Here is a 110000-nt window from a genome sequence, read left to right as displayed (position 1 = left end):
GTTCACCGAGAGACTGAGAGAGTTACAGGGTCAGAGACGGAGAGAAAGAGAGAGAGAGAGAGAATCTGAGAGACAGCCGGAGTAGACGGAGACAGACTGCATGTGTGTGTGTGTGTGTGTGTGTGTGTGTGTGTATGTGTGAGCACTACCCAAAAACAAGAACCGGTTTTTGATGTGGCAGTTCAGTGACGCAGTGTATCCATGCCTGTGGACACTAAAAGCTTGAAGGTTTTCGGACGTTGACCTTGCACGGATGAATGGATCTTGAAAAAACAGATCATGTTGTATGGTGGACCACGATGTCCAAAAGCTCTAATCATGTTCTAAGTTTCTTCAGAAACAAAAAAGCCAGCTGATTTGACACTCAGGTAAGGCCAATGTAACATGCATCAAAAGCACTGCAGTAAACATTAAATTTGTAGATACTGAATTCCAAATACGGTCAATATAAAAATTATGTTTCGTGCACTAGTTTACATGATCAGGTACGTTCATCACTTGATAACCCCCACCCCCATTTTTCCTCTCATGAACTGAGTGCTTAAACAAGATTCAAATTTTATGTTTTACACACCGCGCATTCCAGAGCTCTTGTAAATAACAAAAAGATGACGTGTATAGTCCGCGGATCGACTGACAACTGCTCTAAATGCATCGATAAATGAACTTCTGACGACACAGTTTAGTACATCATACACGATGTGTAAGCTTTTCACAGTTAAAATCCACACACACACAAGACAGTAAATCAAAGCAAAATAACAGAGACTTTGAAGCCAGTAAACCACCATACATTTGACTCAGTAAAGTGGTCAGCCTGGCGTACAAACTAGGTTAATGTCAATAATTGAGATCTGACTGACTTCAGTGGCAGCTGCAGCGAATCGTTGGGCTGGTGGGAAACTGAAGGGGTGAAAGAGAGGGTCTTGGGGGAAGGGAAGTTGGAACTGAGTTATGGTAACGTGCATGTACCAGAAAACAGCAATTTTCGCGGTCCGGTTGCTTCCGTCCAACTCGATTTTTGTGAGTGTGTGGATGCGTTGGGAGAGGATGACGTGTGGATCAGTGGGTAGACAGGAGCCGTAGTGTGAGCATACCAGTGTGAGTGTTGATACGAGGCCTAGATAGTGCGTGCGAGACAATGTCACGAGATCCTCAGATCTGTTCATGTGGTATTCATTATCATCGAGGTCGCTGCGTAGGCCCACTTTCCACGACTGAGGTGCAAACATTCCAAGGTGCCGGATGCGGCCGGTGATCATGTTTCAAGTCTCTCACACACACACACACACACACACACACACCGTCACACACACACACACACACTGACACACACACACTCACACACACACACACACACACACACACCAGGATACCGCCACCACCACTGATAAACACCTACGCGTACGCGCACTTGACATACAACTGGTCTGTCGTTCGATACATCATCCAGTGGGCTGCGGTACCATTTTAAAATTTCTGAGTTGACAAAACGGGCTCTAATGTAGGTTACCTCCCCATGCTTTGGAGGTAGAAAAATATAAATACTGCCCTATTTTCTTTTTGCTTCAGCTGTTGTTGGTGTGTGTGTGTGTGTGTGTGTGTGTGTGTGAACGGTATTTTTGTTGTAAGGAATACAACAGCATATATTCCGCTTTGCTTACGGGTTTTTTTTGGTTTTGTTTTGTTTTTTTGTTGTTGTTTTTTCCCTCAGTATTCCTGCCTGAAAGTTCACTGTTTGTTGCTGGGTGTTTCTCTCTTTTTTTTCCCTCTCCCCCAGCCCCGCTTGGGGCTTAGTACGAGTCAGTGGTGATGCTAGAAGACAAGTCAGAATTCTATTTAAGCAGTTATGCACTAAAAAATAATTCATTTACTTTCTTTCGTCAGTTTAACATCTATCTTGCCATTGTGCCGAGCAAGAAATTGGGAGGGGGGGGGGGGGGGACGTTGTCACGTATAGCGACTGAACTCCGTGCCGGCCGGCCCCTCAGTGTCTGACGTCAGTGCGACAGAGGAATTTCAGACACTAGTTCATAACTGAATTCATACGCCGGATTCAGTTGAGGCAGACTGCTGATCGAGTCGTTTGAACAGGTCCCATTGTCGTACTCAGTGGGGTCTCAGTGTAAACACACACTGCCTAAAAATAGAATACATATCAGTACACTGGAGAGAGAGAGAGAGAGAGAGAGAGAAGGCAACACACACACACGCACGAAAAACACTGACAACAACAACCCCCCCCCCCAAAAAAAAAAAAAACACACACAAAAAAACACAAAAAAACCCCACACAAATATATATATATATATATATTTTTTTTTTTTTTCATAAACTAGTTACTCCATCACTGGCACTGAACCGAAACTGTTTTTTTTTAATTTTTTTTTTATTTCATGACTCATAGTGACAATGGTGGCGACTGATTTACTTATGACCGCTTTAATTAGGTCGACTTAGTACAAGCATCTGACTATCAACAACAATGACCAAGGAAACTTGAATTGCATTTTTGATAGTTCCTATATTACGTTCATGACGTTAATGATAACACGGAATCAAACCTTGGTATATTAATTTTGTTATCATTAAGCTATATATTCTTCTCCATATGTTCGGTGTATTCCTACACAGCCATCTGGGTTTGTTTTTGTTTGTTTTTTAACCCTGAGTTTCTGTTGCGCTGACTCACATACTAATCAAGCAGGCCCAAAACAATGCAGTTATTGAAAAGCGCTCCTAGGTCCTTGGACTTCCTACGAAAGCCTTCATTCTTTGTCATCGTGTGTGCAGGCAGCGCGTTTTCGCACACAAAGTACAGCTGTCACAGATAAGTGTCTGACGCTCTTTTCCTCCCACACCCACGCACACGTTGGGGTTTCTTCCCGCATCTGTGTAAACTCAGTGTTGTGGGCCATTGAGTCACCCCTGCACATGGGCCACAAGGACCGCTTTCCTGTGATTCGCGCTTCGAACGTTGCGTCTGCTTCTGAGGACACGCCCACTCCCACAGATTCCACATCTGCCTTTAATAACGGAAAAAGAGCAAGGTGGAAGAAAACTGGCAACGAAATCCATAAAGTATATTCTCTATATTTTGACCTAATATTAACTGCATAGATACTCAGGTGTAAAACATTATTTCTACCTCTCGTTTGGTGTGATTGTGAAGCACATTATACATTCACGCATTCCGGAAACAAAAAAGGGACGCGGTGGTGTGTGATCACGTGACCTGACAAACAGCGTGCGCACGCGTTGCCGGCCGGCCAGCCTATCCTTCCACCTTGTGCTTGTGATTACTTATTTTGTGTTGTGTCAGTCAAGTTTGCACACGCATCCAAACGCAATGGCATCGAGAACAAGAAAGGTAGTGACGACGACTTATTCGTCGCAATCAGCGTCAGCATCAGGTAGCGGGACACCTGGAACCAGCCGCAGATCCGAGCGATCGCCATCGCCGCTTCGCGCAACCAGACAACAAGAGCAGGAGGAGTTGCAAGGTCTGAACGATCGTCTCGCCAACTACATCGACAAAGTGCGATTCTTGGAGGCGGAAAATAGTCGTCTGTCGACTCAGGTGCAGTCTACGGAGGAAATAGTAAAACGCGAAGTATCGTCCGTGAAGAGTCTGTATGAAAGTGAACTGGCTGATGCCAGACGTTTGCTGGATGACACAGCACGGGAGAAGGCCCGCATTCAGATTGAAGCCAACAAATACAAGTCCGATTATGAAGATCTGCTGGGAAAGTGAGTTCTGTGTTTACTGTTGAATGTTGTGTTTTCTCATGAAAGTTGAGTGTGTTTGTTGCAGCGTGTATTGTTGTTGTTAAGTTGTTAAAAAACGCTGCTGAGGAAGTTTGTTTTATTTTTGACTGTTGTTTTCATGCTGAATCATGCAGTTGCTTCGTAACTGTTCACGCTTCAGTTGTTAACCCTTTTTTTCGGCCTATTATTCAGGTATTGTGCAGTCTCAAGTCCTGTGATGAATATCAGAGGAGGTTGAGCGGGCACGAGCCATGTGTTACTTACGCATTACAGTCAGATATTGAAACACAGACCTCACACACGAACAGATCAACATGCACATGGTGATGCCAGGCTCGCGCGCGCGTACACACAGACACAGTGACATGCACGTGAGAGCGCGCGCGCGCGCACACACACACACTCACACAGAAGAGTGATACACACTCACAAAAATTATCACTCAAAGTGAAAAGAGGTTAAATTAAAGAAAATGATTCTCTCTCTCCCTCTCTCTCTCTCTGTTTCTCTCTCCCCCTCCCCCACACCCCAACCTCCCCCTCCTTCCCTGGATCTCATGCATATTCATGGTGATGCTGTGACAAGGGTAGAATATGGTTCATACAACACTGCATACTGCAACACACAGACATTTTTTTTATAGACCTGTGCACACATCCATGGAGCATTTCACAGTTATGTCAACAATGACCTAATATTACAAGTTTGCAGGACTTTAGATTGATACACCTACTGTAACAGTGGTTTTGTTGTTTTTTTTACTTATTTAGATGTGACAGTGATACACCTACTGTACCAGTGGTTTTGTTGTTTTTTTACTTATTTAGATGTGACAGTGAAGTACTGTGCACACCTCCTCTTCCTCTGCCTTCCTGTCACATTGTCACACACACACACACACGCACACGCACGCACACACAGTTGCAAAAAGGAAAACAATATTTATTGATACTGAATGCACACAGAGCATCTAATACTTAAGGAAATTGGCTGATGCTTGGCATCAATCTGTAACACATTTCTAACCCTATCCTTTAAAACCAAATGGGCCAGTACTAACCATAGTAATATTACCATGAAGTTTTTGTAAGTCTTTAGAGGAACAAAAAAAAGTACGAGTCAAACTTTTGGCCAATAGTTTGGTTAATGTTATGGCAAAATGATGTCATAATTTAACCTATTTCCTTCTTTTTTCTTTTGCTGTGCACAGCAATTTACTTTCATCTGATTGAATTAGTTTCAGAAACAACATATTTTATTAAATTTTCTGTTCTGACAATTACTGTGTAAATGCAATGCCTTCTTCTTGTGTACTGCTAGAATAGAAATTAAGTTGCTTTTCTAATCTGATTTAGAACTGTTACAATGAATAGTATTTGATCGTGTGCACCACATGTACAATGCATAGGTCAGAGAGTTCGTTGGTACAACTTTGCATTTATTACTATCATGAATTTGATGAAATGATAATGAATTGTACATCTCTAGATAGGATATATATCATCTTTAAATGTATTCAAAGAACATTTTTTGTTTGTTTGCTTTCCACTTCCTTTATAAAAATTTTTTAAAAAAGAAGAAGAAAAAAAAATATATATATATAAAGCTTTTCTTCGTTTTCTGTCATGTTCAGTGTTTTAGCTGTACAGTTTTTACTTGCCCAGTCTTGCAAATCATTGGGAACGGTTTATGCTTGCACAGTCATTCAACATATATTTGCTTTGGGCAGTTGGCAACTAATCTTGATTTGCAGTATAACATTATTATGGTGAATGTTTCCCACGGTTTGTCTTTTTTTACTTTTTTTTTCTTTTGTTTTTTGTTTTTTTCCTAAACTAGATAGGAAGTTCTATGATGTAATTGCAACTTGAATAAATTTGTTTCAGTTTAGGGTAATCTTAATGTTTTTTGGAGTTGTTCATTTTCATATGATCAAATTCTTCATCATTTTCATAACAACACATACACTATGAATAGTATGTTACAGAACAGTGAGAACACACACACACACACACACACACACACACACACGCTCATGCTCATGCTCACACTCATGCTCACACTTGTGACTTAAGCTCATGCGTGCACATACATGCACGCACACAGAATCATATTAAAACTAATAAAAGATTTACATTAATTACAAGTGAGATGTTCTTCCTAACTCTGTTCTTACCCTGTAACAGTGAAATGAGCAAAAGATGCCTGAGATAACATCTGTGCAAAATGCAGTAAACGATACTGAACATTCTTTCATCTTTGTGTTGAACATACTTGTAATTGTACTAGTTTGTACTGTTCAGACATGTTATAAAAAACGTATATATTTGGTGTGACAGATACTGAGATAGGCAGTCTAACATGAACAAGCAGTGAGTGACTACAGTGGTGTTGACACTGGTGCTCGGTCCGCTTGGTCTCTTCAAGCCACTCTCACCTGTGCTAAGTGGCTGGCAGTGTTTGGTCAAGAGTGAGAGGAGGAGCTGGTGACATACATATCCATATTTGTCACTGGAGGGGAGGGTATTGCCAACTGGTACAACTGGTCTGTCTGTCTGGCCAATAGATGTAGGCCAGCAGTCAGTGAGTCACTCACTGATACTACCAGCAAACTGAACTGAGTCACCTTTGGTGTTGGTTTAGCAGAAAAATTATGACTGGACCAGTTATAAAATGACTTTTGGTTTTAACCCCATAACTGCTGACCATGGTGAAAGAAGATCTGTGTGGCATCAATCTGAATTACAACCATGACTTTGTGTGTACTTTTAAGTGGTGTAATCGGTTTTGCTGAGCAGAAGTGATGCTATCCCAAGGGAAAGAAGTCCAAAGAAAGAATGACAACAGGTATCCTGACCTGTAGTGTAATCTCAGTTTTATCACAAAATGACATCCCTTGATTGATGAGCACACTGAACACTGACGGTAGCAGTCAAACTCAAAGGCTTAAGCAACTGACATGACAAAATAAAACAGTGAATTTGCAGAGCTTTGTTGAATACTAATACTATAATGATTAATAAACACTTGACACAGTAAAAGTTATGTGTGGGAACCATTGTGTGAGTGTGCTTGCATGCACTTAATGTGTCACCTGTGCTTGCACACACGCACACAACCATAAGCAAGGCTTAATGCAAATTTATGACACATATCAGATCCATACACAACCCATGGAAACTGACTTCAGCCAAGAATCAGCTCTCACTTGAAAAACATGGTATGGTAGACAGCTCAAGTAGAACATCAATCATGAACTGTCGCTTCATATTTGAAAATAAATATTCATAAAGACAGGATACTGGTAGTACAGTAAACTTTTCAGTATCCTATCAGACACCCCGACAGTTCCATGAGAGAATAGCTTAATTAACCCTTCCACTGCTGAAGCTTGGTGAAATGAGATCAGTGTGGTTACAGACCCATGTTCACTCGTATATGCGCAAGTGGGCTTTTACGTGTATGACCGTTTTTACCCCGCCATATTGGCAGCCATACTCCGCTTTTGGGGGTGTGCATGCTGGGTGTGTTCTTGTTTGCATAACCCATCAAACGCTGACATGGATTACAGGATCTGTAACGTGCATATTTGATCTGTTGCGTATACACATGAAGGGGGTTCAGGCACTAGCAGGTCTGCACATATGTTGACCTGGGAGATCGGAAAAATCTCCACCCTTTACCGTCACCATGATTCGAACCTAGGACCCTCAGATTGAAAGTCCAATGCTTTAACCATTTGGCTATTGAGCCCGTCCTTAGAAGTGAAATTGGTATTGCTCAACAACAGTAATGCAGTCCCAAGAGGAAATGTTAAAAGAAGAGCGGTGACTGACATCCTGACCTGTGAGCTCAGTCTGACTGAGTGAGGTGACAGGTTTCAGGTTCACTGACGAGCATGCTTGTCAACAGTAGTCAGGGGGTTAACTGTTGTATTCTCACACTGGTTGGGGAAGGAACAAAGAAGAATAGAGTGTGCCTTCCTGAGTCTGGCTGGGTAATGTTTCACATTCCACATAAATACATGTATCCTCATTGCATGCTGTTGTACTCCTGTAAAACTTTGTAAACTGTGCCATGTACTGGTGTAGGGTGGTTACTACTCGCAAGGCAACATTCTATTCTCTTGTTCTCTCTCTGTCTGTCACTCTGCTTAGTCTGTATCCTCCCCTGTCTCTGTCTCGATGTCTCTCCCTTCCTCTATCTAAGTCTCTCTGTCTTTCTCTGAGTCTCTTTGTGTTGGTAGAACTTTATCATGACTGTAAAATAGCTCTGTTCACACACTGACGGATACGATAGAAGTCACTGAATTATTTTATATCTACAAAATCACTACTCTGTATCAGCGTGCATCAGTTCAGAAATACTTCTAATACCACTTGGAAATTCATTTGTGCAGTCACAGGCTCATTGAAACTTACAAACAAATATTGAAATAAATAATATGATCAGGCACTCCATAAAAATATATTAAAATGAGTCAGATAAAACAAAATCCATAAGCATAACGGTTAATAGCCTAAAAATAAAACCACACACACACTCTCTCTCTCTCTCTCATATATATATATATATATATATCTCAGTGTGAACAAATAAATGCACCCAGCAAATAAAGCCACACAATGACAGTCACACCCAAATGCAAACACGAGTTGCATATTATATGTGTACACATGCACACACAACATAACACCAGTAAATTCATATAAAATATGTGTAAGCTGAAAGTCCCTCAGGTACACACAGTAACACATGGTCCTGTCTGTGAGATTGTCGTGGTGTTTTTTGTTGTTGTTTTTTTTATTGCATGTGCAAATGGCTGTGTCTATAGATATGTTCATGTAATGGGATGTTCTTAATCTTACGCATGGTGCTCGAAACCTGTCACTTCTGTCCAGTCGTCTTCTAATGTCTTCATGTAATGCATGCATTTCATCTGTCAAAACAGTCTTGAGTCTGTGAGTCAGTTTCCAATCATATTGCTAAAAGTGTCTTTTACCCACCACCCTGACAGTTTTCTAAAGCAAAAAGCAGTGTGTCACCATTGAGTGCCATGGATCTCATGTTCTTATGCAGAATAAGCCCGGAAACATAAAAAAAAAATATATATATATATATATTTTTTTTTTTTTTTCCTACTGAACTGTATTTGAACTGAAATTTTATTATGTAGATTTTATAATATAATTAATGAACATGATATGACAAAAGCACCAGGAAAAAGTGAAACATGTTTCATTGTTTGTATCAAATAATTTTCTCTAGTACAGTAACTGTACTTGCATGGCAATCATTCGTAGATCTTTCTATTGCTTAATTAATTTTTCCATTCACGATGTAGATCTATCACAGTGCTTCTGAATCTGATTAAAATTCAAAGTAACAACAACAACAACAACAAAAAGACAAAATAAAAAACCTTAAGGCTCCAAGAAAATTCTTCCCAATAATTCCAAGGGGTACAAGACTGCATTCACAGTGTCACGATGACTATGTCTGAATGCTGCATATTTCAGTGAAATCTGCATTATTATTAATAATATAGCAATGCATACATACACACACACAAACTGACAATAAATGAGTTAATTTTTTTAATGTTAACAGTTAAAAAATATTCCAGGGATCCACTTGTCGAACATACACAATAATTATGTCCTTTCCATTTTCAAAACATCAGAGATCTATATATGTGTGTTACAGAAGTTTTTATCAGATTTTATCATGGTTAACAAACATTTTGCTTGTTCTGACACTGCAGTGATAGTGATACTGTTGAACACAGACCTAAAGGCCAAGGCCACTTGCAAATTTTTAATTGGTGCATAAATAATTGTCAGATATTTAGTTACTACTTCAACTAGTTAGAAAGATAGCATGGAAATTAGACAGTGCTTAGAATAGTACACAAATCAGACTGCTTAAAATAGAATGGAAATTAGACAGCTTTAAAAACTGAATGAAACCCCAAAAATGTCAAATGTTTTGCACTGTGTGCAGTCCTTTATCCACAAGGTCAGCATTTTTTCTCCTATCCCGGCCCAGTGGTGTGGATCAAACTGCCCTTCTCAACTGTCACTGGATTTGTCCAGTTCAGATTACAAAACACCACTTCCATTCTCATTGATTAGTGTGCTTCTTAACCCTTTCATCACCAGTCAATTTACAGTACAAAATTCCCTTGTGGTATAAACACTGTCACAGAAAAGACAGTGGCTAAGAATAGCTGGGGATTCCCACTGCGATGTATAGAAAATATGGCCTATCCTACCACCGAACATTAAGAGCAGTAGGTTCATGGATAACAGACCAATGAATGGTCACCTTTCAGTGACATGGGTCCTCTACCATGCCTGTGCATAAATGCGAGCTTGGCGGTGAAAAGGTTAAACTCATATTAATTTGTGTGTGTATTGTTGAGTGTGTTTCTGTTTGCACATGCTTGTTCATGTATAGTGTGTGTGTTGATGTACATGTTTGTTCATGTATAGTGTGTGTGTTGATGTACATGTTTGTTCATGTATAGTGTGTGTGTTGATGTACATGTTTGTTCATGTATAGTGTGTGTGTTGATGTACATGTATGTCAAACTTTTCTTCCGTTGTCAGTGCCAGAAGATCTCTGCCTGGAAGGTGTGAGCGTTAATCTGCATTATGATTAGTATAATTGCTGCTTTTTTTTTTTTTTTTTGCTTTTTTTTTTTTTTTTTTTTTTTTTTTTGTCTTTCACAACATGTTGTATTTCCTTGACAGGTTCACCCGGCGTGACCGCGAAGCTTCTGCCTACCAGCATAGGGTGGAGTCTCTGGAAACGCAGGTTGCAGAGTTGACTGCCAAGCTGAACGATGCTGATGCCCCTCGCAAGAGGCTGGAGAAAGAGAATGCGGTATGCAGTTTGGTTCTGTTGTCATGTTTCTTGCTTGAACTACACAGTTGTATGAGTGTGAAGGTGTTTGTTGATTGTTCTTATCAAAGTTCAAGTCTTGGAAAAAATGAGAGAACCATTGCCAGGGCTGGAAAAGACTTGGAAAAATACATTCTGCCCTTCAGGGTCTTTTAAAGTTTTGGAATTATGCTGAACCCTTTGACCAGTATCATTCAACAAAGAGCTTATTGCATTTAATTTTAAACAACAAACAAAAAGAGATTGAAATTGAACATCGGCACAGGATATCCTCCAATCTCTTTCATCAGTTGTGTAGCAGACAAAATTCTGATTCTGTCTGGTTTTGTGTTTGGCACTGGTGCGGTACATAGAGTTAAGTGTGTGTTCCTTGCTGCACTGATGGGATACATAGAGTTAAGTGTGTGTTCCTTGCTGCACTGATGGGATACATAGAGTTAAGTGTGTGTTCCTTGCTGCACTGATGGGATACACAGAGTTAAGTGTGTGTTCCTTGCTGCACTGATGGGATACATAGAGTTAAGTGTGTGTTCCTTGCTGCACTGATGGGATACATAGAGTTAAGTGTGTGTTCCTTGCTGCACTGATGGGATACATAGAGTTAAGTGTGTGTTCCTTGCTGCACTGATGGGGTACATAGAGTTAAGTGTGTGTTCCTTGCTGCACTGGTGGTGTACATAGAGTTAAGTGTGTGTTCCTTGCTGCACTGGTGGTGTACATAGAGTTAAGTGTATATTCCTTGCTGCACTGGTGGTGTACATAGAGTTAAGTGTGTATTCCTTGCTGCACTGATGGGATAAGTGTATATTCCTTGCTGCACTGAGGGGTACATAGAGGTACATGTGTTTTCCATGCTACACCGATGGGATACATAGAGGTACGTGTGTTTTCCATGCTGCACTGTTTGGGTACGTAAAGTATGTTTTCCATGCTACACCGAGGGGATACATAGAGTTAAGTGTGTTTTCCATGCTACACCAGTGGAGTACATCAGTGTGTTTTCCATGGTACACCAGTGGAGAACAGAGTTAAGTGTGTTTTCCATGGTACACCAGTGGAGTACATCAGTGTGTTTTCCATGGTACACCAGTGGAGAACAGAGTTAAGTGTGTTTTCCATGGTACACCAGTGGAGAACAGAGTTAAGTGTGTTTTCCATAGTACACCAATGGAGTACATAGTTAAGTGTGTTTTCCATGGTACACCAATGGAGTACATCAGTGTGTTTTCCATGGTACACCAATGGAGTACATAGTTAAGTGTGTTTTCCATGGTACACCAGTGGAGTACATCAGTGTGTTTTCCATGGTACACCAATGGAGTACATAGTTAAGTGTGTTTTCCATGGTACACCAATGGAGTACATAGTTAAGTGTGTTTTCCATGGTACACCAGTGGAGTACATAGTTAAGTGTGTTTTCCATGGTACACCAATGGAGTACATCAGTGTGTTTTCCATGGTACACCAATGGAGTACATAGTTAAGTGTGTTTTCCATGGTACACCAATGGAGTACATCAGTGTGTTTTCCATGGTACACTAATGGAGTACATAGTTAAGTGTGTTTTCCATGGTACACCAATGGAGTACATCAGTGTGTTTTCCATGGTACACTAATGGAGTACATAGTTAAGTGTGTTTTCCATGGTACACCAATGGAGTACATCAGTGTGTTTTCCATGGTACACCAGTGGAGAACAGAGTTAAGTGTGTTTTCCATGGTACACCAGTGGAGTACATCAGTGTGTTTTCCATGGTACACCAGTGGAGAACAGAGTTAAGTGTGTTTTCCATGGTACACCAGTGGAGTACATCAGTGTGTTTTCCATGGTACACCAGTGGAGAACAGAGTTAAGTGTGTTTTCCATGGTACACCAGTGGAGTACATCAGTGTGTTTTCCATGGTACACCAGTGGAGAACAGAGTTAAGTGTGTTTTCCATGGTACACCAGTGGAGAACATAGTTAAGTGTGTTTTCCATGGTACACCAATGGAGAACAGAGTTAAGTGTGTTTTCCATGGTACACCAATGGAGAACATAGTTAAGTGTGTTTTCCATGGTACACCAGTGGAGAACATAGTTAAGTGTGTTTTCCATGGTACACCAATTTGATACACAGTTAAGTGTGTTTTCCATGGTACACCAATGAAGTACATAGAGCTAAGTGTGTCTTTCCTGTGTGCAGGCACTTAGGGCAGAGATAGCGGCCCTGAAGAAGCAGGTGGCGGAGCTGAAGAAGAAGCTGGAGGAGGAGACACTGCTGAGGGTGGACCTGGAGAACAGGCTGCAGAGTCTGAAGGAGGAGCTCAACTTCGTCAAGCAGGTCCACCAGCAGGTCAGTGAGGCCTGAGGTCCTGCCCACTGGGATGAAACACTCCTCAGGGTTTGATTTGAATCGTCTGTAATCATTCAACAGTACACATAGTGCTGCTACTCTCACAAGGATGAAAAACTCCTCAGTTTGGTTTGAATCATCTGTAATTATTCAACAGAACACCTAGTGCTGCTACTCTCACAAGGATGAAACAGTCCTCAGGGTTTAGTTTGAATCATCTGTTATCATTCAGCAGTACACATAGTGCTGCAAAACTCATAGGATAAAACACTCCTCAGTGTTTGGTTTGAATCATCTGTAATCATTCAACAGTACACATAGTGCTGCTACTCTCACAAGGATGAAACACTCCTCAATCATCTGTAGTCATTCAACAGTACACATTGTGCTGCTACTCTCACAAGGATGAAACACTCCTCAGGGTTTGATTTGAATCGTCTGTAATCATTCAACAATACACATAGTGCTGCTGCTCTCACAAGGATAAAACACTCCTCAGTTTGGTTTGAATCGTCTGTAATCATTCAACAGTACACATAGTGCTGCTACTCTCACAAGGATAAAACACTCCTCAGTTTGGTTTGAATCATCTGTAATCATTCAACAGTACACATAGCGCTGCTATACTCATAGGATAAAACACTCCTCAGGGTTTGTTTGAATAATCTGTAATCATTCAACAGTACACACAGCGCTGCTGCACTCACAAGGATAAAACACTCCTCAGGGTTTGGTATAAATCATCTGTAATCATTTGACAATACACATGCTGACATAGTGCTGTTGCAGTCACAGTCACAGGGTAAAAACACTCCTCAGACTGATGGCAGGTTCCTGGGATCTGAGGTCATTGAGAAGAAGGCCCATGGTGACAAACCCTCTGGTGTTTGTGCCACTCCATCACTCTTGTTCCGTATTGTATTGTGTTACCCTTTTTTTTTTTTTGTTGTCACAACAGACTTCTCTGTGTGAAATTCAGGCTGCTCTACCCAGGGAGAGCGCTTGGCTACACTAGAGCACCACCCATTTTTAGATTAAAAAAAAAATGTGCCTGCTATTTTTTGGTTTTCCTATTGAAGTGGATTTTTCTGCAGAATTTTGTGGGTTCTTTATGTGTGCCAAGTGCACGCTGCACACGGGTCCTCGTTTATTGTCTCATCTGAATGACTAGCTTCCAGACCACCACTCAGCGTCTAGTGGGGAGGAAGAAAATACTGGCGACTATGGGATTCGAACCAGTGTGCTCAGATTCTCTCACTTTCTAGGTGGACGCGTTACCTTTAGGCCAACACCCCACTCCAGTCTTGGGACTAAATATTGCCCTAATTTCAAGTGCATCTGTTTCAGCGATGATACAGTTTAGCATTTCTGACCGCGAGTTAATGAAGCTTGACCAGCTTGTTAGCTATAGTCACTGGGATTGTAATTCTTTGGGAATTTTTACGTTGATGTTAACATATTTCCCTTTTATTTGTTTTAAGAAGTCTGTTAAATGATTTTTTTTTTAATTATACTTTATGCGTTTAATAAATTTTTATATTTGATTCCACCCTCCATCTGTTGGGTTTCCCCAAACTTCCCCATGCTCCCTCCTCTCCTACCATTTTATTTATTCATATTTTAATGATAGCATTCAAACTTGAAAAATGATAAACCAAATGTCTACACTCATCATTATGGGTGATTGGGACATTAACCAGTCAACTTAAGAGTGCAAAATTCCCTTTTGCAGTAAACACAGAAAAGATGGTGTCTAAGAATAGCTGGGGATTACCCTAGTGATGTTTAGAAAATATGGCCTATCCTACCACCGAAAATTAAGAGCAGTAGGTTCATGGATAATAGACACATGATCTGGTCACCTTTCAGTGACGTGTCCTCAACCTAGCTTGTGCATAAATGCGAGTTTGGCAGTGAAAGGGTTAAATAGAATTCCACCTCCTTACTGCTGTCATTGTCCTGAGTCTGATGGCTCCAGATTTGTTGGGTTAATTTAAATAGAACTCCACCTCCTTACTGCTGTCATTGTCCTGAGTGATGGCTCCAGACTTGTTGGGTGACTCCAGACTTGTTGTGTTGGGTGACTCCAGACTTGTTGGGTGACTGCAGACTTGTTGGGTGACTGCAGACTTGTTGGGTGACTCCAGACTTGTTGGGTGACTGCAGGAGCTTGAAGAGACCAGCATCCGGACGACCACCAAGATCGAGGAGGTGGACGGGCGACTGGAGGAGGAATACGAGCAGCGTCTGTTGGAGGCACTGAGAGAGATCCGCAGTCAGCATGAGGAGGATCTCATGAGAGTCCGCTATGAGCTGGAGACACTGTATGAGACTAAGGTAACTGGTGGTTTTTATATTGTTTAGCCCTCTTCTGTATGCTCAACACTGTATGAGACTATGGTGGTTTTTATATTGTTTAACCCTCTTCTGTATGCTCAATGCTGTATGAGACTAAGGTAACTGGTGGTTTTTATATTGTTTAACCCTCTTCTGTATGCACAATGCTGTATGAGACTAAGGTAACTGGTGGTTTTTATATTGTTTAACCCTCTTCTGTATGCTCAACACTGTATGAGACTAAGGTAACTGGTGGTTTTTATATTGTTTAACCCTCTTCTGTATGCACAATGCTGTATGAGACTAAGCTAATTGTTGTTTTTTTAGATTGTTTAGCCCTCACCTTGTGTTACATTTACTTTCTCTGATAATGATAAATGGTGGCATTGTGAACTAGTACTTTGCTCCAGCCAGAAAGGGCATATCCTTGGCTAGCAGATGGCAAACTGATAGCAAGACGTCTTAACACTGAGTTGAGCGAAATTTTGGCCAAGAGGAGCAAACAGAAAGGCCTACCAAGTTTGCACCAGTTTGACATGGCACAGTGTTTTCAACCAGATTGGGAGTTTTATATAAACTCCTCTTCTCAATAGTTTTGACATGGATATTGCCTTTTAGAATTCTGTTCGAATTAGAAAAAAGGAAATTGTCAAATGATTTTTTTCTATAAATTTTATTGGGTTTTTTTTATGATCTGCGAATACTGATCTTGCTTTGTGACAAGTTTGAAGAATCTCCCATTGTTTTCAAATGTTCCTATTGCTCTCAAATTTCCACAAACAAAACATCAGATGGCATTTTGCACAAATGTTTGCTGGTGGCAGTTTTCTCCAAAGGAGTAGCTTACATTTGTGAATATGTCATCATGTGTGTGTGCATATGTGGTTTTGCAGCCAGTGTAATGAGTTTATTATGCACTTGTCCTGTGTGTTTGCATTACAGTGTTGATTCAAAAGCACAAAAGAATTGACTGCTTTGAATTTGTATTGTATATTACTTTTTTTCACAACAGATTCTTCTGCTCAAAATCAAACTCTGGGCTGCTCTCCCAGGGGAGTGTGCATTGCCACAGCATACAGCCTCACATTAAAAAAAAAAATTTAAATGTATTTGTTGCATTAATTAAGTGAATTTTCCTGCAGAATTTTTGCCAGGAACAACCCTTTTGTTGCCGTGGTTTCTTCTATGTGCGCTAAGTGAGGGTTCCCCACGGAGCTAAGGGACCAAGCAAAGTGCATGCTTCTCTAGACCTTATTCTCCTATCTGAGTTTGTATGTGTGTTTTGTTCTAAAGTCATTTTTCCATGTCTGTTCTGTTGGATTAGATCGCAGACCTGAAGGCACAAGCAGACCGTGTGGACAGCGCCAGCAACAGTGCCTGGGAGGAGCTGCGTATCACCAGGAAACGGGCCGACGAGCTGGGGTCAAAGGTGGCGAAGCTGGAATCGGAGGTTAGTTCTTTGTGTGTGTGTGTGTGTGTGTGTGTGACTGCATGGTGGTTGACTGTGTGTGTCTGTGGTATGTGTGTGTGTGTGTGTGTGTGTGTGTGTGACTGCATGGTGGTTGACTGTGTGGGTCTGTGGTATGTATGTCTGTGTGTGTGTGTGTGTGTGACTGCATGGCGGTTGACTCTGTGTGTCTGTGGTATGTATGTCTGTGTGTGTGTGTGTGTGTGTGTGACTGCATGGCGGTTGACTCTGTGTGTCTGTGGTATGTATGTCTGTGTGTGTGTGTGTGTGTGTGTGTGTGTGTGTGTGTGTGACTGCATGGTGGTTGACTGTGTGGGTCTGTGGTATGTATGTCTCTGTGTGTGTGTGTGTGTGTGTGACTGCATGATGGTTGACTGTGTGTGTCTGTGGTATGTATGTGTGTGTGTGTGTGTGTGTGTGTGACTGCATGGTGGTTGACTGTGTGTGTCTGTGGTATGTATGTCTGTGTGTGTGTGTGTGTGTGTGTGTGTGTGTGTGTGTGTGTGACTGCATGGCGGTTGACTCTGTGTGTCTGTGGTGTGTGTGTGTGTGTGTGTGTGTGTGTGACTGCATGGTGGTTGACTGTGTGTGTCTGAGGCATTATGTTTGTGGTATGCATGTGTGCCTCTGAGTGTGTATGTGTGTGTGTTTGAGTGCATGTCCGAACACATTGACACCTTCTTTAGAAACTGAAACTGAGTTCATGTGTGAGAGAGAGAGAGAGTGTAGGAGGCGGACACAGAGAAAAAAGTCTGAATGCCTGAGTAAAGGATGCAGGGAAAGGGAGAGAATCAGACAGGGTGTTTTAATGTTTAAAAAACAGACACCAGTAACTGCTGCTTCAGTCAGCAAAATGACTCTCTGTAATAAACATTAAGTGTGCGTTTTTGTCGTACTTATTGCAAACATATACACCAGCATTTTGCAAACACATAACAGCCCTGTTAAAAACACTGTTGCGAACATACACACGACAATTGAAAAAACACACGCACAGACTGTTGGGGACCACACACACACCACTGACGGAAACCCCCACACCGCTGTGCGTTTTGAACACACACACACACACACACACACACACACACACACACACACACACCACTGACAGAAACCCCCACACCGCTGTGCGTTTTGAAAAAACACACACACACACCACTGATGGAAACCCCCACACCGCTGTGCGTTTTGAAAACACACACACACACACACACACACACACACACACACACACACACCACTGACGGAAACCCCCACACCGCTGTGCGTTTTGAAAACACACACACACACACACACACACACACACACACACACACCACTGACGGAAACCCCCACACCACACTGTGCCCAGAACGCAGGGTTCAGGCTGCGCATTGAGGACCTGGAGAACCAGCTGGCCCGGGAGCGGGATGAGTTCCGCATGCGTCTGGACCAGAAGGATGGAGAACTGGCCGACCTTCGCCTCACCTTGGAGGAGCAGCTGAGGGAGTACTCTGATCTGCTGGACATCAAGATCCGCCTGGACCGAGAGATCGAAGCCTACCGCAAGCTGCTGGAGAGCGAGGAAGTGCGGTCAGTAGCCTCAGACCAGTCGTTTAATCTAAGACACAGTGGATTTACTGCCGGTCAGTAGCCTCAGACCAGTCGTTTAATCTAAGACAGAGTGGATTTACTGCCCCAGTGGCCATTGAAAACTGTGGACCTTTCCACCTTTTAAACGTTAATTTTCAGACAGTGTGGCCATTGATAATTATGGACCTTTCCACCTTTCAAACCTTAATTTTCAGACAATGTGGCCATTGATAACTATGGACCTTTCCACCTTAGAAACCTTAATTTTCAGACAGTGTGGCCATTGATAACTATGGACCTTTCCACTTTTTAAACTCAATTTTCAGACTGAAAGTGGCCATTGATAACTATAGACCTATCCAACTTTTTAACCTTAATTTTCAGACTGAACATGGCCATTGAAAACTATGGACCTTTCCTCCATTCAACCTTAATTTTCAGACTGAATGTGGCCAATGAAAACTATGGACCTTTCCACCTTTTAATCTTACATTTTTTCAGACTGAACATTTCCCTGGACGCTTCTCAGACCTCGCAGACTAGTCGCTCAATGTCATCGACACCAGCGGGGCGTGGCACCAAGCGTCGACGTGTGGACATATCGGAGGCCGTGGAGGAGTACAGCCAGAGAAGCTCCAGCTCGGGGTATGCGCGCTCGGCCTCGGCCAAAGGCAGCATCAGCATCTCCGAGGTGGACAGCGAGGGCAAGTTCATCAAGCTGACTAACGAGTCCAGGAAGGTGAGGGATGAAGGCGATGGAGGGTGTTTTTTTTTTGTTTGTTTTTTGTTTGTTTGTTTTTTGTTTGTTTTTTTGGGGGGGGTGTTTTTTTTGTAAAACAGACTGGAGGTAATATACAAAGGGGGGATACCAGCTTCAGCGACTTTTGATTTCCTCCACTTGGGCAGAGATGTATGTACTGCTTCCATCATGGAATGACTTGCTTTTTGTTTTTTGCATATGTAAACAGAAGGGAGGTAATAGGCAAAGGGAATCTACTAGCTTCAGCTACTTTTGATTTCTCCGTTTGGGAATAGTAGTATTTTGCACAGGACAAGGTTAATGAGTAAGGGCTATCCAAATTAACTGAATAAAAAGATTAATGGGCTGAAATAAATTGAAAAATAACTGGAAAAATAAGCAGGATTGTGAAGGCACTGAGTTGCCTGTCCGGGTCTTGTCTTATTTTTAGAGTGTTTTTTTTTGTGTGTGTGTGAATAGAATAATTTTTCATCATTGTTATTTTAGTTTTTTGGTGGGTTTTTATCTGGATAAAAAGATTGTCATGTTAATGTTTGAAAACTGACCTCTCTTTTTTTAAACAGTTGAGCAAAATTGGTCACCTTTTTCCAATAAAAGTAGAATATTTATTAAGAAATTAAAAAAAAAAAAAAAAAATTTAAGAGAGAGAGAAGAGAGAGAAAAGTGAGTGCTATCCTTAGTGTATATCCGTTTAGAATAGTAAGATATACTGTGGAGAGTATATTCGACACATCAGTTACATTGTCTGCAGCAAGGCTTCTGATAATGCATAATTATGCTTCCATGACTCGTTGACAGTGGAAAAGATGCCCTGCATGTTGAGTGAGCAGGTCACTAGGGCGTTCCCAGAATTTTTTAGAACGAATGCATGGAAAGAGTGAAAATTCTGTAATGGTGTGTCGGTCTGACGTTAGGATCATCATGCTTCTCAGAACAGTTCTTTCCTTCCACTGTATTTTGGCTCTGAAATCTACCCCCCCTTTCCCAAAAAAGGTTTTATGACAAAAAGGTATGCCTACTTATGTATAAATTTTCTGAGTGAAAAAGCTTGAAGCAGTGAGTGTCTTTATTGTTGTTTTGGGGTTGTTGTTTTTTTACCTTTGACTTGAAGCAGCTGCTAACATGGCAATAGCCTTGGGATGGTATTAGTGGTCGGCGAGGCTCTCAGCACCATAATTTGATTTGATATGATGTGTGTAGCTTAGAAGAGTTGATCAGAATGTGCAGTGGTGAGTAACCCTCCGAAGGTAGTCTGGGGCCACAGTAAGATTGGTAAAGGAGTCCCTGGGACCCTCAGCTGTTGTTTCTTTACTGACCAGAGGCACTGTGTTTTACTCCAGGATGTGGCCCTTGGCTCATGGCAGCTTCAGCACACGGCCGGAGAGCAGGACACGTCGTTCAAGTTCCACCGCAGTCTGGTGGTGAAGCCCGGGAAAACCGTCACCGTAAGTTTCTGTTTTGATTTCTTTTTTGTGAGTGGATATAACGTTTAAACATACAGATAAGAAAGTAGTAATGATAAAGAAAAAGATTCCTTTTTGTGAGTGGATATATGTTGGGTTTTTTCATTTTTACCTTTGTAATTTTTTTTTTTTTTTTTTAACACATACAAACAAGAAAGTGGTAATGATAAAGAAAGAAAGACACTACGTTTTTTGTTTTGAAAAGGGGAAAGAATAAATTTGAAAGTAAAGACAATGATCGGGCTTTGAAGAACACAGCAACATTTTTTTTGTTTTTTGTTTTTTTCTTGTTCAGAGATACCAGTATTAAAAACCCATTGCAACAAAACTTGTGAATGGCTTGCAGTATGTTCCAGTGTACAATCTTTTTTCTTGATTTTTAGAATATTTTCAGATAAAGTGACAGGTTTTTAATTTTTTCAAACATCTTGAGTAGAAAATTAACTTGAATGAATTGAAACGTCTGATGCATTTAAAGTGTATAAATTGAAATAAAACACACACACACTCACAGACACAGAGACACACAGACAACACACACATGTGCACAGGCGTGCACACACACACACACACACACACACACTCTCTCTCTCTCTCTCTCTCTCTCTCTCTCTCTCTCGTAACACAACACACTATAGATGGCACTGTACTGTGGAGCCAGACCCTTGCCAGGGAAAAGCAACCTGAACTGCACACAGAGAAATGTGTTGTGACAAAAAGGAACGCTATACCACACAGTGCAGTGCAGTCCAGTGCAAAGCAATACCATGAAGTACAGTACAGTACACTACAACACAGTACAGCACATGCACAGTGCAGTGTTCCTACACACCTTGAATGGAGTATTGGCCCAGAGGTAATGCGTCTGCCTAGGAAGCGAGAGAATCTGAGCGCACTTCTTTAAATCCCATAGTCACCAGTATTTTCTCCCTCTCCACTAGATCTTGAGTGATGGTCTGGATACTAGTCATTCAGGTTAGACGATAAACCGAGGTCCCATGTGCAGCATGCACTTTGCGCATGTGAAAGAATTCATGGCAGCAAAAGGGTTGTCCCTGGCAAAATTATATGGAAAAATCCACTTTGATTAGAAAACAAATAAAATTACAGGCAGAAAAAAAGTACAAGAAAAAGAAGGGGGGAGGCTATCAGTGTAGCGACATGCTCTCCCTAGAGAGAGCAGCCCAGATTTCACACAGTGGAATCTGTTGTGACAAAAAGAGTAATTCAGTTCAGTACAAATACAATGCAGTGTCTGAACACCTCTATAGCGATGTTGTTGTACTGTACAGGTGTGGAGCTCTGATTCGGGCACCACCCACAGCCCCCCCACAGACATCGTGATGAAGGGCAAGCGGTGGTTTGTCGGCGATGAGATGAAGACTGTCCTCTTTGACAGTGAAGAGGAGGTGAGTGGGAGGTGCAGGCTGGGGGTGAGGGTTCATTTTGTGTATGTTTGTGTGAAAGACAACAGCAGACTCCAACCCCCCTTGCCCTTCTTTTCATTTTTTGGGTGGGAAGTTTGACATACAAATGTATCAGCTACATTGACAGCGAAGTGATTGGAATTTGGAGGTGGGGGGGGTGTATGTTTGTGTGAAAGACAACAGACTCAAACCCCCCTCTGCCCTTCTTTTTCTTTTTTGGGTGGGAAGTTTGACATACAAATGTATCAGCTACATTGACAGCGAAGAGGACGTGAGTGGAATTTTGGGGAGGGAGTGGGGGGGGGTTAGGTTTTTGGGGCGTCGAGGGGTCTATTTGCCCATGCATTGAGTCTGAATTAACTTGGAGAATTGCTCTATACACATGCCAGTTGTTGTGACTGCCCATCACACATTGAGTCTGAATTAACTTGGAGAATTTCTCTATACACATGCCAGTTGTTGATGTGACTGCCCATCACACATTGAGTCTGAATTAACTTGGAGAAATGCTCTATACACATGCCAGTTGTTGATGTTAGTATTATTATCACTGTGACAGGAAATGGCGGAGTGTACCATGTCAAAGTCCAGTCTGCGCAGTGTCACGTCCTATTCCCACCATCGTTCCGGGCCTCGTGGAGAGGTGGAGTACGGAGAGGTAACTACATATTTTCTTCTGTCTTCACAAATTGGACAAATAGATTGGCAGGCGCAATAGCCGAGTGGTTAAAGCATTGGACTTTCAGTCGGAGGGTCCCGGGTTTGAATCTCGGTAATGGCGCCTGGTGGGTAGGGTAAAGGGTGGAGATTTTTCTGATCTCCCAGGTCAACATATGTGCAGACCTGCTTGTGCCTGAACCCCCTTTGTGTGTATACGCAAGCAGAAAATCAAATACGCTCATTAAAGATCCTGTAATCTATGTCAGCATTCGGTGGGTTATGGAAACAAGAGCATACCCAGCATGTACACACCCCGAAAACAGAGTATGGCTGCCTGCATGATGGGGTAAAAATGGGTTGGAATACCTCAGAGGCAGTGGTGGCCGTCAAGTGCAGATTTTATGGTTTGAAATTGAGAAAAACCTCCAGCTTCAGGGGGCTTCGCCCCCTTGCCCCCACCTTTCAGACTCAATCACAATTTCCCAATCTGATGCCTGATTTTACTGAACAACTGTTAATGCAGTCCTGAGAGGCAAGTCCAGATACAGAGTGGTGACTGACACCCTGACCTGTGGGCTCTGTCTTCTCTCTGTGAGATGACAGCCCTTCACTGACATCCTGACCTGTAAGCTTGTCTCATATCAGTGAGGTAACAGCCCTTCACTGACATCCTGACCTGTGAGCTCTGTCTTATCTCAGTGAGGTGACAGCCCTTCACTGACATCCTGACCTGCACGCTCTGTCTTACCACAGTGAAGTGACAGCCCTTCACTGACATCCTGATCTGTTAGCTCTATCTTATCTCAGTGAGGTGACAGTCCTTCACTGACATCCTGACCTGCACATTCTGTCTTCTCTCTGTGAGATGACAGCCCTTCACTGACATCCTGACATGTAAGCTTATGTCTCATATCAGTGAGGTGACAGCCCTTCACTGACATCCTGATCTGTGAGCTCTGTCTCATCTCAGTGAGGTGACAGCCCTTCACTGACATCCTGACCTGTAAGCTCTGTCTTATCTCAGTGAGGTGACAGCCCTTCACTGACATCCTGACCTGTGAGCTCTGTCTTATCTCAGTGTGGTGACAGCCCTTCACTGACATCCTGACCTGCACGCTCTGTCTTACCACAGTGAAGTGACAGCCCTTCACTGACATCCTGATCTGTTAGCTCTGTCTTATCTCAGTGTGGTGACAGCCCTTCACTGACATCCTGACCTGTGAGCTCTGTCTTAGTGAAGTGTGGTGACAGCCCTTCACTGACATCCTGACCTGTGAGCTGTCTTAGTGAAGTGTGGTGACAGCCCTTCACTGACATCCTGACCTGTGAGCTGTCTTATCTCAGTGTGGTGACAGCCCTTCACTGACGACCATACTGGTCAACAGTAATCAAGTGGTTGAATTTACATATGTAAAAGTCATTTCAATGATTTCTTTTTTTGTTGTTGTTGTTGTTCACCTTTGAAACCATGATACCTCAGATGAAGGCGACATTTACTCTTGACTCAAAGTAAGCAATGGAAAATTCTTGAACAAGACGTTGAAGAATTAGAATAGTTAAGTGATGTTATACAATCGCAGAGGTTTTATCCCTGCACTCCACTCATTCTGATGATGTACTTATGCATTCTTGTCTAGTATGGTAGTTTTGTAATTACAGAGGCAAAACGTGTGTTCATCATTTGGTTTTCTTTTACTCATCCATTCATTGATCAGATTAAGATACTTTAAACCAAGCAAAATATGCTGAGCTGGTCCAAATAGTTTTGACTGCAGCAGTCAACGCTACAGATTGTTTTGTATAAAATCCATGCTTTTTTAAAAATTATTTTCAACAAATTTTCAAGCACCTCATTCACAGGAGCGTAAGAGTAGTTCTCTCCTGCACTCTAGTGAAGTACTGCCTTTGTCCATTAAAAATGGCAATAGCTAGACTGAAAGCAGTAGTTGCAACCAGCAGTTTATTGATTGCAGTTCACAGATGGAATTTCACAGAACCAGTTAGTTTCAGTCACAGTTAGAAATGCGTTAATCCTTTCCTTACATGAGTCATGTCATGTCTACCTCTCATTTCTTGCTTGATTTTGATTTTATTTTGATTTGATTTACAGTGTATGAATATGACTGATCAACAGTATCCTTATGAAGCCTCGTTATGTTTCAGGGGCAAGACCGAGAGAAGTGCGTCATTATGTAAAGGGGGCGTAACTCATCAGCTGCACCTCTTGTTATCACTTCCTGTCACTGTAAGCATGAGACACGGCACAAATGATTTATCAGGGAAACAGACAGGCTTCAGTTTTCTTCTTTTCTTTTTTTTTTTTTAAATTTTGTTAAGATTTTTATTTTTTATTTCTTATTCTTTCCTTTCTGATTTGCAACAAGTTGGAAAGGAATCGATGAGAAACCTGCTGGAGTTTTGGTGGGGTTTTTTGTTTTTTGTTTTTTTTAATAAAAAGCATGTGAGATTGTCAATTTTTCCATCCAGAGGTATTTCAAATTCTGTGATGATACCTGTCATTGCAAGGTTGTGCTATTTGAGAATGTTACCCAGTTTTATTTTATATTGAAAGGGTTTGTTTTGTTTTGTTTGTTTTTGTTGTTGTTTTTTTAACCCTGTGTGAAGTCTAGCAGTTCTGATTTTGTGACAAGTGCATCAGATTTTATGAGCATCCAAGTTTGTGTGTGTTAGATCTACCGCGTGATTATTGTGAGGATTGTGCATAGTGATTTAACCACAGCGCAGCGTTAAACGCGGAATTAACCGCCCCTACCACACTGCCAGTATACCATGCAGTATACCATGACCATCGATTGATGAACATCATTGACACATTGCACTGTTAACCAGTCACGACGTCTGTGCTGTGTGTGTGGATTAGCATTTTTGATCCTTCATTTTTCTCTCCATTTAATATTGCACTTTTTCCCTCTTTGTAGGTAATTGAAGGCTCTTATTTAGACAAAGTTAACTTTACTGAAAATGTGCCAGTTAAAAAAAAAAAGGTCTTGCTGACATTTTAAAACAGTGCCAAACTCGGAGGACTTTGTTCTGTGTGTGATCATGGTATGTACGTAAGTATACCTTCAGATTCTAAGAAACCGCTGCTGAGTTAGATGCTGAGTGGGATGCAGAAGCCCTGGGAAAGAAAACGAGGACAGGACTGATGGTAAAGCAGTGCATGACAGCTCAGAATACATATCAAGACTGGGTATGCAACATTTGAGAAGTGTCTATCCGTTCTCAGAGCTGTAAGTCCCCCCACCCCCGTAAACCATGGCAAAGATCTGTGAGATCCAAGAATGCACATCTGAACTATGGTCAGTGGGTGGCCAGCGTCCATTGATAGACGCACCACTGATAACAACCTCTACTTTTATCTAGACTGTCGCTGCAGACACAGGATGGCAACAGCTACAAGTTGGTGTTAGTTGAACTGATGAACCGTTTGGAAAAGGACTTTGAAGCAACATGCCAATGCCGGGTATGGTGTCCCCCCCCCCCCCACCCCCCCACCCCAAAAAAAAAAAAAAGTGCAGACTTAAAAGTTACCACAAAAACGTTTGACTTATTTTATCCATAGATATGGTTATCAGGATTTTTTGATAAGTAAAAGTGATGTAGCTGGTTTATATATATATATATGGGAAAATGCTGTAAAACGGTGCATGTAAGTTCAACATGCTACATGCATCAAGGCGTTTAGAAGTAGATCTTGTTTGGTGTTAATTTTTCTTGTTGATCCCTGGATTGTACACAGTGGATTAAGCGACTGAAGAGGACTAGCAGCAACATGCAAATATCGGTCAGGTTGTTAACAAAAACAAAACAACAACAACAAAACAGAAAAAATGGAGAATGCAGAGAAAATGTAATGTTCATTTATTTAAGAGATGATTATAGGGATTATTTAATGAATAAAAAGTGATGTAGCTGATTTTAGTAATATATATTCATGTGAAAATGCAATAGAATGGTACATGTAGGTTGAACATAGTATAGTACGATACAAGTGCCATGGCTTTTTAGAAGTAGATATTAAGTGTTGATTTTTCTTTTTGATCCATCAATTGTATTCAGTGGATTACATAACTGAAGATATTGTATGACGCTTTTTGTTGTGTTTGAGAGCAAATTCAGAATGAAAAGACGCATCTGTAGAAATACAAGGTTGTCACTGTATTCTTTATTAATGATATGATTAGATTTTTTTTAAGAGAAAACAAAATCATAACATCTGATAGCCCTGTTAAGTCAAGGGCTTGAGATCAACATGGCAAGTATTAATTTCAAAAGATAGTGGCTGAATCTGTTAGCAAATTACAGTGACGCAGAATAATTCAAATCCTTATTTTAAGACAAGTGATAGGAAGTTGTAGATATAACGGCCCATGCACATTATTGTCTTGCTTATCAGCTGCATTTTTGTTTTTTGTTGTTGTTTTTTCTCACTCTCTGTACAAAGCGAATTTTGCCAGCTGATATCATTCTAAGCCATGTTAATCTCATACTTTTCACAAATGATTTTATCAAGTGTATTCTGAGATTATATGTGTAAATCTGCTTATACATTGATGTGTGATCTCTATCAGGCTGGTAGCTTGCTTTTTGTGTTGGGTTCACGTTTGGTACTAAGGTTCACAGGTCTCTCATCCATTATCAGCCCCCCTTCCATCTCTCTTTCTTCTTCCCTGACCCTGTAGTGTGAAAGGGATGTTGATGCTAAAAGTGCCTGTTAAGACTTGCCTTTCATGGGTACTGTGTGTTTCATGTGTCCTCGTCACGTTGATAAATAAGAAATGAAAATCGGGAGTTATCTGTAACACATTTTTGTTTCTTTTTGTATAACATTCTGTGAGAGAATCATCATGTTGATAAATAAGAATTGAAAATCAAGAGTTTTAAGTAATTGGTTCTCGCTTTTTCCCTTCTTTTTTTTTCTTTTTTTTTTTAATAACATGTGAGAGATCATCACTAATTGTGTAATATTCTGAGATAGTTCTTTCAGGAGAATGTCAATTGATTTTCCAAATGCATCATCATGACAGATTTCCGGTGAGGAGGGGGGGGGGGGGGGGGTGATGGTGATCAAGATATTTTATCCCTGATGTTTTGAATGAAATTGATGTGTAATATCTCTGCATTGTTAAAGGACTACCATTTCAAAATTGATATGCACTAAGTCTGTTTTTCTTTGTTTTTTTTTTTAACATCAACAGCCTGTGTGATATTAGTATTTAAGTTAATAGATATGAATCATTACTTTTATTTAATCTAGATACTCTTAATATGGAGATGTTAAATCTGTTTAAAAAAATAAAGATAATAAAATAAAACAATAAGAACTTGTTGAACTGACAGCAAAATGGATGCAGCAGAATGATTATGGTTCATGGGGTCTTTTGTAGTCATACTCTTTCATAGTGCCCCATCGTGTTTTTTGCTTTCCCATATACTCTTTGTACAACCTTGACTTCTGACATGTAACTGTCTGCTCCACAGTAAACTGAATTGTGTTGAACATTTGACAAAGGCAGCGATCTCTCTTCTTCACCATTTTCATGTGTGATGTGTTTTTTTTTCTTCTTTTCCAATTCACTTGTGATTTTTTTAATGCTTTTGTCAGATCTGTTTTTGTTCATATCTGTGGTATTGTAGCCTCTGTGTGCTTGCTTTGAGGTGAATGCTTTGATCAGGTTTTGTAAATGAATTTATATTATATAGTCAACAGCTGTTGTGTCTTGGGTAGAGTTATTTGTGATGGTTTATTTCTAATAGATTTTCTTGGCTGTGCCAGTTTCCCCCACCCCCACACCCCCCACACCCCCAGTCATCATCATCTAGTTATTCCAAATGAGCCAGTGAGATATCTGCCTTGCAAAAGTTAAGTGTATGACTGAGACTGAGACTCATTCTGGTGGAGCTGTGTGTGTTCAGCTCAGGACTGATTGGAGTGGTGATTTTCCCCTGCTTTTAATAATCAGATGCCCACTTGACTGGTGAAGTTGATGAAACAAGTGATCGCCTCATCTTAGCCGTGTGGAGCAATAACCAGTTCACTTGAGTAAAGGGGTGATACATATAACACATTGAGGAATAGACTGTTTCTTTAAGACCTGATTTCTTTGTATTGACCATGATGGTGTTACACCTGATTCTTGGGGAATTTGATGTGTTGTTATATAACACACAGTCATTGATAAGCTTCATTTGGCAGTGTTTCACCATGTCCCTGAAACTTGCTTTCCAATTTGTCACACCAGGTTCCTAAAGGAGGAATTCCATAGACCCCCACCCCACCTTAAATACCATGCAAAAATTGTATGCCAAAAAAAAAAAGGAAAAAAAAGAAAGAAAGAAAACCAGGTGTCCATCTACAGGCAGGAAAACTAAACACCAGTTGGGGCTGAAATCATGGCACCAGTACAATCAAAGGAAGAAAGCTGTGTTGAAAATTAAGAGAAATTTAAATGCAGTCCTCTTACCATGGAGAGAAATGAAGCAAAGAGTAAGTATGGAAGTCAGGTGAACATCAACAAGGGAACAATTTGCTCGTCATGGACTTGGAAGAGGGGGATCTCTTCAGTCATTGTCTACACTGTGACGGGATCTACCTTCCAACCAAACATTGATCAGATTTGCTTAGCAAAGTAAAAAGTTGAGCTCCACCATGCAAAAGAAAATTTTGCTGCAGTTTATGATGTGAAATTGGGGTCTGTGATTTTACACAATGACAACAAACAGTTGTCATGTCATTATTTTTTTCTGTCAGTGTGAAATTTGCATAAAAATTTGCTTGCCAATTACCTTACACCAGGTCCATGAAATGCGTGGCTTGTCAGCAAGTTACACAAGATTCCTGAGGCATAAAGTGTCTTGTCAACAGTGAAAACATGAGACTGTTGATAGAGTGATGATATTACCTGGGTCATTGTAATGCGTTTGCCCTGGGGGTAGGTTCACTTTTATTGATTGTGATTGGATTGAACCTGTTTTATTGTAATCGTTACAACTTATATCTTGATTTGATTTTTTAGCCATGTCATCTACATTTTGTAGATTTCCTTGCCTGTGTCTGACCTACATCTTTATCTGCTGAGTAACAAAGTGATTTTTTTCATATTTTACTTTGTTGCAGTGATAACATTTTTGTAAACCAGTGTAGTTTTCTGCCCCAATTTATATACTCATCTTTACCCACGAGCCGTTAATGCATCATTCTTGCTTTTTTCATTCTATACATTGTGCAATTACTGGCTACATAGTGTGCTAACAGTTACATCATTTTGAATGGTGTTTCCTTCTGTTTTTGTTTTACAATTGTGGTTTGTAGAAATGCTGATGGAAACAAAATCATCTTTTTTTTTTTTTAAATGTACATCAAAATAAATCTATTATTTAACTTGCTTGGAAATTATTCAGAAGTTTTCACTGGTTTTGAAAACTAATGGGTACTCCTGTGACCCAGAAATTTACAACAATTTCAAGGAAAAAACAGAAAATTGTTAAGAGGGATTGTATTGACTATTTTTTTGTGATTTAAAAAAATAATTTCCAAACAAGTTTTTATGTGTAGACATATTTTGATCTGTTGCAGAAAGCGATCAGAAGTGTGAAGCTTGTCCTGTGTGTTACTTCGTTGATAAAAGGTCACATGGATTTTAAAGAAATGGTTTGATCACGCTCTCTTCACCAGCAGATCAGGGTCTCAGTTTGTCCCATCTTGTATGTTCACTTATCAATAAAAGTGAAGTGTATGCAACAACAACAACAAAAATTACAGTGTCTATATTTCCCTCCCAAATTTTGTATTGGTTGTATCTGATCAAAATTCTTGTAGACGAGAAACCCCATTTTTTCATACATTGAATTTTGTTGAGAACACTGATCCAGCATGTGAGGAAATTGGATTCTGTGATCTTAAATTGTCCCAAAATACTGAATGAATTCAGTGTAAAAACTTATTCACTAAAACAAAGAAAGAAACAAAAAGAAAGGAGGAGATGTGTTAATTGTCTGTACATGGTTGTCTCCGAAGAAATTTATATTTTCAGAACAAATGATTGTGATGATGTCTTTTCCAACTGGACCAAATATGTTCTGTGAGGTTTTTACTATTTTGTTGTCCTTCTGTTCTGCCTTCCCACATTTATTTTACTTTAGGACTGCAAACTGTACTGTACACTTGTAAACCCTGTTCATTGTAAACCTTTTTCTTTCACTGAACAATATGTGTATTTGGATATTTTATAAACATATACATGATGTACCTTCTATTCTTTGCAAAAGTAAATATTATTAAGTCTGTAGAGTTTTGGAGGAAAATGTGATTATGTTTTTTTCTTTCTTTCTTTCTTTTTTTTTTTTTTTTTTTTTTAATTCATTCATTTGCTGGGCTTCAGTATGCACTTGTTGTTTTGTAGAAACACTGTCATAAATATACACTTCATACTATGACCTTTCATGAGTAGTAGATTAATAAAACCAACTAAACTCTAAAATGTGGCTTTTGCATTTATGTGATTGTTTGGATTGGACATGTGATGTGTGTGTGTGGGGGGGGGGGGGGGGGGATGTTTGTGGGTCAAAACAGACCCAAATGTTAGTGAAGAAATTGTGTTACGAGTAAGCCTATTTGACTATGAGGAATGGTAGCTGTGCAGATTGTGTTCACATTTGTTTTGTTTTTTAACCGTCACTAATTTTGGTTCTCACTATGAATAATCTTAGGTCTTTCTACACTGTTCAGGCAATGCAAAATGCAGCTGTCATTTTTTTCAATATTTACACAAAACCAGTATCATTGTCACTCTCTATCTCTCTGCCTTTTCAGAATGAACGAAAAACAAATCAGAAACATGTATAATACTGTGAGTTTTATCTGCAAAAATATTCATCCCAAACAAAAATTAATTTTACGAGGAAAAATAGCCATTATAATTTGCTTTGTAGTTACCATTGCTGTGTACAAACATACTCTTCAGTTATCTGGCATATCTCACAAAATTCACATCAATTCAGATTATTTTTCTTTAGTACAGCCACTGCTGTTTAGCAAACAAATAAAAACACATGCAAAGTCAAGATGCCAGCATGATTCGAGAATGACAGACCTGCTACTTGGGTGGGCAGTCAGTACTTGTGATCAGTTTATTTATTCTTATTGACCACAGCCCAGCTGACGATATATGGCCTGTCAGGACTGAAAACACTATCAAAATCATCCTATAGAACCCAAAGAAGAAAAACACTTCTTGTAAAGAAAAACAGGCACAATTAGAGGCATATTATGCACTTAAACCTAAAACATGACTCTTACACTGACCATTCTGTTTATGTCAGAAGACTTATTCTTTGTTATCTGTTGCCCAGCGGACCAAATAGAATTAAGTCGGGGATGAAAAAGTGTAACTATCAATCCCATAGAATGTGGAGAACAAAATTTAAAAACACAGAAAAGAAAATCAGCAGTAGTACAGTCACATTCATGCACATGAACCTAGGAAATGCCTCTTGACCATTTTTGTCAGAGGATGAAAACAAAATACCCTAACCTGTTCATAAACATGATAATACACAATACACAAAAAGTAATTCAACAGGCATAGAAAATGAAATAGAATCTGCCAAAAGACACATTTCACATCCTAGGCACACACAAAAAGAATACAACATAATTTCCAATAATCAAGACAATAAAAAATACATAAAAACGTTCAAAAAGAAAATATATGTGAATGGACCAGCAAAGAAGAAAATGGAATGGAAGAGACAACAGAAAGAAAACAAAAAAGCTAGACACAAAGAGACAACAGAAAGAAAAGGAAAAAGCTAGACCCAAAGAGACAACAGAAAGAGAAAGCTAGATACAAAGAGACAACAGAAAGAAAAGGAAAAAGCTAGACACAAAGAGACAACAGAAAGAAAACGAAAAAGCTAGACACATAGAGACAACAGAAAGAGAAAGCTAGATACAAAGAGACAACAGAAAGAAAACAAAGCTAGACACAAAGAGACAACAGAAAGAAAACAAAGCTAGACACAAAGAGACAACAGAAAGAAAACAAAGCTAGACACAAAGAGACAACAGAAAGAAAAAGCTAGACACAAAGAGACAACAGAAAGAAAACAAAGCTAGACACAAAGAGACAACAGAAAGAAAACAGCTAGACACAAAGAGAAAACAGAAATAAAACAAAGCTAGACACAAAGAGACAACAGAAAGAAAACAAAGCTAGACACAAAGAGACAACAGAAAGAAAAGGAAAAAGCTAGACACAAAGAGACAACAGAAAGAAAACGAAAAAGCTAGACACAAAGAGACAACAGAAAGAAAACAGCTAGACACAAAGAGACAACAGAAAGAAAACAAAGCTAGACACAAAGAGACAACAGAAAGAAAACAAAGCTAGACACAAAGAGAAAACAGAAAGAAAAAGCTAGACACAAAGAGACAACAGAAAGAAAACAAAGCTAGACACAAAGAGACAACAGAAAAAAAACAAAGCTAGACACAAAGAGACAACAGAAAAAAAACGAAAAAGCTAGACACAAAGAGACAACAGAAAGAAAAAGCTAGACACAAAGAGACAACAGAAAGGAAACAAAGCTAGACACAAAGAGACAACAGAAAGAAAACAAAGCTAGACACAAAGAGACAACAGAAAGAAAACAAAGCTAGACACAAAGAGACAACAGAAAGAAAACAAAGCTAGGCACAAAGAGACAACAGAAAAAACAAAGCTAGACACGAAGAGACAACAGAAAGAAGACAAAAAAGCTAGGCACAAAGAGACAACAGAAAGAAAACAAAGCTAGACACAAAGAGACAACAGAAAGAAGACAAAAGCTAGACACAAAGAGACAACAGAAAGAAAACAAAGCTAGACACAAAGAGACAACAGAAAGAAAACAAAGCTAGACACAAAGAGACAACAGAAAGAAAACAAAGCTAGGCACAAAGAGACAACAGAAAAACAAAGCTAGACACGAAGAGACAACAGAAAGAAAACAAAGCTAGGCACAAAGAGACAACAGAAAGAAAACGAAAAAGCTAGACACAAAGAGAGCAACAGAAAAGAGGAAATTTCTCACCCAGAATTTCAAGCAAACATGGACAGTATTCAAACTAAAAGAGCCCCAGCATCTCCATGGGCGGATGGCAAAGGATTTGTAACAAAAAATGAAATAGATAATTTTTTTTTTTTTTACAATAAAAATTTTAAAAAAACACAAACATAATCATACCTGATACACAAACTTGTATGTAATAACAGGCATACCAGACCAAAACTGCCAGCTGACAACTCGCATGTCTCCCAAAAATAAAACAAAACAGTAAGAATACCCAATAATCATAACGTCCAGTCCGGATATGGACAACAACAAAAAAAAAACCGAAAAAAAAGAAAGAAAAAAAACCGAAAAAAAAAAAAACCGGAAAAAAAAAACAAAAACGAAAAACAAAAACAAAAGTGTGGCAGCTATCCTAGAAGAAAACAAGATTAAGTGCTGTATAAATACCTTTATCGTTACCATTATACAAATTACCATTATCATTATTATAATAAAGTGGCTATAGTGCTGGATTTAGAACTGAGGGTCCTGGCTTCAAATCCCAGAAAAAGAGGCACCTGTGACTGGATCGAGGGCAGAAACTCATCAGCATATAATAATTTTTTTTTTCAAATTAAGAATGCACAATTAAAAAGAAGACCCCAAAAAATCTGCTGCTGCAACATATCTGATCCATTTCCAAGGTTGTAGTTAACTGATCATGCTGACCACAAGTAATGCGGTTTGGAGTTCTTCACTGCCTTAACAATCATAACAGAAAATAAGTTTCACTGTGTCTCATAAGACTGTGAAGTGGAAATGACAAACTTCCCTCCCTTCCATTAGGTAAATGATCAAACAGCACAGCAGCTCACAACACAGCCCTTGTAACACACTGAATAGCTCATTATACATTTAAAAATGTTTGGATAAATAAACTGAAAATCACTTAAAAATCAATACTGCAAAAAAGATTTTTCTTTCTTGTAGATGACAACAATTTATCGTAATTCAAACAATTCTGGTATCTTATACAGTACACACAAACATCAATTAACAATGTTTCATAATCAAACAGATCTGACCATACAAACATACAATTTACTTTTTTTTTTTTTTAAGTCACTGCAGGGGTTTCCTCTGACCAGTGAAATATTTCTCTTCAAACAAACACAAGCTCATGGAAAAATCAGAAAAAATATTCATACACCATTGTTAATCAACTTATATATCACAGACACTGCTTGGAAGTAACAACCGAGTGAGAACACCACACACACACACACACATACACACACACATTCACGCGTGCACACACACACACACACACACACACACACACAATTGCTTCATGAAATTAGTATTGAAATAAGTGGCTTGTAGACATTTTCAAATCAGAATTTTTCAGGCAATGGATACCGTACCCATACTAAGCTGGTCGTAAATTCATGAAAATTGATGTCAAAGGGGAACATCTTAAAGAATACACGTAAGGTAATTTTGGTGAAGAGAGGATGGATATTTTCTGTGGGTGATATCATCTGAAGATAGGAGCTGGGTTATAACTTACAGATATAACAGAGCACTAAGTTATAATTGATAGATATAACTTTATTTTTTTCTTTATTTGTGCGAAAGAATCCCATGTAACAGAATATATATATTTTCTGAGAGGGATATTGTCTGGAGATAAGAAATCAGTTTTTATGAATACATATATGGTGGAAACTTTCTTTTTTTCTTTTTTTTTTCCAACATGAAAAAGACCCATGCCACGCACTTAAGAAGCATGTGAAAAGAATACATGATATTTACATGCATATTTATAGATCCAAACCACACCACCCACACAACTTGTGCAAAGAACAAGTAACATTTACATGCAAACTAATTAATTTACATAATAACCCAGCAGTATCAACTTGGGGGAAAAAAACAGCCTTCAAGAAGACTTACAGTATACACCATTCCCAGAGAGGAAGGGAGTTATAAGTAATTTTGCATACATCTGTGTGTGTGTGTGTGTGTGTGTGTGTGTGTGTGTGTGTGTGTGTGTGTGTGTGTGTGTGTGTGTTGTTTAAGTGTGCTTGTATCTGTGTATATGTGATTAGAACTGTCATCAAAGAGTCAAAATTGAAAAATGAACATATCTTTTAGTACCAGCCACATATCAAATACACATCATAAACTCTGTGTGTGTGTGTGTGTGTGTGTGTGTGTGTGTGTGTGTGTGTGTGTGTGTGTGTGTGCCTGTCTGTCTCTCTGTGGGAGTGTGCATGTATGTAAGCACTCATACATGAACAAAAAATGACAGCAGCAGAAAAAAAACCTTTTAGTACCAATCACATTATCACACCCTTCACAGATTCTGTTATGCTTGTTTTGAATGCAATATTTTTTCCCAGTTGAAAACAAACTGATTCATGTACACTTTCATTCTGCACACTTTCTGTTTTTCAGTCCAGTCACATTTCTCATGCCCATAAAATCACATCTTCAAACATATGGACAGTCAGATGTATGAATAAATATATCTTTCAATACAGTTTGTAATTCAAAACTGATGTTAAGAAATGTCTATGTACAAACACAAACAGAAAACAAAAAATCTTTAAATAATAACGTTTTGCTGATTATGTCATGGGCATAGTCCAGATCTGTAATTCTTGTTTATCCACCTGTAGAAATCCACTGAATGCATGTAACTGCTCAACTCATACTCCCCCCCCCTCTCTCTCTATCTCTCTCTCTCTCATACACAAAAAGCTCAAATACAACCATACATACATAAAACTAAACATGAAATTACCTACTTCATATCCCATTCATTTTTTTGATTTGCCTGTTCCAGTGCATACCCTCTGATGTTTTCCACCTAAGCCATGAAACAAGCACACATGCGTATTCATAGAAAATAAAATAAACAACTTCAGTGCAAACACAATTGTATACTTATCCAATGAAATATGTAAATGAATAATAATTCTGAAACATAATGCAAAAACTAAAGGAATAAAATAAAAACAAATAGTTTGAAATAGCAAAATCTGGTTTAAAAAAAAAAGAAAAAGGCAAGTTAAGTTTTTGTTTGAAAATGCATACCCACACACATTCAAATATCTATCAAGACTTAGTAACACAAACACACACAGATATATATATATATATATATATATATATATATATATATATAGAGAGAGAGAGAGAGAGAGAGAGAGAGATACAATATATATATATATATATATATATATATACATACATACATACATACATACATTTGTTATATTGATTCTGAGACAGTGTGCAAAGATTACCCAGTAAACAATTAGACAAATACTTTGAAACTGTAAAATCTAGTAAAATCTGGTGAAAAAAAATCTGCTATGTGGATGAACATATGCACACACACGTGACATGTGTGCACATGTGCATGCATGTTAATGTGCAACACATATGCATGTGTGTGAATGTGTTTCGTGGTGTCTGAATGTGCCCACGCAAGTCCATTTGTTTGGTTTAGTGCAGTGTGTGTGTGTGTGTGTGTCTGTGTGTGTTTGTGTGTACATTTGTGTGTGTATGCTTGTGAGTGCATTCATATGTATTTTAATGTATGTAAATAAAGATCACTACTAAATGGATATGAATACAACTGGGACTGGTGAAAAACACACCACCACCACCAACAAAAGTAAAAACCAAAACTGAGTTATCAATAGCTGCACCCAATGCCAACAGCTTCACTAATATCACAGGTTACAACATATCACAGACTTTAATTTAGATGGTCCGAAGAAAGAAAAAAACAAATTCTGGGGCTGGGGTGGGAGGGGGCCACTCCACTGAATGCAAACCCCTGCAAGTCCCACACAGTTGTACAACTTGTTATCTTCCCTGGAATAAGCATTTGTTTATCTAAAAAAAACAACAACCCAATTCCATTTGATTTGATAACTTCTGTAAACACATCCATCGGGTCTGTGATGAAATCTCAACTCATGTATATTGCAACATTGATCATTATTCCATGAGAACAAAATTTGTCAATGTGTTCTTGAAACATCTTGCTGAATGATAATATATATATATATATATATATATATATATATATATATATATATATTTTTTTTTTTTTTTTTTTTTTTTTTTAACCTATTTCCCAATGTTGAAAAAAATTACAAATTCTGGGATCTCAATCTAGACAATGATCGCCACCCAAAACTCCCTTATTCTGTATCCAAAGGCCTATCATTCCACAAAGTTTCATGGAAATCAGTTGATGTTTCTTCCACACTGTCAATTCCATTCATGTTATCTTTTTGCCCTATCTCCCAATGGTGAGGAATCCTTCAACAAAACCCTAGAATCTGAACACTGACACAGATCACTGCCCAAATGGATGGGTGCAACAGCCAAATGGTTGGAGCGTTGGACATTCAATCTCAAGGTCCTGAATTCAAGGTTTAATCCCGGTGTCAGCGCCTGGCGGTTTACGGATAGAAAATTGGTTTTTCCAATCTTCTAGTTCAATATATGGGCAGACCTGCTGTTGCCTTAACCTGTTTTAATGTGCACACACACCCAAAACATGCACATCAAAAATGATATTGTCAATATCAGCACTTGCACAGGAAGTACACCCCAAACAAAAAAACACTGTGAGGCTGCCTAACAGTGGGATAAAAATCATCCAACATGTAATAGTCCACATATGTATGTGGGTGAATGTGGGAGTTGCCACCCACAAATACAGAAAGAAAGAAGCGCTCAAATCTGATCAGTTAGTCCTTGGCCTACAACCAACACTTCCACAAAACTTCAGGATAGACTGTCTACAACTCTTTTTTTTTTAAGTGAAATCCTTCTGACAGACAAAGAAAGAAACAAAGACATTAACTCCTTGACTGCTAAACCTTAGTGAAATGAGATCAGCATGACGCAAGTTTCAAGCACATTTAGTACTTCTGTTTTGTGTACTTGTCAACAGTGTACTGAACAAAAGTAATCCTACCTGAAAAGGAAAAAGTCCAAATACACAGTGGTGACTGACACCTCAACCCTGCAGACTCAAGTCTTCACTCAGCGAAGTGACAGCCCTTCACTGATGTACATACTCATCAGCAGAAGTCAAGGGGTTAATCTCCTCCTCTGTGGAACCAGCCAAGCCGAGGAAAGGCAGGCACTAGCTGACGTGGCTCGGCATCGCTTTGTACGACTTGGTGGACTTGAGGGACATGCGACTGACAGATCTGTCCAGAGGAGGAGGGGGGTTGGCCGGGGGCTGAGGGGAGCTGTTCTTGGTGCCCAGGGAAGAGTCCTCCAGGAAGAAGTTCAGCAGAAGGCGGTTCACCTCATCAGGTGCCTCGATCATCACCATGTGACTGGCATCTGTAATCACCTCCAGACGGGACCGGAATATCACCTGTGTCAAAAACAAAACAATGCAGGTGTTATGATTCACCTCATCAGGTGCCTCGATCATCACCATGTGACTGGCATCTGTAATCACCTCCAGACGGGACCGGAATATCACCTGTGTCAAAAACAAAACAATGCAGGTGCTATGATTCACCTCATCAGGTGTCTTGATCATCACCATGTGACTGGCATCTGTAATCACCTCCAGACGGAACTGGCATATCACCTGCATTAAAAAAAATAAATAAAACAGGTGTTATGATTCACCTCATCAGGTGCCTCAATCACCAAGTGACTGGGGTCTGAAATCACCTTCAGACAGGACCAGAATATCACCTGTGTCAAAAACATAGCAATGCAGGTGTTATGATTCACCTCATCTGATGCCTCGATCATCATGTTACTGGCATCTGAAATCACCTCAAGACAGGACCAGATAATCACCTGTGTTAAAAACAAAAACAAAACAAAACAGGTGTTATGATATTGCCTAGTAACTGACGGTGTCGATGATGATGAAAAGAACTTCTTGGGACTTCCGGTTTGGCCTCCGATGTCGGCAGGCCACGTTCTTCTGTGCTCTGTGCTTTTTTTTGCAAAAATATAGTAGCTTTGATATGTCGAAGGATTTAGATCCAGGTTTGTAAGTGAGAAAAGCGAGTTAGTATACTGTGTGTTTGTACTGTGCTCCTTTCGCCAACATCTGTGTGCGGAACGAGAGAAAAAAACCAGGAGAAAGCAGTTTCCAGTGTTGGAGCTACCATGGCGGCGGCCACGCCAGCCCCGCCGGCCGTGGAACCAGTATACGTTACTGCCAGGGCACTCCCTACATACGAGACGCTGCCTACAGTGTATGACATTTGTGTTGCCGCGGAGGCTGCGTGCGGTCGAGGAACAATTCGGGGGGCACAGCGGATTCGCGGTCTGTGGCGGATATATCCGCGAAATGAAGAAGTAAGAGACCAGTTGTTACTGGAAGGGTTCCTGTTTAGGGGAGCACGAGTGTCTCTCCTGGATAGGAATCCTTTTGGTAACAAGGACCAGGGGGATGAAAAACCCACCACAAAGCTGTGGGTGAATAACATCCTGCTTAGTATCAGTAACAAACTAATTGAAACAGCTCTGAAAAAGATAGGGGTAGAGCTACGGTCATCTCTCAGAAATGAGCTGGCAAGGAACCCTGACGGGCGACTGACCCAGTTTGAAACTGGCCACCGTTTTGTATACATCACGGTACCAGTCACACCACTGAGGCCAGTCATGAAAATTGGTGTATTCACTGCAGACATTTATCACAAAGAACAAAAACAAAAACCAACAAGAGAGGCAAGGCCTTCAAGACTCACTTGTGATACACTTTAAAAAAAACCAAAAAAAACCACCAAGCTTTTTATGTACCGAGTATAATTTCAAAATAGAATGTTTAAGATGAGAAAGATCAGTTTAAAACGAATTAAGTCGCCTAGCATTAATTACAGAGTAATTTCCCTTTTTTACTATCTGCACCAAAATGTTTGCAAAATAAATAAAACTTCCATGCTTAGCAAAAGAAGTTCCTGTTTGAACAAAAAATTATAATAATGACTGCTCTTGTTGTTGGGTCAGAATATCAGATCAAAGTGCCAAGTTTAGATAATACAAAAAATATAAATATAACAGTAAATGCAGTTTGCATATAATTAGGCTTCATTTTTAAAAAAATTTTTGTGCCCATCCCAGAGGTGCAATATTGTTTTAAGCAAGATGACTGGAAAGAACTGAATTTTTTCTATTTTTATGCCTAATTTGGTGTCAGCTGACAAAGTATTTGCAGAGAAAATGTCAATGTTAAAGTTTACCATGGACACACAGACACACACAGACAACCGAACACCGGGTTAAAACAGACTCACTTTGTTTACACAAGTGAGTCAAAAAAGTGTAACAAATGCCTGCAGGAGGGACATGTGGCAGCTAACTGTGAAGGGGAGGTGGTCCACAAAGGTTGCCTGCAGCAGGGGCATAAAAAATGGACTGCCCCTCTTCGGTGCCCCTCAATGCCGAGGAAGAAGAAGTTAGGGAAGAAGTTGAAACACCAGCAGCATGCGAGCCACAGGGCAGCAGTCAACCAGCACTGACACTGCCAGGCAAGCAAGCGCCAGTGTGCGGCAGAGGTGATGCGAGCAACACGCAGGGCCAGAAAGCAGCCAGTCCCGTCCCCGCAACAACGAGCCTTGCTGGAAGGAAGGAAAAAAGGGAGAGGAGTGAATCACCCACAACGCCAGTGCCGGACAGCAAACGGCCGACTGTAGTGGCCCCGGACAAAGCAAGAGGAGAGGAAGAGACAGCAGACAGCATGAAGGAGGGGGCCGACACCTAGCACGTGTTCTCTCCCCACCGGTCTGACCTCTCCCTCACGACCTTTGGCTTCGTTTTATGGACTTGTGATTTATGATTAATGATTCTGGTTATCTGCTACAGAAATTTGAAGAAATGCTATCCCCATACCAGTTATGAACCACGATATATGTATTGGTACTTTAATTGTGCGAGGTCTGAGAAATAAGCTAAAAAGAAAAGTTGTATTTGACTTCCTCAGAAAACAAAAGTTAGACATAGCATGTTTGCAGGAGACATACGTTACAGATGATGTGATGCACGAAATCGATAGACAATGGTCGGGAAGCATATTCTATAGTGCAGGAACTAACAGAAGCAATGGACTCATTATCCTCATTTCCAAACTTAAGCAGATGCAGACAGAATTAATTCATGCAGCAGAGAGAATACTACTAATTAGAGTCAGGCATGACAACAAAATAACCATCATCGCTAATTGCTGTGCACTAAACTCGACTGTAGATAAATTAGAATTCATAAACCAACTGGGCAGCCTACTGCTAAAGCAAGACTACGACCATTTGTGGGTGATTACAACACAATAATAAGCCATCTAGATAACATCGCGGGCAAACCACACTCACCACGAGAAAATGAAGCTCTCATGGAAATGTTATCTTCTCTAGACCTGGAAGACACATGGAGATCTATCCACCCGGACGTCAAAGAATATACTTGGTCAAGACCCACTCTTTTCACAGCAAGAAGAATTGATTACATTTTCTGTGACACTATCTCCCAAGCACTCGTGCAGAAAACAGACATTGAGTTATTTTCCCACTCAGACCACAAACTTGTGAAAAGCAATATTCAGCGCAAACAGGTTTCAAAGAGGTCCAGGATACTGGAAGTTTAATAGCTCGTTGCTATCAGAGGAACGTTTTCTGGAAGAAACAAACGAATTTATAGACTCACATTTCTCAAAATATAAAGACGAAAATCCACAAAAAGCCTGGGAAATGTTTAGAGTTAAATACAAGTCCTACTGTATCAACTATTCAAAAATCGCCAAAAACAGAGTTTCAAATAAACATGCAAAAATCAAAATGCTGCACGACATTGAACTAAATCTGACACAAAGCATTCTTGATAAAAACATGATAATGAAAGCGCAACAACTAAAAAAAGAAATAGAACTACAGGAACTAACAGAAGCAAGAGGTGCTCAGATTCGTTCAAGAGTCAAGTGGATAGAGGACGGGGGAAAAAAACACAAAATACTTTCTGCGCCTTGAAAGGGCCCAAGGAGCCGCCAACATCATCTCTACGCATAAACCAAAACACGACAGACAATCCACAGACAATATTGAACCAGATCGAGAAATTTTATACAGAGCTATACAAGAAAGACTTATCCGTAGATAAAGGTAGAAACATAAGAGGCCATTTCCTGAGCAACAAAGATTATCCAGTACTTACAGAAGAAGAAAAAGACCTCTGTGACAAAGAAATAACTCTGGACGAGCTAAAAGTAGCACTCACAAACTTAAACAAAGACTCCGCGCCTGGTAGTGACGGCCTCACACCAGCATTTTATAAAACGTTCTGGGACAAACTAAAAACGCCATTCCTTCTCTGTATTACAGAAGCCATCAAGGAAGGAGAATTACCTTTCTCAATGAAGAAAGAAATTGTTACATTAATCCATAAAGGCAAGGACCTGACAAAAACAACCTCACAAATTATAGACCTATTACTCTCACAAATACAGACTATAAGATAGTCACGAAAGCGCTTGCCACAAGACTCCAAAATGTCATCAGAACAGTTGTAAATGAAGACCAAGTAGGTTTCATAAAGGGTAGAAATATAGCAGTTCACTTGAGATTCTTTGACGACCTAACGAAGCACCTCAATACAACGAATCAAACAGGTGCTCTAGTTGCTCTAGATTTCTCTAAAGCCTTTGACACAATAACAAAAGATTGTATCATCGAAGCACTAGATATTTTCAACTTTGGCCCAATATTTAAGAATGTTGTTTCTACTGTAATGAAAAACACACAAAGTTGTGTTCACAATGGTGGATGGCTATCTGATTGGTTTCCAACAGAACGAGGAATCAGACAGGGATGCCCACTAAGTCCCCTTCTTTTCGTACTAGCAGTAGAAATACAGGCGATTAGAATCAGAAACGATAAAGAGATTCGAGGAACTGAATTGACGCCATTCGGAGGTATGTGCAACGAAAGCAACACCTCTAAAATAAAACAGTTTGCAGATGATACACCATTAACTCTAAAAAATGAACAAGACATTCGGATAGCTACCGACATTGTATCTCAGTTTGAAGAATACTCAGGTCTGAAATTAAATAAAAGTAAATCAGAGGGAATGTGGCTGGGGTCAAGAAAGCATGAAACAGGTGACATAAATAGCATTCCCATGAGACCTGACAGGCTGAAAATTCTGGGGATATATTTCTCAGCAGACAAAGAAATTTCGGAGCTGGAAGAAAACTGGAAATCTAAAATCGAAAAAATAACTATGGTGATTAAACGATGAGAATGAAGAAACCCATCACTATATGGTAAGGTTATCTTGGCAAAGACGTTTTTGTTGTCACAGTTCTCACACGTCCTGCAAGTATCGGCTTTACCAGTCAAATTCCTCAGCACCATTAACACACTTATGTACAGGTTTTTGTGGGAAAAAAAAGTTTAATAATAAAAAAGCTTTTGAAAAAATAAAAAGAGGCGTCCTCAGCCTTGACAAAGAAGATGGTGGCTTGAATATGATCAACATCAAACACCAGCAGCAAATGTTCCTGGTCAAATGGGCAGCTAGACTCCTCAGAGACAAAAGCGCATTGGAAAATTCTTGCAAGACAAAATATGTCACCTTTCAAGGACAGTTATTGCAGTTTTAGCTGTAATATTTTACCCAAAGACATTAAAAAGCTGGAAAATGTTAAGTCATTCTTCTGGAGAGAAGGTAATAAAAGCAGTAGCTGTTCTTAACAAAGACAGACCAATAGAAAATATAAAAACGGAACCGCTATGGAACAACAAAAATGTAAAATACAATGGTAATGTGTTACACTTTGCAAAATGGAGCAAAAAAAGGCATTCTTGTCATGCAGGATCTTTGGCAGCATGGAAATGTAATGACATACGAAGAAGTAGAACGCAAACTGGGCACTGACCCGGGCCTTCTTTTCGAATACAATGCCATCATAAACGCAATACCACAACAATGGAAACAGCATCTATCCAACGATGCCCACAAAGAGGATACCCCCAAAGACATTGCAACAACAGAGGGATACCTCACTACGTTATCTAACAAACAAATCCGAAAACACTTTGCCCTCAAACAAAACCATGAAATATGTGCAACACAATTTTGGAAGCGCAAACTAGACATCAATATCAAAGACTATTTCAACCTAGCTTATGAATGCACAAATGAATCCCGTCTGAGAATACTCCACTTCAAATTTATCCATAACATTTACCCAGCGAATATTCTGCTTGCAAAAATGCGGGTGTCAAACACAAACACGTGCAACTGGTGTCAAGAAACTGATTACATTGAACACGCCTTTTACTCTTGCCCCGAACTATCTGACTTTTGGAAACATGTGAAACAGTTCATTCTCTCCCGTTACAATACACTGATCCCTGTGAATGAAAAAGTAGCGTTGTTTGGTACAACGAAAATGGATATCCCAGATCATGAAAAGAGAAAACAAATCAACACAACTCTGTTGATAGCAAAACTGTCTATTTCTAAATTCAAATATGGTAAGTGTAAGAATCTGTATCTTATCTTTGAAACCGAGCTCAAATTACGTAAGATGTGATCTATGTCTACCAAGATACCCGAGCACCTATACGGATCCATAAAAAAACTCAAGTGGTCAATTTAAATGTGTACATTTAAAGACGTTCCGTAAAACTAATCCCTCCAGAGAGAGAGAGAAAGAGAGAGAGAAAGAGAGAGAATGAGATCGTGTCTACCTCACCTCTTTCAGACATTGTGCATGAAACTACCCTGTATGTGATTTTATATGTTGCATGGCCTTGACAATGTTTGAGCATGACAATGGTAAGAAGACAGATTACAGGGGGAAGAGAGAGAGAGAGAGAGAGAGAGAGAGAGAGAGAGAGAGAGAGAGAGAGAGAGAAAGACAGAATAAAGAGATTAGAGAAAAAAAAAAGGAAAGAGAAAGAAAAGACGACAGAAAGATAACAGAAAAGACAACAGAAAGGAGAAAAACGATGATGGAAGGAACAAAAAGAAGAAAAAAAAAAGAAAACGAAAAGAAAAGAGAGAGAGAGAGAACAAACAAACAAAAAAAAAAAAAAAAAAAAAAAAGAGGGAAAGAGCCTTCCAAGGATGCTGAGACTATCCTGCTCATTTGCAGAAATTTTACGCATCTACTGATTTCTGCGTTGTTTCACATGCTTAAATTTGCAGGGTAACCATTATATATTTTCATCATTTCAAGTATTATCTGCATTATCTTCCCTGTTTTTCTCACAGAACAGCAGGCTGAGTGCTACATTTCGTACAAACTATTTACACACACTGCTAACATATAATAATTATTATTACTTTCCTATATATACACATATACACTAATGTATATAAGCATATCATTACTACTATATTACTATTATCATACAAAGAAAGTTTATAAAAACTGTGGGTTGTAACATAAGACTCATTTTTGTTAAAAGGTGTCCAATGTTTCAGACCACTGGTCTGTCTTCTGGGACTGTGTTGGTTGGAAAATATATTTGTATTTTGTATTTGCATTTGTATTTGTATTTCTTTTTATCACAACAGATTTCTCTGTGTGAAATTCGGGCTGCTCTCCCCAGGGAGAGCATGTCGCTACACTACAGCCCCACCCATTTTTTTTTTTTTTTTTTTTTTTTCCTGTGTGCACTTTTTTTGTTTTTCCTATCGAAGTGGATTTTTCTACAGAATTTTTCCAGGAACAACCCTTTTGTTACCGTGGGTTATTTTACATGCACTGAGTGCATGCTGCACACGGGACCTCGGTCTAGTGGAGGGGGAGAAAATATTGGCGGCTTGGCTGTGATTCGAACCAGCTCGCTCAGATTCTCTCGCTTCCTAGGCGGACGCGTTACCTCTAGGCCATCACTCCTCACACATATCATTAGATAAACAGATCAGACCTGATATGGATCCTCTATGGTCAAGGAGAGCTACACACAGCATGATTTGATCTTATATGAACAGATAAACCCAGCTTCACTGGTCTGGCCATATCAACAGATACACCCAGCTTCACTGGTCTGGCCATATCAACCACATGGAAGGGAGCTGGCACAGGGCAGTCAGAACCAGGCATGCCTAAAGCACAGATGTAAGATGCAACGTGCCCATACCCATTTACATGCAGGTACGCCCAAATATGACTAACTACACTCAATCGTACACACACGCATCCATAAGCAGAAATCAGTAAAAATTATCAGTGGAAGAGAAAAAAAACTCACAAAAACGCCTCACCTGGTGGTAACGCGTCCGCCTAGGAAGCGAGAGAATCTGGCTGCACTGGTTCGAAGACCACAGTCGCCAGTATTTTCTCTCCCTCCACTAGACCTTGAGAGGTGGTCTGGACACTAGTCATTCGGATGAGACGATAAACTGAGGTCCTGTGTACAACATGCACTTAACACATATAAAAAAAACACAACATGTCAACAAAACGGTTGTCCCTGGCAAAAAAATCCAGTTCCATCACAAAACAAATAAAACTGCAGGTAGAACCCCCCCCACCCCTCCCAAAAAAAAGGGTGGCGCTCTCAGTGTAGTGACGCGCTCTCCCTGGGGAGAGCAGCCCGATTTCCACATAGAGGAGTCTGTTGTGACAAAAAGAATAATACAATACAATACAATACAACTGGCTGTGAATTCCAGACAGCGGGAGCATAAAAAAACATTATTAATGAAGGAGAAAAAATCATAAAAATGCCTCACAAAATGGATGAGTTTTCAGCTGAGAATTTGCACAAGGGGGGAGTTTTGGTTTAGTGCCAAAGGCAGTGAATTACAGACAGCAGGAGCATATAATAAAAATAAAAAAAAGAACTGCAACATCTACGGTACCTCCTCCATGTGCTTCTCTTCCTTCAGGGTGACCAGCTTGTCGCGAGCACCGTAGACGAGCAGCGTGGAGCACAGCAGCCACTGGTGGTACAGCTCGTCCCCATCGGGCCACACCTGCCCGTTCATCGTGTGCTGCAGCACATATGTCGGGATGGAGAACGCCTCCTCCTTGTCCACCACCGCCTTGTGGAAGGCACTCCTGGGGACATGGGTTGGAGCCTGTGTTGCTGTGTTCTGTACCTGCATGCGTGTGTGCGTGCGTGTGAGAGAGAGACAGAGAGAGAGAGAGAGTGTGTGTGTGTGTGTGTGTGTGTGTGTGTGTGTGTGTGGTATGTGAGTGTGTGTGTGTGTGTGTGTGTGTGTGTGTGTGTGTGTGTGTGTGTGTGCGCGCCAACGTACAACAACAGATGCTCACCTGTCAAACCCATGATTCATACACTATGCCAACAAACGACAACATATGTTCACCTGTGAAACCCATGATTCAGACAAGGTCTCACACATCCCAGCATGCATCTGGGCAGAGTGAAGATGCCAGGTTGAGGAGCGAGAGGTGTGGGGGCTCCACCACTAATCAGCACTAATTTATGCACACGGCGTGATCGTCGTCTCGCTAACACAACAGCAAATGAACACCTGCATGACACACAGAAGAGAGGTGCATATTAAGATCACAAAAAACATCCAAAGTCATAATATGTAATTTATTATCATTACTTTCTTTTTTAGTTTCATCAAAGGAATATTGTTGTAATTTTAAATGAATGCCGGGAACCACAACAGTGATAAATAATGAATAAGTACAAATATTGTTATACTTTTGGTCACAACAGATTGCTCTGTATGAAAATCAGGCTGCTTTCCACAGGGAATGCACATTAACTGCTACAGAGCAACGACACCCTTTTTTCTTCTTATCTGCAACATTCACATCAGGTGTGTTACCAAAGGCAAATGTTCCACTAAGAGTTCTGGAGTACATTCAGAAAAACTGTTACTCTATGTAACTGTCTATGTGCACACGCACGCACACACACACACACATACTCGTCTAAATGCCTTTCGTACAAAATTTTCTAAAAACGTAAAATGTATGTGCGGTAAACAAATAACTGTAAGCCATCTACTCATTCATTGTCCAATCACAAGACAGTTAATTCCAAAATATGCAGTTGATGACCTTTCTACCAATATTCCATTATCCACTGAAAAGATATTGGTTGATTATTCATTGCTTAGAAAGTTTTCGGAAATTTTAAACTCCAGTCCAGTTGGTATCCTCCTTTGATGTGTTTTGATTAATATCATTATTTATATTTACATTGTTGTAACTTAATAGTTGTTGATATGCATACACATGTTATCCCTCCTATGACACCTCGTTCATTACACACCACAATCTCTTTAACTTTAATTTCTCATGATATACTTTTCCTCTAATACATATCATTAACACTTTCCTACACTAATATTCACATGCATTCCCTTTCTTCCATCCACTACTGCTCCTCTCTCCGTCTAATAACACTTGTAGTGAACAGACGTTAAACTGAAGATCTCTCACACATACACTCATTCAATAACCAGCTCACCCATATGAATGGCCAATCACAATATTCCTTTTCTTGCAATATTTGTCAAATATTTCCTCCATGTCAGCTGCTGTCTCCAGAAAGTGGTAAGATTTTGCGTCCCGGGGTGTGCAGCTCATGCCGTGTCCTATCATATCTGGAGCTATGATTTCATAGCCTTCTTTGGCAAAGTATCTGATCTGAGCCTGCCATACGTCCGAAGACCCACCAACACCATGGAAGAAAAACAACACAGTGGAAGGAGTCCTTGGAGTTAAGGAGTTATTGGGGACTGCTTTCAGCTCCCTTTGGTGTCTTGGAGTCGTTGTTTGAGATATACTCTGTGATGTTGATGATGCAGGTGTGTTATGATCACTGTTGGGTCTTTTCTCACCTGTGTCCACTGCAGACCTGTTTGGTTCCTCATCAATGTTTTCCATCTGGTTTTGTTTTTCTGTGTCTGATTTGATGTTTTGATTCTGAGCCTGGTTTTCTTCTTGTTTGCGTTCATTTGCGTCCGATGTGGTGTTTTGAGTCTCAGCATGGTTTTCTTTTCCAATGGCTTCATTACTAGCAGCTTGTGAAGGGCCTGAAGTGATCCTGTTACCAGAACTTTCCACAGCAACATGTACATTCGAAGGCGAAGTGAACGGTGTCTTACTGCCAGAAGCACTGACCTGACGGTAACCACTGTCATCACCACCACTAGGGTTTATGGAATTTGGTAGTGCAGCTGAACCCTGGATGCTGCCATTTAAAGCAGATGCCTCACGCACTGGTTTCTTTTTCGGCATGCTGAGAGGGCCTCCAGTGGCAGTTATACCTTGTTTTTTGTACTGCATCTGCACCTGCATCTCTTTCTCAAATTTGGCATCCCGTGGCCGAGCATTGATATGCTGGATCCGAAGGAATCGGCGTGGCCGAACTTCCACCTGTACACTCTCTGCTGTGCCAGCAGAGATTGGGCGGACTTTGTTTTGTCGGCTGCGGCTAAAGAAAACATTTGAGGAATTTGAGGTATTTGTCTGACTCTCTTCAGCTGACATATTGCTGGTGACAGGCTCATTGGGTCACAATTTCATCTGCATTTCAGTGATGATGGTCGCTAAGCATCCATATCTGGGGGGAAAGTAAAAACACAATGAATTTGTGATTACTCAACAAAAAGAAGTATGTAGTATGTGTGAGTGTGTGAGTGTGTGTGTGTGTGTGTAAGTGAGTGTGTGTTTGTGTGTTGGGAGGAAGGAAATGGAGAAGGGGGTCTTCCTAAAGTTTTAGATTCCTCCTAGACCAGTGGACCAAGAGTAAGGAGGACAGTGTTATTGAAAACCCAGATGACAACACAAGGTCCATGTGGAGAAAGCACTTACTATACATTAAAAAAAAAAGCCATGGCAACAACAATAAAATTGTCCTTGGCAAAACTGAGGAGAAAGTTCTTTTTGATAGGCAAACAAAATACAGACATGCATGCAGAAACAACAACAACAACAAAAGATGTTATAGTCCCTGTACTTGGAACAAGACTGAATATTGCACACACACACCCTCTCTATCTCTCTCTTGAGAGAAGAATGTTATATATAACTATATACAACTACAACAAAATATGATAGGATACTGATACAACATTATTACGGGGGCAACAGCCAAGTGGTTTAAGCGTTGGACTTCCAATCTGAGGGTCCCGTGTTTGAATCACGGTAACGGCGCCTGGTGGATAAAGGGTGGAGATTTTTCTGATCTCCCAGGTCAACATATGTGCAGACCTGCTAGTGCCTGAACCCCCTTCATGTGTATACAGACGCAGAAGATCAAATGCCGCATGTTAATGATCCTGTAACCATGTCAGTGTTCGGTGGGTTATGGATACATGAAAATACCCAGCATGCATAAACCACAACAGAGTCACTGGCAAGTCGATTTTGGTTGTGTAACGGAAAGAAAGAAAAAATCAGAACATTAACCTGTTAATATATAAAAATGAAGGAAAGTACAAGAACAATAATACAAATATTTTTTCTCGATACACACTGACAAGAATAATACTTATAATAGCAATACTAAAGTATAACTTATGTGTATGTTCATATCATGCGCGTGCGTTCACATTCACATGAAATGAACACAAACATACTTAAGTCTGAAATGGCACCTTTGGGGTCTGCTAGTCTGTAAACAAAATGATTTGAACGTAAAATTTAAAATCATAAATGGAGAAAATATGCTTGCATCGAACTTGGTTATATGCAAACCACTTGGACTATGCCAGTTTTCTATCAAATTTACTTGGTAAATTAATCAACCCAAGTCTGCGCATACCACTGTAATGATTACTTCTCACGAAAACTAGAAGTGAACACCTGCCACAAAAATCTCCCCCCGCGGATCTCCATGATAAACAAATCACACTTCCGGTTAATTTCTTTCATAGAATGTAATGAAAACGAAACAGGTCAAGTGTATCTCAGCTTTGGTTTATTATTTCATTGTGCATCAGATTCTTTTGACTCGTCATTTTGTAACGATATGGATAATTCATGTTATTATTTCTTTCAATAGCAAATCATTCTGCTTTAAACATACGATGTGTCTTTTTTGATTGACCAAATACAAAATGGCGCCATTCTCAACTTTCGTTAGCTACATAATGAAATGAGAGTTTGCTTCATGATGATAAATTAAGCTGTTTGGCGGTTTATATGCTCGTTATTTTCAACAGATTTTGGTTTAATACGCCAGTGAGTAGTCTTGTAAGTATTTGCTTCGAATCTCTTGAAAATAGAATGCAGACAATTTTCGACAGTTTTAATGATTAAGTTGTGTTTTACATCGGTGATCTTTATAATTTGTGATGTTCATCATGTCTTTTTTTTTTCTTTTTTTTTTCCCAATCTTTACCTTTTATCACAAACTTTCCTTGTAAACCAGTCACACGAGTGAACATTTTTTGCTGTAGTCTTGAAGTCATGATTTTACCCCCCCGAAGTTTCCCTCAGCACGCCTTCCCCTTGACTCCCCTGTTTGGCCATATTTCTGAACTTGACTCCCGAGGTGACTGACGGAGTGAACGTTCACGCCCTAGTTGTGTGAGTACTACTCATTCCGTCGTGAGGAGGAAGATTGTGGATATTACCCTTTTCTCTTTTTTTCTTATTTTTTTCAGGGAGAGATTTTTTTTTGGGGGGAGGGGGGGGGGAGTCTATCACCAGTTCATCTTCTGAGTATGGTGGATAATATTACCAATATTAGGGTAAGGACCAGTGGGCTTAAATAGACCAAAAAGTGCTTTTGAGGGATCATATTCCACTTTCCAGTCTGTTCAAACAACTGTGAACCTAGGTTCTGTTTACATTTTTGGTTTTGAAGAAATAGCTGGATTCTTTTCACTTCAGATTTTTTTTTGTTTGGGGGTTGTTTTTTTCAGTGAAACAGATTGACCACGTGGATATGTGTGAAAGCCAAATTATGTTTATGTAGAATTAGGATGTGGAATATTACATGAAAATTTAAGTTGAATTACCTATATTTTAATGTATCGAAGTTGAATTACCTGTATTGTAATGTATTTGGGCAGCTCTTCCCAGGGAAAGTGCATTGCTACACTGAGAACACCACTCTTTTTTGTTTTTGTTTTTTTGTTTATTTTCTGCCTGCAGTTTTATCTGTTTTCCCATTAAAGCGTTTTGTTTTGTTTTTTACAGAATTTTGCCAGGGACAACCCTTTTGTTGCCAAGGGTTCTGCACAGGGTGCTTCACATACGGTCTCAGTTTATCATCATATCCAAATGACTAGCATCCAGACCACTACTCAAGGTCTAGTGGAGGGGGAGAAAATACTGGCAACAGTGGGATTTGTACCAGTGTGCTCAGAATCTCTGTCTTACTGGGCAGACACTCTACCGCTAGGCCAGTACTCCACACAGCTAGTTGTGATAATATTTAACAAGATGTTGTATGACAGCAAGGCTGCTATTTCAGATAACTGAATTCCTTGTGCTCTTTGGTCATACAAAGCAAATTGCAGAAATGTGCATGGAAACATCTGCACTTGAAAAACACACATGCACGCACACATGCACATTGACAGGTAAATTATTAGCTGTTGGGTTTATCAAAAACCTTTGTTGAAACAGATGTTTGATAATTTTCTCCCTTTGCATTGAAAGTTATATTTCTCATACTGAAACAACATCATCATCATTACCAGAATTTACACCATTAACACATTGCACATAGCGACAGTTTACTTGAACGGGTATATTTCGGAACACCTAAAGAAGAGAAGAAAAAAATTAATTTTTAAAAAAACAATGACTACCAATAAATGAATAAACAAATAAAAAGAACATACAACAAATGAATAGAAAACAGACCACTGATAATAAAAATTTCATTTTGAATTATTGTCTAAAAACAAAAACAAGAAAAACTTGCATGTATTAGATACATTATGTACTTTCATGAATACTAACAGTTCTTTGAGAAATACATTTAACAGTGTTACTATTCCAGAATTATGCACTTTCACATTTTAAGAAATGTCTATATTTGATGTGTTGTGAGACAGACACTTTGTTTTAGTGTCCTGTATATTGCATTGTAATTGTATTCAAGCATTGCATTGTGTTCTATTTTATAGTGCCAGAAAATGTATCTTTGAAAAGCTGCAATGTTGGGTCTGCAATTGTTAAATTTACATTTATATGTACATTTTTCCAAGAAATATCAAAAAGTTAAATATTGTGTCATTGCATTCATACATTTTTAGCAATGCCAAACAATACCATGCTTTCATTTATTTTTGTGTTGGTACATGTTATACATTTTACCCTCAGTAACTCTTCAAACCACTGCCAAAAGAGTTTTGAATGTTCGCATTTCAAAAATATGTGCTAGGTGTTGTCCTTTTCATTACAAAAATCATTGTGATTATTGTTTACAACCACCATTTCTTTCAGGACATCATTTGTTCCCAGGAATTTATATAACATACAAAGCTGGAGTCAGTTTGTTAACAATTATGATTACATAATTGTTACAGGATATAGGCAGTCTGGCTACTTCTTATAAACATATTTTTATGGAATGGACTGTGGAGCAAGCAGACCTGTAAATCATAGAGATGACAACTAAGGCAACATTCAAAGGGTAAGATCATGCTTGTTTTTGTTTCATTTCTTTTTGTTTCACAAGTCCAAAATTTGATCTGTCTCTCTCATTATTTTCCGATTGATGTATACACTATATTTGTGTTCATATCCAAAATCTAATCTAGATATCTTTCTCATTATTTTCCACTTGATGTATGTGAATATATATGTGTTCATATTTGTGATAAAAATGACTGGGGACAAGAATGAACTGAATTATTGAAAATTGTGATTTTATTTGTATTAAAGATGATTGGGGTAAAAGAATGAACTGAATTGTTTGAAAAAAAAAGAAAAAGATTCGCTATTAGCATTACTCTGAAACATAGAAAAGCTTAATTTGGTCTTACATTTTACTGTACAATACATGCAGTACAATGACCTGGCATGGAGTATGGATTTACAAAGTAGAAATACTTGTGGTCAAATTACAATCTTTTCTCTCTGGAGTATTATACTTTTTATAGTGTGTATTGTGTGTGTCATTAAACAAAGGACAGAATAGTTGCTGAATGTGGCATTTTAGTACTGGTATTATATAGGTAGCATCAAGAAATATGTGGCCTTTACTGTTTACAGTGTAATAGTATAACCAGTTACAGTCTTTGACGTAAACCAAATTTGGGTGGGTTAAGATCAAATAGGCTTTGTGAAAAAAAAAAAAGAAAAGAAAAGAAAAATTGAAGAATTCATTGCAGAACACACTTAATGACATGTTTTGGTGGATCTTAAAAAGATTAGAAAGACAAGTGAAAAGTAAAACAAGCAGTTACATTTTCACTCATTTGCACATTCACAGATGGTGACATGAACACAAGACACACAATTAACTTTACACAAGTGCAATTGTTATCTCATATGAACATACACATGCACACAAACATACACACACGCATGCAAACGCATCTACACACACGCACAGTACACACGCACGCGCGCACACATGTACATGCGCGCGCGCACACACACACACACACACACACACACACACACACACACACCCACACACACATATAATCACAGATTTTTTGTGTGCATGTTTTTGTTTTGTTTTAAATCAGATTCACTTTCAAGAAATCAAGCAAGCAGTTTGTACCGCCCCCTCCTGCCCCAAAGCCAAGTGGTGCCAGTGGAACACAGGGTGGTACCAGAGGCCTTTTCACCCCCAACACAGCACAGAACTCAGGAGGACCTAGTTCCTCAAGGTTTTCCAGTGGTGGTGCATCCAACAGTACAGGGACGACAAAAGCACAAGCACCCTTCCCAAGTTCTTCGCTGAGTGGGAATGCTGCAAAATGCACACCTTTGCCAACCTCACAGGTGATTAGCAATAGTCTCTATTAGATGTGATGACTTACCAAAAACAAAATTGTTAAAATGCAGATCATTCAGAACCGCAGAAAATGCAGTAAAAATGCAGATCGCTAAAACAGAAAATAAAGAAGTATAGCATAAAACAATTACAGTTTAAAAAAAAAAAAAAAGATTAAAGTACAAAGTATTGAATATGATCACTTGCACACATCATTCAGGATCCAAATATAATACTGTAAACTTTACATTGTCCGTTAACAAGTTGCTGGGGGGTCCATGAAGAGCGACAAGGGGGTTGTGCCACTGGAATGATGCAGGCATCAGGGCAGCAAGAAAACAAAAAACACTGAATGGCTTGTTGCAGGGTACAGGTGCTCAGACGTCGGTGCACAGCTTTCTCACCGCTCCATCTGTTCGGCCAGTGGCCACTGTGACCCCCCAAGGTCATAGCCATGGAAGTGGTTCAGCCGTCGGCGTTCCTACAGCAGCAACATCAAACAGTGCAGCTCAAGTCGTTGCCCGTCCTGCTGTTGGCAACGTCTGGCCATCAACTGCAGGGTGAGAAATATTGACTGTACTGCTTGATGTCTACATATGTTATTGACTTTAATGAGGCTAGGAGTGTCAGGTAGTAAAAAGCAAAAAGTGTGCATATGTTGTTGCCTTTAATGAGGCTAAGGGTTGTTGCAGTTAAAAAAGCTAGGAGTTTTAGTAGTAATTTAGAAAAGTGTCTTGCTTTACAGCCTTTCACTTCTTACTGCAGATACATATCTGCAGTTTAGAAGTAACTGCGTTATCAACAGTCCTGCCAGTCATTTGAACACGTTTACTTCCTTGCAAATGGTATCTGCCTTTATGTGTGTTTGAAGCAATACCTCAGCAAGTTTTGGCTTGATTTTGATGTGTTTTTTCTCTCCTTTTTTTTTGTAAAGTGAAAAGTTGAGTGTGTCAACATGACTGCCAGGACGTACAGTACAGAACTGAAGAGATAGCTAGAGTTTGTTTGATTATCCGCACAACATTGACAATAGTAACAACAAAAACATGATAGAAAACAAAAGTAATGTTGTTGATCAGCTGAAGTGATTCTGGTTGTCCTGATGATGATTACATGCTACAAGGTACATCACCAGGAAGGGGGCGGGGTCGTGTCAGTAGTAGGTATAGAAAAACCCCAGTATTCTAGCTTGAAACCTTCTTTTTGGGGTTTCATTTTCTAAGAAACCCCCCAGATGCAAGCTTCAAGCCAAAATATTATTTACAGTGAGCTTTTGTGTTATGATATTGTGTGATAGCGTTTGTGGATGTTTTGGTGGGAGGATGAGTGTGTGGATGTATGTAAGTGTTTATGCAAGTATGTAAGTGTTTGTGCATAGTGTTCATGTTTAAAACAACATGTTAGTGGGGGAAAACAACATAATTTCACTCGGTTGTTGTGTCTAATACATTTGCTGATATTTTTGCACCATTACCACCCATAAAATAAACAGACTTAAATTTTCTTTTGTTTTTTTTCAAAATATTTTGTGGGTTTTTTTATTATTTTTTTTACCCCAAACATCCAAGTCATCTTTGCCTGATTGGGAGTTATCTCATCCGTCAACATTGAACTTATGATAATTGTATTCTCCGTCATTTTCCTTCAAGAAAACATATACTTTTACATACTTTTGAGGATTATTTTATTTTTGATTTGTTTTAGAGGTTGGTGATTTGTAAAAAACACAGATAGTTCTGGAAGTTAAAGAGTTAACTCACTCTGGACAAAGGGCCCCGGTATTGTTATTATTATTGTTTTCATTATTACAGTACCTTTTCCTGTTCCCTCACAGGGTGAAGCGAAAGAAGGTTGGTGATGCACCCAGGTCATCTCAGAACTTTACCTCGTTGTGCAGTCTGGATGATGATGATGATGATTTTGAAATGCCACCCCTTACTTCAGGTACTATGCGCACACTTCTGTCTTTGTCTTCGTTAAGATTCTGCTTGTTTGTGCTACATTAGTGTACATGCACATCCTCCTTCTTTTGCCTTTGTTTAGAATGTGCATGTTTGTGTCACATGCACACACTTCTTTGTTTGTCTGTACAGAGAATTGTGCTTGTTTGTGCTTTGTATGGACAGAGAATTATGTTTGTTGAGTTACTTGTGCTACATTAGTGTGCATTCACACACTTCTTCATTTGTCTTTGTTAAGAACGTGTTAGTTTGTGCTGCGTTGCTTCCATCAGTGTACATGTACACAATTCTTTGTCTTCGTTAAGATTGTGCGTGTTTGCGCTGCATTAGTATAGATGCAGACACATCCTTGTTTGTCTGTACAGAGAACTGTACTTGTTTGTCCGCGTATGGACAGAAACTATACTTGTAAAGTTACTTGTGCCACATTAGTGTACATGCACACAATTCATTTGTCTTTGTTAAGAATGTGCTTGTTTGTGCTACATTTGTATACTCGATGGTGCTACATTAGTGTACATATATACACTTCTTTGTCTTTGTTAAGAATGTGCTTTGTTGTGCTTCATTTGTATAATTGATGGTGCTACATTACTGTACATGTACACACTTCATCTTCACTAAGTATGTGCTTGTTTGTGCTACAGTAGTATATGTGCTCACACATCTTTCTTTGTACAGAGAATGTGCTTGTTTGTGCTTTATCAATGTGCATGTGCACATTTCTTCATTTGTCTGAACAGATGATGTGTTTGTTTTTGCTACATAGGTGTACATGCACACACAGGTATATAACTGATAATTTGTTAGATTTGTATCGAGTCTGCAGGTGCCTCTGTTAGATTTGTATCAGATCTGCAGTGCGTCTGTTAGATTTGTATGGAGTCTTGCAGGTGCCTCTGTTTAGATTTGTATCGAGTCTGCAGGTGCCTCTGTTAGATTTGTATGGAGTCTGCAGGTGCCTCTCTGTCTTATCCATGCTTTGTTTTTACATCTTTTTCTTCCTCTGTTATGTTCCTTTCTATCTTTCTTCCGGGGTATATACAAATTTTCACCATTTATAGGCTGTGGTTTTGTTGTTGCTGCTGTTTTCACTTCGGAATATTATCGCCTGTCTCAGTTTTTTTATGGGAATTTGTGCCAGCCTCTGGGATTAGGCCATTTCTTTTTGTTTTTAGCTAAAAGCTAAATTCCATTGACACAAGTAGTATAGATTTCTTAAATTTGTTCATGTAGTTTGAAAACTATTCCAATTCTTTGCTTTTGTTATTTTTAGTCTGTTATCTCTGAAACACATGACTGTGTTGTGTGTTCCATACAATTACAAAACAAATAAAACCTTTTGCTCACCATTTCTCATTTTTGAAAACTTGTTTAGTGAGAGTTTGGAAGCCTGAAAATGCAAGATATATGCTGAATGCACAGATTGCTCTTTAGTTGTTATTGATTTGATAAACAACTGTCACATGTAACAATGGTGGTGGTTTAACTTTTTGTTTTTGTTGTTTTGTTTTTTATTGATTTGATAAACAAATGTCCCATGTAACAATGGTGGTGGTTTAACTTTTAGTTTCTTACTTTCTTCCAGTGCCTTTTCTATCAGCCTCTTCAGAAAACTTTGCTATTGTTGCATATTTTCAGTGACTCCAAAACAGAAAAGGAGGGATTTGAAAGCATCAGACAAAGAGGTAAGACATGTTTTAAACCTTATGCCAGACATTCATTTGGCAGTTAGCTTGGACTAATAGTGTTATACTGCAAGGACTTTTCCAAATGAAAAGACAAAAGAAAAAGAAAAAAAAAGTGCAAGGTCTTGCAATGAATTTTGGTTTATTTCCACATGATTTTGAACCCATGTTTACAGAAAAAGAATTAAAGCAAGCTGCTGAAAAATCAACAGCACAGCCAGATCAAAGTTGTGAGTTGATAATATGTGGAAACTGCATGTTCCATCATGCCCAAAGAAGGCCCATGCTGCAGAGGAAATGATTTGACTGTCACAGCCTTTGAAAATGATGAATGTGATGGGCCTACAGTTTGAATCACAGAGAATCAATCGTTTCCCTCAGTTGATTGAAACCAAGCAAATCTGGAAGTTGGCTTAGTTTTCAGTGGATTTGACGTCGCAATTGAGTTCTTTCTATTTCCTTTCTAGAGAGCCAAGCCCAATATGGTGGCACCCTGCCAAGTTGCTAATTTAAATCAAGATGATTGCTTTAATACACAGATTAAGATAGGTTCAGTTTAATGCATGGTTATGTAATTATTTACCCATGATTGCTTTAAAGTTTAATACACAGATTGAGATAGGTTCAGTTTAATGCATGGTTATGTAATTATTTACCCATGATTGCTTTAATACACAGATTAAGATAGGTTCAGTTTAATGCATGGTTATGTAATTATTTACCCATAGAGCATGATGCTATTTACTTCATGTCCCATTTAAAAAGCAAAAAGCAATCAGACACTTGAAATAAGGAAAAAGTTATGAAAATTGATCATTGATACTGGTATATCTGGCAATTTCTTTTGTCAGCTCTGTAACTGACAACTTTTTGACTTAGTTTGACTTTGTGTTTGGAATGGAAAATTTCAGTCTGGAGAAAGAATGCAGTTTTGTTTGGTCAAACAGTGAGAACCCTGTATTTTACACATGTAACAGTCTTTTCAAAGGAGCACAGGGGAATCTCCAGTGTGTATGGTTTCAGAAAGCAGCAGACAGTGAAGACGAAGAGGACATCCAGCCAGTTCGCAAGCGTCGAAGCATGGTGCTTCAGAGCGACGACGAGGAAGAGTGTGACGAAGACTTTGGCGATAGCCTCCTGACAACAACACCAGCAAAGAAATCACCTGTACCACAGAATAAGCAACAATGTCAGCCCCCAGCACAGCTGCCCAAGATCGCATCTCCGTCATCATCTGGACTGACCACAGTGGGCAGAACTAGTCAACCAAGAGACTTGGCTCTGAGTGCTTCTTCTGCCAGTGTGTCGAAAAAAGTATGCACTGATCCAGTGACTGCTAACAATGATGTGTGTTTTAAACCTTCCCCATCCTCCCATAACTCATCTACGTATTTGTCAAATCGGCAGCAGAAGAGTTCCAGTAGTTCTCCACGGGTGACGAGAGACACGCTTCAATCAAAGGCTGTGCAGAAGAAATGGGGACAAACTGATGTGTTTGAATCAGTGTCTGCAAAGAGTGAAGGGGTGGGTGCAGTGGGTCCACAGTTTCCAGCCAGTGCAGATGGTGTTGGTGATGTTACCAAACATCCCTTGCTGACTGCTGATGAGACAAAGGTATTCTTACTTTGTCACACTTCACGTGTGATTTGTCTTTCACTTTGTTCTTTTTGTAAATGTTGTGCACTCTAAGAGATATAACCAGACAGGGCTTTGTTTTGCAATAATTATGTTATTCAGGTATCGCTAAACTTGTTTTCATGGAATTTCATCTTTAACCTCTTGACTGCACTGTTGACGTACGGTGTACGTCTGCAAGTACTACACACAGTGTTTTTACTGGCGATAGATCCTGGGTGAGTACACCCTTTTCATTCTTTGTGTGGACTGTGTTGGAGTCTTATGCATCTGGACACTGTTGCTTAGCCTTGACAGTGTGTGTGGTTGATCACAACAGTCACAAGAAAGACTGGTTGATAACCAGGTTGATATTGTAGCACATACATGATGGAATGACAGTCCCAGTTCTGTTTATTAATGCATTTTATGGAATTTTTCTGTCAGATTGACTCATTATTTGAACATGTGAGTATCAAAAACAAAATCTTGGTTCATTTTCCTTTCATTTGATATATACTTTTATGCACTTATCTTCAGTACTTTTTGAAATATAAGCAAATTAAAATCATTGGCGTGTTTTTCTTGATTTTCTGAAAATTTTCTCAGTATAGGCTATAGCAAAACGTACTAGCAGTGAAGGGGTTAAACAGCCATATCTCTGATACTGAGAAAGGTAGAGACTTTTTTTTGTTTTTTTGTTTTTGTTTGTTTGTTTGTTTTGCTTTTTTAAAAGTAATTTTTGGTCAGATATATTCTTTATGTTTTGAAATGTTGGCTGTCAGTAACTGGTCTGTATAATGAATGTTTTCTTCCATCACTTGTTATCTTTGGGGTTTTGGGTTGTTGTTTTTTAAATTGAAAGTTGCAGGATAAAGAAATGCTTCAGTTTTACTTTTAGTCATTGTCATTTTTTTTTTAAACTCAAATATGGTAAATTATAGTGGAGTGGTGGCTTAAGAATACCACACTCGCCAGTATTTTCTCCCCTTCCACTAGACCTTGAGTGGTGGTCTGGATCCTAGTCATTCAGATAAGACAATAAACTGAGGTCCCATGTGAAGTACTTATGTTATAAAGAACCCATGGCAACAAAATGGTTGTCCATGCCAAAGTTCTGTAGAAAAATCACTTTGATAGGAGAGCAATACATTTGCAGCAGAAAAAAAAGCATGGCATCGCTATGTAGCAACATGCACTCCCTGGGAATAGCAGCCCGAATTTAACACAGAGAAATCTGTTGTGACTCAAGGTAATTCAATACATTTAGATATGATGACTGAAAGCTTTAGAATAAGATGATTCATAGTGGTGATATAGCAAGTTATTTACCCCTTACGTTATAGACTTGGCCATAACTTGCTATATCACCACTAATGCATGTCTTTTGTATATACTGTTTTTTTGTGTGTGTTTTTCTTCTTCTAGTATTGTGATTTTTTGTCACAACAGATTTCTCTTGTGTGAAACGCAGGCTACTGTACCCAGGGCAGCATGTTGCCACAGTGAAGTCACAGACATATCTTATTTCTTTTTATCTCTACATACAAGTGTGTGTGTTTTATTACCAAAGTGGATTTTTCTTCAAGATTTTGCCGGAGACAGCCCTTCTGTTGCCGTAGGTTTTACACATGCTAAGTGCACGGTGCACACAGGACATCAGTTTATCCAAAAGCATGTGTATGTGTTTTGTCCTGTTTGGTATGACTGCTGACGAATGCTTGATAAACCTTCCAATTTCCACGTCCTGCTCCACGGCACCAGCTGACCAGTGAGCAGTTGGCGGAGATGCCGTCGTTACTGCTGCAAGTGACGGATGAGGTGTGTGACCTCATCTGCTCTGCTAGCACACAGGCCCTCATGAACCTGGGGCTCCCTGACTATGGCCGTCTGCAGACTCTGCTGGCTGTTCGGTGAGAGGATGTTCAGTGTGAAACATTTGACACTATCATTTTGTTTGTAGTATTGTTGGGCTAAAAGTGTTCATTTGATTATCATAGGTTTTTTTTTAAGTGCTGTGTACCAAAGGAAAAGAGATGGGATTTCATGAGATTTGTTTGTCATTTGTAGTCATTTTTGTATGTCAGGTGCAGAATTCATAACTTTTAAATGTAAGGTCGCTGATCTGTGTTCATTTGGTTGCGTGTATTGCACGCACGCGCGCGCGCACACACACACACACACACACACACACACAATACAACAGAACACAACACACACACAAACACACACACACAAACACACACACATACACACACGCACGCACGCACGCGCGCGCGCACACAATACAACAGAACACAACACACATGCACATGCACATGCACACACAATACAACAAAACACAACAGAACACAACACACACATACACACACACACACACACACACAACACACACACACAACACACAACACACACACACACACACACACACACACACACAACATTCACACACATACTCACACTCACACCAAACTTTGAGCAGAATGAACAACAATAATTTATAACAAGATACTGATGTTCTAACTGAAAGAAAATTATCAGTTAAAGAAAATTTAGAACAAGGTCTTTCATTTAAGACTGGAAGCTCTCTTTCACCAACTAGTTAGCCTCTAACAAACCATTCAGATTTTTTGTCAGAGAAGTAAAAAGTTAACATTCTAACAGTAATTTCAGTACACAGTAAAACAAAATTCAAATGACCATCAGATGTGCTCATTTCCTCATAACATAGATAGGAAATGTTCAGATTTCTGGAGAGGGTTTATACCATATTTTTGATGATCATGGTTTACCTTGTGGTTTGTGCAGGAAACAAATCAAAGACAAGGAGAAAGCGGCGAGGTCGGCCGCAGCCAGCAGACAGACAGGCAGCAGCTTCCACACTCCCAAACCCAGCACGTCCATCATTGCCAGGAACTCGGACCCCAGCCACCTCCTGTCCCCCCCTTTGGCCACCAGCACCGCAGTGAAGAAAGTGTCAGTGACCAAAGCGCCGCCAGTCACCGAGTCCCCCGTGCCATGCGGGGACAGTTTTTTCGAGGACGTGAGCACCTTCACACAGTCACACATGTCCTACATGCGCAGCTTCAAAACGCCCGCCTCGTCCCCAGCAGGTGGAAGTGCTGTCTCCACTCCTCTGCGCAGAGACGCTTCGTTTTCTGGTCTGTCGTGTGATGATGAACAGACTCGAGTGGCTGCGACAGTATCATCAAAATTGAATGTACCAACGTCTGAAGAATCTCCTATTGTCCTCAGTCAGGATAGTTCCATAGACAGTTTACAGGAAACTCGTGGTGGAGATGTGGTCAGAGCTGCAAAACCCATTCCTGTTCTTGACAGACCGTCGTACAAGAACTCCGTGTCAAACAGCAGTGCTGAAGTGCCCATGGAGGCACAGATCAGTAACGAGGTGCTGGATAATCTCTTTGATGAATTTGGTGATGATGATGCTGATTTTGGATTTGATGATACTGACATAGACTTTGAGGCCCAGGCTGGAACCAGCACAGGTTCCAAGTCTGGTGGCTCAAGCTTCACAGAAAAGGTGTCAGGTAAGTGTTTTTTAATTTTCTGTTAGAAGTTTGCAAAAACAAAAAAGAAACACGTAAAGGTCACTTTAGTTGACACCATGGCAGAATTTGATAGGCAATGGACTTATGATCCAATAGTCAGCAGTTTGCAATGAAAAAAAAAGTAATGGTTGCTTTAGGAGGCACCAAGGCAGAATCTGATGAGCTTTGCCTTGTGATCCAGTGTGATCAGGGACCAAGGCCCTTTTTAGGCATGATGTGGTATCTTTGGGAAAGGCACTTTACTTGAATTTTCCTCATTCAACCCAGGTGTGAATGTGTACCTGACATTAGTTGGGAAGGTTAAAACGGCAGGAGAGGATTGGGCCAAGCCCATGACACTTGATATGAATTCACTGCCTCAGTGGCTGTAAAAGGCTATGGGACATTTATTCTTCAGTTTCTTGCTTCTAAATCTTTGAAAAGTGTGGATAGCAGGTTTATGCAAACAGTCGTGGGAGCTGATGCCATGCTTGAACAGAACGTGCACACCCACACCACACACACAGAGAGAAAGGTAGATATTTAAATATTCCACAAGAAGACAGATTGTGCAACAAGTGTAACATCCTGGAAGATGAAACCCATCTTCTTGATCATTGTATTAAATATGAAACCTTAAGGCAACAATTCTTAAAAGATATTCAGAATTCGAATAACACAGGAAACATTCCCAGTCAGGTGATGCTAACAGATGATGAATATATACAAACAAGATTAGGAAAATTTGTTTATGAATGCTGCTGCAATTTACTGCATTAACTGATTGATTAATTGTGTGTTTTTCATTCATTCATTTATTTACCATTGCACTTGTGTCTTATAAACCTTACGGTTTCATGGCAATAAAATCTATTCTATTCACACACACACACACACACCACACACACACACACCACACACACACACACACACAAACACATGCATGCACGCACACATGCACGCACACACGCGCACACACACATACAAAGGCTCTGCAACAGGAGAAAAGGAAACAAAAAATACAAGGTTTCTGCGATAGGGGTAAATCAGGGTACATGTACAAGTATAAGTATATATGAACATGTTAGCATGACCTTGTGTGTGCAGTGACAGACCCCTATGTGCCCACATTTGGGTCTTCGGACAAAGATGACGGCGCGACAGGCGAGTTCGATGGGGAACAGTTTGAACACAGTAAGGACCTGCGTGCAATGTTCCACAACATCTTTGGTCTGCGAGAGTTCCGGCACAACCAGTTGCAAGCCATCAATGCTGCCCTGCTGGGGAACGATAGCTTCATCCTCATGCCCACAGGTCTGTGAGCTGTCCTGTTTTGCTGATAGGTTCCGGTTTGTACAGAGTCACAGTGGAAACTTGGAAAAGTCTTGGAAAAAATACCAGAACCATTTTCTTGGTTTTGGAAAAACGTTTTGTCCTTCAGGGTCTGGAAAAATACTGAAATTTTGATAAAACCCTTGACCAGGACAAACACTTTGAAAAGCAAAAAGTATTGAAAAATGAACATTAATACCAGGATATCTGCTCTTCACTTTCATCAACAGAGTATCAGGATTCAGTCTGGCTTTGTTTTTGGTATAAAAAATTTCTGCTTTGGTCTGGAAAACCTGAAAAGGTCTGGGGAAAAAAACCTGATTTTTATTGGTCACATCTTTGGGAACCCAGAAAGTTTTCAGTGCCACTCTGTTTTTTTCTCATTCTTTTCTGTCTGTAAGTGCATCTACCAAATGGATTTTGCTACAGAATTTATCTGGAGACAACCCTTTTGTTGCCATGGGTTATTCTATGTGCCTTAAGTGCATGCTGCTTAGGTGAAGGTTATTGTTTCATCCGTATGATGAGCACTAAGGTCAGTGGAGGGGGAAGTAAACCCTGTTCTGTATATAGAGGAATTGAACCTGTAGACACTAGCTTCCCAGTCAGGTGCGTTACCACTAGGCCACCGCTTCACCTGTTGCTGTTGTAGTTAATGTTGCTGTTGTAGTTAGTGGGAGAGGGGGGAGGGGTGTTTCCTCACAATTTATACATCAAACGTCAGCCTCATAATCACTTATATTTCTTTTTCCTCTCTCCTTCCTCCCCATTTCTCCCTTCTTCTGTCTGTCTCCCTCCCTCTGTCTATCTATCTGTCCCTCTGTTTCTTTCTCTGGGACTTTCTCTCTCTCTCTCTTTTGGTCTGTTTTTGATATAAACGCAGTTCTTTTATATGTAAGTGATTTTTTTTTTTTTGAAGAAAAAGATTATTTGTTTAACTCACTCTAGATGAAAGGCCCTGATCAGGGCCCTGCTGTTTACAACTGTTTCAGACGAAGGGCCCCTTACTGGGGCTTAGATCGTTTTGAATTTTTGGAGTGGCACCTACTTTCCATTATGATGTTGTGAGCTAAGACTCTAGGACTCTCCACTGCAACCAATAAATGGAGTGTGTGTTACTGTGCTTGCGAGCATGAGAGTTATTTTCGCGGTGACTGGTTCATGTGAACAGTGCTTGCCAACAGTAGCGTCTGACCCAGTTTCGTCTCAGTCACAAGGCAGACAACAGAATTAGACAAATGAGTCATATCGTGGCTGTATAACGTTCTGAATTTAATCTGTTTCAACCTCTTTGTGCTTTCCTGGATTTGTTTACAAGTCATCAGTGTCTGCAAATTGAGAACAAAAAATATGGATACTTTCATCGTCTCACTGTATGATAGCACAAGAAGGGAGGAAGTTTTCTGTTTTGTCCTCAGCTAACTTGTTATCTTACTGATTAGTTTTGAAATTTTCAGTTCATGAATTCTAACATGTGTTTTTTTAAGATTTTATTTCTTACCAATGCAAATGGGTCGTCTGTGGGCAAAGCCAGGGGAGCTAACTGGCAGTGCTGAGTTAAACTAAGTTTAAATACGAATGAATTTAGACTCTCTTACACTGAATGAATATCTTCAATTATTTGTTTTTGTTGTTTGTTTGTTTTCTTTTTTTCTAAAAGGTTTTGTCATTTATTTTTCCCTTTAGGAGGAGGGAAGAGCCTGTGTTACCAGTTACCTGCCCTTGTGACCCGAGGCATCTCCATCATTGTCTCCCCCTTACGAGCCTTGATACAGGACCAAGTGCAGCGGCTGATCTCCTTTGATGTCAGTGTTGGAATCAGAATCACTTTATTTTCTGAGACAGAGAAATTAACAATGGTGCAATCTTTAAAACAACAACAACAACAAAAAACAAAACAGGTTACGAGCAAAACAATAAAAAATGGCATACAACATTAAAAAAAATTTTTAATGCAGCAAAGTCAAAGCAAACCCTATAGAAAATCACCATCCACACACTCATAAGTATGCATATGCACATTCTCATGCACATTTTATGCATACTTTAGCATGCATGCACAATATATTGGACAAATATGATGATGTTATGGTAAAATAAATAAAACATTATTTGGAGAAAGAGAAAAAAAAAACAACAGAAAGAAAATGTTCAAATTTTGAAATGAGATTGTTGCTGTGGACTAGGGCCATAATGCAGAATGCATTTCTCTGGACAGTTGAACATTAGAATGCTTTTTCACATTGTACAGACAAGTGATGTGTTTTAAAACTAGGTATATTTTTCTTGTGCGTTTTTGTTGTTGTAGTTGTTTTGTAATAAAAGGCCTTGAGGTGCCATGGCAGAATGGATTAGGTGTACCACTTCTAATCCAGTGATGCGGGTTCCAGGCCCAGTTTTGGCAGCGTGTTGTGTCCTTGGGGAAAAGCATTTTGCTCAGATTTTCATCACTCCATCCAGGTGTTGATGGGCACCTGACTTCGGTAAGAGGAGGTTTAAATGGCAGAAGGAGAGGACTGGCACCCTGACCCCACCCCCCACCCCTTCCTGTGCCAACCCCCAGACACTGGATATAATTATTGCCCTAATGGCTGTAAAAGGGCTTGGGACGTTAGTTTAACCCTAGGACTTGATTGTACTGTGGTGATGTGCAGATCCCAGCGGCTCATTTATCGGGAGATCTGGACAGCACACAGGCCAGCGCTGTGTACAGCTCTCTGTACCAGAGACAGCCTGCCATCAAACTCCTCTACGTCACCCCAGAGAAAGTCAGTCACTTGCATTGTGTTTCTCTGTCATTTCATTCCTCTGTTGGTTGGTTGTGCTCAGCGATGATGTAAAGATGCCACATGTCTGTGATCCTACAAGGTTTCTTCCATATTGATTTGACATTGACGTTGCATGTTTTTTGTGTGTTTTTTTGTTGTTGATTTTATTATTCATAAGATTAAGCAGTCCATTTTGCTCTTGCCTCTTTATCTGACTGCATACTGCGTGCTTGCTCCCGAAATTTTCCCCACAGATAACCCATTTGTATGGGTTACTAAAAAAAAAATCACACAAAAAAAGTTATACAAAGTTAGGAAATTAAGTTTTGAATCTGGTTTTTAATGCAATGAGTTAGTTCAAGACAAATTATAATACTTCCATCTTTCCTGTTCTATCTTTCAGTGAGAGTTACAATGTATCGTTGATTTTTGCTCTGAACTATATATCCACACTGCTGTCATCATGTTTCTTCAACATCAGAGCCTTTGGTCTGATACATTTCAAGCACTTCTAACACTGTAGAACGTTGGCTTTAACGCATGGTTTGTCTGCTGTGTGACAGTCAAAGGAGCTCAGTCAGACACCAATGTTGACACCAACTCAACACACACTGTGTGAACAGGTCACTCCTAAAATTTCCTCCTTTGCTCACGAGCACATCAACGAGCTCATCACTTGCATCTGACAGCGGAAAGATTGTTGAAGATATTATCAGCTGATAATGACATTATGGAAATGAGGGTCCCATTCAGGGGCCCTTCACCAGAAGAGAGGAAATAGTTTTGTTCAGGAGTTGTTTTTAGAGTTTTGTTTCTTTTTTCTTTTTCTTTTTTTTAAAGATGTGGGTATTAATGTGCACATTTATTTTGTTTATTTCTTTTCAGCTGTCTGCCAGTGACAAGTTGCTGAAGTGTCTGGACAGCCTGCATCACCGTCAGATGTTGGACCGTTTTGTCATTGATGAAGCACACTGCGTCAGTCAGGTATGAGGTGCTTAGTTTGGTTTTGTAATGCATTGTATTACTTCTTGTCACGGTAGATTTGAGGTGCTTAGTTTGGTTTTGTAATGCATTGTATTACTTCTTGTCACGGTAGATTTGAGGTGCTTAGTTTGGTTTTGTAATGCATTGTATTACTTCTTGTCACGGTAGATTTGAGGTGCTTAGTTTGGTTTTGTAATGCATTGTATTGCTTCTTGTCACCGTAGATTTCTTCACATGAAATTCTGACTGCTACCAGAGGAGACAGCGACGCTACAGTGCAGTGCCACCCATATCATTTCTGTTTCTTTTTTCTGCCTACAAGTGTATTTGTTTTCCTGTCAAAGTGGATTTGTCTGCAGAATTGTGCCAGTGACAGCCTGGGTCCTGTTATGTGTGCTAAGTGCATGCTGCACACGGGACCAAGGTTTATATCGTCTCATCCGTACGACTAGTGTTCACACCACCACTCAAGGTCTAGTGGAGGGGCAGAAATATTACTTCAAAGCCACCTATTTGTATTGTTGTTTAACGTTGCTGCTGCTGATAGAAGCGGCTGACATAACCTAAGAAAAACTGCAGTGAGGACATTTGAGAGAGACTGCCGCTAGCGCTTTGCAGCAGCTAAAGTCTGACAACAGAGCTGCGTCTGCCTCTGGCATGCCTGCTGGCATTCCATGCCCCACCAGCAATTGCATATGCGCTTTATCATCTTCTTCTTCTGCGTTCATGGGCTGCAACTCCCACGTTCACTTGTATGTACACGAGTGGGCTTTTACATGTATGACCATTTTTACCCTGCCATGTAGGCAGTCATACTCCATTTTCAGGGGTATATGCGCTTTAGAATTTGGCCTTCAGACTCACGTGCATCCACTGATGATTGATGTTGCTATGTCATTCCCTGTTCCTGAGAGACAACCATGATGATTTTTACATAGAGAAAATTTTTTGGGTTGTTTAGATCCCAGAATAGATGAACAGTATTTTTTTTTTACATGTTCAGCACAGATCAAGTTATGATGCAGGTTTGTAAACAGTAGCAATCTCACCATTTTTTAAGATTCATGTAGTGATAGTTATAAAGAAAAGTGTAAGTGATGGAATTATGCATCTGCTTTTTCATAGGTATTTGAATATACATTGAAAGAAGTCAAGTTGTTAATCTTACAAAGTCTGTTCTTTGTATTTGAGAGAGAGAGCGAGACAGAGCTTACTCTCAACCACGGTTTACCATGTATTCATCACAGTTAGAAGTGAAATGTTAAAATGTTTGTTCCAGTGGGGACATGACTTTCGGCCAGACTACAAAAAGTTGAACATGCTCCGCGTCAAGTTCCCAGGCGTTCCCATCATGGCCCTGACGGCCACTGCCACCCCAAGAGTACGCCGTGACATCATACACCAGCTGAACATGAAGCAGCCCAAATGGTAAGTACTGCTTTGAGACACTGGATGGCATGTGATCTCTGTGTCAGTCAGTCTGTTGTGCTTTGTTCCTCTTATTCATTTTGTTAACCCCTTGTCTGCTGCTTGTCTGATGAGTTTGATGGTCAGTGGAGGTCTGTCACCTCACGTGACCATTCTTTATTGTGACTTTGTTTTTTCTTTTGGGATTGTGCAACCTTTGTCCAGCAAAATTGACCACGTTACTTGAAAGCACACAGAAATAGTGACTGTTCTTCCAGTTCATGCTACACTGGTATCAAGATTCAGCAGTTGGGGTTCAAAAGTTTATGAATCAAAAAACAAGAACGCCAGAGAATCGACAGACAGAAAATACGAAATAACTTAGCCATATGGAGAGCACAGGACAGGAGTCATAATGGCTGCCGGAAAAAGAGGGCGCTAGCCAGTGGGACAAAGGGGAGGTTACCTACTTCCGGGAGGTTATCGGCCATAGTTTAGTTTTCTCCGCATAGGCGGATAGTAGTTTGCACAGGCAGGAATGTCAGACCCATGCCGGAGTCTGCACTAGTTGGGTCACGGTAAGTATGTTATTTAAACGTAATTTTAGATAGAAAATTTCCTTTTTTTTAAGTAAAAGAAAAAAATATCTTGCCTGTAAACGGTGAGACAGTGTTTGAGAATGTCAAGGAGATGATAGAAACCTGACCTAGGATAGAGAGAGTATCACATGTACAGAGAGACTAGACACTCTTCCTTTTTCGCTCACCTATGATGACAGTTGTCTGCATTTTGCTCAGTTTGGACGTTGTGGAAAAAAACAAACAAGGGTAGAATACCTTGTCAGTGTTGTGAGTGTTACATACCCTGCTTCCTTTTACTGTAATAGTAATAATAATAAGTAATAATGTACTTATATAGCTCTGAATCTTGTACAGAGACAAATCAAAGCGCTTTAACTCATGATTTTCACATTCCTGCTTAACTCTGAACCTAATGGGTAAAAGGTCAAATTATTCCTCAGAATACTATAGAATAGAAATTTTTATAAAATTCCTTTGGAATATGGCTATCACTGAGAATTCATTTTTCTCACATGACAACCTGTAGTTCTGACAGCCCCAGCAATGCATTGCGTGAATGATGCTGCACTTGCAGGTTCATGCAGAGTTTCAATCGCCCAAACCTCAAGTATTCCGTGCGACCCAAGAAGCCATCCAATGCCACTGCAGACGTCATAGAGATGATTAAGTCCAAATTCAGACAGGAGTGTGGCATTGTCTACTGTCTGTCCAGGTCAGTCTCCTCATAGGTGATATGCACTTGTATGTATCTTATTTCTACTGTATCTGTGTTTGTGTATCATTTTCAGTTTATGTTCGTATCTTGTTATGTACTATCCCCCCCAATATTCCTTGTGACCCCGGTACACTTGGTAATAAAGACATATTCTGTTCTATTCTATTCTGTTCTATTCTATTCTGTTCTATTCTATTCTATTTTATTTTATTCTATTCTATTCTATTCTAAACATTTGCATGATCATCAGTATGGATAATCAGGGTGAGAAAATACCAGTTGATTTTTAATTGGCCTGGGGACAAGTAGATTTAAAAAAATTTATTTGCCCCCTCCAAATTTCAACTTGTCCTCCCTAATTATGTGACTGTTAATGAAACTACCGGTAGTGCAACGACTAGTCAAGAGCATAATTGCTTGTGTAAGTAATATTTATTACAGGAAAATGGGGGGTAATTGTTTAATTGAGGAACAGTAAGAAAAAATAAAGTTACACGGTTCCAGTAGGGACTTTCATGTCAGATGTGCCTTTTCCGTGCTGAAATTCACTATTCAGAGAACACACCTTGTCTCAGTGAAAAACGTGGAGGATGGAAAGTGCAGCCAGTCTGTACTGAAGCTGACAGATCAGTCACCCTTTCACTGATAGTCACATACTGGTTGTTCAGTTTCCACCTCTCTGCCAAAATGTTTAGTTGTCCCAGACAGTCGAACGCCTGGATATTTTGAGCCCTGACAGTGCTGATTTGAAGCGAAAGAGACTGTGATGTGCTTGGAACACTGTTCAGCCCAGAACACAGATCAGCACAAACCACGAAAAGGGAATAGACTAATCTACAGTCTATTCCAACATTTCTTACTGTTCAGCATTCAGTTGAATCACACAGTCTTTCCAGCTTGTGTAATCCATATATTAAAACTTACATTTGGAATGAGTAGTTCATAGGGTGCTCACAGCATGTGAGGAGCTTCTGAGAAGGTTCTGTCTGGGTGTTAAATGTTAAAGTTAGCTGTTATGTGTGGAGTTATGGCCTAGAGGTAACGCGTCCGCCTAGAAAGTGAGAGAATCTGGGTGCGCTGGTTTGAATCACGGCTCAGCCGCCGATATTTTCTCCCCCTCCACTAGACCTTGAGTAGTGGTTTGGACGCTAGTCATTCGGATGAGACTATAAACCGAGGTCCCGTGTGCAGCATGCACTTAGCGCACGTAAAAGAACCCACAGCAACAAAAGGGTTGTTCCTGGCAAAATTCTGTAGAAAAATCCACTTCCATAGGAAAAACAAATAGAACTGCACGCAGGAAAAAATATTAAAAAATGGGTGGCGCTGTAGTATAGCGACGCGCTCTCCCTGGGGAGAGCAGCCCGAATTTCACACAGAGAAATCTGTTGTGATAAAAAGAAATACAAATACAAATATATTTATTTCTGGGTTCATGGCTGCAACTACCATGTTCACTTCTATCAACAAGAGATGTTTTATGTGTATGGCCCTTTTTACCTTACCACGTAGGCAGCTGTACTCTGTTTTCAGGGTTATGTGTGTATTTATGTTGATAAATAACAACATTGGTGGTGATGCAAAATGCATTTAATGATAACTTGTGACAGTCATACTCCATTGTCAGTGTTATGCTTGTATATTAGTATTGATGATATAGTAGTGCTGATGGTCAGGCACAGTGCACTGAGTAATAACAAGTGACATCCATGCTCTGTGTTGGGGGCTGTGTGGTAAATAACAGCATAGATGGTCGTGCAGGGTGCATTAGATAATAAAAGTTACATCCATACTGTGTTTTCAGGGATATGTATTATTAATATTAATAAGGAACAACATTGATGGTTATGCAGAGTACATGGTCATGCAGGATGCATTAAATGATAAAAAGTTACATCCATACTGTGTTTTCAGGGATATGTGTTAGTAAATAACAGCATTGATGGTTACGCAGAGTGCGTTAATTGAAGTGATTATGGTATTATGTTTTCTGTTAGTGTAGGTGTACATAAATATTGGTAAATAATGGTATTGATTGTCAGGCCGAATGCAAGGCCGAATGCATTAAATGGTAATAAGTGATAACGACACTGATGACAGAAAAGAGAGTGGTGCTATAGTGAATTGTTAGTAGCAGGATATTGAAGGTCAGACAGAGAGCATTCAGCCACAGCAAATGACAATGATACTGATGGCAGGAAAGAGTGTGGTACTATAGTGAATTGATAGTAGCAGGATATTGAAGGTCAGACAGAGAGCATTCAGCCACAGCAAATGACAATGATACTGATGGCAGGAAAGAGTGGTACTATAGTGAATTGATAGTAGCAGGATATTGAAGGTCAGACAGAGAGCATTCAGCCACAGCAAATGACAATGATACTGATGGCAGGAAGGAGTGGTACTATAGTGAATTGATAGTAGCAGGATATTGAAGGTCAGACAGAGAGCATTCAGCCACAGCAAATGACAATGATACTGATGGCAGGAAGGAGAGTGGTACTATAGTGAATTGATAGTAGCAGGATATTGAAGGTCAGACAGAGAGCATTCAGCCACAGCAAATGACAGTGATACTGATGGCAGGAAGGAGTGTGACACTGTGGCGGACAGTCTGCGGTCAGCAGGGATCCAGGCAGCGTCGTATCACGCAGGACTGAGCGACAGTGAGCGCACCCACGTACAGGAGCGGTGGCTCAACGGAGACAACTGTAAGGTACAGCTGCAGACAGCTGCTGGATGTTGTGTGTTTTTACACTGACAACTGTAAGGTACAGCTGCAGACAGCTGCTGGATGTGTGTTTTTACACTGACAACTGTAAGGTACAGCTGCAGACAGCTGCTGGATGTTGTGTGTTTTTACACTGACAACTGTAAGGTACAGCTGCAGACAGCTGCTGGATGTGTGTTTTTACACTGACAACTGTAAGGTACAGCTGCAGACAGCTGCTGGATGTTGTGTGTTTTTACACTGACAACTGTAAGGTACAGCTGCAGACAGCTGCTGGATGTTGTGTTTTTACACTGACAACTGTAAGGTACAGCTGCAGACAGCTGCTGGATGTTGTGTTTTTACACTGACAACTGTAAGGTACAGCTGCAGACAGCTGCTGGATGTTGTGTGTTTTTACACTGACAACTGTAAGGTACAGCTGCAGACAGCTGCTGGATGTTGTGTGTTTTTACACTGACAGCTGTAAGGTACAGCTGCAGACAGCTGCTGGATGTTGTGTGTTTTTACACTGACAACTGTAAGGTACAGCTGCAGACAGCTGCTGTATGTTGTGTTTTTACACTGACAACTGTAAGGTACAGCTGCAGACAGCTGCTGGATGTTGTGTGTTTTTACACTGACAACTGTAAGGTACAGCTGCAGACAGCTGCTGGATGTGTGTTTTTACACTGACAACTGTAAGGTAAAGCTGCAGACAGCTGCTGGATGTTGTGTTTTTACACTGACAGCTGTAAGGTACAGCTGCAGACAGCTGCTGGATGTTGTGTGTTTTTACACTGACAACTGTAAGGTACAGCTGCAGACAGCTGCTGGATGTTGTGTGTTTTTACACTGACAACTGTAAGGTACAGCTGCAGACAGCTGCTGGATGTTGTGTGTTTTTACACTGACAACTGTAAGGTACAGCTGCAGACAGCTGCTGGATGTTGTGTGTTTTTACACTGACAGCTGTAAGGTACAGCTGCAGACAGCTGCTGTATGTTGTGTGTTTTTACACTGACAACTGTAAGGTACAGCTGCAGACAGCTGCTGGATGTTGTGTGTTTTTACACTGACAACTGTAAGGTACAGCTGCAGACAGCTGCTGTATGTTGTGTGTTTTTACACTGACAACTGTAAGGTACAGCTGCAGACAGCTGCTGGATGTTGTGTGTTTTTACACTGACAACTGTAAGGTACAGCTGCAGACAGCTGCTGTATGTTGTGTGTTTTTACACTGACAGCTGTAAGGTACAGCTGCAGACAGCTGCTGGATGTTGTGTGTTTTTACACTGACAACTGTAAGGTACAGCTGCAGACAGCTGCTGGATGTTGTGTGTTTTTACACTGACAACTGTAAGGTACAGCTGCAGACAGCTGCTGTATGTTGTGTGTTTTTACACTGACAGCTGTAAGGTACAGCTGCAGACAGCTGCTGGATGTTGTGTGTTTTTACACTGACAACTGTAAGGTACAGCTGCAGACAGCTGCTGGATGTTGTGTGTTTTTACACTGACAACTGTAAGGTACAGCTGCAGACAGCTGCTGGATGTTGTGTGTTTTTACACTGACAGCTGTAAGGTACAGCTGCAGACAGCTGCTGGATGTTGTGTGTTTTTACACTGACAGCTGTAAGGTACAGCTGCAGACAGCTGCTGGATGTTGTGTGTTTTTACACTGACAGCTGTAAGGTACAGCTGCAGACAGCTGCTGGATGTTGTGTGTTTTTACACTGACAGCTGTAAGGTACAGCTGCAGACAGCTGCTGGATGTTGTGTGTTTTTACACTGACAGCTGTAAGGTACAGCTGCAGACAGCTGCTGGATGTTGTGTGTTTTTACACTGACAACTGTAAGGTACAGCTGCAGACAGCTGCTGGATGTTGTGTGTTTTTACACTGACAACTGTAAGGTACAGCTGCAGACAGCTGCTGGATGTTGTGTGTTTTTACACTGACAACTGTAAGGTACAGCTGCAGACAGCTGCTGGATGTTGTGTGTTTTTACACTGACAACTGTAAGGTACAGCTGCAGACAGCTGCTGGATGTTGTGTGTTTTTACACTGACAACTGTAAGGTACAGCTGCAGACAGCTGCTGGATGTTGTGTGTTTTTACACTGACAACTGTAAGGTACAGCTGCAGACAGCTGCTGGATGTTGTGTGTTTTTACACTGACAACTGTAAGGTACAGCTGCAGACAGCTGCTGGATGTTGTGTGTTTTTACACTGACAACTGTAAGGTACAGCTGCAGACAGCTGCTGGATGTTGTGTGTTTTTACACTGACAACTGTAAGGTACAGCTGCAGACAGCTGCTGGATGTTGTGTGTTTTTACACTGACAACTGTAAGGTACAGCTGCAGACAGCTGCTGGATGTTGTGTGTTTTTACACTGACAACTGTAAGGTACAGCTGCAGACAGCTGCTGGATGTTGTGTGTTTTTACACTGACAACTGTAAGGTACAGCTGCAGACAGCTGCTGGATGTTGTGTGTTTTTACACTGACAACTGTAAGGTACAGCTGCAGACAGCTGCTGGATGTTGTGTGTTTTTACACTGACAACTGTAAGGTACAGCTGCAGACAGCTGCTGGATGTTGTGTGTTTTTACACTGACAACTGTAAGGTACAGCTGCAGACAGCTGCTGGATGTTGTGTGTTTTTACACTGACAGCTGTAAGGTACAGCTGCAGACAGCTGCTGGATGTTGTGTGTTTTTACACTGACAACTGTAAGGTACAGCTGCAGACAGCTGCTGGATGTTGTGTGTTTTTACACTGACAGCTGTAAGGTACAGCTGCAGACAGCTGCTGGATGATGTGTGTTTTTACACTGACAACTGTAAGGTACAGCTGCAGACAGCTGCTGGATGTTGTGTGTTTTTACACTGACAGCTGTAAGGTAAAGCTGCAGACAGCTGCTGTATGTTGTGTGTTTTTACACTGACAGCTGTAAGGTAAAGCTGCAGACAGCTGCTGGATGTTGTGTGTTTTTACACTGACAGCTGTAAGGTACAGCTGCAGACAGCTGCTGGATGTTGTGTGTTTTTACACTGACAACTGTAAGGTAAAGCTGCAGACAGCTGCTGTATGTTGTGTGTTTTTACACTGACAGCTGTAAGGTAAAGCTGCAGACAGCTGCTGGATGTTGTGTGTTTTTACACTGACAGCTGTAAGGTAAAGCTGCAGACAGCTGCTGGATGTTGTGTGTTTTTACACTGACAACTGTAAGGTAAAGCTGCAGACAGCTGCTGTATGTTGTGTGTTTTTACACTGACAACTGTAAGGTACAGCTGCAGACAGCTGCTGGATGTTGTGTGTTTTTACACTGACAGCTGTAAGGTACAGCTGCAGACAGCTGCTGGATGTTGTGTGTTTTTACACTGACAACTGTAAGGTACAGCTGCAGACAGCTGCTGGATGTTGTGTGTTTTTACACTGACAACTGTAAGGTACAGCTGCAGACAGCTGCTGGATGTTGTGTGTTTTTACACTGACAGCTGTAAGGTACAGCTGCAGACAGCTGCTGGATGTTGTGTGTTTTTACACTGACAACTGTAAGGTACAGCTGCAGACAGCTGCTGGATGTTGTGTGTTTTTACACTGACAGCTGTAAGGTAAAGCTGCAGACAGCTGCTGGATGTTGTGTGTTTTTACACTGACAGCTGTAAGGTACAGCTGCAGACAGCTGCTGGATGTTGTGTGTTTTTACACTGACAACTGTAAGGTACAGCTGCAGACAGCTGCTGGATGTTGTGTGTTTTTACACTGACAGCTGTAAGGTAAAGCTGCAGACAGCTGCTGGATGTTGTGTGTTTTTACACTGACAGCTGTAAGGTACAGCTGCAGACAGCTGCTGGATGTTGTGTGTTTTTACACTGACAGCTGTAAGGTACAGCTGCAGACAGCTGCTGGATGTTGTGTGTTTTTACACTGACAGCTGTAAGGTAAAGCTGCAGACAGCTGCTGGATGTTGTGTGTTTTTACACTGACAACTGTAAGGTACAGCTGCAGACAGCTGCTGGATGTTGTGTGTTTTTACACTGACAGCTGTAAGGTAAAGCTGCAGACAGCTGCTGTATGTTGTGTGTTTTTACACTGACAGCTGTAAGGTACAGCTGCAGACAGCTGCTGGATGTTGTGTGTTTTTACACTGACAACTGTAAGGTACAGCTGCAGACAGCTGCTGGATGTTGTGTGTTTTTACACTGACAACTGTAAGGTAAAGCTACAGACAGCTGCTGTATGTTGTGTGTTTTTACACTGACAACTGTAAGGTACAGCTGCAGACAGCTGCTGGATGTTGTGTGTTTTTACACTGACAGCTGTAAGGTACAGCTGCAGACAGCTGCTGGATGTTGTGTGTTTTTACACTGACAGCTGTAAGGTACAGCTGCAGACAGCTGCTGGATGTTGTGTGTTTTTACACTGACAACTGTAAGGTAAAGCTACAGACAGCTGCTGTATGTTGTGTGTTTTTACACTGACAACTGTAAGGTACAGCTGCAGACAGCTGCTGGATGTTGTGTGTTTTTACACTGACAGCTGTAAGGTACAGCTGCAGACAGCTGCTGGATGTTGTGTGTTTTTACACTGACAGCTGTAAGGTACAGCTGCAGACAGCTGCTGGATGTTGTGTGTTTTTACACTGACAGCTGTAAGGTACAGCTGCAGACAGCTGCTGGATGTTGTGTGTTTTTACACTGACAACTGTAAGGTAAAGCTGCAGACAGCTGCTGGATGTGTGTTTTTACACTGACAACTGTAAGGTAAAGCTGCAGACAGCTGCTGGATGTTGTGTGTTTTTACACTGACAGCTGTAAGGTAAAGCTGCAGACAGCTGCTGGATGTTGTGTGTTTTTACACTGACAACTGTAAGGTACAGCTGCAGACAGCTGCTGGATGTTGTGTGTTTTTACACTGACAACTGTAAGGTACAGCTGCAGACAGCTGCTGGATGTTGTGTGTTTTTACACTGACAGCTGTAAGGTACAGCTGCAGACAGCTGCTGGATGTTGTGTGTTTTTACACTGACAGCTGTAAGGTACAGCTGCAGACAGCTGCTGGATGTTGTGTGTTTTTACACTGACAACTGTAAGGTACAGCTGCAGACAGCTGCTGGATGTTGTGTGTTTTTACACTGACAACTGTAAGGTAAAGCTGCAGACAGCTGCTGGATGTTGTGTGTTTTTACACTGACAGCTGTAAGGTACAGCTGCAGACAGCTGCTGGATGTTGTGTGTTTTTACACTGACAGCTGTAAGGTACAGCTGCAGACAGCTGCTGGATGTTGTGTGTTTTTACACTGACAGCCACACAGAGATTTGGGGGACAGGTTTTAGGTCTTTAGCCCCATGAGTGAGTGAATGGATTTTATTTCCTTTGGGTAATAGAATAAACAAACTGCATTTTCATCCAGCCCACGAAAGGGGGTAAAAACTCCCCACCCCAACACCCATAAAAAAGAAAGATGAAAAAAATATAAGGAAAAGAAATAACTTACTGACAAACAAGAAACAAGTGATGTGTGATATGTGCATATATGTAGGAGAGCAGGCACATGGATGTGATCTATTCCTTGTGATCCTGGTACATTTGATAGCGAAGACTTGTTCTGTGTTGGTCATGTATTTTGCTTACCAACACCTTGTTTTCCTCTGTCTTTTTCAACAATAGGTGTGTGATGTGTGTGTGTGTGTGTCAGGATAAACGTCACATATATTCTGTTCCAAAAATCTGTACCCCAGATTCTTTCTTTTATAGTAAATGCTACCCCTCATCCTTTTGTAAACAGCTAACAGAATGTGCTGCAAAACAAACTATTTATTCATTGAGGTGTCTAGTTTGTTGTTGTTTTTTTGTTTCGGGTTTTTTTTTGTTTGTTGTTGTTTTTTTTGTTTTAGGCTTTTTTGGCCAGTTTGCTGCTTATACACTGACAAAGACTTGCGTTTCCTCTTTTGCCTTTTCCTTCTTTTATTTGCATAATCATAGAGATGTATACCAGCAAAGTGAAATATGCATTTTAACATATGTGACGCAGCACACGAAAAGGCAGCTAAACTCACAGCCAGCTATTCTTAGCCATGCACAAAAAACATGTCATAAGGGTCAAATTAATGAAAATCAAGATTTTTTACAAATTACACATCTGTGTTCTTTGTATCTTAATCTTTGATTTTAAAACTTTTTGAAAGTACATCAGTGTCAAAAACGATAACTTCAGACTTAGCTTGGTTATCGAGTCCTGCATCACACAACTGTAATGTTTAGGAAACTTCACTTTTTGTTTTGTTTTGTTTTGTTTTTTTACTATTATTAGTAATAGCAATGATACACAAGGGATTAAATAATCCATCATGGTTTAAGTCCTTCATGCTACACATCAACAAAACAAGTAAGCAAATAATTAAAGAAAAATAGGGGAAATTTTGAAGCACTTACTTTCAACATATCTCACCTTCCCACACACACCCTCCCCCTCCCCCTGCAGTGCTCCAAATAAACACAGAACAGAACACACATGCACCAAGCCTACACAAATGACAAAAGCTAGCAAACAGCAAAGCATGGTCAGTGCAGGTAGCAGGCTGAGGAAAGGCAGTTAGGAAAAGATAGGTTTTTATTGACCCATCTGCCGCGACTGTGATTAAGGAGGCACAGTGGCATTTGACTTGTGATCCAGTGGTCGCCAGCATTCAGGTTTCGCGGCACTGTGTCCTCGGGAAAGGGACTTTACTCTGACTTTCCTCACTCCTCTCAGGTTTGAACGGGTAACGGACTTTGCTTTGGGAAGCTTAAAGTGGCAAAAGTAGAGGATTGGGCCCTGGATGTTGGATTTGAATTCAGTGCCCCAATGGCTGTAAAAGACTGTGGGACCTTTAACCTTTTCACCACGATGTGCAGGTGATCTGTGCCATCATTTTTAACCTTTTCACCACTAGGTGCAGGTGATATATGCCACCATTTTTAACTTTTTCGCCACTAGGTGCAGGTGATATATGCCACCATTTTTAACTTTTTCAACACCATGTGCAGGTGATCTATACCACCATTTTTAACTTTTTCAACACCATGTGCAGGTGATTTATGCCACCATTTTTAGCCTTTTTGCCACTAGGTGCAGGTGATCTATACCACCATTTTTAACCTTTTCACCACTAGGTGCAGGTGATCTGTGCCACCATTTTTAACCTTTTCACCACTAGGTGCAGGTGATATATGCCACCATTTTTAACCTTTTCGCCACTAGGTGCAGGTGATCTGTGCCACCATTTTTAACCTTTTCACCACTATGTGCAGGTGATCTATGCCACCATTTTTAACCTGTTCACCACGATGTGCAGGTGATCTGTGCCACCATTTTTAACTTTTTCAACACCATGTGCAGGTGATCTATACCACCATTTTTAACTTTTTCAACACCATGTGCAGGTGATCTATACCACCATTTTTAACTTTTTCAACACCATGTGCAGGTGATTTATGCCACCATTTTTAGCCTTTTTGCCACTAGGTGCAGGTGATCTATACCACCATTTTTAACCTGTTCACCACTAGGTGCAGGTGATCTGTGCCACCATTTTTAACCTTTTCACCACTAGGTGCAGGTGATATATGCCACCATTTTTAACCTGTTCACCACTAGGTGCAGGTGATCTGTGCCACCATTTTTAACCTGTTCACCACTAGGTGCAGGTGATTTATGCCACCATTTTTAACCTGTTCACCACTAGGTGCAGGTGATTTATGCCACCATTTTTAACCTTTTCACCACTAGGTGCAGGTGATTTATGCCACCATTTTTAACCTGTTCACCACTAGGTGCAGGTGATTTATGCCAGCATTTTTAGCTTTTTTGCCACTAGGTGCAGGTGATCTATGCCACCATTTTTAACCTTTTCAACACCATGTGCAGGTGATCTATGCCAGCATTTTTAACCTGTTCACCACTAGGTGCAGGTGATATATGCCACCATTTTTAACCTTTTCACCACTAGGTGCAGGTGATCTATACCACCATTTTTAACCTTTTCGCCACTAGGTGCAGGTGATATATGCCACCATTTTTAACCTTTTCGCCACTAGGTGCAGGTGATATATGCCACCATTTTTAACCTTTTCACCACTAGGTGCAGGTGATCTATGCCACCATTTTTAACCTGTTCACCACTAGGTGCAGGTGATATATGCCACCATTTTTAACCTTTTCACCACCATGTGCAGATGATCTGTGCCACCATTTTTAACCTTTTCAACACCATGTGCAGATGATCTGCGCCACCATTTTTAACCTGTTCACCACCATGTGCAGGTGATCTGTGCCACCATTGCCTTTGGGATGGGCATTGACAAAGCAGACGTACGCTTCGTCATCCACTACTCCCTGCCCAAGTCAGTGGAGGGCTACTACCAGGAGGCAGGGCGAGCGGGGCGGGACGGGATGATCGCACACTGCATCCTCTTGTACACCTACAGCGACGTCAAACGCCTCCGCCGCATTTTGGACAGTAAGTGCTGGTTCCCCCCCCCCCCCCCTCCTCCACTGTGTGTTTTAAGACTACCCCCAGTATCTCTAAGAACAGTATCTCAACCCTTTTCTACTTTTTGATATGTAAACTCAGCATCTTTTTGAAGACTTTTTCTCCATATGGTTAAAAAAAATTTGCTCTATAAAACTTAAGACCTCACACACTTCAACCATCAGACTTTTGCTGAATCTGTAGCTCAGAAACCTTTCTCATTCTCAAGATTTTTGTCTTTGAAATCTGAAGACCTCTAATGTTCTTAGTTGTTGGCTGCCAAAGGCTAGTAAATTCAGTAAAAGTCTGTGACAGCTAGCTCTGTGATAGCTACAAACAGCATTGTGATTCTCAATAACTTGTGAAGAAATAACGTGATTCTCAATAACGTGTGTTACTCAAGAATATGCATTGTTTGTAATATAGATATAGATATATATATATATTGTAATATATATATTGATGCTGTCTTGTACCCATGCAATGGTTCACGTTTGTAGACTCTAATTTATCAGTACCGATACTTTTATGTCAGTTTCCATTGCAGTTAACAGCTTGCAGTATATCATGTAAATAAAAAGTTACACACACACACATACTGCCCATCATGCTTTCTTGCACATAGGACAGCAGTGAGGAACCACCACTCTTGACTGTTTTGGGCCAGTATGAATGATATACCCCAGGTGTGTTGGTCTAGAGTTCTCCTTTGTTCAACAGTCTGAATGATATACCCCAGGTGTGTTGGTCTAGAGTTCTCCTTTGTTCAACAGTCTGAATGATATACCCCAGGTGTGTTTTCAGGGTCTAGAGTTCTCCTTTGACTGTTCAACAGTCTGAATGATATACCCCAGGTGTGTTTCGGGGTCTAGAGTTCTCCTTTGATTGTTCAACAGTCTGAATGATATACCCGAGGTGTGTTTCAGGGTCTAGAATTCTCCTTTAACTGTTCAACAGTCTGAATGATATACCCCAGGTGTGTTGGTCTAGAGTTCTCCTTTGTTCAGCAGTCTGAATGATATACCCCAGGTGTGTTGGTCTAGAATTCTCCTTTGTTCAACAGTCTGAATGATATACCCCAGGTGTGTTGGTCTAGAGTTCTGCTTTGACTGTTCAACAGTCTGAATGATATACCCCAGGTGTGTTGTCTTGAATTCTCCTTTGACTGTTCAACAGTCTGAATGATATACCCCAGGTGTGTTGGTCTAGAGTTCTGCTTTGACTGTTCAACAGTCTGAATGACATACCCCAGGTGTGTTGGTCTAGAGTTCTCCTTTGACTGTTCAACAGTCTGAATGACATACCCCAGGTGTGTTGGTCTAGAGTTCTCCTTTGACTGTTCAACAGTCTGAATGATATACCCCAGGTGTGTTGGTCTAGAGTTCTCCTTTGACTGTTCAACAGTCTGAATGATATACCCCAGCTGTGTTTAAGGGTCTAGAATTCTCCTTTGTTCAGCAGTCTGAATGATATACCCCAGGTGTGTTTCAGGGTCTAGAGTTCTCCTTTGTTCAACAGTCTGAATGATATACCCCAGGTGTGTTTCAGGGTCTAGAGTTCTTTGACTGTTCAACAATCTGAATGATATACCCCAAGTGTGTTGGTCTAGAGTTCTCTTTTGACTGTTCAACAGTCTGAATGATATACCCCAAGTGTGTTGGTCTAGAGTTCTCTTTTGACTGTTCAACAGTCTGAATGATATACCCCAGGTGTGTTTCAGGGTCTAGAGTTCTTTGACTGTTCAACAATCTGAATGATATACCCCAAGTGTGTTGGTCTAGAGTTCTCTTTTGACTGTTCAACAGTCTGAATGATATACCCCAGGTGTGTTTCAGGGTCTAGAGTTCTCCTTTAACTGTTCAGCAGTGTGAATGATATACCCTAGGTGTGTCAGTCTTCAGTTCTCCTTTGACTGTTCTTCTTCTACTTCATTCATGGGCTGCAACTCCCATGTTCACTCACATGTACACGAGTGGGCTTTTACATGTATGACCGTTTTTAGGCAGCCATACTCCATTTTCGGTGGTATACATTTTGTTCAATTTCCAACACATACTCTGCACTCTTCACACAGAGAAATATGCTGTGATAAAAAGAAATGCAATTACAAATATATTCCCGGGCACTCACCGTTAATTCTGAAGGCAGGTGTGTGTGCTGTGTTCAGTGGACCAGGGCGCCACCTATGAGTCGAAGCGTGTGCACATCGACAACCTGTTCCGCATGGTGCAGTACTGTGAGAACCTGGCAGATTGTCGCCGTGCCCAAGTCCTGCACTACTTCGGCGAGCACCACTTCGACAGAGAGCGCTGCAACATCGTGGCCGGGGCCGTCTGTGACAACTGTGGATCCAAGGTGAGAGCCACGGTCTTGTTTGAGGAAACTTGTTTTTCGATAATCATGATAATGATAGTAATGAGGATAAAGAAAGTATTTATACAGTGCTGAATCTTTTGCAGGGAACAAAGTGTTCACACACTTGTGATTCACATGCACTGACTTGACTTATGCCTCTTGACTCCTTGTGGAGCATAAGGCTGCAACAGTACTTCTCTAGCAGACTTGGTTTTTAGGCTGTCCTCTTCAACTGGGCCCCTGTTCATCTGGCTGATTCACATGCATGCACAGCTCTAACTCAGTGGGATGAAGGACAGAACTTGTAGATATATGTGAGTAGAAAGCCAGAGAAACCTGACCAGGAAGGGTGGGGTAGTGTTGGGGAAATGACCAGGAAGGGTGGGGGTAGTGTTGGGGAAATGACCAGGAAGGGTGGGGTAGTGTTGGGGAAATGACCAGGAAGGGTGGGGGTAGTGTTGGGGAAATGACCAGGAAGGGGGGGGGGGTAGTGTTGGGGAAATGACCAGGAAGGGTGGGGGTAGTGTTGGGGAAATGACCAGGAAGGGGGTGGAGGGGGGTACTGTTGGGGAAAGGACCAGGAAGGGTGGGGGTAGTGTTGGGGAAATGACCAGGAAGGGTGGGGTAGTGTTGGGGAAATGACCAGGAAGGGGGTGGAGGGGGGTACTGTTGGGGAAATGACCAGGAAGGGTGGGGGGGGGGGGGTAGTGTTGGGGAAATGACCAGGAAGGGTGGGGGGTAGTGTTGGGAAATGACCAGGAAGGGTGGGGGGGGGTAGTGTTGGGGAAATGACCAGGAAGGGGGGGGGGGGTAGTGTTGGGGAAATGACCAGGAAGGGTGGGGGTAGTGTTGGGGAAATGACCAGGAAGGGGGTGGAGGGGGGTACTGTTGGGGAAAGGACCAGGAAGGGTGGGGGTAGTGTTGGGGAAATGACCAGGAAGGGTGGGGGTAGTGTTGGGGAAATGACCAGGAAGGGGGTGGAGGGGGGTACTGTTGGGGAAATGACCAGGAAGGGTGGGGGGGGGGGGTAGTGTTGGGGAAATGACCAGGAAGGGTGGGGGGTAGTGTTGGGGAAATGACCAGGAAGGGTGGGGGGGGGGTAGTGTTGGGGAAATGACCAGGAAGGGTGGGGGTAGTGTTGGGGAAATGACCAGGAAGGGTGGGGGTAGTGTTGGGGAAATGACCAGGAAGGATGGGGGTAGTGTTGGGGAAATGACCAGGAAAGGTGGGGGTAGTGTTGGGGAAATGACCAGGAAGGGTGGGGGGGGTAGTGTTGGGGAAATGACCAGGAAGGGTGGGGGGGGGGGTAGTGTTGGGGAAATGACCAGGAAGGGGGGGGGGGGTACTGTTGGGGAAATGACCAGGAAGGGTGGGGGGGGGATACTGTTGGGGAAATGACCAGGAAGGGTGGGGGGGTAGTGTTGGGGAAATGACCAGGAAGGGTGGGATAGTGTTGGGGAAATGACCAGGAAGGGGGGGGGGGTACTGTTGGGGAAATGACCAGGAAGGGTGGGGTAGTGTTGGGGAAATGACCAGGAAGGGTGGGGGTAGTGTTGGGGAAATGACCAGGAAGGGTGGGGGTAGTGTTGGGGAAATGACCAGGAAGGTGGGGGTAGTGTTGGGGAAATGACCAGGAAGGGGGGGGTAGTGTTGGGGAAATGACCAGGAAGGGTGGGGTAGTGTTGGGGGAAATGACCAGGAAGGGTGGGGTAGTGTTGGGGGAAATGACCAGGAAGGGTGGGGGTAGTGTTGGGGGAAATGACCAGGAAGGGGGGGGTAGTGTTGGGGAAATGACCAGGAAGGGTGGGGGTAGTGTTGGGGAAATGACCAGGAAGGGTGGAGGTAGTGTTGGGGAAAGACGTAGGTTTTAACTTAGGGCCAGAACTTGAAAAGCTGAGTGCTTATATTTGTTGAAGTGGGAAAGGATAAATCATTGGAGCTTGAAACGAGTGTGTTAGTATTTGAGTGAAGGGAAGAGGCTGTCTGTGTCTGCTGCATGTTTGTTGGTGGCTTGCAACATCCTCTGTCAGTATGTATGTCCCCGTCTCTCTCTCTCTCTCTCTCTCTCTCTCTCTCTCTCTCTCAATTTTTTCCCCTTTTTTTAAATTTTTTTATTTTTACGTATTTCTCCCCTGAACTCATTCCTATTTTTCCATTCATACACAATCCATGTCCTGTTTCTGTTGTTACATGGTGTTTTTGTGTGTGTTTTTTTGTTTTTGATTGTAGGTCTTTTCACTTTGATGTTAGCCATGTGATGTGTGTGGAATAAAAGGGGAACACAGAAAGCAGGCTGACACTGAACATTCTGTGTTGTCATCTTTCAGGAAATGTTCAAGTTGCGGGACGTGACAGAGGACGCGAAGGAAGTGGTGAAGTGTGTCCGTGAGCTGTGCTCCAGTCCTCGCAACAACTACACCCTGCTGCACTTTGTGGAGATCTTCAAAGGTGTGCTTCTCAGTTTTTTTTTTGGTTCTTTTCTTTTGACAGGCACAATAGCCGAGTGGTTAAAGCGTTGGAGTTTCAATCTGAGGGTACCGGGTTTGAATCTCGGTAATGGTGCCTGGTGGGTAAAGGGTGGAGATTTTTCCGATGTCCCAGGTTAACATATGTGCAGACCTGCTTGCACCTGAACCCCCTTCGTATGTATACGCAAGCAGAAGATCGAATAAGCATGTTAAAGATCCTGTAATCCATGTCAGCGTTCAGTGGGTTATGGAAACAAGAACATACCCAGCATGCACACCCCTGAAAACTGAGAATGGCTGCCAACATGGCAGTATAAAGCCAGTCATACATGTAAAAGCCCACTCATGTACATGCGAGTGAACGTGGGAGTTGCAGCCCACGAACAAAGAAGTTCTTTGTTTTTGTGAGTGTCTGTACGTGTTTGCGAAGGGGTCCTGGGGGGAAGCAGTGGTGTCCTCCATCCTATCTTTTCTCCACTTTCTTCGTTTTTCCTTTTCTTTTTTCTTTTTTTTTTTTTTTTTGTACCTTCTTCTTTTGGATGCAAAATGCAACACAAAATCATATGATAGCATGCTTACAAGTCAAACTTGTCTGTGTTTTCCTGAAAATAGACTTTTTTTTCCCTATTCTTTAATTCTTTGATGAGTGTTTACACATGTCTGCATTCCTTTCATCTCCCTCATTCTCTGTCTGTCTCTGCGTGTGTTCTCGCCTGTGTGAGTGTGGTGCTCTTCTCTTTGACATCCAACTTTGCCCAGACAGGGGTTCTCACGAGTTAAAATCTGTGGGGTCCCAGACACGTTTGCCATAATTCTGCAGAGTCCCAAACTACTTTTAGATGGTCACTCTTACGCAGTACATTCTAACAAACCTACAGTGCTGCACGCACACATAGGCAGGAGGCGTTATTTATAGTCATCATTATCCGGGTTTCTTGGCCAAGGGAAACAACTCTGCTAGCCTGTAAACAACATTTATAGTCATCATTATCGGGGTTTCTTGGCCAAGGGAAACAACTCTGCTAGCCTGTAAACAACATTTATAGGCATCATTATCGGGGTTTCTTGGCCAAGGGAAACAACTCTGCTAGCCTGTAAACAACATTATAGTCATCATTATCGGGTTTCTTGGCCAAGGGAAACAACTCTGCTAGCCTGTAAACAACATTTATAGTCATCATTATCCGGGTTTCTTGGCCAAGGGAAACAACTCTGCTAGCCTGTAAACAACATTTATAGTCATCATTATCCGGGTTTCTTGGCCAAGGGAAACAGCTCTGCTAGCCTGTAAACAACATTTATAGTTATCATTATCCGGGTTTCTTGGCCAAGGGAAACAACTCTGCTAGCCTGTAAACAACATTTATAGTTATCATTATCCGGGTTTCTTGGCCAAGGGAAACAGCTCTGCTAGCCTGTAAACAACATTTATAGTTATCATTATCCGGGTTTCTTGGCCAACAACTCTGCTAGCCTGTAAACAACATTTATAGTCATCATTATCCGAGTTTCTTGGCCAACAACTCTGCTAGCCTGTAAACAACAATGATCAAAGTCTTAGCTTATGTTCTTGTAGAGGGTTGTGCCTTATGATAAACACCAGATTTTTTTGTAAATGCTTTAATTACACTTTTTTTTTTCTTTTTGCACTAGGTTCGCAGAACTCGCGCATCATGGACGCGGGCCACAATCGTCTGCCCCTACATGGGCGTGGGTCAGCGTACAGTCGGGGGGACGCAGAACGTCTGATGCATAAACTGGTCATCGAGGGCGTCCTCTTGGAGGAGCTCAAGATCACCGCCGCAGACACCGCAGCCTGTTACCTGCGTCTGGGGCCCAAGGCTGCCTGTCTAATGCAGAACAAACTAAAGGTGGGGGGGGACGTGTGGATATAGCATATCAGTGTGTGTGTGTGTGTGTGAATCTGTCATTTGATTACACATACTATACTGTGGCCCACTGCAGGGGAGGGCGTGTGAGTATAGTATATCAGCGTGTGTGAATCTTTTGATTACACATACTATACTGTGGCCCACTGTGTGAGAGGGCGTGAGTATAGTATATCAGTGTGTGTGAATCTGTCATTTGATTACACATACTATACTGTGGCCCACTGCAGGGGAGGGCGTGTGAGTATAGTATATCAGCGTGTGTGAATCTTTTGATTACACATACTATACTGTGGCCCACTGTGTGAGAGGGCGTGTGAGTATAGTATATCAGCGTGTGTGAATCTTTTGATTACACATATTATACTGTGGCCCACTTTGTGAGAGGGCGTGTGAGTATAGTATATCAGTGTGTGTGAATCTGTCATTTGATTACACATACTGTACTGTGGCCCACTGCAGGGGAGGGCGTGAGTATAGTATATCAGTGTGTGTGAATCTGTCATTTGATTACACATACTGTACTGTGGCCCACTGCAGGGGAGGGCGTGAGTATAGTATATCAGCGTGTGTGAATCTTTTGATTACACATACTATACTGTGGCCCACTGTGTGAGAGGGCGTGTGAGTATAGTATATCAGTGTGTGTGAATCTTTTGATTACACATACTATACTGTGACCCACTGCTAGGGAGGGCGTATAGGTACAGTATATCAGTGTGTGTGAATCTGTCTTTTAATTACACATGCAATACTGTGGCCCACTGCTGCACACTGGATCCATCAAGATAAAAACCATAGCCACATGGACACACAGTGAGTCACAGTTAGCATATTAGATTAAACGTGACTTTAGTGAAGACATTTCCTTTCTAAAAACCTGAGATGTCTCTGTGTGTGTGTGCAGATAGAGATGTCTGTGTGCAGACAGAGATGTCTCTCTGTTTCTGTGTGCAGATAGATGTGTCTCTGTGTGTGTGTTCTGTATCTAGAGATGTCTGTGTGTGTGTGCAGATAGAGATGTCTGTGTGCAGACAGAGATGTCTCTCTGTTTCTGTGTGCAGATAGATGTGTCTCTGTGTGTGTGTTCTGTATCTAGAGATGTCTGTGTGTGTGTGTGTGTGCGCAGATAGAGATGTCTGTGCAAGGAGGGAAGAAGCGCAGTGAGGCGTGCCGCATCGGCCAGGAGCCACAGACCAACCGACAGCAGCTGGTGGAGGACTGCTACAAGGAACTGGTGGCTCTGGCCAAAACCATTGGTCAGTGCCTGGCTGTGGCCTGCTGTAGTGTGTTGTGTTGTATTGTATTATATTGCATTGCAGTGTATTGTGTCATATCATACTCCGTTACATTGTATTGTCTTGTATTGTATTGCATTGCAGTGTATTGAGTCATATCATACTCCGTTACATTGTATTGTATTGTATTATATTGCATTGCAGTGTATTGAGTCATATCATACTCCGTTACATTGTATTGTATTGTATTATATTGTAGTACAGTGTATTGTGTCATATCATACTCCGTTACATTGTATTGTATTATATTGCAGTACAGTGTATTGTGTCATATCTTACTCCGTTACATTGTATTGTATTATATTGCAGTACAGTGTATTGTGTCATATCTTACTCCGTTACATTGTATTGTATTGTATTGTATTGCAGTACAGTGCATTGTGTCATATCATACTCCGTTACATTGTATTGTATTGTATTATATTGCAGTACAGTGTATTGTGTCATATCATACTCCGTTACATTGTATTGTATTATATTGCATTGCAGTGTATTGTGTCATATCATACTCCATTACATTGTATTGTCTTGTATTATATTGTATTGCAGTGTATTGTGTCATATCATACTCCGTTACATTGTATTGTATTGTATTGTATTGCAGTACAGTGTATTGTGTCATATCATACTCCGTTACATTGTATTGTATTGTATTATATTGCAGTACAGTGTATTGTGTCATATCATACTCCGTTACATTGTGTTGTATTATATTGCATTGCAGTGTATTGTGTCATATATTCTGTTACATTGTATTGTCTTGTATTATTTTGCATTACAATGTCTTGTATTTTATCGTATTAATAGCATTGCATTGTATTGTGTTTGTATTTTTTTGTTGGTGTTTTGCAATATACCGTATCGCATTGTACTGGATGGTACTGCGTTATATTATGCTGTATTGGACTGTGATGTATCGATCAGTGTATGGCTGTGTTGTACTGTATTGTATTGCATTGTGTTGTATTGTACTGCGTTATATTATGCTGTATTGGACTGTGCTGTATCGATCAGTGTCTGGCTGTGTTGTACTATGTTGTATTGTATTGTGTTGTATTGTACTGCATTATATTATGCTGTATTGGACTGTGATGTATCGATCAGTGTATGGCTGTGTTGTACTATGTTGTATTGTGTTGTATTGTACTGCGTTATATTATGCTGTATTGGACTGTGCTGTATCGATCAGTGTATGGCTGTGTTGTACTGTATTGTATTGCATTGTGTTGTATTGTACTGCGTTATATTATGCTGTATTGGACTGTGATGTATCGATCAGTGTCTGGCTGTGTTGTACTGTATTGTATTGCATTGTGTTGTATTGTACTGCGTTATATTATGCTGTATTGGACTGTGATGTATTGATCAGTGTATGGCTGTGTTGTACTGTATTGTATTGCATTGTGTTGTATTGTACTGCGTTATATTATGCTGTGTTGTACTGTATTGTATCGCATTGTGTTGTATTGTACTGCGTTATATTATGCTGTATTGGACTGTGATGTATCGATCAGTGTCTGGCTGTGTTGTACTATGTTGTATTGCATTGTGTTGTATTGTACTGCGTTATATTATGCTGTATTGGACTGTGATGTATCGATCAGTGTCTGGCTGTGTTGTACTGTATTGTATTGCATTGTGTTGTATTGTACTGCGTTATATTATGCTGTATTGGACTGTGATGTATCGATCAGTGTCTGGCTGTGTTGTACTGTATTGTATTGCATTGTGTTGTATTGTACTGCGTTATATTATGCTGTATTGGACTGTGATGTATCGATCAGTGTCTGGCTGTGTTGTACTGTATTGTATTGCATTGTGTTGTATTGTACTGCGTTATATTATGCTGTATTGGACTGTGATGTATCGATCAGTGTATGGCTGTGTTGTACTGTATTGTATTGCATTGTGTTGTATTGTACTGCGTTATATTATGCTGTATTGGACTGTGATGTATCGATCAGTGTCTGGCTGTGTTGTACTGTATTGTATTGCATTGTGTTGTATTGTACTGCGTTATATTATGCTGTATTGGACTGTGATGTATCGATCAGTGTATGGCTGTGTTGTACTGTGTTGTATTGCATTGTGTTGTATTGTACTGCGTTATATTATGCTGTATTGGACTGTGCTGTATCGATCAGTGTATGGCTGTGTTGTACTGTACTGTATTGCATTGTGTTGTATTGTACTGCGTTATATTATGCTGTATTGGACTGTGATGTATCGATCAGTGTCTGGCTGTGTTGTACTATGTTGTATTGCATTGTGTTGTACTGCATTACAGTGTCTTATGTTTTATCATATTGCATTGCATTGTATTGTATTTGTATTTTTGGTGGTGTTTTGCATTATACTGTATTGCACTGTACTGAATTGTACTGCAGTGTATTGTATAATGTTTGTATTTTTTGTTGGTGTTTTGTATTATACTGTATTGCACTGTACTGAATTGTACTGCAGTGTATTGTATAATGTTTGTATTTTTTGTTGGTGTTTTGTATTATACTGTATTGTACTCTGCTGAATTGTACTGCATTGTATTAAGCTGTATTGTACTGTATTGTATTGTATCACTTTTCGTCACAACTCATTTCTCTAGTTGAAACTCTCTAAGGGAGAGACCACGTACCCACAAACCCACCGCCCTCTTTTTCTATTTTTTTTCCCTATTTTTTTCTGTCTGTAAGTGTACTTCTTTTACAATCAAAGTACTTTTTTAAAGTTTCTCTAAAAAAAAAAAAAAATCAATTTCACAGATACACACAGGTTCCAAAGCTGACTGACTGACCTGCATGTAAACTGGAAGTCCCCTCTGTGTGATTCCAGAGCTGACTGACTGACCTGCATGTAAACTGGAAGTCCCCTCTGTGTGATTCCAAAGCTGACTGACTGACCTGCATGTAAACTGGAAGTCCCCTCTGTGTGATTCCAAAGCTGACTGACTGACCTGCATGTAAACTGGAAGTCCCCTCTGTGTGATTCCAAAGCTGACTGACTGACCTGCATGTAAACTGGAAGTCCCCTCTGTGTGATTCCAAAGCTGACTGACTGACCTGCATGTAAACTGGACTGTGTGATTCCAGAGCTGACCAACTGACCTACATGTAAAGTGGACAGTCCCCTCTGTGTGATTCCAGAGCTGACCAACTGACCTACATGTAAAGTGGACAGTCCCCTCTGTGTGATTCCAAAGCTGACTGATTGCAGTATTGAAACCAGACGGTCCTTTCTGTGTGCAGCCACGGAGCATGGCAGCAAGAACTACGCCCTGATCTTCCCCAACGCCATGCTGTGGCAGCTGGCGGAGAAGACCCCACTGACTGTGGAGGAGATGAAGCGTGACATCGACGGTCTGCCCGAGGCCAAGGTCAACAAGTACGGCGCGCACCGCTTCCTGGACGTCACCACCAAGTTCTGCGTCATGTTGTCCTGTGGGTGGGCTGTGTGTTGTGTTGTGTTGTGGTGTGTCGTCTGTGTGTACATGTTGGGGACTTGGTGTTGTGTTGTGGTGTGTCGTCTGTGTGTACATGTTTGGGACTTGGTGTTGTGTTGTGGTGCGTTGTCTGTGTGTACATGTTGGGGACTTGGTGTTGTGTTGTGGTGTGTCGTCTGTGTGTACATGTTGGGGACTTGGTGTTGTGTTGTGTTGTGTCGTCTGTGTGTACATGTTGGGGACTTGGTGTTGTGGTGTGGTCATCTTCTGTGTGTACATGTTGGGGACTTGGTGTTGTGTTGTGGTGCGTTGTCTGTGTGTACATGTTGGGGACTTGGTGTTGTGTTGTGTTGCGTCATCTGTGTGTACATGTTGAGGACTTGGTGTTGTGTGTGTCGTCTGTGTGTACATGTTGGGGACTTGGTGTTGTGTTGTGGTGCGTCGTCTGTGTGTACATGTTGGGGACTTAGTGTTGTGTTGTGGTGTGTCGTCTGTGTGTACATGTTGGGGACTTGGTGTTGTGTTGTGGTGCGTCGTCTGTGTGTACATGTTGGGGACTTAGTGTTGTGTTGTGGTGTATCGTCTGTGTGTACATGTTGTGGACTTGGTGTTGTGTTGTGGTGTGTCATCTGTGTGTACATGTTGGGGACTTGGTGTTGTGTTGTGGTGTGTCGTTTGTGTGTACATGTTGGGGACTTGGTGTTGTGTAGTGGTGCGTTGTCTGTGTGTACATGTTGGAGACTTGGTGTTGTGTTGTGGTGCGTCGTCTGTGTGTACATGTTGGGGACTTGGTGTTGTGTTGTGGTGTGTCGTATGTGTGTACATGTTGGGGACTTGGTGTTGTGTTGTGGTGCGTTGTCTGTGTGTACATGTTGGGGACTTGGTGTTGTGTTGTGTTGTGTCGTCTGTGTGTACATGTTGGGGACTTGGTGTTGTGGTGTGTCATCTTCTGTGTGTACATGTTGGGGACTTGGTGTTGTGTTGTGGTGCGTTGTCTGTGTGTACATGTTGGGGACTTGGTGTTGTGTTGTGGTGCGTTGTCTGTGTGTACATGTTGGGGACTTGGTGTTGTGGTGTGTCGTCTGTGTGTACATGTTGGGGACTTGGTGTTGTGTTGTGGTGCGTTGTCTGTGTGTACATGTTGGGGACTTGGTGTTGTGTTGTGGTGTGTCGTCTGTGTGTACATGTTGGGGACTTGGTGTTGTGTAGTGGTGCGTTGTCTGTGTGTACATGTTGGGGACTTGGTGTTGTGTTGTGGTGCGTTGTCTGTGTGTACATGTTGGGGACTTGGTGTTGTGTTGTGGTGTGTCGTCTGTGTGTACATGTTTGGGACTTGGTGTTGTGTTGTGGTGTGTTGTCTGTGTGTACATGTTTGGGACTTGGTGTTGTGTTGTGTTGTGTCGTCTGTGTGTACATGTTTGGGACTTGGTGTTGTGTAGTGGTGCGTTGTCTGTGTGTACATGTTGGGGACTTGGTGTTGTGTTGTGGTGTGTCATCTGTGTGTACATGTTGGGGACTTGGTGTTGTGTGCGTTGTCTGTGTGTACATGTTGGGGACTTGGTGTTGTGTTGTGTTGTGTCATCTGTGTGTACATGTTGGGGACTTGGTGTTGTGTTGTGTTGTGTCGTCTGTGTGTACATGTTGGGGACTTGGTGTTGTGTTGTGGTGCGTCGTCTGTGTGTACATGTTGGGGACTTGGTGTTGTGTGCATCGTCTGTGTGTACATGTTGGGGACTTGGTGTTGTGTTGTGGTGCGTTGTCTGTGTGTACATGTTGGGGACTTGGTGTTGTGTTGTGGTGCGTTGTCTGTGTGTACATGTTGGGGACTTGGTGTTGTGTTGTGGTGCGTTGTCTGTGTGTACATGTTGGGGACTTAGTGTTGTGTTGTGGTGGGTCGTCTGTGTGTACATATTTGAGACTTGGTGTTGTGTTGCGTTGCGTTATCTGTGTGTACATGTTGGGGACTTGGTGTTGTGTTGTGGTGCGTCATCTGTGTGTACATGTTGGGGACTTGGTGTTGTGTTGTGGTGCGTTGTCTGTGTGTGCATGTTGGGGACTTGGTGTTGTGTAGTGGTGCATTGTTTGTGTGTACATGTTGGGGACTTGGTGTTGTGTTGTGGTGCGTTGTCTGTGTGTACATGTTGGGGACTTGGTGTTGTGTTGTGGTGCGTTGTCTGTGTGTACATGTTGGGGACTTGGTGTTGTGTTGTGGTGCGTCGTCTGTGTGTACATGTTTGGGACTTGGTGTTGTGTTGTGGTGTGTCGTATGTGTGTACATGTTTGGGACTTGGTGTTGTGTTGTGGTGTGTCGTATGTGTGTACATGTTTGGGACTTGGTGTTGTGTAGTGGTGCGTTGTCTGTGTGTACATGTTGGAGACTTGGTGTTGTGTGTGTCGTCTGTGTGTACATGTTGGGGACTTGGTGTTGTGTTGTGGTGCGTTGTCTGTGTGTACATGTTTTGGACTTGGTGTTGTGGTGTGTCGTCTGTGTGTACATGTTGTCGGTCCACAGCACTAACCACTTCACCACAGCAGCTGGTGGAATGATTACCGGTATGTTGTAAGGGCACTTTTTTTTTTTTTCTTTTCTTTTCTTTCTTAAAAAAAAAAAAAAATGCATGTATTGGCGTACTTGCCTTTGGCAGCCATTCAAGACGAGGTGGATGACGGCAGTCAGTCCGTGGAGGAGAATGCAGACGACTGGTCTTCCCCTTACTTTGGCAGCCCCTCCACCGCCTCTACGGGAAGAAAGAAGTTCTACGGTCGGCAGAGGGTATGTGGTGACATGACATGCCCTTGCTGGGTCAGACAAAGCCTGACCAGTGTGTTGGGTTGAAATATATACTGAATCTATACTAACAATAATGCTGATTGATGGTCACAGTTATGTATCCATTTATTTGTTTATAGCACTTTTTTTCTTTCTTTTTTGCCTTCTTTTTTTCTTTTTCTCCTCGAGGCTTGACTAAGCGCGTTGGGTTGTGCTGCATGTCGGGCATTTGCTTAGCAGATGTGTTGCAGCGTACCTGGATTTGTTGGAATGCAGTGATGCCTCCTGGAGTATCTGAACTGAACTGATACTCATACCTCCCATGGAATTCATGGCATTTACAATTTAAAAAAAGTATTACATATATATAAGCATAAATGCATCATCAAATGCACCATGTATAGTCTTATTGTATTGGTTATTTTTGTGTTATAAACAGTCTTATTCTGATTAATTATTGGTACTGGATATTTTGTCATGTTATGAATAGTCTTACACTGATTAATTGTCATGTGCTGGTTAGTTTTTCTTGTCAGGAATTTTGTATTGGTTATTTTGTCATGTTGGGAATTGTATTATTTTGGATATTTTGTCTTATTATGAAATGTCTTGTTTACTGGTTAAATGTCTGGTATTGTTATTTTGTCATGTTAGGAACTGTCTTGTGTTGTTATTTTGTCATGTTAGGAACTGTCTGGTGTTGTTATTTTGTCATGTTAGGAACTGTTTTGTATTGGTTATTTTGTCATGCTAGGAACTGTCTGGTGTTGGTTATTTTGTCATGTTAGGAACTGTCTTGAGTTGTCATTTTGTCCTGTTAAGAACTGTCTGGTATTGATTGTTTTGTCATGCTAGAAACTGTCTGATATTGATTATTTTGTCATGCTAGGAACTGTCTGATATTGATTATTTTGTCATGTGAGGAACTGTCTTGAGTTGTCATTTTGTCCTGTTAAGAACTGTCTGATATTGATTATTTTGTCATGCTAGGAACTGTCTGATATTGATTATTTTGTCATGTGAGGAACTGTCTCCTTTCAGGGTGGAAAGTCAAGAGGTGGAAGAAGAGGAAGGAGTGGTTCCCGGAAGAGAGGCAACAGGTAGTTTGTCATTTTCTGTGAATGTTCTTGTCACTCCTTTTTGTCTTGTTCCGCCATCCCCTATGTGTTTGCATGTTGTTTTAATTTTTGGGTGTTTTTCTTAAATTATTTTTTTATGAATATCTTTCAGCCCACAGGGATGGGAAATGGATTATGATATTTGTGCAGCAACACTGAATGGAAGTGACTGACAGAGACTAAGAAACTTCAACCCAGAACTGATAATACCACAGTTATATCAGTCATACAGGCACAACAGTAAGACTATCCCATATCTTGATGGTGAGAAAGATACCATATATGTTTTTGAAAATTTTGATATCGATGTGACCATGATCATGGCACCCTGGTATTTTAGCTTTCATTGCGATATAGTTAAATATGCTGTGGTTTTGTGCCCAGGTTTCCTACAGTATGAATTTTTTTTTTAAATGATAATACTAAAGGTACCAATTGGTTTTCGTCAGAAAGGATAAAAACGATAAGAAACTTGTTTTATTTCTGATTTGATAATTCATGACTGGAATTAACATAAACAATCAAAGTAATTGAAATGTACAGAAGGCTTACATAGATAACTGTGATGTGTTGTGTGTGTTTGTGTGTGTATGATTTGTGGTATTTGCTGCTGTAGCATTTTGCATGTTATTCAGTGCCTCCATTTTGTGCTGATAATATGGCAGGAAAACAGTACTTCCCCATAAAATAAATCATCTTCTTCTTTGTTCGTGGGCGGCAACTCCCACTTTCACTTGTACACAAGTGGGCTTTTATGTGTATGACTGTTGTTGACCCCGCCATATAGGCAGCCATACTCCGTTTTCTGAGGTGTGCATGCTGGGTATGTTCTTGTTTTCATAACCCACCGAACGCTGACATGGATTACAGGATCTTTAACGTGCGTATTTGATCTTCTATTTGCGTAAACACATGAAGGAGGTTCAGGCACTAGCAGTTCTGCACATAAATTGACTTTGGAGATCAGAAGAATCTCCACCCTTTACCCACCAGATGCCATTACCAAGATTCGAACCCAGGACTCTCAGATTGAAAGTCCAACGGTTTAACCACTTGGCTATTGCGCCTGTCAAATAAATATTCATTTCTTTTAATTTCATTTGAACAGGCAAAACTTATTTGTTGGTGGTGTTGTGTTTTCTGCCCAGCTCTACCCGGAAAGGAGGGAGAGGCGGGAGTCAGAGAGGAGGGAACAGCAGTGCAAAGAGCTTCAGAGGAGGACGAGGTGCTGCAGGAGCTGGAACATCTAGCAGAGGAGGAGGAGGGGGATCTTCATTCAATGGCGGGAGAAAACCTAAAGGCCCTGTGACAAAATCAACCCTGGGTATGATGCCAGACCCCCGGGCTCGTTCCTACCTGGCGTCCATCGGTTCCTACATGGGATGATGTGGTGTGTGTGTGTGTGTTTCAGCGGCAGGCGTGTGGTTCGTGTGGAAACTTGTGTCTCTTATACATTCAAAATATTTATGCCTGGAGTGAGATTTTAAAGCAGACTTTGGTGATTTTTATGTAGTTGTAGTCAAAAAATAGAATGTCAGCAATATGAAATCACCATTATAGTTGATATGACATTGAATAACAGTCATGTTTTATTCATCTGATTTTGGGGAAAAAAAAAGGTGGGTTTTTTTTTTTTCATGCAGATTTTATGAGAAAAGAGAAGGGATACAGATGTAATTCTGATAATTTGAGGTGTTTTGGATCACACTGATATATAGGGTTGTGTTTAGCGGCTGAACAGCACTCACCCGTTCTGCAGAAAGCCCGAAGTCGTAGATTACGAAGTAAATGATTACTGAAAGGTCACAGTTCAACAGTTGCCATGACAGAACTGGTCGTTCACCAGTGATAGGGTTCAAGGCCCCGTTTTGGCATGGTGGTGTGTCCCAAGGAAAGGCATCATGGTGGTGTGTCCCAAGGAAAGGCATCATGGTGGTGTGTCCCAAGGAAAGGCATCATGGTGGTGTGTCCCAAGGAAAGACACTATGGTGGTGTGTCCCAAGGAAAGGCATCATGGTGGTGTGTCCCAAGGAAAGACATCATGGTGGTGTGTCCCAAGGAAAGACATCATGGTGGTGTGTCCCAAGGAAAGACATCATGGTGGTGTGTCCCAAGGAAAGGCATCATGGTGGTGTGTCCCAAGGAAAGGCATCATGGTGGTGTGTCCCAAGGAAAGGCATCATGGTGGTGTGTCCCAAGGAAAGGCATCATGGTGGTGTGTCCCAAGGAAAGGCATCATGGTGGTGTGTCCCAAGGAAAGGCATCATGGTGGTGTGTCCCAAGGAAAGGCACTATGGTGGTGTGTCCCAAGGAAAGGCATCATGGTGGTGTGTCCCAAGGAAAGGCATCATGGTGGTGTGTCCCAAGGAAAGGCACTTTACTACAGCTGTCCTCACTCCACCCCGGGTGTGTGAACTGGTACCGGACTCTGGTTGGGGAAGGTTGAAACAGTGGAAGGAGAGGACTGGGCCCAGCCTGCATGTGTTGAGCCCTAGACAAAGTGGATTTGAACCCACTGCACCAGTGGTACCTTTTAAGCTATTTCTATAACAAAAAGATAAGTGCATTCATGTGTGCATTTTGACTCGTGCACATTTATTACTGTCCCCCCAGCCACACCTTTACCACCACCCCCACCTTCCTTTTTTCAAACCCTGAGTGTCAGTTACGTTAGATTTGTGTGAGCTGGACTCGAACGTCATGTTCAAATTGTAAACACATGAATTTTAATTGTATTACTGTTCTTGAGTTGCACAAGTAACTTAACATCTTTCTGCATGGTCCTCCCAAAGCTGATTACCTTTAAAAAAAATATTCTTCTTTTCTTTTTTTATGTAATTATTTTACTTACAAACGAAACTTTGTTGCGTGTTGATTTTTTATCTATTCACCCTTGCAAGAAAAAAAAAATCAAAAGATTATTTCACAGTCAAGCACAGTTGACATAATGACAGAGTAAAAGGGCAGAAGAAAGAAGAAAAAAAAGTCTCAAGAACAAACAAACAAAAATTATACAGATATATACTTGAAATATTTGAGTATTGGCTTGTGCTTAACTGACACACTATTAATGATTAGGTTTCAAAAATAATTTGCATATTTTACATGGATTATAAATGTAACTGTATGAACATTTGTCTTGCACTGCATTTCATTTCTTTTTTTTTTTTTTTTTTTTTTTAACCACACTTAAAAAGAACATGTTACAGTTAAGTAAAATTTGCATTACTATACACCATTATGGCAGTTTTGTTGTGTTTTTTGTTGTTGATGATGTTCTCTTTGGTGGGGTTTTTGACAGGGGAGGGGTGGGGGAACAGATATTTACTTAATCTTTTAAGTTGGTATTCCGCTCAACTGAGTATATTTTTAATGATTCAAGGTTTTTTGTGTGTTTGTTGGTTTTTTTCTTGAACATAATTTGAAAATAGACCTGTATGAAGAGTTATCTTACTTTGCACATTGTTCTGAGCTTAGTGATTTTAATGTTGAAATAAATACATCTGACAGTAATTGTTTTTGTTTTGTTTTTGCTGTCAATTCTTGAGACTGTAAGATTTGAGCAGTTACCAACACTGTTGTATGCCGGGTTCATACAGTCATGGAGGTCTGGAAAAATGACAGAACCATTTCCAGGGCTAGGAAAAGTCTTTAAAAAGACATGTTTTGCTCTTCAGGGTCTGGACAGTCATGGAATTTTAACAACAACCTTTAACCAGTACCATTCAACAGAGAGCTTGATTGATTTTTCTTCTTTTTTTTTTTTTTTTTTTTTTTTTTTAAGATAACAAATGAATGAATTAACAAAAAGTAATGTTTGGTCACATCTGTGGGAACACTATTATAGATTATAACACACGCTCCAAGAGATTATAACACATGCTCCAAGAGATTATAGCAGATGCTCCAAGAGATTATAACACATGCTCCAAGAGGTTATAACACATGCTCCAAGAGATCATAAACATGTTTGAAGAGATTATTGACACATGCTCCAAGTTAGTGCAATGTGCATGGAAAGCTCACTGGAGTTGCACATCTTGATGTGGTGTAGCATGTGGAGGTCGGTCTGCATGCTTTGCCTCCTCCCTAAAACTGAACCTGTAGTTGCCAGTTCCTTCATTTGGACTGGTCTTGACCTGGGTAATTTTTCCTACAAGATGTAGGTATTACAACACAGGGAAGTGTACTTGTGCTGAGTACCACACTGGTGAGTCATGGTAAATGTGTCAGTTCAAAGTGAGAGATTTAAGAGAAAATCTTTTTATTACACGTCTTGGGGTTCCTGTGGTGTTCAAATAAGATGTTCTGCATGACAGTAGATCCAGGTATAATCCTTGGACCAAACAAAACTTACAGCTGCATGTGACAAAGACATCTCCCATGGAAAAGTTCCTCCACTCAGAAAGTTAGGATTTGCTTGTACAGATAGTTTTTCAACAAGTAATTGTATCTTTAGATTCTGAATGAAGAAAACTTTAACTAAGTGTATCCATAGAGAATCATCAGCATTTATTTTTCTGAAGGAAGGAAACTTTCAACTAAGTGTATGCACAGAGAATCTTCAGCAGCAAACATCTCCCACACTGTTGCAAGCCCTCCTGATGGACTTGTTTCTGGCAGGCCATCATCCACTGATGACATCCTGTCCAGGCATTTCTGTCATGTGTGGGTGACTGTTCCTTTGCATGTAAAAAACATGGCTTCTGGTGAAATTGTCCTGCAGTTGTTTCCTCCTTCCACACACTTCAGACAGCCTTGGGAACACTGAGGGTGGGGGGGGGGGGATCACTTGATTGTATGCTGTAAACATGGGGAATCGTGGGTCTGTCCTGACTGAATGCAGTGAACATGGTTGGGGCGAAGACAGGTCGTGGATCTATCTGCACAGTATGAATACATTAAACGATTTTCGTGGGTCTGCTACCTCTGGGTGTATGCAATAAAAATATGGAGGATCATAGTTTTATTCTGTGTGAATGCAGTGAACATAAGGAGGGTCATAGGTCTCTCCTGATTGTGTAGGCAACAAACAAGGAAGATCATGTATTCTGTGGATACGCAATAAACAAAATGAGGATCATATATCAATTCTGTGGATATGCAATAAACAAAATGAGGATCATATATCAATTCTGTGGATATGCAATAAACACAAGGAGGATCATGTATCAATTCTGTGGATATGCAGTAAACAAAATGAGGATCATGTATCAATTCTGTGGATATGCAGTAAACACAAGGAGGATCATTGTTACTAAGTGGGTGAGGAGACATAATGGAAGAAATATTTTTGCGAGTTCAGCTTTCAGTCTTCAGTCACTCTCTCTCAGTAAACAAACAAACAAAAAACAGACACAAGGAATTTTCCCCTGAGCCAATTATAATTATTAAGACCAAGAAAAAAATCTTTCATTCACTCTCTTCATCCTGAAAAAAAAATATAATCAAACACAGGAACAAATGTCTCGACTATCAAGTCAATTTAAATTTTCTTTGCATAACCTGATGACCCAGTCCCAGGATCGCCTCAGTCCTAGGCCGGACAGCAGCCTACTCACAGTAGTGTCCACCCCACTCACTCGTGGGAAAACTCAGGCACCTCCTCAGTGAACATTCCAGTTCAAGGTCCCTCCACTCCGTGGCCAGTCAACATGGAGCCCTGATAACACTTTTTCCAGTTTTTAGCTCTCGGCACTCCATTTGAATTATTCCTTCTAGCTAATTCTCAATGTTCCCTTATTTTATTTTATTATATTTGTTATCCTTTCACACCACTCATGCATTCATACAATTTTCCAATTAACAATACAATATTCATTCATGAATCACGTCTTATGAATTACACAAATACACAAAAAAGTATTAATTTATCAAAAAGCAAACATTTCAAAACTAACAGCAAAAACTACTATATTCTCAAACTATTCAATCATTAGTTACATTTCGAATAAACAATAAAATAAATTTTCCCACCTGATGTTCGGAACATTCAAGGCACACAGACCACATCACCCGAGCTCTGATGCATTCAGACTGACGTTACAGCACATACATATACGCACACACACACACATGAACATGCACAGCTCACGATTCACCCACACTTACCACGTGCAAAACATTTTCACATTCATACAGGTATTCGAAATGTACAAACAAAAATTTCGTTCTTCCTCTGGCCACAGGCATTCGAAACTCGCTCTGTCACAATCATATATCAATTCTGTGGATATGCAATAAACACAAGGAGGATCATAGATCTGTGGATATGCAATAAAGATCAGGAAGATCGTAGGTCTACTCTGTGGATACGCAATAAATATGAGGATCATAGGTCTATTTTGTGGATACGCAATAAACAAGAGGATCACAGATCTATTCTGTGTGTATGTAATTAACCCAGAGGAACATACATCTACTTTGTATGCAATAAACATGAGGAGGCTCATACATGTTCTGATAGTGTGTATGCAATAAACGATAGGTGGATGATAGATCTATTCTGTGTGTCAGCAATAAATGCACAGAGAGTATAGTCCGTTTATGGATCTATCCTGAACTCAAAGGTAGGCCTTCTATTCATGGAGAAAAGTACCATAAAAAAAATAATAACAAGAATGACTGACTCGGAAACAACATTGTGGAACTGCAATGAAAACGTTTTTTTTGTTTTTGTTTTGTTTTTTTTTTTTAAATAATTCAGTCTTGTAACAGCTCCACCAATCGTCAAATTCCACGTGTACTGCACCAGACATCCGCTCTCCTTCACACACCACTCTTCCCTCACACCCACCCCTCCCTTCCTCACCCCCCACATGACGTCAACAGCACACGAGCGTCAAGTCCCACTGTGACGCGTGGTTGGTATCGCCCGAACAGCGGAGAAGACACAAACCGTGTCACGGACGGTCTGCTGACGTAGGAACTCATTTGTCAGAGGTCTTCGCTTGGGCCTGACAGACAGTGTGTGGGGAAGATGACGGATTGTGTGAATGTGTGTGTGTGTGTGTGGTGGGGGTATAGGGGTGGAGGGGGCTTACGTGGGGGGGTTAAGAGTTGGGATGAGTGTGTGTCTGTAAAACTGCAATTTGTTGCATGTGCTTAGTGTATTTCTGTGTGTGTGTGTGTGTGTGTGCGTTGTTGTATCAGTTACAGTGTGTGTGTGTGTTGTATCAGTTACAGTGTGTGTGTGTTGTTGTATCAGTTACAGTGTGTGTTGTTGTATCAGTTACAGTGTGTGTGTGTGTTGTATCAGTTACAGTGTGTGTGTGTGTGTGTTGTATCAGTTACAGTGTGTGTTGTTGTATCAGTTACAGTGTGTGTGTGTGTTGTATCAGTTACAGTGTGTGTTGTTGTATCAGTTACAGTGTGTGTGTGTTGTATCAGTTACAGTGTGTGTTGTTGTATCAGTTACAGTGTGTGTGTTGTTGTATCAGTTACAGTGTGTGTGTGTTGTGCATTTACACTACGTTTGTGTGAGTGTAAGCGGTGGGTTCGCGGAGCGTGGCCCTTTTTCGGATTCTTGTTTCATTTGCATTTCAATCGTTCGCCCTCTATTGTATCGTATTTAAATGCATTTGCTTATTTTCGTTATTTTAATCATTTTATTTCAGTTTATGTCAATGGTTTAGTGCCTAGGGTAAGCTCTCACGGCCTCATCAGCGCGTTGGCCAAGTTCATGCGAAGGTCCTTTTCTCCCTCTGTGGCTGCCTTCACCTCTACACTCCATCTCGCTCTCTACGATCGGCTTCGGATCCACTCTGTTTACGCATACCCAGATTCAAACACTCGACTGTTGACCGCCGTTCTTTCTCTGTTTCTGGACCTTGCAATTGGAATGAACTTCCTCTTTCGCTTCGTCAAGTCTCCACACTCAGCTCTTTCAAGTCTGGCCTTAAAACCCACCTCTTCCCAAAATAGTCTCGCTTCCCTGCCTCTTCCTTGTCTTCAGTTTCTCCAGTTTTAGAGTTATGCATGCGTGTGAATGACTGGTGCGAAAGCACTTTGATTTGTCTCTGCACAAGATTCAGCGCTATATATAAATACCATTAAGTAGATGTAGCAGATGTAGGCGGTGTAGCGTGTATGGATCAACCCACACACTTTATTGACATCTTATCGAAACTGACAGGAGTATGTACGGTAGAAAACTTGTCCGTTCTATTGCCTTTCGGTGTCTGAGTGCTGCAGTCCTCCAAGTTCACTTGCATGTAGTCCACAAATAGGTTTTCACGTGAATAACCGTAGTTACCCCCCACACCCCACCCCCACCCCACAGTGAAGGCAGCCACACTGATGTTTGTTGGTGGTGGTGCATGCTTGGTATGTTCGTCAGTGTTTTAATGCAGGGGCCTCCCCTGTTTTGTTTGTTTTGTTTTGAATATAAATAATGTCAAATATAGTAAAATGTATGCCTACCCTGTTAGCTATCTAACTGCTGTGCATAGCTGGTATGTTACATCTTTGATGCCATTAATTCTTTGACTGCCGTGCCCGTACAATTCTGGGTCACCGATGATATCAAAAGAAGGGAAATAACTGTGGAAGGCTGAAATTTCTCACAATTGATTTAGAGTGATGTATCTCCAGTCCATTGTGTCACTTTCTGGCGGATTGTTCTGGATGTTGTTGTACGACTTGAAACATTACTTTCTGCTTTGTGTGTGTGTGTGCATGGCAGTCAAAGAGTTAATCATATCAATGTTGTCACCTCTGTTGTGTTTGATACGTTGTTCATTTTGGTGTGAAGCCTCTCGGGCTGGGGCATCAGTGAAGCCTTGTGAGTAACCCACCCAGCAGCAGGAGTATGCACTGAAAGGGGATTAGTCTGTCTGCACATTATCGGAAAGTTATGTTGATCAGGGAGATCGGGAAAACCCATTCCCGTCACCCTTTATCGACCAGGCGTCTGGCGATACACGGGATCGAACCCAGGACACTCGGACTAAGAAACAGCAATACTATAACCATTCAGCTATTGCGCTCGTCCGTGCTATTTTGGTTCCGATTTGAAATTCTGGCTCAGTTCAGTTCAAAGCGGGATGGACAGCCGAAGACATTTCATCGAGCAGGTATTTGGGGTAAGATACTGAAATAAAAAAAAAATTCAAAAAAAGAAAAACAAAATGCGAATATGTTATTAGCCCCCTCCTCTCTCTCTCCAGGCTCACACACACACACACACACACACACACACACACACACACACACACACACTTTCTGTGGCAATTGGAAAGCTTATTAAAGTGAAAAGGAACTGAAACAAAATGCGAATACGTTGTTTGCCTCTCTCTCTCTCTCTCTGGCTCTCTCTCTCTCTCTCTCACACACACACACGCACGCATACACACACACACACACACACACTTTCTCTGGCAATTGCAATGGGAACAGTTTATTCAAATCATTTCTTACTCGTGCAGTTGGAGACGGCCTGAATACATTTGCAGACTGTTATATACAGCGGGCTTCAGTTTGACTTTGTCGCGTAATTGACGTTTATGTAAGAAAATTATACTGAGATTCTAGAAAGTATGAGGGAGAAGGTTAACTGGCGAAATACTACAGAGCAATGTTCGTCTTCCTCATTGTCACATCACACGCTGACAAGAACGCGCGTACATATCGTCAGTGTGTGTACGTACGTGATATGAAGCAGGTTTTCAAGTGTTGCTGCAGTGTTTTTTCATGCACCTATGTACATAATTACGTCAGCTGGTCCAAGTCGCATGTACGTGAGTGATGACATGTCAGCGGACGGAGAAGAGAAAAACGTCAATCAGTGAAACGCAATACGCCTGCTGACGCAACATCTCACAGACTCTGTGTGTGTGTGTGTGTGTGTGTGTGTCTCCCTCCCCCCCCCTTCCTCTCTCTCATAACACACGGAATCTGTCTTGAATAAGATTTTTTTTTAAATCCTTTCCCCCTCCTCCTGCTTCTCCTCCACTCTCTCTCTCTCTCTTTCTCTCACTCCGCCTCTCTCTCTCTCTCTCTCTCACACACACACACACACACAGACAGAGACACACAGACACACACACACACACACACACACACACACACACACACTTTCCTGATTTCGCTACACGCATACAAAGAAATCAGATGGACTCGCAGAGAACACAAATACCGCACACAGTGGGTTGTTTGTCCTGCTGACGGTTCATCTCTCCCATTACCCACACTGACACACACAACACACACACTGACACACACAACACACACACACACACACACACACACACACTGGCAGAGAGAGACGCAGATGCGTTCAATATGCACAAATGCAGAGAAATAACACGAACAGTACAAACCATACATTATGTTCATTTGTGTTACTTGTTACGCAAAATAAAAAAATAAAAAAAACCTGTTCGTACGCTTGTACGGCATGACTGAATTGCCAGGTTGACACAAAGAGGCCGGGAATAACCAAATAGGACGCCACAGTGACAACTGAGCCAAGCTGTCAACTTGATAAGTGCTGACTGATGTGATCCGATTTCAGCCCTGACCGGAATCTGCACATTGACCGAGGAAGGCAAGTGGACCACATTTGACTCAGATGATAATTAGATCAGTCGAGACGTTTACCGGTTTAGGGTTATAGTATAGTATAGTATAGTTATAGTATAGTGTGCGAGAAGGAAAAATGACTGTGTCCCACATTCAAGTGCAGAGTCCCGTCTTCCCGGATGATGCATTTGTGGACAGCGTAATTCAGTGTAACTCAAATTTCCTGAGTGACACTGAAGACAATACTAACGTGTTGTCATGCATGCATTTATGAAGCAAGCATACATGTCATATATATGCTGTAGACAGATAGATCAGTGTGTGTGTGTGTGTGTGTGTGTGTGTGTGTGTGTGTGTGGATCAGTCCGGCATATGTGTGCTAACATGTGTGTGTGTGTGCAAAAAGTATCCATATACCCTTATTGATATTATCATTGATAGATGATATGAAATCCATATATAAAATAAGATACATAAAATCCATACAGCATTGTATCCGTGTTAAAACTGTATATGGACCTTATGTACAGCATCACCAGATGACAAGGTACTAGTACACACCACTGAGTCAAGCATTACTACAAAACGAAACATTTCTATGCCGACGAAAGTCTCCTTTGCTTCTTCGTTCGTCTCGATCGATCA

The 110000-nt window shown here is 40.9% G+C and overlaps 3 protein-coding genes across 4 annotated transcripts; 2 read left to right on the top strand and 1 right to left on the bottom strand.

Annotated features, from left to right (window-relative positions):
- Positions 1-3076: 3076 nt before the first annotated feature.
- On the top strand, positions 3077-31197 carry LOC143282200 (lamin-B1.S-like). Its single transcript, XM_076587791.1, has 12 exons — positions 3077-3750; positions 10524-10656; positions 12860-13009; positions 15176-15346; positions 16671-16796; positions 18166-18386; positions 18888-19125; positions 20487-20591; positions 21902-22018; positions 22596-22694; positions 24860-24941; positions 30294-31197. Exons 1-11 carry the CDS (start codon positions 3350-3352, stop codon positions 24890-24892), a joined length of 1794 nt encoding a protein of 597 aa, XP_076443906.1. The 5' UTR covers positions 3077-3349; the 3' UTR covers positions 24893-24941; positions 30294-31197.
- A 6673-nt stretch (positions 31198-37870) lies between these two features.
- On the bottom strand, positions 37871-51600 carry LOC143282547 (uncharacterized). Of its 2 annotated transcripts, none has more exons than XM_076588231.1 (5): positions 51526-51600; positions 49225-50322; positions 48101-48268; positions 47633-47831; positions 37871-39170 (listed from the first exon to the last, which is right to left on the bottom strand). In XM_076588231.1, the coding sequence occupies exons 2-5, from the start codon at positions 50247-50249 to the stop codon at positions 38931-38933; spliced, it is 1632 nt and encodes a 543-aa protein (XP_076444346.1). In that variant the 5' UTR covers positions 50250-50322; positions 51526-51600; the 3' UTR covers positions 37871-38930. The 2 variants fall into 2 exon arrangements, with proteins under 2 accessions (XP_076444346.1, XP_076444347.1); XM_076588232.1 differs by having other exon boundaries at positions 51567-51590.
- A 231-nt stretch (positions 51601-51831) lies between these two features.
- On the top strand, positions 51832-100598 carry LOC143282199 (uncharacterized). The gene is made up of 25 exons (XM_076587790.1): positions 51832-51956; positions 54248-54354; positions 55418-55676; positions 56035-56228; positions 57503-57612; positions 59271-59317; positions 60341-60931; positions 62696-62844; positions 63740-64482; positions 65590-65796; positions 67501-67619; positions 68469-68582; positions 69468-69566; positions 70846-70994; positions 72129-72266; positions 74856-74985; positions 83293-83488; positions 85668-85855; positions 88183-88303; positions 89977-90194; positions 91342-91471; positions 94753-94944; positions 97592-97719; positions 98758-98816; positions 99983-100598. The coding sequence occupies exons 2-25, from the start codon at positions 54329-54331 to the stop codon at positions 100218-100220; spliced, it is 4545 nt and encodes a 1514-aa protein (XP_076443905.1). The 5' UTR covers positions 51832-51956; positions 54248-54328; the 3' UTR covers positions 100221-100598.
- Positions 100599-110000: the final 9402 nt, after the last annotated feature.

Source organism: Babylonia areolata, chromosome 5 (assembly GCF_041734735.1).
Source record: "Babylonia areolata isolate BAREFJ2019XMU chromosome 5, ASM4173473v1, whole genome shotgun sequence".
Classification (NCBI taxonomy): Eukaryota; Metazoa; Mollusca; class Gastropoda; order Neogastropoda; family Buccinidae; genus Babylonia; species Babylonia areolata.
The sequence above is the reverse complement of the archived record's forward strand: the minus strand, read 5'-3'. Positions and strand labels throughout refer to the sequence as shown.

What these genes read in the sequence shown, in the direction of transcription:
- LOC143282200 (XM_076587791.1), top strand. Translation starts at nt 3,350, where the DNA reads ATGGCATCGAGAACAAGAAAGGTAGTGACGACGACTTATTCGTCGCAA. An exon ending in AGACACTGTATGAGACTAAG is followed by an intron (nt 15,347 to 16,670) that starts GTAACTGGTGGT and finishes CTGTTGGATTAG; the next exon opens with ATCGCAGACCTGAAGGCACA. An exon ending in GAGAGGTGGAGTACGGAGAG is followed by an intron (nt 22,695 to 24,859) that starts GTAACTACATAT and finishes GTTATGTTTCAG; the next exon opens with GGGCAAGACCGAGAGAAGTG.
- LOC143282547 (XM_076588231.1), bottom strand. Translation starts at nt 50,249, where the DNA reads ATGTCAGCTGAAGAGAGTCAGACAAATACCTCAAATTCCTCAAATGTT. An exon ending in CTGAATCATGGGTTTCACAG is followed by an intron (nt 47,832 to 48,100) that starts GTGAACATATGT and finishes CCATGTCCCCAG; the next exon opens with GAGTGCCTTCCACAAGGCGG. An exon ending in AAGAGAAGCACATGGAGGAG is followed by an intron (nt 39,171 to 47,632) that starts GTACCGTAGATG and finishes TTTTTGACACAG; the next exon opens with GTGATATTCCGGTCCCGTCT.
- LOC143282199 (XM_076587790.1), top strand. Translation starts at nt 54,329, where the DNA reads ATGACAACTAAGGCAACATTCAAAGG. An exon ending in TGACTGCTGATGAGACAAAG is followed by an intron (nt 60,932 to 62,695) that starts GTATTCTTACTT and finishes CCACGGCACCAG; the next exon opens with CTGACCAGTGAGCAGTTGGC. An exon ending in CTTCATCCTCATGCCCACAG is followed by an intron (nt 65,797 to 67,500) that starts GTCTGTGAGCTG and finishes TTTTCCCTTTAG; the next exon opens with GAGGAGGGAAGAGCCTGTGT.